Raw genomic sequence first — 144,179 nt, 5'->3', positions numbered from 1 at the left:
ACGCTGAGATCAGGGACAGAAAGGCAATTAAAGCACCAGGCAATAGCCATCTACAGCAATACATAACATAGACTGCACACTGATGCTCTAGTGTATGATTAAGTACCTAGTAGGTTATTCAGTGGAATGTGTAGCAGAGAGGTGATTAAAGCACTCAGTAATTGTATTTTCCTCTCATCAACTCAAAAATCCCCGTATTCAAGGATGGAGCCTTGTTTATCAAACAAGCTAACAACAAAGACATTGTGCAAGAACAAAATACTGCAGATGCTGGAAATCTGAAATAACAACAGAAAATGCTACAAATGCTTAGCAGGTCAGGCAGCATCTGTGGAGAGAGAAACAGAGTTAACGGGGGCGATTTTGCCAATGGGGGCGCATTGGAGGCGGGACTGCTGCTTGTCGGGTCATTGTCCCGCCTCCATCGACTTGTGGCCAGCCCACGCTATTTTCCCTTGATTGACCTTGTTAAGCCCACCCAGCTCTGTGAAGCTGTCAAACACTGACATTCTATGTTGTTTGATGAGTCCTTGTATTCAAGACTCATCAAACCTCTTTCTTTAGCAGAAATTAGATGGTTGTTGCATCGGAGAATGTAGCAGCCATCTGTCATCTCCGCATCCCCAACTGTTGAAGCCTGCAGGAAGAAACAAAGGTAAGTAAGCATTTTCTATCACTTTCCACTCACCTCACATACTTACATCTCCACACTTGCACCCATCATTTACCTCCACAGCGAACTTTTGGACCCCTCCGACCCCCTCCGACCCACTGCTCGCCTCGGTGACCCTGGCGGGGTTTCCCGACGTCGGGAAGCCCGTGCCTCTGTTGGAAAAATGGGGATAATCCTCTTAGCTGCCTGTTAACTACTTGTTAACAGGCAGCTAAGTGGCTGTAATCCCCTTCCCGCCTCCAGGAGACGGGACCCAGCTTGGGTCAGCTACCCGCCTCCTGGCAAGATGGCACGGAGGCGGGTTGGGGGCGGGATGTGTACCTGCCCCCAGATTCTGCCATTTTCCCAGCAGTCCCGCCTCCATACCCGCTTCCCCAGGGCTGGCAAGATCACACCCCAAGTTTCATGTCTGTGACCCTTCGTCAGAACTGGAAAAAGTTAGAGATGTAACAGATTTTAAGCAGGTGCAGAGGCAGGGAAAGGGGGAGGGGATGAAAGAACAAAAGGAACGGTCTGTGATAGGGTGGAAGGCAGGAGTGATTAAATGTTGCAAATGGGGATGGTAGAATCATCAACTGCTGCCGCCTGAAAAAATAGGGGCAAAGGTTACGGTCTGAAATTGTTGAACTCGATGTTGAGTCCAGAAGGCTGTAAAGTACCTAATCGAAAGATGAGGTGCTGTTCCTCGAGCTTACGTTGAGCTTCATTGGAACAGTGTAAGAGGCCGAGGATAGAGATATCAGAGTGGGAGTGGACAAAGACATTGCGAATGAGTTTAAAATTTAGTTTGACTAAACAGTTTTATTTGGCATTTAGCTGTAGAACATGTACCAATCAGTACAATCGGGGTGATTTTGCCAATGGGGAGCTTTTGGAGGCGGGACTCCCACTTGTCGGGTTTTAGTCCCGCCTCCATCAACTTCTGGCCAACCCACGCTATTTTCCCTTGATTTACCTTGTTAAGCCCGCCCAGCGGGTTTAGCAGGCCAATTAAGGGAAAGCCGGTTACAGAGAATGTCAGCGTATGACAGATGAATTGTCATCGTTTGACAGCTCTGTGAAGCTGTCAAACACTGATTCTCTGTAGTTTGATGAGTTCTTGAATTCAAGACCTCATCAAACCTCTTTCTTTTGCAGAAATGAGATGGTTGTTGCATTGGAGAATGCAACGGCCATCTGTCATCTCTACCACGGAGGTGCGAGACTCTCTGCATACCCACCGACTGAAGCCGGCAGAAAGAAACAAAGGTAAGTATACTTTTTCTAACACTTTCCACTTACCTCAGATACTCACCTCTCCACACCCTCCTGGGAAGATGACATGGAGGCGGGTTAGAGGCTGGTTGGGCTTCCGCCCCCAAATTCTGCCATTTTCCCGGCAGTCCCGCCTCCATATCTGCCTCCCCAAGGCTGGAAAGATCGCGCCCATGGTTTCCGCTGTCTAGCCAATTAGAATGTTAGATTTTCCTCACCAATAGGCCCTTAAAATTAAAAAAAAACTATTACAAACTCAATGGAGCAGATATCTGATATCAGTAATTTTATCACCCAATTATTTCCAGGTGGAACATTGGAGTCTAGGCATTAAGGATACTTTCAATAGTATTAACTGTCATTCCACACGTTCAGACACATGTTTAATACAACAACAAATGATTATTCCCAGTGAATTAGAAACACTAATTTATCCACAGTTAAGTTTTATTACTGTCAATAGTCAGTCATCAAAAACATGATTGGGCATAGATGCCACAGGACCTTGGATTGAATTTTCATGGGAGTTGTGCCAATTGTCTGCTATAACTTCGGAGGAGGATCCATAGAAATCCCGGTGAAATGTTTCTCCATGGTTACCGTGAACATTCCGCCGAAGTTATGCCAAATGAGCAGGAGAAACACCGTGGAAATAAATGGGGCTTATTATCATGTTCTCCACGCTGCCAGCTCACAGATTGTCACTCTTCCATTCTGCATTTTCCTATCAGTCCTACCATCTCAGCTTTTTTGGTCTTCTATGAGATCGGTTCCCAGTTTCAGCTCTTCATTATCTTCAAAGGTTACCAATCTTCAATAGTGCACACTTCTGCCCTTCCTATTACAATCTTCCCATTGTAATATACTGTGTTACTTCTCTCCTTCACGTTATTTGAGTCTTCATCACTCTGTCCTCCACTTGATACCCAACATTTCCTTCCATAGAGTGTTCCAATGCATCCAGTCTATGTTTCTATAACAACATCAAGCTCTCACCACCACACAGACAGATCAACTGGACACTAGCCTTGTGCACACTCTTTTTCGCATCCCATGATGCATCTCTCCTCCTTCAAAATAATTTCCATTGTCCAGCAATAACATTTTTAAAAGAGTACCTCAAGCCTGTAGTCTTAAAGCAATTCAACAGTAATTCCACATCCTCATTTGCCTTACTGCCTGTTCTACCGCCGCCAAAATCATTTCTCTCTCCATCTCTCTTACTACCTCAGTCAGGCCTCTATTTGCCCCATTACTTTTCTGAAGTGTGTTCAGGAGAACTTTCTTGATCAGTACGTTTCCAGCCCGATGAGGGAGGAGGCATTACAGGATCTGGTTCTGGGGAATGAGGTGGGTCAAGTGGAGCAACTGTCAGTAGGGGAACATTTAGGAAACAGTGTTCATAGTACCATAAGGTTTAGATTAGCTGTGGAAAAGGACAGGGAGCAATCTGGAGTAAAAATACTTAATTGGAAGAAGGCCAATTTCAGTGGGTTGAGAATGGATCTGGCCCAGGTAAATTGGAATCAAAGATTGGCAGGCAAAACTATAATTGAACAATGGGCTACCTTTAAAAAGGAGATGGTTCGTGTTAAATCTGGATATCTTTAGGTAGTGTGTCCTTCAAATAATCGACAGAGGCTGCAGATAACAATCAACAGGTGTTTACTGGATGAGGATTGCTCTAAAACTAAACAGTACAGATCCCTACTCAGGGTTATATACAGGTGTGGTCACTGCCGGTACTACAGTATACAGGAGCTATAAAAAGTAGTTCTCCCCTTAAAGGTACATACATTACAATTCCTCCCCTTTTAGATTAACAGTACCATAACATTCATTTAATAATTAACACTTTTAACATGCAACATTAACTGAAAATAGTCCATTTATAAATTTAGTCTTTGGGGCGGCTTCCTGATCCTTTCTGGATAGCGCCTTTCCTGAGTGTCTTGCTCTTGGTGCGGAGGCGATTCTGGCCCCCTGTCGTCGGTTGGTTCATCAGCTTCCGATACTACTGTTTCTGGGGTAGATGCTACCTGTATGTCGGGTTCATTACCAGGTACGCGAGACATGGGGTTGACTCGTTCCTGTGACGCTAGGATCTGGTCGACATGGCGTCTCACAATGTTCTCCCCAACATCCACTGTGTACATTAGTGGCCCCTGCCATGTGCATATCGTTCCTGGTTGCCATTTCGCGGGCCAAGACTGGTTGCCCTACATTGAAGCTCCTTGTCGGCTTCTCATTGATGTGCTGGAATTGCTTATTCTCAACATTTCTTCGTACATTTGGTCTGAGCAAATCCAGACGAGATCTCAACCTTCGGTTAAAGAACATCACGGCCGGGGTCTGGTTGGTAACTGCATGTGTCGCATTTCTGTATGCTAACAGGAAATTGTCCACCTTATGCTGCAGTGGAATGTCGTCATCGCACATGGCCCTTACTGCCTTTTTAAAGGTTTGTACGAACCTCTCAGCCAATCCATTTGTGGCTGGATGATACGGGGCGGATGTGTAATGCCTTACCCCATTCTTTTTCATAAATGTCCGAAACTCTTCAGACACAAACTGTGGTCCGTTATCAGAGCAAATCTGCTCTGGCAAGCTGTTCCTGGCAAATATGGTCCATAGGACTGCAATCATTTTCTCCGTGGTGGTGGAGGACATTTTGATCACCTCAGGCCATTTCGAGTGCGCATCCACGGCTATTAAAAACATTGAGTCCATGAATGGACCAGCAAAATCAATATGCACCCGTTGCCATGGAGAGAAGGGCCACTCCCATGGGTGTAGAGGGGCATGTGGTGGTGCATTTTGGACCTTCTGGCATCCTGAGCAGCTCTTTGTCAGGTCCTCGATTTGCTGATCGATCCCCGGCCACCACACATAAGCCCTAGCAAGGCTTTTCATTTTCACCCCTCCCAGATGGCCTTCGTGAAGCTCATTGAGCACTCTCTCCCTTAACTTGGGTGGAATTACCACTCGGGATCCACACATCAAGGTCCCCTGGCATACTGACAGCTGTTCTCTTCTGGATGAGAATGCTGGCAACAGTGAGTCACCATGTGTTGGCCATCCCTTCACCGTCAAATCATATACCCGAGACAGTGTCGGGTCATTTCGGGTCTCCTTCTCTATATCCGCGTTAGTTACTGGCAAGCGTTCAATTATAGATGAATAAAATATTTCGACAGGGTCCACTGCTGGTGCTTCCTCCACAGTAGGCAGTGGCAGGCGTGATAGCCCATCAGCGTTTCCATGCTGTTTCATGCCCTTATACTCTATTTCATATTGGTTCGCCCCTAGAAAAAGGGACCATCTTTGTAGCCGTTGCGCAGTCATCACCGGAACGCCCTTCTTTGGATTAAAGATGGAGACCAGTGGTTGGTGGTCAGTCAGCAAGGTGAACTTCTGCCCGTGCAGATAGTGGTTGAACTTTTTCACTCCCCACACTAGGCTGAGGGCCTCCCTGTCAATCTGGGCGTAGTTACGCTCAGCTGAGGTTAGTGACCGAGACGCAAAGGCTACTGGCCTCTCCAAGCCGTCCAGGAATTTGTGCGACAGCACCACTCCAATACCATAGGGTGATGCATCACACGCCAACCGAATTGGTAGTGCTGGGTTGAAATGAGCCAACACCTCTTTTGATGTGATCAATTCTTTGCACTTCTGGAAAGCTCGTTTACATTCGTCATTCCACTTCCATGGTACCCCCGTTTGCAGTAGGGTGTTCAGTGGGTGTAGTACTGTAGACAAATTCGGCAAGAACTTATGGTAGTAGTTCACCAGCCCGAGGAACGACCTCAGTTGTGACACATTTTCCGGTGCTGGAGCCTTGACTACTGCCTCAATCTTTTCAGGGGACTTATGTAACCCCTCTTCATCAATAACATGGCCACAATACGAGATCTGCTTCTGGAAAAACTCGCATTTGTGGCGATTAGCTCGGAGCCCATATTCCTTCAATCTAGTGAGCACCTGCTCCAGGTTGGCGAGGTGATCACTGTCATTTTCGCCCATGACCAGGATGTCGTCCAAATAACACTGGGTCCCTGGAATCCCTTGCAGGACTTGATCCATTGCCCTTTGCCAAATAGCCGGAGCTGATGCTACCCCGAACACCAGCCGGTTGTATTGGTAGAGACCTTTATGAGTGTTGATCGTGAGGTACTGTTTCGAGGCTTCTTCTACCTCCATTTGCAGGTACGCCTGGGCCAGATCAATCTTAGTGAAGCGTTTTCCTCCAGATAGCGAGGCGAAAATATCTTCAATCCGCGGAAGCGGATATTTTACCGTGTGAAGGACTGGGTTCACTGTCACCTTAAAGTCCCCACAGATGCGAATCTTCTTTGGTTCCCCAGGCGTATTACTCAACGACCTCTTCATTACAGGAATGGTGGATGTAGCCCACTCGCTCCAGTCCGCTTTGGACAGTACTCCAGAACGTTCCAAAACTTCCAACTCTGCTTCGACGGCTGGGCGGATCGCATAAGGCACCGGTCTGGCCTTAAAAAACTTTGGGCTTGCATTTTCCTCTATTTTGATCATCGCTGTTATGCCTTTTAGTGTTCCGAGTCCCTCCTGGAACACTTCTTGTGCGTCAGTTAGCATTTTTGACAGTCGTCCAGGTGTGACGTCGTCATCCTTTTTGGCATCTACCGTCAGTGCTTGTATGGCATGCCAATCTAACTGTATCTTCCGGATCCATTCACGTCCTAGTAGTGGTGGTCCTCCATCTGGCAATACATATAGGTCCATTTTTGGTGTTTCCTTGCCGTTGTATATCACGTTCACCCTTATTTTTCCTTTGGGTTAGACTTTTTGCCCCGTGTACGTCTTCAAGACAATCTCTGTATCTCTCAAGGGTATATGTGAGAATAGCCACTTGTAGTCCCTTCGGTTTATGACTGTTAGGGCTGATCCTGTGTCCAATTCCATTTTCACTCGGACTCCGTCTATCTTGAGCGTGACCCAGATAGTTTGGTGATCCTCCATTTTGATTACCTTATGTAGTTTCAGACAACCCAGCTCCTTGCTTCCGGAGTCTGTATCACTTTTCTGTTCGTCTGAACTACTCTCCGTCACCTTATGTACCTTTTTGTACTTTTCCTGTGGAGATTTCTTGCTGCTGGTTTTCTTTCCCGACCTGCAGACGCATGCTATGTGTCCTACTTCTCCACACTGTCTGCACACTTGGTCCTTAAACCAACAATCCTTATGGTCGTGTGTTGTTCTGCCGCAGCGATAACACTTCCCTGTTCCATATGACATTTCATTTGTGCCATATTCTTGCGGTCTCCATTGTATCTCTGCAGCGCCCCGTGTGGCTGCTTTGTGTGATACTGCCATGCTGAAAGCCTTGTCCAGCGTAAGATCCTTTTCTGATAGAAGCCGTTTCTGGGTTCCTTCACTTTGAAGCCCACACGCAAACTTGTCCCTTAAAGTATCTGCTAGTCCCGTTCCAAACTGGCAGTGTTTCGATAGCTTGCGCAGTTCCGTTAAATACTCAGCATTACTTCGTCTTTATGCTGGTTCCTTTTGTGGAACTTAAATCTTTCTGTTATCAGCAGCGGTGTGGGGTTTAAGTGGTCCTGTAGGATTGCCACTATGCTTTCAAAATCCTTTTCCACTGGCTTCTCTGGGGTTACTAGGTTTCGCAGTAAGCCGTACGTTTTTGCACCCATGGAATTCAACAATACCAGTGCTTTCCTGGCATCTGGCACTTCATTCGCCTTGCAGTACACTTCTATGCGTTCTATATATGTCGCCCAATCTTCAACTTCATTGTCGAATGCTGTGACACTGCCACTCTTCGGCATCCCTGGGTGTGGTTAGACTGGCTAAAAATGGCGTCTCCCGCACTTTCCTTTCTTCCCGCGCTCTCCCTTCTTCTCCACTGGCTCAAAATGGCGTCTCCCGCGCTCTCCCTTCTTCTCCACTGCGGCTCAAAAAATGGCGTCTTCCCGCACTCTCCCTTCTTTTCTTCCCCTGCGGACGCTGCTCAGCCCTTGAACACCGGCCGCGCTCTGCGTGTTTTCCCCTCTCTCGTTGACGCCGCTCGGTCTTCAACCCCGGCTGCGCCCTGTGCGCTTTACCCTCTCTGTTACCTGTCGACGCTGCTCGGCCTTTTTCTGTGCCGTCGGTCGGCTCCCGCCGCCGCTGTCCGGGAAGGGTCTGCGCCGTACCTGCTGCCAGCCCGCTGCGCTGGATCGTCGCGGCTGGAGAACCAAGCCCAGCTCTCTACAGCCTCCTCTGCGATGCTCAAGTTCTCCCTGGATGGTCGACGCCTGCACTGGTGGAATCGGCCTTCTTCTTCAGAGTTGCAGGTAGGTTCGAAACGACTCGTCGCCAATGTTAAATCTGGATATCTTTAGGTAGTGTGTCCTTCAAATAATCGACAGAGGCTGCAGATAACAATCAACAGGTGTTTACTGGATGAGGGTTGCTCTAAAACTAAACAGTACAGATCCCTACTCAGGGTTATATACAGGTGTGGTCACTGCCGGTACTACAGTATACAGGAGCTGTAAAAAGTAGTTCTCCCCTTAAAGGTACATACACTACAGTTCGGATACAGTCGAGGTGCATTCCCAGGAGGGGGAAAGGTAGGGCAACCAAAGTCAGAGCTCTCTGGATGATGAAAGAGATAGAGGGTAAGATGAAGCAGAATAAGGAGGCATATGACAGATATCAGGTTGAGAATACAAGTGAGGGAAGTGAAAAAGAAAATAAGAGGGGCAAAGAGAGAGTATGAGAATAGATTGACAGTTAACATAAAAGGGAATCCAAAAAGTCTTCTATAGGCATATAAATAGCAAACGGGTAGTAAGACGAGGGGTGGGGCTAATTAGGGACCAAAAAGGAGACTTACACATGGAGGTAGAGGGCATGGCTGAGGAACTAAATGAGTACTTTGCATCTGTCTTTACCAAGGAAGAAGATGTTGCCAAAGTCATAGTGAAAGAGGAGGTAGTTGAGATACTGGATGGGATAAAAATTAATAAAGAGGAAGTACTAGAAAGGCTGGCTGTACTTAAAGTAGATACATCACCAGGACCGATGGGATGCATCCTAGGATGCTGAGGGAAATAAAGGTGTAAATTGCAGAGGTACTGGCCATAATCTTCCAATCCTCCTTAGATACAGGGGTGGTGCTAGAGGACTGGAGAATTGCAAATGTTACACCCTTGTTCAAAAAGAGTATAAGGATAAACCCAGCAACTACAGGCCAGTCAATTTAACCTCGATAGTAGGGAAGCTTTTAGAAATGATAATCCGGGACAAAATTAACAGTCACTTAGACAAGTGTGGATTAATTAAGGAAGGCCAACATGGATTTGTTAAAGGCAAATTGTGTTTAACTAACTTGATTCAGTTTTTTGATGGGGTAACAGAGTGGGTTGATGAAAGCAATGCTGTAGATGTGGTGTACATGGACTTCCAAAAGGTGCTTGATAAAGTGCCACATAATAGGCTTGCCAGCAAAGTTGAAGCCCATGGAATAAAAGGGATAGTGGCAGCATGGATACGAAATTGGCTAAGTGACAGGAAACAGAGGGTAGTGGTGAACGGTTGTTTTCGGACTGGAGGAAGGTATACAGTGGTGTTCCCCAGGGGTCGGTACTAGGACCACTGCTTTTCTTGATATATAGTAATGACTTGGACTTGGGTGTACAGAGCACAATTTCAAAATTTGCAAATGACCCAAAACTTGGAAGTATAATGAACAGTGAGGAGGATAGTGATAGACTTCAAGAGGAAATAGAAAGGCTGGTGGAATGGGCAGACACATGGCAGATGAAATTTAACGCAGAAAAGTGCAAAGTGATACATTTTGGTAGGAAAAACAAGGAGGCAATATAAACTAAAGGGTACAATTCTAAAATGGGTGCATGGACAGAGAGACCTGGGGGTATGTGTACACAAATCATTGAAGGTGGCAGGGCAGGTTGAGAAAGCGGTTAAAAAAGCATACGGGATCCTGGGCTTCATGAATAGAGGCATAGGGCTGGATTTTCATTGGGCCGTGGAGGCGGGATTGGAGGCGTGTGGGGGGTTAAAATTGCAAAAACTGGCGGGCGGGCCCAACCCCACCTCCATCCCGCCTCCACGCAATTTTCATTCATTCGTGTCTAATGGTCCCGTCTCCAAGAGGCGGGATAGGCCGTTAAGGCCCTTAACAAGCACTAAATTGCCTCTATAATGCCATTTTGAAAGGCCTTTGCGATTTTAACCCTTTTCCCACATGAAACACGCTTGTTCTGAAACATGACGGTGAAACCTGGCGGGAGCACAATTGGATTGCTGACTATCAGCTGCAGGGCAACCATTAAAGAGGAAATTTGATCAGCCATCATTTGCAGGTGGCAGGACTTTGTAGTCTCAGGTCTGGGGGAACTTTTAGAAGGCATAACCACAGCTGTGGAAGTTTGGAGCCTGACACCCATCTCCAGTGTGACCTCCTGGGAAACCCCTCTCGCCACCTTCATTGAGTGCTTCCTCAACTGAGGCATATACCAGAAGCACGGGAACCATTTATTTCCTTCCCTTCTGGACATTAGATGAGGACGAAGACCAGCCGCGGCAGCAGCAGAACCATGAACAACAGCAGCACCAACAGCAGCAGCAACAACAGGAGCGCCAAGCTGCTGCTCACCCACCTGAAGCTGCACAGGCCAGAAGGCACCAGCGTGCGACCACATTGCTGCCCGGGATGCAAGGAACGCACTCATCTTGGCCAGATTTGCTTAACCTAGCCAATCAAGCACTTTTGCCTTGCAGCTTCTTATCTGAGCATCGACAATGGCCAAGGACCAGCAGATTCCTAGCAATTTGACCACCATACTGACAACTGCAAGTAATCCTAAGCCCTCAATGTGAAAGTCCCATTTGCGAAATGACACACGCCTCAACTACAGCAGTAACCATCAGATTTTTAATTAAATTATTCATCTGATGGCTTTTTCACAGAAAACATCAAATTTCATCCAAGTGAATACCCTTGTGACTATTTGTGCAGTATCTTTCTCTTGCGCATGCTCCTATGTGGTGCTTCCCCTGTGGCTTCAGCAGATGTGGAGGCCTCTTGCCCACTTTCCTGCTGCTCCTGTCTCGACACCTTTGGCGGGCGTCCTCTGGGGTTGCGAACCTGTGAGGGCTTGTCAACAGTCTGCTGCTCCTGCGGCTGTGCAGGGGTTGAGCCGCTGATCTCAGTTGGGTGTGGACTCTGGTGGGGCTCTGACCGAGGGCTCTGCAGTGGCATGGAAGCGTGAGCGCTTGGAGTGGAGCCCCCACTTCCTTGATGTCTGCCACCAATTTCTCTCTCATGGGTCAGGTCCCCCTCAGCGCTTGCAAGTGGTTTGAGAGCACCTTGCTGCACATCAGGGGGGCCATGGGGACCCGTATCTGCACTGGCAGTCCTACTCAGAAGGGCTTCCATGAAGGTCTGGATTCTCTGTTCAATAGATAACCATCGCTCCTCCAGAGATGTCATTCTATTCTGAACACTCACCATGTTTTCTGCACTCTGGCGACTTATCACCTCCATGGAGGTTGCCATCCTTTCCATGGTGATGCGTGCATGCGCCAATGACTCCACAAAGGTTCTGCTCATGTTCGCTATGGACTCCTCCATTCGCTCCACACTCGCAGTGACCCTGGAGACAAAACCTGCCAGAGACTCTTGCATCTGTTCCTGGAGTTCCAGCACCACTGATCTTATGGATGGACCCAGAGGCAGAGGGTTGACATGTGGGAGACAAGTGGCGGTTGAGTGAGAATGAAGGAGTGAGTGTAGAGATTCCATAGCATAGATACTTAGAAGGAGACAAAGATGGAGTGAGGTGGCAAGACCAAGGGCTCTCCCTGTGTGTTGTCAGTTGTTTTCATCGCACCACAGTGATAGGGAGTGTGAGGGCTGCATAGTCGAATAGTTAGGTGAATGTGACCATAGAGAGAAAGGGAATGGGTAAGGGTGCATGGATGTCAGTGTCAAGTGGGATGTGGAGGAAGAGATTGCTAAAGCTGAGTGCTAGTGAGGAAAGGCAATGGGGATCAGATTGAGGGTGATGGGAAATTCATACTCACTTTTCCAGTGCGCAGAAGGTCATGAAATCTCTTCCTGCACTGAATCCACATTCTGCGGGTAACTGATAAGGAGTTGACCTCCTCTGCCACTTGCAGCCACACAGTCTTGATCTGCTGGGGAGGCTTCTTCCTCCCTGATGAAGGGAAGAGCACCTCTTTATGAGCCCTTGCTCCCTCAACTAAAGCCTGAAGGGCAACGTCGTCAAACCTTGGAGCAGACCTAGGTCTTTCACTGGCCATTCTGCCTCCAGGTCCCTGTAGCATGAAAGGCCAAAAGGTTGGCAGTCTGCAGAAGAAGCAAGGTTTGTTTCAGACCTTAAATGCAGCAGCATTGATGACGTCATCGGAGGCGACTTTCAGACTGGAAAAACTCATTTGCCATGGGTTCCCACATGCTGGAACTCAATTGGCCAATTAAGCTAAAATCGCATCAATCTCCCACATCGAATTAGATTCGTGTGGATAACACGAATTGCGGATTACACGACCCCAACCCGCCCCTGAATTAAAATCCAGCCCATAGAGTACAAAAGCAAAGAAGTTATGATGAGCCTTTATAAAACACTAGTCTGACCTCAACTGGAGTATTGTGTCCAATTCTGGGCACTGCACTTTATGAAGGATGTGAAGGCCTTAGAGAGGGTGCAGAAAATATTTACGAGAATGATTCCAGGGATGAGGGACTTCAGTTACGTGGATAGATGGGAGAAGCTGGGGTTGTTCTCCTTAGAGCAGAGAAGGTTGAGAGGAGAATTAATAAGAGGTGTTCAAAATCATGAGGGATTTAGACAGAGTAGATAGAGAAACTGTTCCCATAGGCGGAAGGGTTGAGAACCAGAGGACACAGATTTAAGGTGATTGGCAGAAGAACCAAACATGAGGAAAAACCTTTTTATCAGTGAATGGTTATGATCTGGAATGCACTGCCTGAAAGGGTGGTGGAGGCAGATTCAATCATGGCTTTCAAAAGGGAGTTGGATAAATACCTGAAGGAAAATTTTTTTGCAGGGCTACAAGGAAAGGGCGGGGGAGTGGGACTAGCTGAAGTGCTCTTGCAGAGAGCCGGCATGGGCTCGACAGGCCGAATGGCCTTCTTCTGTGCTGTAACCATTCTATGATTCTATGATTCATCATAATATGAGTCATAGATTGAACAGAATCAGATGATATGTTCCTGCTCAAGAGTTCCCGAAGCTACTTCCAGCAAGGGTGCAAGATATCTTCCTCCCACGTTCTTCTTTTATATCTTTGCTCATTAACTGGTATCAACTCAATTCTTTCCAGCTCTCTTTTTATTGTAATTATATGCCTCTCACATACTTATGGATGTCAACAATCAGCTATCCTAACTATAGGGACAGGCCTCGTCCCTTGATCTTGACTTGTAGGAGTGAGCCAACATGGATCTCTGTACATTCTCTTTAAATATCAATGGTTTTGATAAACAAGAAATTCTGGAAATAGATTGGACACTTTTAGTTTCCTTAGCTTTGAACACAAGCCCCCCAAATTAGGTACAGAATAAAAACTGTTTAGCTTCAGCAGTGGGAAATTAGTCTTCTATCAGCACATTACTGCGACCCAGTATCTCTTTCAGTAATTACTTTTTTCTCAAGAATCAGCAAGTTCGATATACTTGCCCTTTTAGCTGAATTAGAAATTCATATGTATACACATATGACAGCTTTACCCAGTTATAACTGACTTCAATTGACAGGATTAATGAACATACCATACATTCCAATCTAAAAACTGAGAAAAGCTGATGAACAGCTTCAAAAAAAGGCTGACATGTTTTTTAAAAAAGCTCTGAGTAAAGGCCTCTGTTTCAAGGTAACCAACGACTTAAATTATTTTCTATTACGCTGGAGTTCAGGATTTTATTTGAGTTTTGGGATCACATTCTGCAATTAAGTTTGTTTTTCTGTGAAAAATGAAACCTAATAGCCTTGCTTTTGATGTACAAAAAGTAGTTAGACTCGGAGGTGCAGTGCGACTCGAACCTGCCATGTAAATATTGGGAAAAGCCATGCCCTGAATGTAAATAAACCCTAATCCACTGAAGTATCTTTTTTTTAATGTTAACCAACCAAACAAGCAGTTGCTGTCAGAAATTGCCTGTGTCTCACACCAGATTTCCAAAGCTACAGAAAAGACATTGTAGGGTTGACTTTAACCTTACCTGCCTGGCAAAAACTGAGTGAACTGGCCAGTTAAAACCGAGCAGGTTAGTTGCCCCTTTCCAGCCACCTGCAATCTAAACTTGCAGGTTCTACAAGCGTCACTAGGACCTCAATTGCATTTTAACCCTGGCCTGACTCAGTGAAGGCAAGTCAGCAGCTGTCGGGAGGATGAACAAGCCCTCCAAGTTAAGTCAAAAACTTTCCACAAAGAAAGTTGCGTCCTCCCCTGCCCCGGACTCCCCCCACACCCCGCTCCCCCCCCACCACCCACCACCATTCTTTCCTGTGATTCTCTCCTGAAACCGCCTCCCCATGACTTACCTGCTTGCCAGTGAACCATCTTTTGGTGCCGGCCACCTTTCCCGCCTATCAGCCAGATGCCACTTTCTGCCCATTCAGGCAGGCAGCTGTAGACGAGGCCCGGGAGTTAAAATTTCCCGGGCTGCAAACTTAGGCCAGCGAGTGCGTTTCGGTTCAAATTAACCCCTGTGGCTATTTCTTCTGCCCAGGAGCCACTTCCCATTATTGTCTGTTGGGAAACAGCTTGCCAACAATGTGGAATAGCCACATTGTTTTTAAAAAACAATTATTTCCAAATGCTTTTAGAAATTGTTACAATTGAGCTAACTGTTTTGCATAGCACATTGAGATACAGTGTGCCCATGATGTGTACAAATGGTTTGTGGGTGGGCCGGGGTGGGGGAGGGGGCTCCCTAGAATATCCCTACCTAGGTTGTTATCAAATCCCTTACCTATTAAAATTCTTGAACTCAAATCAATTAGCTACTTTCTTAATAAAGTCATGTGCATAGATTTGGTGTAAACTGGATTTTGTAAGTTATACCTATAGAGCTCTAAAACATTTAGTGGACATGTGAAACCAGACCCTGTGGAATTACTAAGGTCTGCACCTGCGGAGCCAGAACAGGTCCATAGTAAGACCTGTCCCCAGACTCGCACCATCTATAGTGAGACTTCTCTCTGCATGGTAAGTGACGGTCCACCGTGTGGCCTGTTTCTGCAGTACAAGTAGTAATCTATAGTGAGGCCAGTCTCTGTAAAACTCGTCCTTAATGAGGACAGTCTCTGCGGAAATAATACAAAGACCATAGTAAGGACTGTGTGTGAAGGATAAGCACCAATCTATGGTGAGATATCTTTCTCTTGGATACATGCTGCTATTGAGACCTGTTCTTATCATCAAATTGTTTGAATTTCACACTGGCACTGCACTTCTCTCTTTCTCTGCAATTTTATGATTGTAGATTCCCAATGCTAGCTCCTGTGCATGTGACTTTAATTACTGTTCTTTGTTATTGTCCTGCCAAAACAGAACCATTTGTTCTCCTGGGCCAAAGTCCATTTTGAGGTGTAACTGTGATCTCCTCCTTCACTGCTGCTTTCTACTGACGAAGGAGCAGCGCTCCGAAAGCTTGTGATTTCAAATAAAACTGTTGGACTATAACCTGGTGTTTGTTGTGTGACTTCTTACAGCTTTCTACTGAGATTATACTCTCTGCTAGACTGCCTCTGAGATTATACTCTCTGCTAGACTGCCTCTGAGATTATACTCTCTGCTAGACTGCCTCTGAGATTATACTCTCTGCTAGACTGCCTCTGAGATTATACTCTCTGCTGGACTGCCTCTGAGATTATACTCTCTGCTAGACTGCCTCTGAGATTATACTCTCTGCTAGACTGCCTCTGAGATTATACTCTCTGCTGGACTGCCTCTGAGATTATACTCTCTGCTAGACTGCCTCTGAGATTATACTCTCTGCTGGACTGCCTCTGAGATTATACTCTCTGCTAGACTGCCTCTGAGATTATACTCTCTGCTAGACTGCCTCTGAGATTATACTCTCTGCTGGACTGCCTCTGAGATTATACTCTCTGCTGGACTGCCTCTCTTCCAGTACCTAGTCTACTTCTACCAGCTCCGTTTTCTGCTCCTCTGCTGGAAACCTTTTAACCTACATTGAAATCAAACGTGGATCAGTTCCTTCTAGTTCCCATCTTGTTCTGGATTCAGCACCTATGCTGCTGAATGATCCCTGCTTTACTGCTTCCCATGGCCGCTGACTCTACTCATCCTCCGGAGCTCCGTCACCCATGGACTGGGTTGGACTGGATCCTCAAACTCCTACCACACCTCCTGATCTTGTGTGCTCCTCACCTCCGTATAGCTGTTCCTCGGACCAGCTTCCTCATCTGCACTGATTCTATGGATTTAGCTTTCATCCTTCCTGGCTCCTTGGGCTCCACTGCTCTTGGTTCTTGGGTTTTACTCCCATTGCTCCTCGCTCCTCCACTGATATACAGCTTCAAATATGAGATGGATTTGCACAAAATGGATGCATTCCTATATGCCAAACAGCGAGTGCATCAAAGCATAACACAATTTATCAATACCTCCTAACTCCCCAGAGCCTCTCTACCACCTACAAGGCACAAGTCAGCAGTCTGGATGGGTGCAGTTCCAACAACACTTAAGAAGCTCAACACCATCCAGGACAAAGCATTCCGCTTGATCGGCACCCCATCCACTGGTTTAAACATTCACTTCCTCCACCATCGGCATACTGTAGCTGCAGTATGTACTATCTAGGGGATTCACTGCAGAAACTCACCATGGCTTCTTCGGTAGTACCTCCCACACCAGCGGACTCCACCACCTAGAAGGACAAGGGCAGTAGATGCATGGGAACACCATTACCTCCAAGTTCCCCTCCAAGCCACACATCATCCTGACTTGGACATATATTGCCATTCCGTCATTGTCACTGAGTCAAAATTTTGCAACTCCCTACCTAACAGCATTGTGGGAGTACCTTCACCACACGGACTGCAGCGGTTCAAGTAGAAGACTCACCACCACCTTCTCAAGGGCAACTAGAATGGGCAATAGATGCCAGTCTTGCCAATGACGCCCACATCCCGAGAATTAAAAAAAAATTAGCTGCACTGATTGCTGTCAACGCATAGTACTTCCTCACTGTGGTTGAGATCATCTAATTAATAAAAAAGTTATTAAGCTTCAGTTGGTTCATCTCTGTTGCCTGTAAGATTGCCAAGGAAAATTATGTCACAGGTTCAAGTCATTGTGCTACGCATTGTTATAATTAACCTGCTCGTTGAGTAACTTTCTTTGGTACTCAGCCACCCCACTCCTCACCACAGATGAAATCAGTGCACTAAAAGTTTGGTATGTTACCATTGAAAATAATTTTGCATCAGCAACAGGCATAATGTTGTGCAGAGTGTACTGTGCAAGTACAGTTGGTATGTGTCAACTTTTCCCACAGCCCAGGAGGCCATTATGCTAAACAGTTTCACCAGGGTATGGCTCTATTTCCGCTGGTTGATATAATCAATATTTAGTAACTGAAATCCCATCTTCTGATTAAAACGAGAATCCTTTAAATCTAATGGCTGATATTTTGCTGTAGCAGGGCATCTAACACCATCTGCCGTTAGTTAGACTTGTTCATGCTAATACAGCAACTTCATGACATTCAACACATTTCAATGGTGAGGCAGGCAGCGAGATGCTGTTTTCGTGACGCTAACGGCGGAGCGGCATATCTCAGACAGCAACTTTTGGATATTGGCATTTAACTGCACATCTGCTCCTCGCCTGAAGTTGCTGTGGCATTTACGCATAAATAATGAGAGCACCATTAGCCTCATCGTTATTTTGACAGCAAAATCTGGCCCATTATATATTGGAAATAGTGAGCGGTCGCAACATCCCAATGGTATTGCACCTGTAGGTGATGCTGTAAGCATAACGTTATGCCACCTAATACCATGTGACTGCCAGGCAATCAATTGAACTCAAGCCCTTTATGTCAATTATAACTGCAGTACTTAACATTCACCACAGTGCACTGCAGTGCATTTCTCAGAGAATGTCAGACATCTTACCAAAAAAGCAAGTCCATTGTACTCACCTCAGGGCCCGTACAAATCAACGTTTTTGTATTCCCCCACTCCTGTTCTTGTCAAGTAGCCTGCTTTCCACTCCTGGAGCTGCTCCACTTGCCAATCCCTTCTGTTTAATGGCAGTGTTGGCACTGCTGCTGTGCCTCTCTTCTCCCAGCAGATATTAAATGACTGCTTCGGCCATTGGGTTATTCTGTGTGCCACTGCTCAGCTACCCTTGCTTGCTGGCCCACCTGCCCGTGTCACTGGTCTTGTGGTACTACAGCCCTACTGCACACTGCTGCTGCTCCCAATAACCCTGTGGTAATCAGAGGTAAATGCCAGTTGTCAATTCTGCTTCTCTCTGACCCCATTGATTAACCTCTTGATGGCCTTGTGTTTATTCCCCACAGAAACCCTGATCTTTATTTAATTAATTTTCCCCAGTGACGCTCCTATTTTTAATTAATTTTGTGGACTGGAGTCCTGGTCTTTATTTAGTAGATTTTGCTGATGTGTAAGGACCCTTTCAATTTATTAACTCCACATCTTTATTAAGTTAATATTGTCAACTTTTGCCACAATTTATTTAATTCATTTTATACCAACTATTACTAACTTTCTTTAATTTTATTTTTTGTGCCATTTCTCCCTATTCTGTGTAAAGCTGCTTTAAATTCATAAATCATCCCATTTTCATTTGATACATTTTTCTCAGTTCCATTTTTATTTTCAACTATCCTGTCCTCTTTACTCTTTCTCCCTGACCTCTCTGCCAGACCTCTTCCCCTTTATCGCCACTCCTTTGACCTCTTTCCCCCTCCCCTGCCTTCTTCCGCCTCCCCATCCTCTTCCCCTTCCCTGACTTCTCTCTCTCGCTCATCCTCTTCCCTTGCCCAATATCTTCCCCCTCCCCATCTTCTACCCTGTCCCCATCCTCGCCCCTTCACCTCCTCTTCCCCATCCCATTTTCTCCCCCTTTCCCCACCCTCTACGCCATCTCCTTCCCTGTTCCCATACTATCTCTCCTCCACAATCTCTCTCCCCATATTGTCTCCTCTCTCCTTCAGTTCTTCCCCCTTCTTGAAGTACTGGTTCCAAAAGTGCGGCCTCTTCCTTTAGCTTTCCTGCCTTGAAATCCTCCAGCAGCCTTCAATTCTGCCCACACTCTCACAGACCTCTAATATACCTCCTATGGACTCTGACTATACGCCACCCTGCCCCTCTCATGTCCTGTAACCATATTTTGTCTTCCTCTGTCCTCACAGCATCAGTCGCCACACTGTCCCACCCGGGTCTACTTTCCCCCTCCTTCCTGCTGCACTGTATCTTCCCACTTTGCCCTGTTCTCATCCCCTATCTCCACCTTTAAAGAGACCTTGCTGGATTGGACAGAATTCAGAAAGAGTGATAAGAGTAATACACGGGGAATGAAATTGGTATTCGACAGGCGACAGCCCATTTTACACCCTGCCTGGTTTTCTTTTCCATTGAATGGGAAGATTGAATGGAATAGAAAATTGGCTCGGTGTAAAACAGGTGCCGATTCAATATCACCCATTTAGCCAACGACCATTTTCACCCTCAGGCACTCAAAACATTACCCTATGAGGATAGACTGCCAGAATTGAACTTCTTACTGAAGAAAAGAAATTTGAAAGGGTACTTAGTCCAAGCCTTTAAAGATCTGAAAGGTATGGATAATGATGATGCAACCAGTTTAGTTAATTCAATCTAAATTGCAATCACTGCACCAGGGAAATCATAAGCTCTCAAGTGAGACCACAGTTTAGAAGAATTAGAAGCCCAGAGTAATAGATATGTATATGATATGGACAAAGGAGCTGAATTCCAGCGGTGAGGTGAGAGTGACTGCTTATGACATCAAGGCAGCATTTGACCAAGTGTGGGATCAAGGAGCCCGAGTATAACTGAAGTCTATGGGAATCGGGGGGGAAACTCTCCACTGGCTGGAGTCATACCTAGCACAAAGGAAGATGGTTGTGGTGGTTGGAGGTCAATCATCACAGCCCCAGGACATCACTGCAGGAGTTCCTCAAGCAGGGTCCTAGGCCCAACCATCTTCAGCTGCTTCATCAATGACCTTCCCTCCAACATAAGGTCAGAAGTGAGGATGTTCACTGATGACTGCACAGTGTTCAGTTCCATTCACAACTCCTCAGATAATGAAGCAGTCCATGCCCGCATGCAGCAAGACCTGAACGACATTCAGGCTTGGGCTGATAGGTGGCAAGTAACATTCGTGCCACACAAATGCCAGGCAATGACTATCTCCAACAAGCGAGTACCTAACCACCACCCCTTGACATTCAATGGTATTACCATCGCCAAATCCCCCACCATCAATATCCTGGGGGTCACCATTCACTAGAAACTTAACTAGACCTGCCACATAAATACTGTGGCAACAAGAGCAGGTCAGAGGCTGGGTATTCTGCGGCGAGTGTCTCACCTCCTGACGCCCCAAAGGCTTTCCACCATCTACAAGGCACAAGTCAGGAGTGTGATGGAATACTCTCCACTTGCCTGGATGAGTGCAGCTCCAACAACACTCAAGAAGCTCGACACCATCCAAGAAAAAGCAGCCCACTTGATTGACACCCCATCCACCGCCTTAAACATTCACTCCCTCCACTATCAGTGTACCATGGCTGCAGTGTGTACCATCTACAAGATGCACTGTAGCAACTCACCAAGGCTTCTTCGACAGCGCCTCCCAAACCCACGACCTCTACCAACTAGAAGGACAAGGGCAGCAGGCGCATGGGAACACCATCACCTGCAAGTTCCCCTCCAAGTCACACACCATCCTGACTTGGAAGTAGATCGCCGTTCCTTCATCATCGCTGGGTCAAAATCCTGGAACTCCCTCCCTAACAGCACTGTGGGAGTACCTTCACCACACGGACTGCAGCGGTTCAAGAAGGCGGCTCACCACCACCTTCTCAAGGGCAACTAGGGATGGGCAATAAATGCTGGCCTTGCCAGCGACGCCTACAGCCCATGAATAAAAAAAATACGTGTAATTGACTCCCAACTAAAACAATTAATGCTATGTTCATTCATTTCTTTAAAAAGGCTTGGGTAAAAATCTGGTGAAAAAGCATGATTGGTGACTTTGTAACCTACTTCTGGGAATGTACACTCTTATAAAATGTGTGTGATTGTACACCTAAGTAAACAATGAGCTCATAAAATATATATGTGAATGTATGCTTAATTGTGCAATGGTTTCATAAAATATATGTATGAATGTAAATATGCGCAATTGTTTCATAAAATGTAAAAATACTTTCTTGAGAACCCAATGCAAATTATTTTTAAAAACTAAAATGATTGGATATTTAAGGAATAAGTAGCGACATGCAAATATTTGTGGAGGCCTACAGTTTCAGTCCAGTTAAAACCATGAACATGCTGTCTGTGCATGGTGAGGATTTCATTGATGTGCGAGATTCTTGAAATGTTTGTGCATTATAGCCTGTGACTGAACCTCAGATTTATGTTATCCTCTCCCACCTTTCAATGTAATGTTACAGAAATTACAGAATGTTCTCTTCTTGGAGGTGTTACCTAAGGGTATTCTTAGAGGAGTGAATACATTGGCAGGGTCTATGATAAAGCTAATTGTAAATGGTCTGTTGGAAAAAAGCAGTCTGAAATATTCTAATGGACTTCAATTGTTCCATAATTATTAAACTTCTTAGGATTTCATAGCGGCTGGTAGCAAAACTTTTAAAGGAGAACAATTGCATGGAGGAGCCATTTTAATGCAAAGCACTCAGCCCCAAATAAAGCATCAGTTTCTTTATCACTCCATGGACACTACCAGACCAAAGCCATCAGATACGCTTTCTGTGGGGATCACACTGCAGTATCCAGTGAGTACTAGCCTTTCTCTGTTAAGGCAACAGCATTCAGGCCGAGTCAACCACCAATTTCCTGGTTACTTTATGGAGCTGCTTTCATGTGCTCCTGTAAACTTTGTGATCAAAACAATTCCCTGGTGCAGAAGAAGATACACAATGACAGGTATCTATTGGAGGGGGTGGGAGGTGAAATTCAGTAACAGAAATTATTGTATTTTCTACAAGGAAATTAAAATATCGATGTGAGAGCACTTTGCCCTCTAGCAGTTCCCCTATGTTTTCCGTTTCCTTTAAACTGTGATTCAAGCACCTGCACCTGTTCCTATATCCCTACAATGCCCAAGAGTAGGAAAGTTAATGCTTCGAAAATATTACCACTCAGTTTTAAATGTATTTACGACATTTCCAGATTTTTTCCTATTTCCATAATACACCCTGATGTAAGGCTACTTTGTTCCTCCTGAGTTATTCAGTCAAGCCATTGGTTGTGGATAGATCAGATTACAAAGTCCTAAGCAGTCACATTTCTGAATAAGGGGATTTCAATACATCTACTGGCCTCTGCTGGTGATTCATGTTACTATACCTGGCTTCATATGTAGAAAGTAACTGAGGCATCTTATTTGTAAATACTGAACAAGTACTGTATCTTCATATTCTTTCTCCAAGATTGTGTGCATGTTATGTCTTATCTCGGAGTAATGTAATCCCATCCCATCTTTCAGTATATTATATGAAGACTAATCCATTTGCCATCACTTCAGATGTACAATCATATGTTCCTAAGATCCATACCAACATTAGAGTGACAATCTTTTCAGTTTGCCCTGATTTCTTGGCCTGTCACTGTCATTTATCATAGAATCATAGAATCATAGAAATTTACAGCACAGAAGGAGGCCATTCGACCTATCGTGTCTGTGCTGGCTGAAAAAGAGCTATCCAGCCTAATCCCACTTTCCAGCTCTTGGTCCGTAGCCTTGTAGGTTATAGCACTGCAAGTGCATATCCAAATACATTTTAAATGTGATGAGTGTTTCTGCCTCTACCACCCTTTCAGGCAGTGAGTTCCAGACCTCCACCACCCTCTGGGTGAAAAAAGTTCTCCACAATTCCCCTCTAATCCTTCTACCATTACTTTAAATCTATGTCCTCTGGTTATTGACCTCTCTTCTAGGGGAAATAAGTCCTTCCTATCCACTCTAGGCCCCTCATAATTTTATGCACCTCAATCAAGACGTCCCTCAGCCTCCTCTGTTCCAAAGAAAACAACCCCAGCCTATTCAATCTTTCCTCATAGCTAAAATTTACCAGTTCTGGCAACATCCTCGTAAATCTCCTCTGTACCCTCTCTAGTGCAATCACATCTTTCCTGTAATGTGGTGACCAGAACTGTACAAAGTACTCTAGCTGCGGTCTAACTAGTGATTTATACAGTTCAAGCATAATCTCCCTGCTCTTAGATTCTATGCCTCGGCTAATAAAGGAAAGTATCCCGTATGCCTTCTTAACCACCTTATCTACCTGTCCTGCTACCTTCAGGGATCTGTGGACATGCACTCCAAGGTCCCTCTGTTCCTCTACACTTCTCAGTATCCTGCCATTTATTGTGTATTCCCTTGCCTTGTTAGCCTTCCCCAAATGCATTACCTCACACTTCTCTGGATTGAATTCCATTTGCCACTTTTCTGCCCACCTGACCAGTCCATCGATATCTTCCTGCAGTCTACAGCTTTCTTCCTCACTATCAACCACACAGCCAATTTTTGTATCATCTGCAAACTTCTTAATCATGTCCCCTACATTGAAGTCTAAATCATTGATCTATACCACAAAAAGCAAGGGACCTACTACTGAGCCCTGCAGAACCCCACTGTAAACAGCTTTCCAGTCACAAAAATATTCGTCGACCATTACCCTTTGCTTCCTGCCAATGAGCCAGTTTTGGATCCAACTTGCCACTTTCCCTTGGATCCCATGGGCTTTTACTTTTCTGGCCAGTCTGCCATGTGGGACCTTGTCAAAAGGCTAGTTAAAATCCATGTAGACTACATCAAACGCACTACCCTCATCAACCCTCCTTGTTACCTCCTCAAAAAATTCAATCAAGTTAGTCAGACATGAACTTCCTTAACAAATCTGTGCTGACTGTCCTGGATTATTCCGTGCCTTTCTAAATGACATAGAAACATAGAAACATAGAAGATAGGAGCAGGAGTAGGCCATTCGGCCCTTCGAGCCTGCTCCACCATTCAACGAGATCATGGCTGATCATCCAAACCCTAGCACCCGATCCCTACACCGACAGCCATCCCACCCAAGCCCTATCCCCGTAACCCCACATATTTAATCCCCCCTAACACTAAGGGCCAATTTTTATCATGGCCAATCAACCTAACCCGCACATCTTTGACGATTAATACTGTCCCTCAGAATTTTTTCCAACCATTTGCCCACCACCGAGGTTAGGCTGACTGGCCTGTAATTACTTGGTCTAATCCCTTTCTCCCTTTAAAAAAAATGGTACAACGTTAGCAGTCCGCCAGTCCTCTGGCACTGCATCTCTAGCCAGAGAGGATTGAAAAATGATGGTCAGAGCCTCCACTCTTTCCTCCTTTGCTTCCCTTAACAGCCTGGGATACATTTCATCTGGGCCTGACAATTAATCTACTTTCAGCGATGCTAAACCCCTTAATATTTCCTCTCTGACTATGTTTATCTCATCTAATATTTCACACTTCTCCTCCTTACCTACAAAGCCTGCATCGTCCCTCTTTTTTGAGAAGACAGACGCAATGTATTCATTAAGAACCATACCCACGTCTTCTGACTCCACATACAGGTTATCTTTTTGGTCTCTAATGGGCCCTACTCTTTCTTTAGTTATCCTCTTGCTCTTTATGTATTTATCAAACATCTTTGGGTTTTCCTTGATTTTACTTGCCAATATTTTTTCATGCCCTCTCTTTGCTTTCCTAATTTCCTTTTTAATTTCACCCCTGCATTTTCTATACTCCTCTAGGCTTTCTGCAGTACTTAGCTCTCGGTATCTGACATAAGCGTTCCTTTTTTGCCTTATCCTACCCTGTATGCCCCTTGACATCCAGGGGGCTCTAGATTTGGGAGTCACACCCTTTTTCTTTGTGGGAACATATTTGCTCTGAACCCTCACTATCTCCTCCTTGAATGCCTCCCACTGCTCTGACACTGGTTTACCTTCTGTGGTGTATGTGCCTTTAAGAGCAATTATGGTGTATGTGCCTTTAAGAGCCCCAGGTGTGCGTAATGCCGGTAATTGCCACTTGGGCTATATAAGCCTGTGTATTGTGTATATCCTTTAGAAACCCCCCCCCAGACTTGCTTAGTAAATACCTATGAACCAACTCCTGTCTTCAGTGTCTTTATCTACACACGGACACTACAGTGGCGACGAAGTGGAAACGGACTTACCTGCAATTCGGCAGCACCTCAAGGACATCGATTCCTCCAGCGTCCAGAAGACTCAAGGAAGTAAGAGAAACTGTGGTTTCACCAGCTGGCCAAGCTGGTGACAGGTACTGCGCTAATCCTTCCTGGGCGTCAGGCTGGAGCTCCAGCGGCGGGCTCTACAGCTGAGACAGGCAGCGAAATCGGAGGCAAGCAATAACGGACTGGGAGGGTGCACTCGAGAGACGGCCGGTGCGGCAAGCAGGTCAGCGTTTAGACCTCCGTCGGGAACGAGTCTCCAACAGTGAATAAACTGAAACCACAGTAAAACAGCGTTGTTATCAGTAGCAGCGGCGGGAAAGCGCGGGAAGCGCCATATCGTTGCTACAGAGAGAAAAAAAAAAGCGCGGGAAGCGCCATATCTTTTCTGAAATGCCTAAATCTGGTAATATTGAGGCTTTTGATGGCGAAATAGAAGATTGGACCACATACGTGGAAAGAGTAGAGGTTTATTGCACTGCAAATGGAATAACAGATGAAAAAAAAGCTTCAGTACTTCTGAACTTAATGGGCGCGAAGACATACGGGCTGTTACGAAATTTAATCACTCCAGCCAAACCAAAGGACAAGACTTTTAAAGAAATTGTTGATACCCTGCAGGAGCATTTAAACCCAACACCGCTGCTGATAGCGGAACGATTCAAGTTCTTCAAGAGAAATCAACACAAGAATGAAAGTAACGCTGATTACCTAACCGAATTAAGAAAGCTATCAAAGTACTGCCAATTCGGAGCAGGACTATCGGATTATCTTCGAGACAAATTTGTTTGCGGTCTCTTAAGTGAAGGAACACAAAAAAGACTGCTTTCTGAAAAAGATTTAACATTGGACAAAGCTTTCAGTATGGCTGTATCATACGAAGCAGCAGCAAAAGGAGCTGCAGAGATACAACAAGAGACACAGGACTTCGGCACCCATAAAATGACACAGGAGTTCGGAAGATGTTATCGCTGCGGCAGATCCACCCATAACCAGAGGGACTGCTGGTTCAAGGGCAAAGCATGCAGGCAATGTGGTAAGATTGGACACATTGCACGGGTATGCCAATCTGGACAAAATAAATCCACTGACAGAAAACAAAAAATCAATAAAGAAAAGTACAGGAAGGTACAAATGATGACGGACAATAGCTCCGAAGACCAGAATAGCGATAGCGACTCCGGAAACAAGAGACTAAGCTGTCTCAAATTACATAATGTACTTGCCAAAGAGGATTACCAAACCATTTGGGTTACCCTCACAATAGCAGGGTCCCCAGTTAAAATGGAGCTAGATACAGGATCAGCTCTAACCGTAATAAATTGACGAGATTACGAGAGGCTATTTTCGCATATACCTCTAAAAGACACATCCATTATCTTAAAAACATATACGGGGCAGAAAGTCTACCCCAAAGGAAAAATAAGGGTGCCTGTGGTATACAATGGCAAAGAAATACAAAAGTTGTATTTATACATTCTCCAAGATGGTGGTCCACCGTTGTTGGGACGTGAATAGATAAGGAAGATACGTTTAGACTGGCACTCCATTCAGGCACTGACGGTGACCAGTAAGGAAAAAAACAATGATGACATCATACCTGAACGATTAAAAGACATCTTGGCCAACGTCAAAGAAGTGTTTCAAGAGAAACTAGGAACCTTGAAAGGCATCACCGCCTCAATAAAAGTGGAAGATACAGCAATTCCAAAAATTTTTAAGGCAAGACCGGTGCCATACGCAATACGTCCAGCAGTCGAGGCAGAGCTGAAGAATTTGGAAAAGGCAGGCGTATTATCCAAAATAGATTGGAGCGAATGGGCAACACCCATCGTTCCAGTCATGAAAAAACATTGAAAAATAACTCTGAGGAACAGAAAAGAATTCGCATCTGTGGAGACTTTAAGGTGACTGTAAACCCGGTCCTTCACACGGTACAGTATCCTCTTCCGAGGATAGAAGATATTTTCGCCTCACTATCCGGAGGGAAACGTTTCACAAAAATTGACTTGGCACAGGCATATCTACAGATGGAGGTTGAGGAGACCTCTAAAAAGTATCTCACAATAAACACACACAAAGGCCTGTACCAGTACAATCGACTGGTTTTTGGAATAGCATCAGCTCCAGCTATCTGGCAAAGAGCTATGGAGCAAGTCCTGCAAGGGATTCCGGGGACTCAATGCTACCTAGACGACATCCTTATAACAGGAGAAAACGACAACGAGCACCTTGCCAATTTGGAGCAGGTGCTCACTAGGCTGAAAGAACGGGGCCTACGAGCAAATCGCCCCAAGTGCGAATTTTTCCAAAATCAGATATCATATTGTGGCCACATAATTAATAAGGAAGGGTTGCATAAGTCACCTGAAAAAATTGAAGCAGTTATAAAAGCCCCAGCACCTGAAAATGTTTCACAATTAAGGTCATTCCTGGGATTAATAAATTACTATCATAAATTTTTACCGAACTTATCAACTATTCTACACCCTCTTAATGATCTTCTACAGACAGGAGTGATTTGGAAATGGAACGAAGACTGTAAACGTGCCTTCCATAAATGTAAAGACTTAATCACATCCGAGAAAATTTTGGCTCATTACAACCCATCACTACCAATCAGACTGGCGTGCGATGCATCCCCTTACGGCATAGGAGCGGTATTGTCCCATAGATTCCCTGATGGCTCGGAATGGCCGATAGCTTTTGCGTCACACTCATTGAACTCAGCTGAGCGTAACTATGCCCAGATAGACAGGGAAGCACTCAGCCTGGTATGGGGAGTGAAGAAATTCAACCATTACCTACACGGACAAAAATTTACCTTGCTGACTGACCATCAACCCTTCATCTCCATATTCAACCCTAAAAAAGGTGTCCCCATTATGACGGCACAAAGACTACAGAGGTGGTCCCTTTTTCTAGGGGCACACCAATACAACATTGAATACAAAGGGTCAAAACAGCATGGGAATGCTGACGGTTTATCACGCCTACCGTTGCCAACGATAGAAGAGGCACCTACAGTAGACCCAGTAGAGATATTCCACTCTACCATAGTGGAATGTCTACCGGTGACAAATTCTGCCATTGAAAGGGAGACAAGAAATGACCCTACTCTCTCACAGGTCTACGATTTAACAGTGAAGGGATGGCCAGCACATGGCGAACCACTGTTGCCAGCATTCTCGCAAAGAAGAGAACAGCTGTCAGTGTGCCGAGGAACCTTGATGTGTGGATCCAGAGTGGTGATTCCACCCAAACTCCAGGATAACGTGCTAAAGGAGCTTCACGAGGGGCATCTGGGTGGAGTGAAAATGAAGAACCTAGCTAGGGCGTTTGTATGGTGGCCAGGTATCGATGGAGACATCGAAGACATGACCAAGAGCTGCCTAGGATGCCAGAAGGTCCAAAATGCTCCGCCACAGGCCCCTCTACATCCATGGGAGTGGCCCTCATCTCCCTGGCAAAGGGTGCACATCGACTTTGCTGGTCCATTTTTGGACTCAATGTTCTTAATCGCAGTTGATGCACCCTCCAAGTGGCCGGAGGTAATAAAGATGTCCTCCACCACCACGGAAAAAACCATCACAGTATTAAGGACCATATTTGCCAGGAATGGGCTGCCGGAGCAGATATGTTCTGATAATGGACCGCAATTTGTGTCCGAAGAATTCAGAAAGTTCTTAAAGAACAATGGGGTAAAGCACTACACGTCCGCCCCATACCATCCCGCCACCAATGGATTGGCTGAAAGGTTTGTCCAGACCTTCAAGAAGGCCATCAAGGCCATGGGTAATGAAGACATAAAACTTCAGCACAAGGTGGATAACTTCTTATTTGCATATAGGAATGCAACGCATATGGTTACTAACCAAACTCCCGCCATGATGTTCTACAATAGAAACCTAAGATGCCGGCTGGATTTGGTCAAGCCCAACATCCGAAGGGACGTGGAGAACCGGCAGTTTCAGGGCATGAATGAAAGGCCAACTAGGGCCTTCCAGATAGGCCAACCGGTTTTGGCCCGGGACTACCGTACCGAGAAATGGCAGCCTGGAACTATCTGCACACGATTAGGACCACTGATGTATACCGTGGACATCGGAGACAGCATAATAAGGCGCCATGCTGACCAAATCATCAAGTCATCCGAAAAGGGACAACCTACACCACCACTCTATACATCTAACGATGAAGTAGAGATACCCATATCTACCTCCGATCCGGTGATACTGGAGCCCGATGAACCCGACACTGGCCTTCAAGCCGAATCAGCCTTGCCAGAAGAACCTACTACACCACCAGAAACTACTGCACCCCCGAGGCGTTATCCGGACCGAGTCAGGAAGCCTCCTGAGAGACTAACTTATAATTAATTAATACAGCAATGTATATTATTTTGCATATAACATGTAATTAATAATTACTTAAAATATGATGTACTAGTTAGCTAGAAGGGGAGGAATTATGGTGTATGTGCCTTTAAGAGCCCCAGGTGTGCGTAATGCCGGTAATTGCCACTTGGGCTATATAAGCCTGTGTATTGTGTATATCCTTTAGAAACCCCCCCCCCCCCCCCCCCCCCCAGACTTGCTTAGTAAATACCTATGAACCAACTCCTGTCTTCAGTGTCTTTGTCTACACACGGACACTACACCTTCAAATAGCTGTTTCCAGTCCACTTTTGTTAAATCAGATCTCAGCTTAGTAAAATTGGCCTGTCTCCAATCGAGAACTTTTACTCCTGATCTAACTTTGTCCTTTTCCGAAACTATGCTAAATCTAACTGAATTATGATCACTACCACCAAAATGCTCTCCCACTGATAGCCCTTCCACCTGCCCAGCTTCATTCCCTAAAAATAAGTCCAGAACCGCCCCCTCTCTTGTTGGGCTTGCTACGTACTGGCTAAAATGTTTTCCTGAATGCATTATAAGATTTCTGAGCCCTCTATACCTTTTACACTGATTCAAACCCAGTTAGTTAGGGTAGATGAAATCCCCTACTATTACTACCCTATTGTTTTTGCACTTCACAGAAATTTGCTGACATATTTGCTCTTCTATCTCCCTCTGACTATTTGGGGGTCTATAATATACTCCAGCAGTGTAATTAACCCATTTTGTTCTTCAGTTCAACCCATATGGCCTCATTTGATAATCCTTCCAACATATCATCCCTCCTCACAGCTGTAATATATTTATGAGTGTGTTTCTCAATTAAAATACTGTAAACAAATAGAGCTATGTTTTTATTTTAAAATAGTACGGCCTAGAAATTTGATAGCCTGTGAAAACGCGAACTTTGTGCTGCCTGCTCATTTGCATGATTGTGGCATACCGTCCAGTGTTGAACACGCTGCTGAGTGGCTGAACGCTCAGCAGGGGGCCCAAGTCATGCAAGGCAAGCTCCAATTTAAAGCTAGCCTTCACTACTTAAAGGCAGTCTGCACCTCTTTAAAGGGAGGTCCCTTCTACCTGCAACAAGTGATTGAAGTGGCTGGGAAGACAGTGGACAAGAAAGTTATAATGATGGCACAACAGGGGAGAGAAAGTGTAGCAAGGTTCTTCGATGCAGCACTTGAGGCTTTGGTCCAGGAGGTCAACTCCAGGAGAGAGGTCCTCTTTGCACAGGGAGCCAGGAGGCTCTCCAGGCAACAGACCAGAGTATTGTGGGAGCAGATAGCCACTGTGTAGCCCTGAGGATGTGGACACAGTGTAGGAAGAAGTTTAATAATCTCATATGAGTGGTGAAGGTCAGTGAATTCATCTTCAAATGCCATATTTCACCATCTGCACCACTAGCCTCACCACTGCTCAATGCACCATACCCCCATCAGTCACCTACCAACAATCTCTACCAAACATGACTCACACATCCCATTCATAGCTTCACCTCATCCACACACACTTACCACTGCTGCAAGTCTCATCTCACGGCTTGAACACACTGTCAGCTATTAAACCATGACCGCCACATCACCCAAACACATTACACCACACTCACTGACACACTTCTGTTTCTCTTGCATGAAAAGGTGGTGCATAACCGGCGCCAGCGGAACGTAACTGGTGGGGGACAGGCTGCCTGCATGACCTCACCCCATGGGGGAGACGGTGCTGGCCATTCTTGGCAGGGGCATGGCTGAGCCCTTGGCCAGCAATGGGGCTGTAAGAATAGAAGTTGCTGGTATCCTCATAACGTTATCCTCCTTCTCACATCCCACTTGCCCCTCATCCCACAAACTCATCTGATCTACAAGCTGCACATGGTGTAAGCATGCACCTCTTGGTCTCCCCTCCTCCCTCCCTTCACCATAACCCTACCCTTGTGCCTTTATCATTTCAGATACCCAAGAAAGCCAGCCTGCCCAGCAAGTGCTTCAACAAGAAGAGGGAGAGGAGAGTGAAGAAGAAGAACGTAGGTGTAGTGTATGTGCTTTAAGTCAGAACTACTTTTTACAGCTCCTGTATACTGTAGTACCGGCAGTAACCACACCGGTATATAAGCTGTGCGCATGCCTCTGTACCCCAGTCTAGAGATGACCCTCCTCCAGTAAGACCTGTTGTTTGTTTATGTACAGCATCCGTGTAATTATTTATCCACTGAACCACGGATCTAACAGTGGTGACGAGTGTTGATGCGAATCTACCTGCAACATAAAAATAAATAGTCGAGTCCAGGAACACGGGCGTCGACCGCGAGCAACCGCCCAGCAGTCAGGCAGAGATCCAACTTCGCTGGGGAGGCTGTGGAGAGCCGGGCTTGGTTCCCCAGCCACAACGAGCAGTAAGAGACCGACGACAGGTCCAGAGCAGACCCTTCCCGAGCAGCGGCGGCTGGAGCCGACCGACGGCAGAGAGAGAGAGCCGGGCAGCGTCGACAGGGTAAGAAAGAGGGTGAAGAGAGCAGGGCGCAGCCGGGGATTGATCACGGAGCGGTGTCGAGGAAAAATACTGCAAACCGGAGAGAGAGAGGGTAAGAAACAGCCGGGTTCTAGACTGAGCGGCGTCGACAAATATCAAGAGAAGAACGCGCAGAGCACAGCCAGGGATCACGGGCTGATCAGGGTCCACGGGGCGAAGCAAGGGGAGACGCCATTGAGCCACGGAGAAGCAGGGAGAGCGCGGGAGGCGCCATTGAGCCGCGGAGAAGGAAGAGCGCGGGAGACATCATTTTGCGAAGCCGCAGTGGAGAAGACGGGCGAGCGCGGGAAGGAAGGAAAGCGCGGGAGACGCCATTTTGTGCCAGCGGAGAAGAAGGGGAAGCGCGGGAGGCGCCATTGGGGATAGTTAACGCACAACCAAGGATGCCGAAGAGTGGCAGTATCTCTACGTTCGACAGTGAAGTCGAAGATTGGGCGACATATGTGGAACGTATTGAGGTGTACTGCAGGGCGAATGAAGTGCCAGATGCTAATAAAGCACTGGTGCTGTTAAATTCCATGTGTGCAAAAACTTATGGGTTACTGCGAAATCTAATAACCCCAGAGAAGCCGGTAAACAAGGATTTTGGAAGCATAGTAGAAATCCTACAGGACCACTTAAGCCCCACACCGCTGCTGATAGCAGAACGATTTAAGTTCCATAAAAGGAACGAACACAAAGACGAAAGCAATGCTGAGTACCTAACGGAACTGCGCAAGCTATCGAAATACTGCCAGTTTGGAGCGGGACTAGCAGACACGTTAAGGGACAAGTTTGTGTGTGGGCTACAAAGTGAAGGAACCCAGAAACGGCTTCTATCAGAAAAGGACCTTACGCTGGACAACGCTTTCAATATGGCAGTATCACACGAAGCAGCCGCAAGGGGCGCTGCAGAGATACAACGGAGACCGCAAGAATACGGCACCAACGAAATGACCTATGGAACAGGGAAGGGCTATCGCTGCGGCAGAACAACACATGACCAGAAAGATTGTTGGTTCAAGGACCAAGTGTGCAGACAGTGTGGGAAAGCAGAACACATAGCAAGAGTCTGCAGGTCTGGGAAGAAAACCAACAGTAAGAAATCTCCACAGGAGAAGTACAAAAAGGTACACCAGGTGATGGACAGTGGTTCAGACGAACAGAAAAGTGACACAGACTCCGGAAGCAAGGAGCTGGGTTGTCTGAAACTACATAATGTAACTGAAATAGAGGATCACCAGACTATCTGGGTTACACTCAAGATAGACGGAGTCCAAGTGGAAATGGAATTGGACACAGGGTCAGCTCTAACAGTCATAAATCAAAGAGACTACAAGCGGCTATTTTCACATATACCCTTGAAAGCTACAGAGATTGTCTTGAAGACGTATACGGGGCAAAAAGTCTACCCCAAAGGAAAAATAAGGGTGAAAGTGACATATACAGGTCAGGAAATACCTAAAATGGATGTATATGTATTGCCAAATGGAGGACCACCACTGCTAGGACGTGAGTGGATCCGGAAGATACATTTAGATTGGCATTCCATACAGGCACTGAAGGTGGAGGCCAAAAAGGATGACGACGTCACACCTGGACGACTGTCAAAAATGCTAACTGACGCAAAAGAAGTGTTCCAGGAGGGACTAGGAACACTAAAAGGAATAACAGCAACAATTAAAATAGAGGATAATGCAAGCCCAAAGTTTCTGAAGGCCAGACCAGTGCCTTATGCGATCAGACCAGCGGTTGAAGCAGAGCTGGAAGGGTTGGAACGTTCAGGAGTACTGTCCAAAGTGGACTGGAGCGAGTGGGCTACACCCATCGTCCCTGTAATGAAAAGGTCGTTGAGTAATACGTCTGGGGAACCAAAGAAGGTCCGCATCTGTGGGGATTTTAAGGTGACAGCGAACCCAGTCCTTCACACGGTGCAATATCCGCTTCCACGAATTGAGGATATTTTCGCCTCGCTATCTGGTGGTAAACGCTTCACCAAAATTGATCTAGCCCAGGCGTACTTGCAAATGGAGGTAGAAGAAGCTTCGAAACATTACCTTACGATCAACACCCATAAAGGTCTCTATCAATACAACCGGCTGGTGTTTGGAGTAGCCTCGGCTCCGGCTATCTGGCAAAGGGCGATAGATCAGGTCCTGCAAGGGATTCCAGGGACCCAGTGTTATTTGGACGACATCTTGGTCACGGGCGAAAATGATGGTGATCACCTCGCTAACTTGGAGAAGGTGCTCGCCAGATTAAAGGAATATGGGCTACGAGCTAATCGCCACAAGTGCGAGTTTTTCCAGAAACAGATCTCGTATTGCGGCCACGTCATCGATGAAGAGGGGTTACATAAGTCCCCTGACAAGATTGAGGCAGTAGTCAAGGCTCCAGCACCGGAAAATGTGTCACAACTGAGGTCGTTCCTCGGGCTGGTAAACTATTACCACAAGTTCTTACCAAATTTGTCTACGGTACTACACCCGCTGAACACCCTACTGCACACAGGGGTACCATGGAAGTGGGATGACGAACGTAGACGAGCTTTCCAGAAGTGTAAAGAATTGATCACATCAAAAGAGGTGTTGGCCCATTTCAACCCAGCACTACCAATTCGTTTGGCATGTGATGCATCACCCTACGGCATTGGAGCGGTGCTGTCGCACAAATTCCCAGACGGGTTGGAGAGGCCAGTGGCCTTTGCGTCTCGGTCACTAACCTCAGCCGAGCGCAACTACGCCCAGATTGACAGGGAGGCCCTCAGCCTAGTATGGGGAGTAAAAAAATTCAACCATTATCTGCATGGGCAGAAGTTCACCTTGCTGACTGACCACCAACCACTTGTCTCCATCTTTAATCCTAAGAAGGGCGTGCCAGTAATGACTGCACAGCGGTTACAAAGATGGTCCCTGTTTCTAGGGGTGAATCAATATGAAATAGAATATAAAGGCACGAAACAGCATGGGAACGCTGATGGGCTATCGCGCCTGCCACTGCCTACGGTGGAGGAAGCACCAGCAGTGGACCCTATCGAGATATTTTATTCGTCGATAATTGAACGATTGCCAGTAACAAACGCGGATATAGAGAAGGAGACCCGCAATGATCCAACGCTGTCACGGGTATGTGAATTGACGGCGAGGGGATGGCCAACACATGGCGACTCACTGTTGCCAGCATTCTCATCCAGAAGAGAACAGCTGTCAGTATGCCAGGGGACAGTGATGTGTGGATCCAGAGTGGTGATTCCACCCAAGTTAAGGGAGAGAGTGCTAAAGGAGCTACATGAAGGTCATCTGGGGGGAGTGAAAATGAAAAGCCTTGCTAGGGCTTATGTGTGGTGGCCGGGAATCGATCAACAAATCGAAGACCTAACTAAGAGCTGCTTAGGATGCCAGAAGGTCCAAAATGCACCAGCACATGCCCCTCTACACCCATGGGAGTGGCCCTCCTCTCCATGGCAACGGGTGCATATTGATTTCGCTGGTCCATTCATGGACTCAATGTTCTTAATAGCAGTGGATGCTCATTCAAAGTGGCCTGAGGTGATAAAGATGTCTTCAACCACTACAGAGAAAACGATTGCAGTCCTACGGACCATATTTGCCAGAAACGGTTTGCCAGAGCAGATCTGCTCTGATAATGGACCACAGTTTGTGTCCGACGAGTTCCAAAAATTCATGAAAAGGAATGGGGTAAGGCATTACACATCCGCCCCGTATCATCCAGCCACCAATGGATTGGTTGAGAGGTTCGTACAAACCTTTAAGAAGGCGATAAAGGCCATGTGCGACGAGGAAATTCCACTACAGCATAAGATGGACAATTTCTTATTAGCCTACCGAAACGCGACACATGCAGTTACCAACCAGACCCCGGCCATGATGTTCTTTAACCAAAGGTTGAGATCTCGTCTGGACTTGCTCAGACCAAATGTGCGAAGAAATGTTGAGGACAAACAATTCCAGCACATCAACGAGAAGCCGACAAGGAGCTTCAATGTAGGGCAACCAGTCTTGGCCCGTGACTATCGAACAGAGAAGTGGCAACCCGGAACGATATGTACAAGGCAGGGGCCATTAATGTACACAGTGGATGTCGGGGAGAACATTGTGAGACGCCACATCGATCAGATCTTAGCATCACAGGAAGGCGTCAACCCCATGTCTCGAGTACCTGGGGATGAACCCGACATACCGGTAGCATCTACTTCAGACCCAGTAGCAGTGGAACCCGATGAACTACCCGATGAAAAGGGTGTGATGAAATATTCCATTCACCACTGCCTGTGACTGAGATCGGTTTCAGTGTCATTTCCCTTCCCCCAGACCTCATTGTATTGTGTACTGGAATGTGCTGTATTGTATACTGGAATGTGCTGTGTGTAGGGCTCCGCCCATACCTGGCCCCGCTTGTAAGCTAGTTCAGTCTGGCCTCAGTCTCCAGAAGGAAGACATCTCTCTCTCTTACGTGTTACGTTCTAAGTTAATAAAAGCCTTGTTTTTGTTCTGCTAACTTCGAGTCTCGGAATTATTGAGGCACATCAAAGGGGTCAGAATCGCCTCTGCACCAAGAACAAGAACCTCCAGAAAGGCGCTATCCCGAAAGGGTCAGGAAGCCGCCCCAAAGACTGAATCTATAAATGGACTTTTGTTATTAAATGTACATGTAAAATGTAATTGTTATTTGAATATTAAGGGGGTATTATTAATCTAAAAAGGGAGGAATTGTAGTGTATGTGCTTTAAGTCAGAACTACTTTTTACAGCTCCTGTATACTGTAGTACCGGCAGTAACCACACCGGTATATAAGCTGTGCGCATGCCTCTGTACCCCAGTCTAGAGATGACCCTCCTCCAGTAAAGATCAGTTGTTTGTTTATGTACAGCATCCGTGTAATTATTTATCCACTGAACCACAGATCTAACAGTAGGGAACAGTAGCATAGTGGTTATCTTGCTGGACTAGTAATCCAGAGACCTGAACTAATAATCCGGAGATGTGAGTTCAAATCCCGCCATGTCAGCTGTGGAATTTAAATTTAGTTAATTAAATAAATCTGGAATAAAAAGCTAGTATCAGTAATGGTGACCATGAAATTATCGGATTGTCGTAAAAACCCATCTGGTTCACTAATATCCCTGAGGGAACAAAATCTGCCGTCCTTACCTGGTCTGGCCTATATGCGACAGCAATGTGGTTACCTCTAGCAAGCCATTCAATGGTATACAGTCGGGAGGGAGTGACCTGGGAGTCAACAACATTGACTCTGAACCCCATGAAGTCTCATGAAATTAGGTCAAACATGGGCAAGGAAACCTCCTGCTAATGACCGCCTACCGCCCTCCCTCAGCTGATGATTCAGTACTCCTCCATGTTGAACACCACCTGGAAGATGCACTGAGGGTAGCAAGGGCACAGAATGTATTCTGTGTGCGGGACTTCAGCTGGCCGAGTCCTGAAGGACATAGCTGCCAGACTGGGCCTGCAGCAGGTGGTGAGAGAACCGACACGTGGGTAAAACCTACTTGACCTCATCCTCACCTATTGCAGATGCATCTGTCCATGACATTATTGGTAGCAATGACCACCGCACAATCATTGTGGAGACGAAGTCTCACCTTCACACTGAGGACACCCGCCATCGTGTTGTGTGGCACTACACCATGCTAAACGGGATAGATTAAGAACAGATCTAGCAGCTCACAACTGGGCATCGATGAGGTGCTGTGGGCCATCAGCAGCAGCAGAATTGTATTCCACCACAATCTGTAACCTCATGGCCTGGCATATCCCTCACTCTACCATTAACACCAAGTCAGGCAACCAACCCTGGCTCAATGAAGAGTGCAGGAGCAGCACCAGGTGTACCTAAAAATGGTGAAGCTGCAACACAGGACTACATGCATGCTAAGCAACGGAAGTAGCATGCTATAGACAGAGCTAAGCGATCCCACAATCAACAGATCAGATCAAAGCTCTGCAGTCCTACCACATCCAGTCGTGAATGGTGGTGGACCATTAAACAACTGATGGGAGGAGAAGGCTCTGCGAACATCCCCAACCTCAATGATGATGGCGTTCAGCACGCGATTGCAAAAGATAAAGCTGAAGCGTTTGCAGCCAGAAGTGCCAAGTGAATGATCCATCTCGGCCTCCTCCTAAGGTCCCCACTGTCACAGAAGCCAGTCTTCAGCCAATTCGATTCACTCCATGTGATATCAAGAAATGGCTGAGCGCATTGGATACAGCAAAGGCTGTGGGCACCGACACCATCCTGGCTGTCATGCTGAAGACCTGTGCTGCAGAACCAGCTGCGCCTCTAGCCAAACTGTTCCAGTACAGCTACAACACTGGCATCTACCCGACAATTTGGAAAACTGCCCAGGTATGTTCTATCCACAAAAAGCAGGACAAATCCAATCCGGCCAATTTCCACCCCATCAGTCTACTCTCAATCATCAGCAAAGAGCTGGAAGGTGTTGTTGAAAGTGCTGTCAAGCGGCACCTGCTCACCGATGCTCAGTTTTGGCTCTAGACCGCTTTACAGCCTTGGTCCAAACATGGACAAAAGAGCTGAATTCCAGAGGTGAGGTGAGAGTGACTTCCCTTGACATCAAGGAAGCATAGACCAAGTGTGGCATCAAGGAGCCCTAGTAAAATTGAAGTTAATGGGAATCAGGGGAAAAACTCTCCACTGGCTGGAGTCATACCTAGCACAAAGGAAGATGGTTGTGGTTGTTGGAGACCAATTATCTCAGTCCCAGGACATTGCTGCACGAATTCCTCAGGGCAGTGTCCTAGGCCCAACCATCTTCAGCTGCTTCATCAATGACCTTTCCTCCATCAAAAGGTCAGAAGTGGGGGTGTTTGCTGATAATTGCACAGTGTTCAGTTCCATTCGCAACTCCTCAGATAATGAAGCAGTCCAAGCCCGCTTGCAACAAGAACTGGACGTCATTCAGGCTTGGGCTGATAAGTGGCAACTAACATTCGCGCCACACAAGTGCCAGGCAATTACATATAAATATAGAAAAATAGGAGCAGGAGTAGGCCATTCTGCCCTTCGAGCCTGCTCTGCCATTCAATATGATCATTACTGATCCTTTATCTCAATACCATATTCCCGCTCTCTCCCCATACCCCTTGATGCCTTTTGTGTCTAGAAATCTATCTATCGCCTTCTTAAATATATTCAGTGACTTGGCCTCCACAGCCTTCTGTGGTAGAGAATTCCACAGGTTCACCACCCTCTGAGTGAAGAAATTTCTCCTCATCTCATTCCTAAATGTCCTACCCCCTATCCTGAGACTGTGACCCCTCATTCTAGACCCCCCAGCCAGGGGAAACATCCTCCCTGCATCCAGTCTGTCTAGCCCTGTCAGAATTTTATATGTTTCAATGAGATCCCCTCTCATTCTTCTAAACTCTAGTGAATACAGGCCTAGTCGACCCAATCTCTCCTCATACGACAGTCCTGCCATCCCAGGAATCAGTCTGGTGAACCTTTGCTGCACTCCCTCTATGACAAGTATATCCTTTCTTAGGTAAGGAGACCAAAACTGCAACAGTACTCCAGGTGTGGTCTCACCAAGGCCCTGTACAACTGTAGTAAGACATCCTTGCTCCTGTACTCAAATCCTCTTGCAATGAAGGCCAACATACCATATCCCTTCCTAACTGCTTGCTGCACCTGCATGTTTGCTTTCAGTGACTGGTGTACAAGGACACCCAGGTCCCTTTGTACATCAGCATTTCCCAATCTATCACCATTTAAGTAATACTCTACCTTTCTGTTTTTCCTACCGAAGTGGATAACTTCACATTTATCCACGTTATACTGCATCTGCCATGTATTTGTCCAATCACTCAACTTGTCTAAATCGCCTTGAAGCCTCTTTGCATCCTCCTCACAACTCATAATCCCACCTAGTTTTGTGTTGTCAGTAAACTTGGAAATATTACATTTGGTTCCCTCATCCAAATCATTGATATATATTGTGAATAGCTGGGGCCCAAGCACTGATCCCTGCGGTACCCCACTAGTCACCATCTGCCATCCCGAAAAAGACCCATTTATTCCTACTCTCTGTTTCCTGTCTGTTAACCAATTTTCAATCCATGCCAGTATATTACCCCTAATCCCATGTGCTTTAATTTTGCACACTAACCTCTTTTGTGGGACTTTATCAAAGGCCTTCTGAAAATCTAAATACACCACATGCACTGGTTCTCCCTTATCTAGTCTACCAGTTACATCCTCAAAAAACTCCAGTAGGTTTGTCAAACACGATTTCCCTTTCATAAATCCATGTTGACTTTGTCTAATCCCGTTGAAATTTTCTAAGTGTCCTGTTATCACATCCTTTATAATAGACTCTAGCATTTTCCCTACTACTATATTACTATCTCCAACAAGCGAGAGTCTAACCACTGCCCCTTGACATTCAATGGCATTACCATCGCCAAATCCTCCAACATCAACATCCTGGGGGTCACCATTGACCAGAAACTTAACTGGACCAGCCACATAAATACAGTGGGTACAAAAGCAGGTCAGAAGCTGGGTAATCTGTAGCAAGTGTCTCACCTCCTTACTCCCCAAAGCCTTTCTACCATCTACAAGGCACAAGTCAGGAGTGTGATGGAATACTCTCCACTTGCCTGGATGAGTGCAGCTCCAACAACACTCAAGAAGCTCAACACCATCCAGGACAAAGCAGCCCGCTTGATTGGCACCCCATCCACTACCTTAAACATTCACTCCCTCCACCACCAGCCCACCGTGGCTGCAGTGTGTACCATCTACAAGATGCACAGCACCAACTTGCCAAGGCTTCTTTGACAGCACCTCCCAAACCCACAACCTCGACCATCTAGAAGGACAAGGGCAGGAGGTGGATGGGAACACCACCACCTCCAAGTTCCCCTCCCAAGTCACACACCATCCTGACTTGGGAATATATCGCCATTCCTTCATAGTTGCTGGGTCAAAATCCTGGAACTCACTCCCTAACAGCACTATGGGAGTACCTTCACCACACAGACTGCAGCGGTTCAAGAAGGCGGCTCACCACCACCTTCTCAAGGGCAATTAGGAATGGGCAATAAATGCTGGCCTTGCCAGCGACGCTCACATCCCAGTAACGTATATAAAAAAAAGACACCATCACTCGATTTCACACTCTCAGCCATCAGCTCAGATACGGGCACTCCGCGTACTTTAGAGGATAGGTTAGACGCGGGATCTGCACGTGGTGAGACACCAGGCAAGAGTGGGCTGCAGCTAGGCCAGTGGGAAAGGGTAGCATAGGTGCCAGCTTCCTGGAGGGCGAGGTCGTACATAAGTTCTGCTGCACAGGACACAGGTGAGGACTTCAATGGAGCAGCCTACAGAAGAACATTGATGGGTGTGCACAATGAAATGCTTGGTGCATTGGCAGGCCTGCCAGAAAGCCTGAGTGCAATATCAAAGAGCATGGAGGAGTCCAGCTCCAAACTTGCACTGGGATTTGGGCAGAGCTTGGAGCCCATCCTTTCCACCGTGGAAGGGGTGGGCACATCCATTAACGCAACCATCATGCCACATCTGATGGCCGAAGTCTCACCTTCCATTGCAGCACAAGCAGAAGCCACCCAACATCTGAGTGTGTAGGATTCGCAAAAATCCAGGAAAATACAGTCTACATTGTAAAACCCCTGAAATGGCCACATTTTATGAACACAAGATGGAGTTGGCAGATCACATGACTCATTTCAGAATGACATACCACTGCAGTATCTTAAAGAAACCTGAGTCACCACCAATTAGAAGATTCCAGAACTGGCTGCAATTGATATGGTAAAATGGTTACAGTAGTAACGAAGTCAAAACAAAAGTATTTACACCTCAAGGTGTGTTAATTGCTAGCAAAACGCAAACCCACCTCTGAAATCGCAGAGCACAGACAAAACCTACTATCTGTACCAAACTCAGAGGGACACAGGACAGATCCCATTAGTTTCATTTACAAGACATTAAAAAAAAGTACCCGCTTTTGTCAAAGCAGCCTGCCCATTACTTTAACAAAAGAAAACCCCTGATTTGGCGCCAAGATAAGGGCAAGAAAACAGTATAACTGTTGGGGGGAAAAGAGACATTAAAAAAAACACAGTTTCACACAGACACGAGGTCAAAGGCAGAGCGAGTGGAGAGGTTCGATTACAGTTCGAGGAGCACGGAGGGCCTACAAGTTCGAGCAGGAGAGCAGGTTCAGGAGCCGGTCCCATAAGGAAGATTGGAGATCCCGGATGATACAGGAGCACCAAGGTCAAGGACAGTTTTAAAAACCCTGGTGAGCATAGAGGCCCAACTCCACCTAGCTGATCTAGTTGAGGTATACTGTAGAGACGGGAGGGTTTTTAATATTAAGGGCTTTGTAATTCGGGAGTGTTAGTCATCCTTCGTTGTGCCGTGCGCTTTCTCCACCCCCGTTTTATTATATCGCTGATCTAGAATTGATGTATTATGATAGTCAAAGTAACTCTTGTGTGTTAAATTTTAGTTCCCATTGAGAGGCGTGTTCATGATTTTTGTCTGCATTGTTTCTTCATTCTCTATGTTTTATTCTCCTTAAAAATAAAGATACCTTTGATTTAAAACTTACCTTGTCTCACCTGGTCCATTTGTCTTCCAAGTCACAAGTTGGGCCAACACATCAAGGTGGTCTGGCAATAAGCCCAGTGTCTAGAACCGGTGAGGGGGGAGCGCTTCGGAACCACTCACGAGCAGTGTGAAATCAAAAACCGATCTCGCACACCACAAGCTCGTTAAAACGACCCCTTACAAGTGCTGCAATGGAAGCTCAGACTGAAGTCATGCAATCTCAGTTTATTACCACGCAAGCACAGACTGCTTTTAGCAGTTTTGAATGGGGCTTGCAGGGTGTCCCAGCAGTCCAGCAGTCTGTACTCCAGCAGATTACTAGGATTGCTGAGGCACCGGGGGAGTGGCAGTGGATCTGTGCAGGCCCAACCTGCTGTCCTCTCTCAGGATGGCAGCATTCATACTCCCACCACTGTTATTCCACCAGTGCCCTTTCTGTTTCCTGTCAGCCAGCCAGCCCAGACTGCTACCACCCATGCCGAGGTGCTGCAGTCCTAAGCCGGGTGTACTAGGCCTACAGCTGCTCGAGGTCATCCTGCAAGTCCATCTGTAGTCTCCCCCACTAAAAATCAGAAGCCTTCCACCAGCCATGCTGCAGGCACTGGGGTAGCACTGCGTAGGAGCACTAGGATAGGCACAGGCAGGTACAACAGAGGCACTATGGGAATGTACAATGGTGATTAGTTAATTTTTTGATGTAATATTGGATGGATAGATTAAAGTTTGCTTTGTGGTGGCCAAAAGGCCGCTGTGATGGTCAATAACAGAGGGAAGGTAAGTTATGGGACTAATGTTGAATGGGGAAATGGGGTTGCGTTCACTGCTACCGCAGGCGGATGATTCGATCCTGGACATCCCGGCCAGAAAGGGGCTGTCTCAGTTGCCACCTTCCTTCCACTTCCTCCTCCTCCTCTTCCTTTTCCTCCTCCTCCTCCTCTTCCTCCTCCTCCTCCTGCTGCTACTGAGTTGGTGGCTGTATCCCTGATGGCAAGGGCTGCGTCCTCATAATGGCCAGGTTGTGGAGGATACAGCAGACCACCATGAATCGGGTCACACTGTAGAGCTCCTCCAGAGTGGTCCAGGCAGCGGAACCATTGTTTCAGTATCCCAATGGTCTGCTCTATGATGTTTCATGTGGCAGTATGGCTCTCGTTCTACGCATCCCGGCCACGTGAGATTGTGTTGTGGAACGGAGTAACAATCCAGGTGGTCAAGGGATAGCCCTTGTCACCCAGCAACCAGCTTCTGGTTTGGCATGGTGGATCAAAGGCTGAGGGAACAGTGGACTGGCGAGAATAAAAGCTTCATGACTGCTGCCAGGATACTGGGCATTCACCATCATGATGTGCTGAGCATGGTCGCACACCAACTGCACATTCAGCGAGTGGTAACCTTTGCAGTTGCTTTTAGAAGAGGCGCCCGCAAAGCCACATACATGCAGTCGATGGCGCTCTGCACTATGGGGAACGCTGCTATCCTGTCAAAGCCACATGCACACTCTGTCTGCTTCTCTCTGGTCAGAGAGGAGACAATGAAGTCCCCTCTCCTGGCAAAAAGAGCATCTGTACCTCTCTTATGCAGCAGTGGACGGCGAACAGGGAGATGTTACAGATGTCGCCTGCTCCAGCCTGGAAGGATCCCGACGTGAAGAAATTCAGGGCCATGGTCACCTTCATAGCCACTGGTAGCCCTGTCCTTGCCCTAGTGTGAGAAAGCAGGTCTGGTTGTAAGAGGTGGCAGTGTTCTGTGATCACCTCCTTCGTAAAGTACACTGTTCCTGGCTCAGGCTGAGGTAAGAGAATTGCTCTTGGAAGACCCCAGGTGGGTAAGGCCACCTGCTGAGAGCCCTTCTCCCCCTCCCTCCAGAAGCAGCTTGTCCTCTTCTTTGCTGCCTCTGCTCCATCTCCCTGTCATGCTGCAGGCCAAGGGGGATGACAACTAGAGCACCCGTGACTGGGAGCAAGTGGTCTGACCAGAAGCTTGAATTCAGAACCAAGGCCTTCTCCACTTGTATCACCACTCCCTGTCATCTCACCAACTTCAAACAACTGTGGAAAGCACCAAAGACTTCTACAAACTTACACAGAGCCAGTAGAAATCAAAAAGCAAGTTACCTGAAAATTGGTGATGATCCCTTTGAGTAACGCTGGTGGGGGGTCCTTCGTGCTGCTGAACACATGTTCAGCTGTGTGAGGTTAAGATAGCTCCAGTGATGATGACGAAAATGGCAGTGTGGGCGCCAAATCAGCGATGCACGTTGATTGACGTCACAATCTGTCTCCTTACCATACTTACAGTGCACACTCCTAACGGCCGCCCTACAGCAGTCACCGTGATGGTATGCTGTGCGGCCGCACCAGAAGTGCGCGCGCTGCTCAGACGCCATTTTGAACCCAATTCGGCACCCATAACACCCAAATAACGGGCGCTACGCAACTGAAATTTTAGCCCTAAACGTTTTAATTGGAATAATTTTGAAATACATAATTTATAAATAAATTGCGATTCAGTTAAATAGAATTGTTTGATATCAAGATATTGGTTAAAAACATTTTTCAAAGCATCTTTTAGAACTTACACCTGCAGAGCTGGAGTGGACTACAAATTTCTCAATAGTTAAACTTCTTGACCCAATATTCCTTCCCTCACTCCTCCGTTATCTGAATGTTGGACAGACTGATTGCACCCAAAGTTCGCTCCATCTGTACAGGCCTAGGATGCCTGAATTTAGTGGGCCGGTTTCACCTCTGGTGCAGGCCCAGTTTCTGCATCGGGAAATGGTAGGAGAAACAGAAGCTAAGAGCCCTTCAGCTGCAGGACAAGTCGCTGGCCTCAAGACCTCTGTCTACAGCTGGAGTACAGCAAACAGAAGGTCTCCAGGCTTAAAGATCTAATGGAAGGCGGCAAAAGAAGGGTGCCACTTACCTTTTCGGTCTCCCTTGCTTTGTCCCCTTCAACCCTCTGATTTGAGGGAGTCCCAGGTGCAAGGCCCATTGCCAACTTCTTTGGCACCACTGGAAATGAGTGCCCCTCAGACAAAACGCACAGAAAATTGAGGCAGGCGGGCTGGGAATGCCCACTCCCACCTCGTTGCTGCTCTGGCCCCATGTCAGTTCTAGGTGGAAGCTCAGGAAATCTGGGTGTGAAATAAAGGGGGCAGGGACCTGCCATTACGGGTCTCTGCTCCTTTTTCCTCTCCACAGAACCTGGAAATGAGAATCCCACAGGTGCTAGAGAGAGCAATATTGGGCCCTTATTTTTTTCATATAGGAAACTTCGGCCTAGAAATTCAGTGGGCTGCGCCACCCGTTAGCGCCCTAAGAGGGCACTTAGTGGGTTGTACACCACTGGCCACGCCGCCCACTAAATTTAGCAGGACGCTAATGACGGCACTAGCCGTTAGCGCTGTGCCGCTACTGATGACGTCATCGGTGTGCGCAGCGCCCCTCTACCACCCCGATCGTGAAATTTAGTAGCGCCCCCTGCTTTAACGCCGGTCGCAATTTGCGACCGGTTCAGGGGGGCCTACCCATGGCGGTAGAGGCGCTGAGGTGCGGGGCGGCCATTTTTTTTGCTGACCGCCTGCCAGCACCTCTCCGCACCACCGTCCCCGGCCTCCTGAGCACCGCCCCCCCCCACGGAGTGCCGGCTGTGTCCCAAGAGCCTGGCACTTCTCCTCGGTGCCGGGCTTTTTGCTGACACTCGCGCTCTTCGAGCGTGCTGCAGCAGGCCCCTCCCCTTTAAGAAGGGGAGGAAGGCCTGCAGTACCACAGTGCGCCGTGCTGCAGCGTGTGGCGCTGTGGCACGTTGCGCTGCGATCTTCAGTTGCAGCACCCCAAGAGGGATGCAGGGCGCCTCGAGTAGCGCCGCACTTCCCTCTGGGGCGCTGAAAGTGAATTTGCGGCGGGCGGCCGCGACTACTTCCGGGGCGGTACTTCCGGCACCTTGGCAAGGCTGGCACCCCAAACGGGGCACCACTGAATTTCTACGCCTTCCTATTTTCAGTTCCATTTCAGTCCCCTGACTATTGGGCATGAGACAACTCCTTGGAGTTTTATTTCACCACAAAAATGTTGCATGCTTAATGTTCTGATGTCAGTCTTCCTTTACTTACTTTCGCAATACATTGTGCTGCATGATTCAGTGGCGATCAAGTTTCTTTGGGCATCATGTGGAGGCTGAGTCATTGAATATATTCAAGGCTGAGATAGACAGATTTTTAACTACAGGGGAGTCAAGAGTTACGGGGAACATAAGAACATAATAAATAGGAGCAGGAGTAGGCCATATGGGCCTTCAAGCCAATAAGATCATGGCAGATCTTCTAACTCATCTCCACTTTCCTGCATTATCCCCATGTCCCTTGATTCACTTAATATTCAAAAATCTATCGATCTCTGTCTTGAATATACTCAATGACTGAGCCTCCACAGCCCTCTGGGGTAGAGAATTCTAAAGATTCACCACCCTCTGAGTGAAGAAATTTCTCCTCATCTCAGTCCTAAATGGCCGACCCCTTATTCTGAGACTGTGAGCCCTGGTTCTAGACTCCCCAGCCAGGGGAAACATCCTCCCTGCATCTACCCTGTCAAGCCCTGTAAGAATTTTGTATGTTTCAATGAGATCACCTCTCATTCTTCTAAACTCTGGAGAATATAGGCCAAGTCTACTCAATCTCTCCTCATAGGACAATGCCCCCATCCCAGGAACCAGTCTGGTGAACCTTTGTTGCACTCCCTCTATGGCAAGTATATCCTTCCTTAGGTAAGAAGACCAAGGCCTAGAAATTCGGTATCGCCACGTTTGGGGCGCTATCGTCGACCGTACGCTAAATTTAACGCCCGGCACAAATTATCGCCACCTTCAGCGAAATTGACTTGCTTCGCCCCAAGAGGTTCTTGGTGCGCTAAATCAGGCACTGCACCACTATCCTAAGGTGCTAAGCCGGAGAGGCGAGGCGCTACCACCGAGGGCGGGCGCAGCGCAGGTGCAGCCACTTAGCGATTGCAGGCAGACACGCTGGCGCCGGTAACCTCTTAAAGGGGGAGGGTCGATTTGGCTTGCAGCCATGCCTTGCACATTCCAGCCCTGGTTCTCCACCTGTACAGACCTGCTGCGACATTTTGTTGAGAACGACCATGGAGAGAGCCAGGGAGCGGGCGCAGCGGTTTTCTGAGGGGGCGCTGAACGTGCTGGTTGGCACAGTGGAGCGCAGGCACCATATCCGCTTCCCGGACAGTGTCAGGAGGCCGCTGCCCACCGAGTACAGAGAAGCTTGGAGGGAGGTGGCACACAGAGTGACCTCCAGCAGCATGGTGCCTAGGACCCCGACGCAATGCAGGAAGAAGTTCAACGACCTCACTCGGGTTGTCAGGGTGAGTTCCCTTTCCAGTATCCTCTTCATCCCTGCATGTGCACCTCACTTTATGGCCAAAAGGCTCCTGAAAGCCCCAATGGCCAGCCCTCATCCAACACCTGTAGGCCTCTCATGAAACTCACATGCAGATTCGCGACTTCACACACTGTAAGGGCTATTCGACCATGGGAGGCAGTGCAGCCAAGATCAGGGCTTCACACTTTAAGGGCCATTCGACCATGGGAGGCAGTGCAGCCAAGATCAGGGCTTCACACTGTACTCAGAGTCTGTCCTTTCTCTTGCAGGGCAAGCTGGCCCATAACAGGAGGCAGCAGCAACGGCAGGGGAGGCCGTGCTGAACTGAAAGAGCTGAGCCATCTGGAGCTGCGCGTCGAGCGGATTATGGCAGGCCGGCTGAGTGGCCCCGTCACCTCTGGAGATGCCGGCCCTGTTCTGGACAGCGATGGTAAGGTCATCACCTTTTTGTCCTCTCTCTTTCCACTTGCACCTCACACCAGCATCGTTTACCACTATTGAACCAATGCAGTGCATTGCAGCACTCATGCCTCCCTCGCTGCCGCCCTGTCCTCACGCTAAAGCAACTCTTGTACCTCCCTGCTTTCAGATGCTGAATCGCCAGGTGAGGAGGCGGGCCCTCAAGCTGCCATTGGGACTGAGTCAGAAGGCGAGGAGGAGGAAGAGGAAGCTGGAACTTCAGTGCCACCCTCAACCGAGGCAGGCCATAGCCATCATGGGGACATGTCTTCCCTGGAGGGGAGCAGGGGGGTAGGGTCTGAGGAGGGTGAAGCTCCGGGGCCCAGCGGGCTGCAGCAACGCAGGGGGGGTAGGGAAGCTCGGCGGCCTTCTCCCCGGAGGGAGAGTGTGGCCTCCAGTCCTGCCACAGTGAGCGCAGAGGAGGTGCGGCTCCTTGATGAAATGGGCGCCCAGACAGAGCAGAGGCACACTGAGCTCATGGCTGCAGTGGCAAGGATGCCTGACTCCATAGAGTCACTGGCAAGGAGTGTACAGGAATTCGGGGCAGCACAGGCAAGGAGTCTGCAGGACTTCAGTGCAGCACAGGCGGCTTCCAGCCAAGTGCTTAGTCGTGCCATGCAGTCACTGGCTGGTCTGATGCAGACACAGATCAGGGCCACGCGATCACTAACTGCTGCCACCCTCGCTGGATCGGGCAGGATTCGCCGGGCCCTCGCCGTGCCGCAGCATGCCAGCAGTCTGTGCTGCAGCCGATTGCTGCGCAGGCTTCAGTGCAGCCCCATGCGAGTGCCAATGTCTCGTCCGACCAGGGAGTGCCTGTGCTCTGTCAGGTTGGCAGCATTCCTGCTGCCAGCACTGTCACTCCTCCACTGCAGCTGCCACCACCCATAGGACAGACTGCTGCCGCCCATGCAGAGTTGGAGCAGTCAGCAGCCGGGCCCTCCAGGCCCAGAGCTGGTCCAGGCCGCCCCCCAAGGGCATCTGCTGCCTCACAATCAGACACACAGCAGCCTTCCCCCAGCCTTGCTGCAGCCACTGGGGTCCCATTGCGGAGGAGCAGCAGGGTGGGAAGGGGCCAAACACACAAGCGAGGCAGATCACCCCCGCAGGAGAGAAAGTAGGAGGTGCTGCAAAATGTTGGTTTTTTTTGTGTAGGCCGAGGATGATGGTCCTTTTGGATTACCTCGTTTGCTGATTGTCTCCAGGTGGTGAGAGCCAGTGATGTGTTTGACTGTTTGTTTGGGGGTTTGTATTTTTCTGTTTGTCATGCGGGAAGGGCACAGAGCTTGTTGAATAAAAATTTTTATTTAATCAGATTGTGGATGTTTGCTCTTTGAAATATTTGTTGCCTTGACCGGCTCAGGGGTTGCTGGCACAAACCATTCCCTCAGAGGGGGTCTAGAACCGTCTTGCAATAAGCCGCTGACGGACGGCCCTTGCACTTTGTGCCTCCCTCCCGTCTTGGTGCTCCTCCTCCTCCTCCTCCTCCTCCTCTGGTGGTGCTCCAATGTCCGCTGGCAGTGGCTGAGTCCTGAGGATAGCCAGGTTGTGCAGCATGCAGCACACTACCACGAAATGGGAGACTCGCTCAGGCGAGTACTGAAGGGCTCCCCCAGAATGGTCCAGACAGCGGAGCCGTTGCTTGAGCACGCCGATTGTGTGCTCAATGATGTTCCTGGTCGCCTGATGGCTTTCATTGTATCGTTCTTCAGCAGGGATGCTGGGCGCACGGAGCGGGATCATCAGCCAGGTGCACAAAGGATAGCCCTTGTCCCCAAGAAGCCAGCCTCCTGGGTGAGCCGGGGCTTCGAAAAGGTCTGCCACAGAAGTCTGGCGAAGGATGAAGGCGTCGTGGCTGCTGCCTGGAAAGCGGGCATTGACAGCTAGTATCAGCTGTCTGTGGTCACACACCAACTGCACGTTCAACGAATGGAACCCCTTCCGGTTGCGGAAATCCTCGGCATTCTCTAGAGGCGCCCGCAAAGCCACATGCGTGCAGTCAATGGCGCCCTGGACCATGGGTAAGCCCGCGATTGATGCAAATCCCATTGCGCGCTCTTGCTGCTTGTTCACGGTCATGGGGAAGGAAATGTACTGACGTCTCTTTCTGCAGAGGGCATTCGTGACTTGGAGGATGCAGCAATGCACCGCGAACTGGGAGACATTGCCAATGTCCCCAGTAGCGGATTGGAAGGAGCTGGTGGCGTAGAAGTTGAGAGCCACTGTCACCTTCACTGCCACCGACAGAGACGTCCTGCTCCTCAGCTGAGGCTGCAGACCTCTCTGAAGCAGGTGGCAGAGCTCAGTGACCACCTCCCTTCTGAATCGAAGCCTCCGAATACACTGCTCCTCAGACATGTTGAGGTATGAGACCCGCTGGCGGAATACCCTGGGAGGGTAAGGCCTCCTGTGCCGACGCCTGTTGGCCCTCCTCCATCTGGCCATGATTGGCACTCTCTCGTGGCGTCTCCGAGCCCTCTCAATGCAATGGAGAAGCGCAACGTTTGCACCCATTGCAGCCCCCATATTATTTGGCCACTCAAGGCTGTGGCAGTGAAAAATCAATCCAAGGGCAAAGTTCTGGGCTGAAGCCAGATGTACCTGTGCGAGCGCGGAGTCAATGCAGGAAGCTCTCTCCCTCTGTCTCTCTGCAAATCTCTCTCTCTCTCACACAGAAGGAGTGGTCCAAAAATGGCTACCATCAAGAAGCCAGGAGGAGCCCCCTTTAAATAGCGCCCCCACAGCCCCACAGCGACTGTGTACCGTTCCAGTGAACCAGTCGCTGGGAGCGCCAGGCGCAAAGAAGGGGCACTCAAGTGAATTTCCAGATCGGGGCGCAACAAGGGCGTTGCACTATGAAATGACGTCAGGATCTGTGCGCGCAGCTGTGTGGGCGTTGCGGTTTTGTGCCGCCGCTAAATGTCCGCTCAATTTCACAAGAGGCGCAGGTTGCGCCACACCTGGGCGCTAGCCGCTTTGCGCCCCACTTATCGCTTCCTTAAGGCGCTAGCAGCTGGCGCTACCAACTGAATTTCTAGGCCCAAAACTATACACAATACTCCAGGCGTGGTCTCACCAGGGCCCTATATAATTGCAGTAAGATGTCTTTACTCTTATATTCAAATCCTCTTGTAATAAAGGCCAACATACCATTTGCATTCCTAATTGCTTGCTGTACCTGCATATTAACTTTCAATGATTCATGTACAAGGACACCCAGGTCCCTCTGAACACCAACATTTCCCAATCTCGTACCATTTAAAAAATACTCTGCTTTTCTTTTTTTCCTACCAATGTGGATAACTTCACATTTCTCCACATTATATTCCATTTGCCATGTTCTTGCCCACTCACATAGCCTGTCTATATCCCCTTGAAGCCTCCTTGCATCCTCCTCACAACTTACATCCCCACCTAGCTTTGTATCATCAGCAAACTTGGATATATTACATTTGGTCCCCTCATCCAAATCATTGATGCAGATTGTCAATAGCTGAGGCCCGAGCACTGATCCTTACGGTAGCCCACTAGCTATATCCTGCCAACCCGAAAATGACCCGTTTATTCCTACTCTCTGTTTTCTGTCCGTTAACCAATCCTCAATCCATGCTAGTATATTACCCCCAATCCCATGAGCCCTAATTTTGTTTAATAACCTATTGTGTGGCACCTTATCAAATGCCTTATAAAAATCCAAATACACCACATCCACTGGTTCCCCCTTATCTATTCTGCTAGTTACAACCTCAAACATGATTTCCCTTTCATAAATCTGTGTTGACTCTGCCCAATCCTATTATTATTTTCTAAGTCCCCTGTTACCGTGTCCTTAATAATAGATTCTAGCATTTTCCCTACTACTGATGCCAGGCTAACTGGTCTGTAGTTCCCCGTTTTCTCTCTCCCTCTTTTCTTAAATAGTGGGGTTACATTTGCTATCTTCCAATCTGCTGGAACCATTCTGGAATCTATGGAATTTTGGAAAATGACAACCAATGCATCCACTATCTCTATAGCCACCTCTTTCAAAACCCTAGGATGTAGGCTATCAGGTCCAGGTGATTTATCAGCTTTCAGTACCATTAATTTCTCCAGTACTATTTTTTACCTAATACTAATTTCTTTCAGTTCTTCATTCTCGCTGGAGCCTTGGATCTCCACTATTTCTGGGAAGTTTTTTGAGTTTTCTTCGATGAAGATGGATACAAGGGGCTCGAATTTCCAAGCCCCATGGAGGCGGGAGTGGTGGGAAAATTGCAGTATCGGGGGGCAGGAACCCATCCCGCCCACAACCCACCTCCATGCCAATGTCCCAGGAGGCGGGTATCCAACCTGTGCTGGGAGCCGCCTCCCCGAGGCGGGAAGGGGATTAGTGCCAATTAACTGCCTGTTAACAGGTAGTTAACAGGCAGTTTTTTGCCTAATCCCTATTTTTAGCCCTGAAGTGTGGGCTTCCCGATGGCTCCGAACCACACCAAGTTAGCGAGGTGGGCCGTCGGTCTGAAGGGGTTGGAGGGGTCGAGATGTCCGTTGTGTAGGTGAGTGATGGGTGCATGTGTGCAGAGGTAAGTGTGTGAGGTAAGTGTAAAGTGTTTTAATAAGTTTTACTTACCTTTACTTTCTCCTGCAGGCTTCCTTCCTTCAGTCCTCGGGAGTCCCTCAGCTCACCGGCACAGAAAGCAGAATGGCCGCTGAACTGTCAAAAGCTGCAGCCTCTGCTTTCTGGTCTGGAGAGCTCTCTAACTGAGTCTGAGTAGAAGGACTCAAGTTAGAAGACAGATTGTCAGTGTTTGACAGATTCACAGAGCTGTCAAACGCTGATTTTTCATCTGTCAAAAGCTCTTGACAGATGAAATGTCAATCGCTGACGTCACCAGTAACCAGGTGTCCCTTAATTGGCCTGCTGAGCCCGCTGGGCAGGCTTAACAAGGTCAATCAATGGAAAATAGCATGGGTTGGCCACAAGTCGATGGAGGCGGGACTACAACCCAAAAAGTGGGAGTCCCGCCTCCATCACGTCCCCATTGATAAATTCGAGCCCGAAGTATTTGTTTAATTTCTCTGCCATTTCCTTATTCCCCATTATAATTTCTCCTGTCTCAGCCTGTAAGGGACCCACATTTACTTTTGCTAATCTTTTCCTTTTTGCATACCTATAGAAGCTTTTACAGTCTGTTTTTATGTCTCTCGCTGGTTTACTCTCATATTCTATTTTCCCTTTCTTTATCAATTTCTTGGTCCTCCTTTGCTGAATTCTAAAATCCTCCCAATCCTCAGGCTTACAACTCTTTTTGGCAACATTATAAGCCTTTTCCTTTGATCTAATACTATCTTTAACTTCTCTTGTTCGCCACAGTTGGACCACTTTTCCTGTGGGGTTTTTGTGCCTTAAAGGAATGTAGATTTGTTGTAAATTATGTATTAATTCTTTATATGCTAGCCATTGCTTGTCTACTGTCAAACCTTTTAATGTAGTTTCCCAATCTACCGTAGCCAACTCAACCCTCATACCTACGTAGTTAAGTATCCTGGAATATTTAGTTCCCAACCTTGGCCACTTTGGAACCACTTCTCCATAATGGCTATTAGATCAAACCTGTTCATTTCTATCTGCGCTATTAATTAATCTATTTTGTTGCGAATGCTTCACGCATTCAGATATAATGCCTTTAGCTTTGACTTATTTCTATTTTTCCCTGATGTCACCTTAGTCATTGATTCCTTATTACCTTTGTTACTCTCTCTGTCCCTTCCTGACCCACTCTGCTTATTTTTACCCAAAACTCTATTCTGCTCTAGAGCCTTGACATTTCTCTCGCTGCCTTTAAATTTACTCTTTCCTGAATCCTCCCACCGCCCCTCCTTCATTAGTTTAAAGCCCTGTCTACTGCCCTAGTTATTCGGTTTGCCAGGACACTGGTCCCAGCCCGGTTTAAGATAAAGTTTCATAATATTTGGAACCCATTTGAAACTTAGTACACGTGGATGAATATGTATTTATAAATCTGATAAGGATGATTGCCTAACATGACTGTTTGAGGGGTTTGTGTTATTCCTAACTATTCTGGGAAGCCTAGTAAATCCACAGGAGCCTGATCCGTATTTTTATGTCACATAAGAAAGTAATAATGGTTAGCTACTCCTTTGAATCCATTCCTGGTGAGAAAGGGGAGAGCGGGGAGGAAGGAAGATAAAGGTCAGAAAAGAAATATTCATTGAAGACTTTAAATGTGGATATGGTTGCAGGAATATACACAAATTAGAAATAAGAACAGAAAATGCTAGAAATACACAGAGATCAGTCAGCATCTGGAAAACGAAAAGACTGGTTATAATGTTTTGGGTGTGCACCCTTCATCTTCAAAACAATTTGAATTTGTTTTCTTTTTTTATATATAAAGAGTTATTTTGTAATTTAAAACAATTTCAATTTTGCCAGCAGAGATGTCTGCAACTCAGCACCCTTTGCCAACATTCCTTCGAGGCTAGTTGTATGAGCCAGATGCTGTGCATTTGCGTCATTTGAATCTTTTACTGAATCACAAATTAGGAGGCAAGTGGAACAAAAGCACTGAAACTATCACCAATCACAAAAGCCATAATTTTCTGCCCTATGTTGAAGATATGATGTAGATGAAGAAAATGACACTTTCAACACATTTGGCAGGCTGCCAATGCTTGCAGTTTTGTTAAAATTATGTTTTCTCAACAGCTTGAACCAATTTTATAGTGAAAAGAGATCAGTAGCTAAAATGAACAGCTTATAAATTAGACAAGGACGTTTGGTCAAAAGTTGTGAACCCAGCATTGAGTAGCTGCATAAACATGTGGAATTTGTGGTGTAGTTTAGTCATATAGATCAATCTGACTTTATGCTTAGTCGCTTCTTTCCACATCCCTTGACTTGAGTTAATCCTCAAAGATTAACTCAAGAATACCCAAACTTTGACCAATTTGGATTATATTGTGTTATATTGTTTTCTGCTACCAGTTCCCAATCTCCCTGTAGCTCTTTCTCCTCCAACTTCATGCTTTTCTATTTATTTTTGTCAGTCTTCTTCCTTTCTATCTCATTTCAGTTTAAAAAATAATAAATGGCCCGGAATTCGCGGTCAGAGGCGAAGCAAAGGTCACTGGCCCCGAAATAAGCTTCGCACAAAGATCTCGCGATCTCTGTGTTGAGAGGTTTGGGTTTTCTGATGTGTAATCCAAATTAACAGAGTATAGTGGGGATCCCCTAGTGCGAGCTGCTGTGACATCAACAAGCTGTCTAAATAGCCAATCAAAACACAGAATTCTCACAGCCAGCGAACAAGGAAGTGGGTAAGCTCTTAAAATTCTAACTTTTTTAAAATGTTAGAGAGCAAAACAAAGATTGGGGCTCTCACATGGGGAAAAGGCAAACCTGAAATAAAGATGAACAAACTTAAAAAAAAAAGTGAAATTGTTTCTTTAATTTTTTTTATTTTTATTAAATGGATAAATTAGACACTGCACAAAATTAAAATGAGTTTTTCGGGGCCATAACCTTTGTTTAGCAGTCAATACACTGTTGAAATCCCAGTTACACCTGACTTTTAGTGGGGAATTTAATAGCGTTATTACCGCGGAAGAGCCGAAGTTTATGTCCATTTCCCTCATTTTGAATGGTTACACTGATTGCCGGCTCTGCAGGGTTGGGTGGGGGCAGGGGTGGTGGGGTGGGTGGCAGGCAGAGTGCAGCCTGTGTCGGAGCAGTGAATGACAGACCGCAACTTCAGGATTTCCACATGCTCCTGCGCCAAATCCTGAAGTTGCGGTCAATTTCAAAGGCGGAATGATGGAGAATGCTGCCAGTTCGCCGTCATCCGGACCACAAATTCTGGGCCAATGTTTCATAGAATGATACAGAACACAGGACAAGGCCATTTTGCCCATCGTGCCTGTGCCAACTCTTTGAAAGAGCCATCCAATTAGTCCCACTCCCCTGCCCTTTTCCCATAGCCCTGCAAATTCTTCCAATTCAAGTATTTATCCAATTCCTTTTTGAAAGTTATTATTGAATCTGCTTCCACCACCTTTTCAGGCAGTGCATTCCAGATCAACATGCTGTGTAAAAAAAAACCTCATCTCGCCTCTGGTTCTTTTGCCAATTACCTTAAATTTGTGTCCTCTAGTTACTGACCCTTCAGCCAGTCCTAAGACCTCACTTGCATTGAATATGTTAAAAAAAATCAACATGCCCATCAATGTCCCATCAGAGTCGCCAATTTGTTAGGTTTTGATAAACCCCTGATATCCAATAATTCAACGTTGACCCATGTTGGTGGCAGTGATTAAACTTTATTCAGCACAAGTGAGACTTGATACACTACAGTATCTGAGCAGTAGTTTTCAAGGTATAATTGAGAGTTATATTAACCTGTTTATGCCTTGGGTAGAAGCTGCGATGACAAATGGCTGCACCCTCTGGCCTGAACCCCTGGCTCATCCTCTGAGTGTTTCTTGAATTCCCTGAATTCTCTCAAAGGTCGTCTACATCTCCTGTCTGTTTGGGGCCCTCTCTTATACCCTTTTCTATAATTGAAAACTATTGAATCTCGCTAATTGAATCATAGGCTTACATCTTATTATCTAATTAAAGAAATGCCACACACACATGTCCCTGTTTGCTCAGGTTTCGATCTCTGACATCACTTATTTTGACTGTTGGACTGTTATCAGTGCAGCTGCTGTAACACAAAGAAACGTGTTTCCACACTGAAGAAATTAGGCATCCTTGATCACCTCCAAATTGATTAGGTTACCCGCCTATTCTTGGTTCCCATGGGAACATAGCTGCATCTGTTCACTATCTTATTCTCTCTTACTTCTGCTGATAGCCAACTTTTTCACTTAATTTTAGTCAGATTGCTCATAATTGTTTTTTAATTGTCTCACCTCTCCTATTCTTGTCAGCTTGCACCACTCCCTAACTGTCATTTGCTGGAGTCAGTGGGCCTCTGAGATCACACAAGCAGTAAATTATAGCAGCGTCTATTTGCAACACCAGATTTCTGATTGGCCCCCTTGGAGGACAAGACCAGATTTCTGATTGGTCCCCTTGGAGGACAAGACACACCCAACTGTTTGTCTGGAATGTGTAATTTTATCCTGTCTGCTGGAGAGTAATCACGTTCTCTGCAATATGTAATTTGATCCAGACATTGTTACAGGCATGCTCCAGACCTCACAGTGCCAACACTACTGCTTTCAGAGAACAGGCACAGCTCACCCTCCCGGGCTAGGAGCACTCACAGTGCTCACACTGCTGAGTTTGGATAGGAAGGGGTGAGGCCATGGAGGGATTGCAACATGAGAATTTTAAAATCAAGGCATTGGTGGACCATGATCCAATGTGGGGCAAAGAGCACAGGGGTGACGGGTGAATGGGACTTGCTGTGTGTTAGGACAAAGCAGCCACTTGATTGGCACCCCATCCACCACTTTAAACATTCACTCCCTCCACCACCAACATACCGTGGCTGCAGTGTGTACCATCTACAAGATGCACTGCAGCAACTCGCCAAGGCTTCTTCGACAACACCTCCCAAACCCGGGACCTGTTCCACCTAGAAGGACAATGTATTGATTTCTTTGTGGGTTCAATGACGAGACAGTTATGAAAGAGAATGGCCTAGAAATTGAGTTTTGGCTTAGCCAGGGCTTTAGCGCCGGAAGTTAGTGCCGGCGCTAAGTCCCCCTGCGCGCGCCAAAAATTCAGCAGGGCCGCGCCCAAACGGCTGCCGGCGCTACTGAAGGGTCTTTGCGGCGGTAAATCGGCGCTAACTGCCGTTTCGCGCCGCAATTCCGGCGCTGCGGCACCCGATGCGGTGCGGCAGGCTCGGGAAGTGCAGGCCTCCTCCTTCCCTTAAGGAGGAGCTGCCTGCACCCGATCGCGGCCCGCGAAAATCTTTTAAAAAATGAGCCCGGCACCTCGGACAAGTGCCGGGCTTGCTTCTGTTCCGGGGGGGGGGGGGGAAGTCCGGGGAGGGAGCTGCGGCCAGGCGGCCGGCGGGAAAGCGGCCGGCCGCCGCGGGGCCTTTAATGCGCCGGCGCAAAGACTCGTAAGACTCTGTTGCCAGAGTCTTAGTTGCGGCTGTCACGGGCGAGGCGGCCGCAACTGAATTTCAGCGCTGGGGCCCGTCGGCATGGCAACCGGGACGCTGCCCACACCGATGACGTCATCGGTGCCGGCGCAGCGCTACCGGTCTACCGCGGCGTAAGGGCCCCAGGCAATTTCGGCGCCGGCGCCAAATGCAGCGCTAGGCCCTCTAGCGCCGCAAAATCGGCGCTAAGGGCACTCAATTTCTAGGCCAATGTCTTTTAATCTAAAGTCTGTTCAACTCTTTTTAACAGCATTACAGGAGACACCATGCTAGCGATCCATCTAAAAGCGAAACTAAAACTAAACTGCCTGTCTTTCACATGCCCTCTGCTGGTCAGGCATAAGTAATCAATCAGGCAAACATGCTGGTAAGGCATCATAATCAAACAGGCAAATACCATCGCTATTTGCTGATATCATTACATCTCCCTTTCTTAAAACAAAAGTATTTTACTTTTAACTAACAACATGTTTTCTTTGTATTAACCTGCATTTTATCTGTAACACTTAATGAACTTACATTAACATTATCATTATCAAGGTTTTTTAACCTTGCTTTGTGTGTTCACATGAAATATGTAAATACACTAGAACTTGAAGAAAGAATAAGATAACATTACTTCCTTCTATAACAATAGTCCTTAAATTTGCTCAATGAGTCTCTCAGGAGGCTTCACGTGTCTTGAGGATTTTCTGATTGATTGTCCTTGAATCTGAGTTGTTGCCTCAGATGATGGTTTCTCAGCTGTGTGATCAGGTTGTTCAACAGTATCAGTCTTTTGACCTGCTGTGTGATCAGGTTGTTCAACAGTACAGGTAGACTATCCTTTATCCGAAAACCTCGGGACCAGCCGAGTTTCGGATAAAGGAGAATTTCGGATTTCGGAAGGTGGGTCGGCGGGGGTCCGCGGGGGGGTCGGCGGGGGTCCGCGGGGGGGTCGGCGGGGGGTCGTGCGCACAACTTACGCTGACGCTCAGCGTAAGTCAGTCGGGGTCGGCGGGGTTCGGGGCCGGCGGGGTCCACGGGGGGGTCGGCGGTTGTCGGGGCTGACGGGGTCGGCGGTTGTCGGGGCCGGCGGGGTCCGCGGGGGGGTCGGCGGTTGTCGGGGCGGGGGGGATCGACGGTTGTCGGGGCCGGCGGGGTCCGCGGGGGGGTCGGCGGGGGGGGATCGGCGGTTGTCGGGGCTGGCGGGGTCCGCGGGGGGGTCGGCGGTTGTCGGGGCTGGCGGGGTTGGCGGTTGTCGGGGCCGGGGGGGGTCGGCGGTTGTCGGGGCTGGCGGGGTCGGCGGTTGTCGGGGCCGGGGGGGTCGGCGGTTGTCGGGGTTGGCGGGGCCGGCGGTTGTCGGGGCCGGCGGGGTCCGCGGGGGGGTCAGCGGGGGGTCGTGCGCACGACTTACCCTTTATCCGAACTTCCGAAACGGAACCCTCTAAAAACCGAAGGTTTTTTCGTTCGTACGCACGACTTACGCTGAACGAAAAAACCTTCGGTTTTTAGAGGGTTTCGGTTTTCGGAAGTCCGGATAAAGGGTAGTCTACCTGTATCAGTCTTTTGACTTGCTGTGGCTGGTCCCATGAGAAGATCTCGACGATTTCTTCGCAGAACAGCACCCTCATCTGTCTGAATGGTGTATGATCTTGGTTGAACTTCACTCAGGACAGTTCCCTTCTGAGTCCATATGTTTGTTTTGTCTTTGAACCTTACTTGGTCACCCGTGTGGAGTTCAGGTAGGTTTTGTGTTCCTCTGTCATAGTAGTACTTTTGCTTTTCTTTCTGTTGTTCTTTGAACTTCCTCACTTTCTCCCCCTCTTTTGTTTTCAGGAGGTTCTCCGGGATGGGTAGGTTTGACCTTAGCCGACGTCCCATAAGGAGTTGGGCTGGTGACATACCACACTCGAGCGGCGTTGTGCGGTATACAAGCATGCTCTGGTAAAAGTCAGTTACACTGTCTTTTGCCTTGTACATCAGTCTTTTCACTGTCTGGACCGATTTTTCCACTAGTCCATTGGACTATGGAAAGTGAGGACTTGACGTTGTGTGGACAAAGTCCCACTCTTTGGCAAAGTGTCGGAAACTTGCATTGTAAAACTGGGGTCCGTTGTCTGTGAAGACCTCGCTTGCCATGCCATGTCTGGAGAATATGGCTTTCATACATCTTATCACAGCATCTGCAGTGGTGGTGTACAGTCTACTAACCTCTGGATACAGGGAATAATAGTCTGTGACTACAAAATAGTCCTTCCCTTGACATACGAATGGGTCAGCGCCTACCTTCTGGTAAGGTCTGTCTGGCGCTGGGTGTGGCTTTAGTGGTTCTACCAGATTGCTTGCTCGATATTTCAGGCATATTGTGCAGTTTGACACCTCATTTGTCACATCTTGGTTGATTCGTGGCCAGTACATCACCTCTCGTGCTCTTTTCTTACACTTTTCGATTCCCAGATGTCCTCCATGGATCCTTTTTAGCATCTCTTTTCTCAGACTCTTTGGGATAACTATTTTACTTCCTTTGTAGATGATGTCTTCGACCACTGATAGTTCCACCCTGCAGTTCCAGTACTCTGCCATGTCAGGTGAGCAGTCTTGCTTCATGTTGGGCCATCCATCCAAGATGTTTTTCCTCAGTCGTCTCATTATTTCATCTTTGTTTGTCTCAGTCTTTATGAGCTCCATTTTTGCATCTGCTATGGGCAGTGCACTTGTGATCATGTCCACGTAGGCGTTCACTTTTTCATCCATTGTGGTGTTTGCGGGCTCACTTGGGTCAACAGCTCTGGACAACGTGTCTGCTGTATACATCAGCTTACCCGGTGTGTACGCAACATTCAGTGTATAGCGTTGCAGCCTGATCATCATTCTTTGTATTCTAAGCGGACAGCTATTTAGTGGCTTTTGGAACAATGCAATCAAGGGCTTATGGTCAGTCTCTACACTGATTGCTTGTCCTGCCACAAACTGGTGAAATCTTTCACAGGCGTATGTGATGCTGAGCAGCTCCTTTTCTATTTGAGCATATCGCGTCTCCGCGTCTGTCATTGAGCGCGATGCATATGCAATAGGTTGCCAGTAGTCATATTTTTGCAGAAGAACAGCACCGAGCCCACTCTGTGATGCATCTGATGATATCTTGATGGGTCTCGCTGGGTCATAAAACCTCAGAACTGGTTCCTCTGTGAGCAGTTTCTTTAGATCGCTCCATGACTTCTCATGCTCATGATTCCATTCCCATTCTATGTTCTTTTCAGTTAGTCTTCTCAGTGGCGCCATCTTTTCTGAGAGGTTGGATATGAATTTACCCATGTAGTTGATCATTCCGTTAAACCTCTGCACGTCCTTTTTGCATTGTGGCTTTGGCATATTCTCAATGGCGGGCATCTTTCTGGGATCTGGTCTGATGCCCTCACTGCTAAGGATATCTCCCACGAATGTCAGTTCTGTCACCCCGAGCTGGCATTTCTCTCTATTCAGCTTCAGGTTTGTTTTCCTTGTTGCTTCCAGCACTTTTTTCAGTCTCTCGTCATGCTCAGTTCTCATGGTTCCCCATACTATGATGTCATCCATTGATGTATCAACTCCCTCCAGGTGCTCATAGATCATATGGATAGTTTTGTGATACACTTCAGGAGCTGAGGCAATGCCAAATGGTAACCTTAGGAATCTGTATCTGCCAAATGGACTGTTGAACGTGCACTGTCTTGAACTTGCCTCGTCCAATTTCATCTGCCAAAATCCTGATGATGCATCTAACTTGCTGAAATACTTTGCATTTGCAAACTGTGCCATGATTTCCTCACGTGTAGGAAGCTTGAAGTGCTCTCTCTTTATTGCTCTGTTTAGATCTCTTGGATCCAGGCAAATTCTGAGCTTTCCATTCTTTTTGTCCACAATGACGAGGGAACTCACCCACTCAGTTGGCTCATCTATCTTTTGAATCACGTTCAGGCTTTCCATCCTGTCCAACTCTGCCTTCAGTTGCTTTTGAAGAGCAAACGGAACTTTTCTGCATGGATGTATGACCGTTGGCATACTTTTATCTACTCTGATCGTGTGTTCTCCTGGAAGGCAGCCTAGACCCTGAAATAGGTCTTTGTACTCTTTCATGAGTTCATCATAGACTGTCTCTCCTTCGCTTTCCACAACGAGGACTCTCTTTACCAGGTTCAGTCTCTCACAGGCTTTTAAACCTAGTATGGCCTGCACATCCTTTGGCACCACGATTAATGCTAGCGTGTGCTCTCTGTCCTTGTGTGTCACTTTGACAATGCATCTTCCTTTCACTGGTATATCAGTACCTGAGTATCCTGTCACTTTCACTTTTATTCCATGTATCTTTGGTCTGGGTCTAATTTTCTTAAAATCAGTCTCTGATATCACATTAACTTGTGCTCCAGTATCTAATTTAAATGGAATGTGTATGTCATTCACTTTTAGTGTCAACATCCACTCTCTTTTTTCTTCTTTGTTTTCAGACACAACATCTACATTGAATTCCTCTATCTCGCTTTCATCTACTGCATGGATCTTGCTTTGTTGCGCTTGGTTCTTACAGCAACGGGCATAATGGTTGTTTTTGTTGCAACTATTGCATGTTTTACCATATGCTGGACACTTTCTTGGTGGATGCTGTGTACCGCATCGACTACATGACTTTCGATTGTCCCTTTCATTTTCGTTCGCTGGCCACGCCTCTTTTTTCACATTGGCGCTCTTTTTGTTAAACGGTTTGTGTCCGTTCTTACTCACTGCATCCACGTTGCAGCTACTGTCACTGAACAGCTCTTTTGCCTGCGACTTCACAGTCTCTGTAGCCCTACACAGTGCTATGGCTTTTCCCAGGTCTAGATCTTGCTCTCTTAGCAGTCTTTCCCTTAGACCATTATCTGGAATACCACACACCAGTCTGTCTTTTATCAGCGAGTCTGTCAGTCCCCCAAATTCACATGTTTTGCTTCAGTTTCTCAGTTCAGTCACATACTAATCAATAGTCTCTCCCGTCTTCTGTACACATGTGAAAAATCTGTGCCTCTCAAATGTCACGTTACGTTTAGGTATGCAGTAGGCCTGAAACTGTTCCATTATTTTATCTAGCTTCATTTTGTCTCCATCAGCAGCGAATGTGAAGTTATTATACACCTCCAGCGCTTCATCACCCACGACATGTAAGAACACTGACGCTTTCATTTTATCACTTTTCTCGTCAGCTCCGATTGCCGCTAAATACAACTCTATACGTTGTTTGAACCTCCTCCAACTTTCAGCCACATTACCTGTCAACTGAAGCTTCGCCGGTGGGTGTAAACCTTCCATTTTTCCACTTCGTTAGCTATTCTCCAATGGTAAGTAACGATGTTCTCTTTTGGCTTGCTAATATGTGGAGAGCTGATTTAACTTCAGATTTTTCCTCTTCATCTCTTTCAATCACTTCTGACACCATGTATTGATTTCTTTGTGGGTTCAATGACGAGACATTTATGAAAGAGAATGTCTTTTAATCTAAAGTCTGTTCAACTCTTTTTAACAGCATTACAGGAGACACCATGCTAGTGATCCATCTAAAAGCAAAACTAAAACTAAACTGCCTGTCTTTCACATGCCCTCTGCTGGTCAGGCATAAGTAATCAATCAGGCAAACATGCTGGTAAGGCATCATAATCAAACAGGCAAATACCATCACTATTTGCTGATATCATTACAGACAAGGGCAGCAGGTGCATGGGAACACCACCACCTCCAAGTTCCCCTCCAAGTCACACACCATCCTGACTTAGAAGTATATCGCCGTTCCTTCATCGTCGCTGGGTCAAAATCCTGGAACTTCCTTCCTAACAGCACTGTGGGAGCACCTTCACCACACGGACTGCAGCGTTTCAAGAAGGCAGCTCACCACCTTCTCAAGGGCAATTAGGGGTGGGCAATAAATGCTGGCCTTGCCAGCGACGCCCACATCCCATAAACAAATTTTTAAAAAGGATATGTGCAGCAGAGTTTTGGATGAGCTCAAGTTCATTGAGGGTGGAAGATGAGTGGCTGGCCAGGAGAACATTGGAATAGTCGAGTCTGGCAAATAACACATAAATGTAATGTTATGCATGTATTAGGACCAACACTGAATATGCTCTCATTTTGTTTAATTCATTTATTTATTGCCCATACCTAGTTGCCCTTGAGAGGGTGGTAGTGAGCTGCCTTCTTGAACTGCTGTGGTCTGGGGTGGGGGTGGAGGTGGGGGGGGGGGTGGGAAGGAGAGGGAAAACATGGCCCAGGTGTAAAAAGGGGCTGGGGATGGAAGAACATGATCCAGGCCGAACAGAGTGGGGAGAACATGATCCATCTTCCTATCTGGATCATGTTCTTGCTGTCATTCCCCCCCCTGTAGACCTAGATCACGTTCTCCCCCACCCACTGTTCTCACCGTGCTCCCCCAAAAAGTTCCTGACCTTCACGCCCTCCGAGTTACTAACCTTCTCCCCTGTTGCGTTCTTGACCTTCCCCCCCATGCTCCTGACCTTCTACCCCCCAAAGTTCCTGACCTTCTCTCGCCTCTCCGAACTCCTCTCTCCCTCTCCGAGCTCCTCTCTCCCTCTCCGAGCTCCTCTCTCCCTCTCCAAGCTCCTCTCCCTCTCCGAGCTCCTCTCTCCTTCTCTGAGCTCCTCTCTCCCTCTCCAAGCTCCTCTCTCCCTCATCCAGCTCCTCTCTCCCTCTCCCAGCTCCTCTCTCCCTCTCCCAGCTCCGAGCTCCTCTCTCCCTCTCCCAGCTCCTCTCTCCCTCTCCAAGCTCCTCTCTCCCTCTCCCAGCTCCTCTCCCCTCTCTCCCTCTCTGAGCTCCTCTCTCCCTCTCCGAGCTCCTCTCCCCTCTCTCCCTCTCCGAGCTCCTCTCTCCCTCTCCGAGCTCCTCTCTCCCTCTCCCAGCTCCTCTCTCCCTCTCCGAGCTCCTCTCTCTCTCTCCCAGCTCCTCTCCCCTCTCTCCCTCTCTGAGCTCCTCTCTCCCTCTCCGAGCTCCTCTCCCCTCTCTCCCTCCCCGGGCTCCTCTCTCCCTCTCCGAGCTCCTCTCTCCCTCTCCCAGCTCCTCTCCCCTCTCTCCCTCTCCGAGCTCCTCTCTCCCTCTCCGAGCTCCTCTCCCCTCTCTCCCTCCCCGAGCTCCTCTCTCCCTCTCCGAGCTCCTCTCTCCAAGCTCCTCTCTCCCTCTCCTATCTCCTCTCTCCCTCTCCGAGCTCCTCTCTCCGAGCTCCTCTCTCCCTCTCCCAGCTCCTCTCTCCCTCTCCGAGCTCCTCTCTCCCTCTCCGAGCTCCTCTTGCCTCTCTCCCTCTCCGAGCTCCTCTCTCCCTCTCCGAGCTCCTCTCTCTCTCTCCCAGCTCCTCTCTCCTCTCTCCGAGCTCCTCTCTCTCTCCCAGCTCCTCTCTCTCTCTCTCCGAGCTCCTCTCTCTCTCTCCCCGAGCTCCTCTCTCTCTCTCCCAGCTCCTCTCTCTCTCTCCGAGCTCCTCTCTCCCTCTCCTCTCTCCTCTCTCCGAGCTCCTCTCTCCCTCTCCTCTCTCCCTCTCTGAGCTCCTCTCTCTCTCCCAGCTCCTCTCTCCTCTCTCCGAGCTCCTCTCTCTCTCCCAGCTCCTCTCTCTCTCACTCCGAGCTCCTCTCTCTCTCCCAGCTCCTCTCTCTCTCTCTCCGAGCTCCTCTCTCCCTCTCCTCTCTCCTCTCTCCTCTCTCCGAGCTCCTCTCTCCTCTCTCCCTCTCCTCTCTCCTCTCTCTCCGAACTCCTCTCCTCTCTCCCTCTCCGAGCGCCTCTCTCTCCCAGCTCCTCTCTCTCTCTCCCAGCTCCTCTCTCTCTCTCTCCGAGCTCCTCTCTCTCTCTCCCAGCTCCTCTCTCCTCTCTCCCTCTCCGAGCTCCTCTCTCTCTCCGAGCTCCTCTCTCCTCTCTCCCTCTCCTCTCTCCTCTCTCTCTCCAAGCTCCTCTCTCCTCTCTCCCTCTCCTAGCTCCTCTCTCTCTCCCAGCTCCTCTCACTCTCCGAGCTCCTCTCCCTCTCCCAGCTCCTCTCACTCTCCAAGCTCCTCTCTACTCTCTCCCTCTCTGGGCTCCTCTCTCTGAGTTCCTCTCTCCCTCTCTGGGCTCCTCTCTCACTCTCCTCTCTCCCCTCTCCGAGCTCCCCCCCTTCGATCCCCTTTCCTCCCCTGACCTTCTCCACAGGGAGCCGAGAAAAGCGTACTAGTTGAGGTCGCAGGCCACAGCCGTCGTAATGTCGGGTGCGCATGCGCGGTACCAAAACGGACTTAAGGCTCACCAGACAACTCAGAACACCATGAAAATAATCACTCTGGTGAAATATAGCAATGGTGTAAGGCACCAGCACTCTAGCATCTACATATATCCGTTAAACATTGATGCCTGAACTGTATAAAACGCTAGTTCGGCCTCAGCTAGAGAACTGCGTGCAGTTCTGGTCACCACACTACAGGAAGGATGTGATTGCGCTAGAGAGGATACAGAGGAGATTTACGAGGATGTTGCCTGGGCTGGTGAATTTTAGCCATGGGGAAAGATTGGATGGGCTGGGGTTGTTTTCTTTGGAAGAGGAGGCTGAGGGAGACCTAATTGAGGTGTATAAAATTATGAGGGGCCTTGATAGAGTGGTTAGGAAGGTCCTATTTCCATTAGTGGAGGGGTCAATAACCAGGGGGCATAGATTTAAAGTAATTGGTCAGAAGTTTAGAGGGATTTGAGGAGAAATGTTTTCACCCAGAGGGTGGTGGGGGCCTGGAACTCTGCCTGAAAGGGTGGTAGAGGCAGAAACCCTCATCACATTTAAAAAGTACTTGGATATGCACTTGAAGTGCCATAACCTGCAAGGCTATGGACTGAGAGCTGGAAAGTGGGATTAGGCTGTGTGCTCTTTGTCGGCCGGCACAGACAAGATGGGCTGAATGGCCTCCTTCTGTGCTGTAAATTTCTATGATTCTTATTAAACAATTAATGGACACTGGAGGATTCTCAGGTAATCCCATCAGTTGGGAATGTCAGTGTCTACAGTAATTGACCAGTGTTACTAGATTGGTCAGAAGTGAACAGACAGTCAGCAGAGTGGGAGAGGATCAAATCTACAAATTGAGCAGCATCACTGGAAGTAATCAGTAGGATAGAAGTAGTGGTTTCCCGTGCGCCTCTATGCTGTGTGCTCTGGTCTCGTCCGTTCTGAGGTACCTGCCTCAGACTTTAGCTACTCCTGGGCTTATAGGTATTCTTTTGAGCTTAATGTGCCAATAGCACTAATGCCACTGGCTCTATTCTCTGGTGCCCTTGGGCCCACTGGCTGCTCTTTACTGGTGGGACACCAGCACTTTACTTTTTAAAGTGCTAGAATTTATCTGTTAAATCATTTTTACCCAGCAGGTATATCATAAGCCATATGAGCACTTTAAAAGTAAACGCCAGCATCCTATGGCAGAAGGCCATGAAAGTGGAAATGTGAGAGGAAAGGGGAGGAAAAAAGGGAAGGAGCAAAGAAGAGGTAAACAGTGAGGGGTGGGGGAATGGAAAAGAGAAACGGTGAGGGCATTGAGGGACAACAGTGATGGGGAGGAAGATAGGAACGGTGAGGTAAGTGAAAGGTGACGCTGAGGGGAGAAGAGAGAAATGGTGAAGAACCACTTCTCTCTTCAAAAATGTCTAAATCCTGTACTGCAAAAAAATGCATTTTTGTTTCAGTTTTTCCTATAACAAAACTGATGGAATATTCGGCGTAGCTGCAGCTAATGTCCCATAGTAACTATTTCTTTCAAATGTCATGTGCGCGGCCAATGGGTTTGTGGTTTCACAGAAAAACAAACTGAAAAACAAAACAAATACTAATAAAACTCCTGAAATCCAATGTAATTAAAAAGGAATTTTACTCATTCGATCACCTTGAAATAGTAGCCTTGGTCGTGGACCTTAATTCTTGGCTGTTCTTCTGTTGTGCCTTGTTTTTTTAGTCATCAGCTTAATTTTTTGGGGGGTGGGGTGGGTACCAGCTTCTTTGGAACTATTTGTCACCTTTTCCAAGTTTTGTTGGTTGGCATGTTGGAAAAGTTCAGTGTACATGGAGCAACATAGCAACTCAGACCCATAGAACCATGGAAGTTTAGAGCACAGAGGAAGCTTTTCTACATGACTATGCAGGCTCTTTACTAAAACAATCCAAAATACATCCCACTGCCCTGCTTTTTCACTGTAACTTTGTATTGCCCTCTGCTTCAAATACGTAGCAATTTTCCTTTAAAAGATGCAATGGTCTCTGCCTCAACTATTCCGTGGTAAAGCATTCCATGCTCCAACAGCTCTCTGTGTAAAGAAATTCCTCGTAACCCCTCCTAAATCTCTTAGTTGCAATCTTAAATTGATAACCACACCCCAACGAGAGGAAATATTCTCTCCCTTTTTACTCTATCAAAACCCTTGGTGATTTTAAAAAAAACTCCATTAAATCTCTTAACATTCTCTGCTCCAGTGAAATAGTCTCAGTATTTCCTCATAACTATATAAGACAGAGAGAAATTCAGACTCAGAAAGAAATAGACAGTTCCGATAAACTGAGAGGGAGTGAGATTGGTGCAGACACATGTGTTGTAATTTCTATAATTCTATGAAAACTCTCCTTTATTGAGTCCGAGCCCAGGGAGTGGTTTTAGAAATGTTGGTGCTGAGCTGAGTTTTCCTCTGCTGTCTGTGGAATCTTTCCTTTCCTTCTCACTTGACACCCAGAAAACATTTTAAAAGGTGTGTTTTTTTTCACTTGGCAACACAAGGACCTTGTACGATAGCAAAATACTGCGGATGCTGGAAATCCGAAATAACAACAGAAAATGCTGGAAAAACTCAGCAGGCCAGGCAACATCCGTGGAGAGAGAAATAGAGTCAACGTTTCAGGTCGAAACCCTTCGTCAGGACTGAAGAAACACAGGAAATGAAACAGATAAAAAGGCCAGTTTGGGGGCTGGGAAATGGGGATGAAAGAACAAAAGAGAAGTGAAGAGACATTAAGAGGTATTCAAAACGAGACGAGATGGTGATAGGACCAGTAAAGAGACAAAAGACGGCTCTAGATTAGGTGTGATATGTGCTGGCAGAATGAGAGACAGCTGCCATGTGGGAGAGAAAAAAAGGGGGAAATCAAAATCAAAAATCAACTTTTATTGTCATTGTTAGTGCACAAGTGCAGTACAACGAAATGTAGGCTTGCAGCTCCCGAGAGTGTACATTTAGATTAAGACATTTAAACATTCAACATACATTTGGCTTGTAATACATTAACATAAACATAACCATAATAAAGTGCATTGGCAGATGTGCAGGCTTTAGAGTTTATTTGTGGAGTTCAGTGGGAGGACAGCCCTGGGAAAGAAGCTGTTCCTAAATCTGGTCGTACGGGTGCGAATGCATCTGTAGCGTCTCCCAGATGGCAGGAGGGCAAACAGACTGTGGCTGGGGTGGGTAGGGTCTTTGATGATGGACCGTGACCTCCGTAAACAGCGTTTCTGGTATATGTGCTCTATGGTCGGTAGCCGGGTGCCGGTAATGCGTTGGGCAGTTTTGACTACCCGCTGCAGGGCTTTCCGGTCATAGTAGCTACAGCTGCCATACCATACTGTGATACAGTTCATCAGGATGCTCTCTATTGTGCAGTGGTAAAAGTTAGAGAGGGTCAGGGGTGACAGGTTACATCCCTTCAACCTCCTTAGGAAATATAGGCGCTGCTGGGCCTTCTTCACCAGAGAGGAGGTATTGAGGGACCAGGAGAGGTCTTCCGTGATGTGGACTCCGAGGAACTTAAAGCTGTCCACCCTTTCCACCACAGCCCCATGGATGTGGATGGGGGTGTGACTTCCGCCTTTAGACTTCCTGAAGTCCACAATGATTTCTTTGGTTTTCTTGATGTTAAGGGCCAGGTTGTTATCAGCGCACCACTTCACGAGATGCTGGACCTCCTCCCTGTAGGCTGACTCATTGTTGTTGGTGATCTGGCCTACTACCGTGGTATCATCCGCAAACTTGATGATGGTGTTGGAACCATGAACAGCCACACAGTCGTGGGTGAAGAGGGAGTAGAGGAGGGGGCTCAGCACACATCCTTATGGGGCCCCCGTGTTCAGGGTCAGGGGAGGGGAGGTGTGGTTACCTAATTTGACAGACTGGGGTCTGTTTGTTAGGAAGTCCAGGGTCCAGTTGCAGAGGGAAGTGTTCAGGCCAAGAGTTTGGAGTTTGGTGGCCAGCTTGTTGGGGACGATAGTGTTGAATGCTGAGCTGTAGTCTATGAACAGCATTCTGATGTAGGTCTCCTTACCATCTAAGTGATTCAGTGTATTTGTTTGTAATTGGAGGATACGCCCATCCCCTGGCCATGCCTGCTCATTGAGCTCTGGAACTTCTCTCAAATTTGGCTTCCAAATTCCAAATTCCTGGACTTCTCTGGACATCAAGACTACGCTTCTGCACTGGACTACGCCGTAAGACTCATCTGCTGTGTCTCCAATCTGCCGTTCTGTTGCTTAAATTTTAAACATGGTGTGGAGATGCCGGAGTTGGACTGGGGTGGACAAATGTAAGAAGTCACACAACACCAGATTATAGTCCAACAGCTTTATTTGAAATCACAAGCTTTCGGAGCGCTGCTCCTTCGTCAGGTGAAGTGTCAGTCAGCTGCACCTGACGAAGGAGCAGCACTCCGAAAGCTTGTGATTTCAAATAAAGCTGTTGGACTATAACCTGGTGTTGTGTGACTTCTTACATTAAATTTTAAAGTAACTTTGATCAGCTTACAGCCCTTCCCCCACCACTGCTGTTCCCCGCTGAGCCTGTGACTAGCCTACTGGGTTTACTGGTTTTACTGGTTTTTCAGCTTCAGCTACAGTCTGTTTCCTGGCCAGAAACTCACTCTCCTGGGCTGCGGTACATTTCTCCGTTGCTCTGGGTCTTATGATGACCTCCAACTTTGCCATCATCATTCTGCCCCGCAACCGATTCTGCACACCTTCTGGATCCTCATTCCCACGGAAATTCCTGCATCCGTACGTCTTCCGATACGCTACCCTGCAAATAGCTTCTGTACTTCACTCGCCCGCCACACCGGTCTCCGAACTTGGACAACAGTTCATCTATGCTCCATGTCGACTCCACCCTACCTATGTCAACTTTATCCCACCACAGGACCTCTGACTTTAACTCTGGACTCCCTCCTATTATCTCCAATCTATTCCGTTACTACAAGGATATATGCATCCTAGTAATTGCTACGTAAGCAGGCCTATGTAACTTGAATTTTCCATGTCCATTTGCATGTGCATTTTGGCTGCCACCCAGACCTGAGCCCATCACATCTATTTCCACTTTTTCTCCCCTTTCTTTTACTTCTTTTCTCTTTACCCCTCCTAGACACCTCTCTCCTGTCATCATGCTTCCTTTCAATTCTCCCTCTCAGGTACTCTGCCCTTCCACATTCCAACCCCAACCCTTCAGTACTCCTTGACCATCCTACTCTCCTGCCACCATACCAGGCTTGACTCCCTCTTAGATAAGCCTACAGCTTCCCTCTGTGCCTCTCTTGGCATCCTCTGAAGGACTCATCGAGGCACTCGTCGCTGCCTCCTTAAGAGCAGCAATGCCAACTGCCCCGTCCTACTCTCTCATCGATCTTACTGCCCAGAGCGTCCGCTGAGGACTAATCTTGCCAATCTCCTCCCCATCCAACTCACCCCTCCTAGTGCTGACCCTGTGAATTCTGCCAACGGATCAACTATCACCGTCCCTTTCTGCATCTCGCTCCAGAGTGTGTGTTCACTTGTGAATAAGGCCCTTGCCATCCATGAGCTTATTGAGGATGATTGCATTGACATCAGGGCCTCGACGGAAACCTGGCTGAGGGGTGATGACACCTTACCCCTAAATAATGCCTCAACGTCTGGTTATACCTTCCACCACTTGCCCTGGCCAGACCGCCACAGTGACGGTGTGGCTCTCATCACCAAATTACACCTTGGTCTTTCCCCCTACTCCTCCGGCACTTTCTCCTCCTTTGTGCATCTCATCTTGTTCCACCCCTCTCACCTCTCACTTAAATTTCTCATTCTCTTACCGCCCACCAAAGTACCATTAAAATGTTCTCATCGAGATATTTTCACTGCTTTCCTCCTTCAGCATCTGCACTGAGTGACTTCTCATCCATGGTGATTTCAACCTCCATCACAACTCATCATGCTCTCTCTCCTCTGAGTTCACTGCCCTCCTATCCTCCATTAATCTCTCCCTCCATGTAAACTCCCCAACTCATATTCACTGCCACCCCCTTGACCTTGCCATCTCACATGGCCTTACTACTCCCATCGTGTCAATTACAGATAAGGCCATCTCTGGTCACTTCTTTTTATTGCTCTCCAACCAAATCCTTTCCCCCTCCCGACCCTACTTCCTTCTGTGACCGCCCCTGAAAAAACTCCCCCAATTCACTTACAACTGCAATTTCAAAATCCCAACTGTCTAGCCTTTGGCCCTCCATTCACCATGACATTTCTGCAGCCACTAATCTGCTCAACCACACCCTCACCTCCACCTTTGATGCCCTAGTCCCCATTGAAACCATTACTCTCTCTCACCCTAGCTGTTCCTCCTGGTACGGCCCTCTCTCCACTCCCTTAAGTCCAAGGGATACAGACTTGGACGGATATGGAGGATAACTGATATCGCAGGGGGTTGTGGGGCTGGAGGAGATTACAGAGCTCTGACTGGACCATATAAAGCAATATTGGGTCCCGCTCTCATCTGCCAGAACTGCTCACCATTCCAGGATCACCCTGGAATGCAAAGATAACCCCTGGCTTCTTTTCTCTATCGCAAACCATCTTCTTAAACCCCTCAACCCTGTCTCCACCATCCTCACTTCCAACAAAAAGTGCGAGGAGTTCATGGACTTCTTTATCACTAAGAGTGAGACCATCCAATCAGCTGCCTCTGCCACTTCCCTCCCTTCCCCTAGCCCACCGGAAAAGACTTCCTCTAAGGTTCCTCCCTGCCCTAGCCCTGAACTTGTATCTTTCTCCAGTTTCTCTCCAATCTCCCCTCATGCCTTCTCAGAGCTCATCTGGACCATGAGAACCACCTTCTGCTCCCTTGACCCTATTCCCACTAAATAGCTGACCACCCAACTCCCTTGCTAGCTCCCATGTTAGCTGATATTATTAATGGTTCTCTGTCCTCAGGTACTGTCTCCCTCTCCTTCAAATTTGCCGTCATCACCCCTCTCCTCAAAAAACCAACCCTTGACCCCTCCGTCCTTGTAAACTACTGCCCCATCTCCAACCTCCTTTTCCTCTCCAAAGTCCTTGAACGTGTTGTAGCCTCCAAAATCCGTGCCCATCTTTCCCAGATCTCCATGTTTGAATCCTTCAATCAGGTTTCTGTCCCTGCCACATTACCGAAACAGCTCTCAAAGTCACAAATGATATCCTATGTGACTGTGACAAAGGTAAACTATTCCTCCTCATCCTTCTCAACCTGTCTGCAGTCTTTGACGTGGTTGACCACACTATCCTCCTCCAACGTCTTGCCACCGTCGTCCAGCTGGGTGGGATTGCACTCACCTGATTCCATTCTTATCTATCTAATCATAGCCAGAGTCTCACCTGGAATGGCTTCTCTTCCCGCTCCCACACCATTATCTCTGGTGTCCCCCAAGGATCTATCCTTGGTCCCCTCCTATTTCTCATCTACATGCTGCCCCTCGGCGATATCATCCAAAAACATAGCATCAGTTTCCACGTGTATACTGACGACACCTAGCTGTACCTCACCACCACCTCTCGACCCCTCCACTGTCTCTAAATTGTCCCAGTACTGGATGAGTAGAAATTTCCTCCAATTAAATATTGGGAAGACCGAAGCCATTGTCTTCGGTCCCCGCCACAAACTCCATTCCCTAGCCACCGACACCATCCCTTTCCCTGGCAACTGTCTGAGGCTGGACCAGACTGTTCACAACCTTGTTGTCATATTTAAGCCTGAGATGATCTTCCGACTACATATCCGTATATCACTAAGACTGCCTAATTGCATCTCTGGAACATCGCTCGACTCCACCCCGCCTCAGCTCATCTGCTGCTGAAAGCCTCATCCAGGCCTTTGTTACCTTTAAACTTGACTATTCCAACGCACTCCTGGCTGGCCTCCCAAGTTCTACCCTCCGTAAACTTGAGGTCACCCAAAACTCGCACCAAGTCCCGTTCACCCATCACCCCTATGCTCGCTGACCAACATTGGCTCCCAGTTAAGCAACGCCTCGATTTCAAAATTCTCATCCTTGTTTTCAAATCCCTCTATGGCCTCGCTCCTCCCTATCTCTGTAATCTCTGACAGCCCCACAACCACCACCCCCCCCCACCCCCACCCCACACACACCAAGATGTCTGTGCTCACTAATTCTGGCCTCTTGAGCATCCCTGATATTAATCCCTCAACCATTGGTGGCTATGCCTTCAGCTGCCAAGGCCCTAAGCTCTGGAATTCCCATCCTAAACCTCTCCACCTCTAAAGCTGGGGTGCTACACCCGAGACCCTGGGTGCCCTTTCCCTGGCCTGTTGAGCCATTTGTGCTAGCACTTTTAGCATTTTTTATCAGCAGAAGGCAGCTCACCTTTAAGAGGTGCAGACTGCCTAGTGCTGAAGCAATTTTAAATTTGTTTAGCTTCAGAAAGCAGCTCAGTTTTAAGAGGTGCAGACTGCCTAGTGCTGAAGCAATTTTAAATTTGTTTAGCTTCAGAAGGCAGCTCAGTTTTAAGAGGTGCAGACTGCCTAGTGCTGAAGGAATTTTAATTTTTTTATTTGCAGAAGGCAGCTCAGCTTTAAGAGCTGTGGACTGCCTTGAAGAGGAGCTAGCTTCTAGCTTTCCTCCAGCCATGTGAACTTTGCTCCCCTGTCAGCAGCAGTATTCCCCGTAATTTTTGGGTGCGCGGCGCCTTCAAATTATCGCGCTTGCGTGGTTTTTGCCATTTTAACGCCTTGGGGGCCGGCTGTGTGAGACCTGCAAATCCAGCTAAACAGGAATGTTGGTCAGCCACGCGTTCCGCACTAGGCTCTGCGCTACAATCATGGTAATTAGCAGGCAATACCAAGCTGAGCCTTTTGAACGGGCATATCTCCCATTGCGGAGCCCACCTCCGTTTTCCAGCGGTATCCAATATCTAGGACCGATTTTGACCCGAAACGTTGACTCTGTTTCTCTCTCCGCGATGCTGCCGGACCTGCTGAGTGTTTCCAGCACTTTCTGATGTTATTTCAGATTTCCAGCATCCGCAGTATTTTGCTATTGTTCCAGGCTAAGTTGTTGCTGGTTGCGGATTTGGTAACCATGAGTGAGTAATGACAGCGTGACAACAGCGCTTTTGCTGCACATTACGTGTTTTTTTTAAATTTTAAACCGTCGGTCTCCTTCAAATTATGCGATGCATTTCAGAACACTCGAAACTAAAAATAATTTCAGCAACATCTGTGCTCATTCACGGAAAAAGGAGGTTGTCTGGTTTCCGGCACAGTGACTCACACTGCGTCCGAGGGCGGACACCGTGCTGAACAAAAATAGGTAACAACTATAGTACTCGAGGGGGAGACAGGGAATGAATATTCAGATATAATTGAATCACTGATTATTTTGAAGACACGTTTAAGTTTTAGACACACAATAAGTATGTACAGTGTGTTTGCTTTGTTTTTTAAACTTTCCAGACGCAGTGCTTGGTCAGACAGTAACCATATGACTGTCTCCCCCTCTGTGGGATTGGAATTTGCGAATGAGGCAGACGTGCGTGAGTGGGAGGTATTTAAAGAAGGTGACGGCCGGTGTTGATGCAATCATCAGCTACGTTGTATCCCATTTGAGAGTGAGAGACTAGGAACGGAATAGCAACCAGAAGCAGATCATGAGCCAACAAAAGATGTGTTGCGGAGGCACAAGCAGCGAGAAATCGCCTACCCCGGAGATCCAGCAGATTGCTGATTCCGTGAGTATGATTTCCCAGAAACAACGGCATTAATGTTAAAAAAAAACCCGCCTCAAAGCGCTTAACTCGGGAGTGAGGAAAAATTGAAGCCAAGCCCTAGAAGGAAAGATTAGTGACCAAAAGCTTGTTCAAAGACTTGGGATTTAGGGAAGAGGAGAAAGTGAGGAAACAGATTAATTTAGGGAACGATTTCCAAATAATAGGATCCAGCTGACTAAAGCACAACTGCCAATGGGTGGGAGTGAGGACGTGGAAGAGGCTGGAGTTAGGAATAGAGAGTGGGGTAGTGTAGGGGGTCTAATATAGGAACAGGAGTAGGCCATTCAGCTCCTTGAGCCTGTTCTGACATTCAATGAGATCATGGCTGATCTGTGACCTAACTCCATATTCCTTAATACCTTTGGTTAATAAAAAATTATCAATCTCAGATTTAAAATTAACAGTTGATCTAGCATCAATTGCTGTTTGTGGAAGAGAGTTCCAAACTTCTACCACCCTTTGTGTGTAGAAGTGTTTCCTAATTTCACTCCTGAAAAGTTTGGCTCTTATTTTTAGACTATGCCTCCCCCCCCCCCCCCCCTTTGTCCTAGATGGCCCAGCAGAAATAGTTTCTATCTACCCCATCTGTTCCCCTTTTATCTTTGAAAACTGCCCCTTAATATCATAGGAATGGACTAGTCATTTGTAGGGATGCTTTATGGTATGGATGTGGGGTGTAGCCAACCTGGCGACGCATGTACCAGCCACATGGCTTGTGCTGTGTAAAGTTAAGTAAATCTGGCCATGACGAGGCCATCCCTGGCCTCACTGGCAGCAATGTGCTTGTGTACTGGTAGCATCTGGACTGTTGGTAAATCTAGGTCATCCTCATCTTCCACCTGATGCTCCTCCTCTGAAGAGGCTGTGTGCTCTGCGCCTTGTTCCTCATGCAGTGCTAATTCCCGCTGCTGTGCTATGTTGTGCAGGGCACAGCAGACCATGACAATTCTGGAGACCCTGACTGGTGCATACTGAAGGGATCCCCCAGATCTGTCAAGGCATCTGAATTGCATTTTGAGCAAGCCTATTGTCTGCTCTGACACCTGATGGAGATGTGGCTTTCATTACTTGGCCTCCTCCAAAGGTGTCATGAGCCACGTCTTCAGTGGCTAGCCCTTGTCTCCAAGCAGCCAGCTGGTAAGTCTGTTTGGAGGTGCGAGGAGCTGAAGGACGGTGGACTGGCGCAGGATGAAAGTCCTGACAGATGCCAGGGAACTTGGTACACATGCATGATGATTTTCCTATGGTTGCAGACAAGCTGCACATTGAGGGAGTGGCAGCCCTTGCGGTTGACGAAAGCTTCTGGTTTATGCTGGAATGCCCTGATGGCCGCATGTGTGCAGTCAATGACTCCCTCCATCCATGGGAAGCCGGCCAGAGTGGAAAAACCAAGCGTCTGCTCCGTAACACTGGCTTCATCAGTGGCAAAGTTGATCTAATTGGCTGACTTGTCAAAGAGGGCATCGGTGACCTGTGCGATGCATCCGTGGGTGGCCGACTGCAAGATGCCGCAAACGTCTGTTGAAGATCCTTGGAAGGAGCCTGAGGCGAAGAAGTTGAGGGTGCTGGTGACTGACAGCCACTGGTTAGGAGTGTCCACCCGCTCCTCTGGGCTGCAGGTCTTGCTCCAGCAATGTGCAAATGTCTGTGATGACCTGGTGCGATAGCCTGAGCCTCCTTTGGCACTGCTGCTCAGTCATGTTGTGGAAGCTTATCCTCTGCCTGTATACCTGGTGTTGGGGGTCTCTCCTCCGGCACAGTGCAGCCTTGCGCTGATGCCCTCTACCCTGTGCAGCATCAGGGCGTTGAGAAGGATGGTGTTGGTGCTACTGGTTCTGCTGGTGTTGGTCATGGTCAGATTGAGGACCAAGATGAAACAGTATAAACGGTACCTATGCTGATGGAATAGATGGCCGGTGAAGTTGAGATGACAGAAGCAAGCTGTCAATGGTGAAAGAGGTTGTTCCAATGAGGTGATGCTGGATGGAGAGTTTGCTCCAAACACTTGCAGCCTGCATAACGCTCAATCTGTGTTCCAAATGGAGTAAGTAACAGCTTCTGCACTTGGAAAGTGAACAGATGAGGTGGGAGCTTTTATAGCACACTTCAAGCTGTCCCCTCATCAGCTGGTTCCATGGCCATTCAACTCCCGCCTCGGGTTAACCGATCCCCGAGCTGCGTGGACCCCATTGGCGAGCAGTTAAAGTGAAAAGGTAAGCTTAAAAGCATTATTAAGGGTCTGTCAACAAGGCAATAATTGGGTCGCATGTCTGGTCAGGTCGGATCAGAGATCACACACGCACCATTGGGAAAAGTGCGTTGCGGTGGGGTCCAGACCTGCTGTGGGGGGGGGGGGGGGGAAATCAAATCAAATTTCCCACCTGACCCGCCACCAATCCTGCCCACTTGCTCCTCCTCCTTTTTCCTTTCTCTTTTCTTCCCACCCCCCCCCCCCCCCCCCCCCATAGATTCTGGAATGCTCCCAGTGGATTAGAAGGTAGCAAATGTAACCCCACTATTCAAGAAAGGAGGGAGAGAAAATGGGGCCAGTTAGTCTGACGTCTGTCATCTGGAAAATGCTGGAAGCTATTAAGGAAGCCGTATCACAGCACTTAGAAAATCATATTGGGCGGAGTCAACATGGTTTTATGAAAGGAAAACCGTGTTTGAGAGATTTTTGAGGATGTAACTAGCAGGGTAGGTGAAGGGGATTCAGTATATTTGGATTTTTCAAAAGACATTCAATAAGGTGCCACCTCAAAGGTGGTTGCACAAGATGAGGGCTCATGGGGTGGGGGGTAATATATTAGAATGGATAGAGGATTGGTTAAAGGACAGAAAACAGTAGGAATAAACAGGTCATTTTTAGGTTGGTAGGCTGTTACTAGTGGGGTGCTGCAAGGGTCAGTGCTGGGTCCTCCGCTGTTTACAATCTATTTGATGACTTGGATGAAGGGACTAAATGTGATGTATCCAAGTTTGCTGCTGATACAAAGCTAGGTGGGAAAGTAAACTGTGGAGGACACCGAGTCTGCAAAGGGATATAGACCGGTTAAGTGAGTGGGCAAGAAGTTGGCAAATGGAGCATAATGTAGAGAAATGTGAGGTTATTCACTTCGATAGGAAGAATAGAAAAACAGAATTTATTTTTTAAATGGTGAGAAACTATTAAATGTTGGTGTTCAGAGGGATTAGGTGTCCTTGTACACGAAACAAAAGTACAGCAAGCAATTCGGAAGGCAAATTGAATGTTTGCCTTTATTGCAAAGGGGTTGGAGTACAAGAGTAAGGAAGTCTTGCTACAATTGTACAGGGCTTTGGTGAGACCACACCTGGAGTACTGTGCACAGTTTTGGTCTCCTTACCTAATCAAGGATATCCTTGGCTCAGAAGGGGTGCCACAAAGGTTCACTAGATTTATTCCTGAGATGAGCAGGTTGTCCTATGAGGAGAGATTGAGTAGAATGGGCCTATACTCAAGTTCAGAAGAATAAGAACCCATAAACATAAGATTGAGATGGCTTGACCGTATACATGCTGAGGCTGTTTCCCCCTGGCTGGTGAGTCTAGAACTAGGGGGCATAGTCTCCGGATAAGGGATCAGCCATTTAGGACTGAGATGAGGAGAAATGTCTTCACTCAGAGGGTTGTGAATCTTTGGAATTCTCTACCCCAGAAGTCTGTGGATGCTCAGTCATTGAGTATATTCAAGGCTGAGATAGATAAATTTGATTTTTAGACTCTTAAGGGATATGTGGATCGGACGGGAAAGTGGAGTTGAGGTCGAAGATCAGCTGTGATCCTATTTAATGGCGGAGCAGGCTCTAGGGGCGTATGGCCTATTCCTGCTCCTAATTCTTATGAAAGACACTACCTGGATGCAAGTTAGCTCTTAATATCTCCTCCTTTGGCTCTGTATCCATTGCTTGATTTAATCCTCTGAAGCACTATGGGACATTATTCTACATTAAAGGCAGCGTGTGTATAAATGCAAGTTGTTCTGAAGTCCTCAAGACTCCCTTTTATTTGTTTTGCAGATGAAGTCTAAAATTGAAGAACAAGCTAAAAAAACATTTGATGTGTTTGTTGTCAAATCCTTCAAGAGTCAAATTGTATCTGGAACCAACTATTTCATTAAAGTAAGTTTATCCTTCTAGGGGTGCAAATGTTTTGGAGATGGGGTCTATTATAACACTCAGAACTGGCACATTATTAATCTCATGTGGAAGGTGGCTGGATACTTCTGTAGCCACTCGGAAACTTGGATAGTAATAATCATTTCTACCACAGACTCCTGCTTTCACATTTTTTTACCATATATTTGAAGACTATAAATCTAATCATTTAGCCTTATCCTTGAGGAGGGGTGCAGTCCCTTCCCCATCCAAGTTAACTTTGCAATTGGCGGGGGGGCATCTTTTATAGTGTTTGAGGCTGAGGAATTTTTTTTCTCCCATTTAATCACTTTGTTTTCATATCACAATTGCTGGTGTCATATTTTACCCTGAAATAAGCTTCCGACCACACATCCATGGTATAACTAAGACCGCCTATTCCCACCTCCATCACATTGCCTATCTTCACCCCTACCTCAGCTCATCTGCTGCTGAAACATTCAACCATGCCTTTGTTACCTATAGACTTGACTATTCCAACGCACTCCTGACTGGCCTCCCACATTCTACCCTATGTAAACTTGAGGTCCTCCAAAACTCTGCTGCCCGTGTCCTAACTTGCACCAAGTCCCATTCACCCATCATCCCTGTGCTCGCTGACCTACATTGGCTTCCGGTTAAGCAATGCCTTGATTTCAAAATTCTCATCCTTGTGTTTTCAAATCCCTGTATGGCCTCACCCCTCCCTATCTCTGTAATCTCCCCCAGCCCCATAACCTCCTGAGATATCTGCGCTCCTCAAATGCGGCAGCGAATGCTGAATGAATGAAAAATTATATTGCATAGTCGTTCCATTATGAAGACTTCTGTTTTATGTTTGGGGGAAATCACGTGCAAAGCTTGGTTTACAGATTTGGTGGCATTGTGAAGAAGTGACTTGATTGAAACATATAAGATCCTGAGGGGTCTTGACAGGGTGGATGTGGAGAGGATGTTTCCTCTTGTGGGAGAATCTAGAACTAGGGGTCACTGTTTAAAAATAACAGATGAGAAATTTTTCCTCAGAGGGTCGTAAGTCTTTGGAACTCTCTTCCTCAGGGCGGTGGAAGCAGATTCTTGGAATATGTTTAAGGCAGAGGTAGATAGATTCTTGATAAGCATGGGGGTGAAAGGTTATTGGGGGTAGGTGGGAATGTGGAGTAATCAAGGGGGTGAAAGGTTATTGGGGGTAGGCGGGAATGTGGAGTAATCAAGGGGGTGAAAGGTTATTGGGGGTAGGCGGGAATGTGGAGTAATCAAGGGGGTGAAAGGTTATTGGGGGTAGGCGGGAATGTGGAGTAATCAAGGGGGTGAAAGGTTATTGGGGGTAGGCGGGAATGTGGAGTAATCAATCAGCCATGATCTTACTTGGAGTTTGCACATTCTCCCCGTGTTTGCGTGGGTTTTCTCCGGGTGCTCCGGTTTCCTCCCACAGTCCAAAGATGTGCGGGTTAGGTTGATTGGCTATGATAAATTGACCCTTAGTGTTAGGGGGATTAAATACGTGGGGTTACAGGGATAGGGTGGGATATGTGTTGGTGTAGGGGTTACGGGGATCGGGTGGGATATGTGTCGGTGCAGGCTCGATGGGCCGAAATGGCCTCTATCTGCACTGGGGTTTCTGTGATTCTGTGAATGGCGAAGCAGGCTCGAGTGGCCTACTCCTGCACCAAATTCATATGTGTGTGAAACCTGGGAGTGTGGAGGGGGAGAGGAACTGTGTTCAGGGCATAAGTGACTGGGATGTTTATTGTATGATTGAAAGCAGCTGGCACGGTTGTTCATTTCTCGGAGGAATGATCCTAGAACAGATTGCATTTGTCTGGCATCCACTTTACTTAGACATAAGTGAAGTTTTTTTTTAAAGTCCGGTTTATTTAAAAAAGAATCTTTAGGTAGTGATTGGAAGAAGGTTAGTGCTCAGTCATATGGAATGGGAGGATGCACATTTAGTCTTCAACTTGTTTTCAGGATTTGCTGTGGTTTGAATACCTGGACTGTCAGTTGAGAATGCACACTTGGCCTGCACTAGCCTAACTTTTTTTTTTTTTTGTTTGTTAGATCCACGTTGGTGGTGACGACTACCTACATGCAAAAGTATTTGAAGACCTTCCTTGTAGGGGAGGTACACAGGAGGTGACTGGCGTAAAGACCAACAAATTGCACCACGATGAATTAACCTATTTTTAAAACCAGCTTTGCATTTAGTGCGCAAGGCCAGAGCAAAAGCAGTTTCTCAGCTCGTGACTTTTTTTTCCATGGGTCTTTATGTGCCTTTGTACCTGGGAGGATGCAACATTGACCTTTTTTTGTTTTCATGGTTTTTTTTAAATGCTTATTAAATTCTGTTAAGTTTTTTTTTTCTTCCTTTTTCCCTGCACCACCCCCATTGCCAGCTGAGCTACTCGCCAAATAAATTGTGACGACTTCTTTCTGTTCCTTTTACATAGTTTTCAATGGATAGAAACTTTTTTTAGTTATGATGAAATGATGTTCAAAGGTTACAAGGATGTTTAGGAAATCAAATTAACTGATCCAGGAAAATGCATGGGTCCAATGAGTCCGACATTCTGATTGGCTGTTTTTGCTCCATCCTAGACCTAATGGGAGAGATTGCGTTTGTTAGGGGAAAGAATACTGTAAGTGCTTTTTAATCACTCAATCCTAATGGAAATTTTATCAATTATTTTCTGGATAGTTTATGCATATAATGCAAACCCAGTCAGGCATCTGTTTTGTACTAAATCTTGTTCTTATCTGTTTACTGGACATTATACACAATAGAAAACAAATTCAAATATTTGCTTGCATTGGTTAACTCTGCATTGTAAGGAATAGTAATATGAATAAATATTGCTCTGCTCTGGAAAGCATGTTTTGTTGGTAATAATACTGCCTCCCCTTAAAGAATCCATATGCTTTCAGCTTGCTAAATAAAGATTAAAAAAAAATAAAAATAAAAGCAACACTTAAAGGGAGTGAAATTTTGGCTGGGGGCAGGAAGGGACTTCAATAATGACCAATCTTTCCAATGGATTGGAACAGTTATTCCCTTGTAACAGCTGATGTTCTATATCTTTAGAAATTAAGGTGATTAAAAATAATTCCTAAATGTCAGTTTAGTGGTTTGAATGCTGCCATGGGCACTGATTGAAAATGTAATTGAATAAAGCTGGAGTTCATATTAATATCCAAGTGTAGGTGAGCGGAGGAAAGTGCTGGCTGTTACAATTTGCACTGTATTTTACATAACCTGGGACTTCACAGTAAGTATGCATGAAACTGCTCGTTGTACTGGCTCAAGGGCCATAAGAATGGCTACTGCAGACGCTTGAGCACATAATCTAGGATGACACTTCAGTGCAGTACTGAGGGAGTTCTGCATTGTTGGAGGTGCCATCTTTCAGAGGAGATGTAAAATCAAGGCCTCATCTGCACTTGTGGGTGGACGTAACCGATAACATGACCCTTTTGCCTTGCACCTTGCACCATCATCTCTTTGTCTTTTAATCTCTCCTGCCTTCCATCCTATCACAGACCTTCCCTTTTGTTCTTCCCCTTCCCTGCCCCTACACTTGCTTAAAAACCTGTTACATCTCCAACTTTTTCCAGTTCTGACGAAGGGTCGTCGACCTGAAACATTAACTCTGTTTCTCTCTCCACAGATGCTGCCTGACCTGAGTATTTCCAGCATTTTCTGTTTTTATTTCAGATTTCCAGCATCTGCAGTATTTTGCTTTTGCACTATTGGAAGGAGCAGGGGAGTTCTCCCCAGTGCCCTGGCTGATCCTTATCCCTCAACCAACATGACTAAACTGATTATGTGGTAATTATCTCATTGCCATTTGTGGGAGCTTTCTATGTGCAAACTGACTTCTGTGTTTCCCTGCATTAAAACAGTGACTACACTTCAAAAGTACTTCATTGGTTATAAAATGTTTGGGACGTCATGAGGTTAGGAAAAGTGCCATATAAATGCAAGTTTGTTCTTTTCGTGTGAAAACTTTACAAGTACAATAGTACTGTTCTATTTAGGTTAAAGTATATTGGGCAGTGTAGAAGTACAGTTGCCATTTAACCCAGACAGGGGCCAATGGCACTGACTATGGTACAGGATGCCATTCAAGTTTTGGGCGGAGGGGAGAAGAAATGAAAAGGAATGTTGTAATGGTAGGGAACAGTATAGTCAGGGATAGATACTGTTCTTTGCAGCCACGATCAGGAGTTCCAAAGGCGGTGTTGCCTGCCCAGTGCCAGGGTTAAGGATATCTCCTTGTGGCAGGGGGAGAATCGAGTTGTCGTGGTCCACTTGAGAGCCAACAACATATGTAGAAAGAAGAATGAGGTTCTGTGGAGAGTGTGAGGAGCTAGGATCCAAATTAAAAAGCAAAACTTCAAAGGTAATCTCTGGATTGTTACCTGAGCCATACATAAATTGGCATTGGGACAATCAGATCGGAGTTAAATGTGTGGCTCAAAGTGGTGGGGGAGGAAGAGGTTTTGATTCATGGGGCATTGGCACCAGTACTGGGGAATGAGGGAGCTGTTCCGTTGGGACGGTCTCCACTTAAGCTGGGCTGAGACTAGTGTCGAATAACTAGGGCTTTAAACTAAAAGGGGAGGGAGGGGTCAGGTGAGGGGAAATTTAGAAAGCTAAAGAGAAAAGTCAAGGCAATGGAGCTGTGTAGCAATTTGGGTAAAGATCAGCAGTGTGTGACAGGAAGGGACAGAGTTTAAAGGTAATCGTGCATCAGCGCATAAGATGAAAGCAGGGAATAATGGTAAAGTTAAAACTAAAAGCTCTACCTTGTTACGAATGCTACGAATATGTAATTAGTGGCACAAGTAGTGATAAATGAGTATGATCCAATAGTCATTACAGAGACATGGTTGCAAGGTGACTAGGGTTGGGAACTAAATATTCCAGAGTACTTGACTTATCAAAAAGACAAGCAGACTGGACCAGGAAGGAGGTAGCCCTGATAATTAAGGCTAACATAAGGACAGTAGTGAGAAAGGATCTTCGCTCAGAAGATGAAGAAGTAGAATCGGTATGGAGTGGAGATGAGAAATAACAAGGGGCAGAAAATAGTGGTGGGAGTAGTTTATAGGCCCCCTAACAGCAGCTCCATTGGACAGAGTATTAATCAAGAAATAATAGGAGCTTGTAACAAAGGTAATACAATAAACGTGGAGGACTTTAATCTGCATATAGATTGGGCAAATCAAATTGGCAAGGGTAGTATGGAGGACGAGTTCATGGAATGTATTCGAGACAGTTTCCTAGAACAATACCAGGGAACAGGTTTTTTTAAAGATTTTTTTTTGTGTGTAACGAGACAGGATTAATTAGTAATCTTATAGTAAAGGATCCTCTAGGAAAGCGTGATCATATGATAGAATTTCACATTGAGTTTGAAAGTGACATTTAAGTCCGCCACTAGAGTCTTAAACTTAAACAAAGCCAATTACATAGGTATGAGGGGCGAGTTGGCTAAGGTAGATTGGGAAATTAGATTAAAAGTAGATGAGCAATGGCAATCATTTAAAGAAATATTCCAAAATTTTCAACAAATATATTCCATTGAAAAATAAAAACTTCACGGGAAAAGTTGAGCCATCTGTGGCTAACTAAGAAGGTAAGGAGAGTATTAGATTAAGAGGCTTGTAGTGTTGCAAAGAATAGTGGTAAGCCTGAGGATTAGGAGAGCTTTAGAAACTAGCAAAAATGACCAAAAAATTGATGAGGGAGAAAACCGTGAATAAATTAGCAAGAAATATAAAAACAGATTGTAAGAGCTTCTGACAAGTATGTAAAAAGGAAGCGAGTAGCATAAGTAAGCAATTGTACCTTAGAGGCTGTGACAGGAGAAATTATATTGGGGAACCAGTAAATGGCAGAGGCTTTAAACAAATATTTTGTATCTGTCTTCACAGTAGAAGACACAAAGTATACCAAAAATAGTGGGGAACCAAGGGGCTAATTAGAGCAAGGAACTTAAAGAAAGTAATTAATATCAGTAGAGGAAAAAGTACTTGGGGAAACTAATGGGACTAAAAGCTGACAAATCCCCATGACCTGATGGCCTACATCCTAGGGTTCTAAAAGAGGTGGCTGCAGAGATAGTGGATGCATTGGTTGTGATCTTCCAAAATTCCCTAGATTCAGGAAAGGTCCCAGCGGATTGGAAGGTCGCAAATGTAACCCCGCTATTCAAGAAAGGGAGAAAACCGGGAACTACAGTTAACCTGACATCAGTCGTTGGGGGGGGAAATGCTAGAATCCATTATTAAAGAAGTGGTAACAGAGTACAGGTAGACTATCCTTTATCCGAAAACCTCGGGACCAGCCGTGTTTCGGTTTTAGGAAAATTTCGGAAGGTGCGCGAAAACACTTCGGTTTTCAGAGTAATTCGGTTTTCGGGAGTGCGGATAAAGGATACACCATCCCTTATCCGAAAGGGTGGGGTTCGGCCGGGGGGGGTCGGGGGTGGGGGTCGGCGGGGGTCGTGGTCGTGCGCATTTCGGTTTTCAGAAGTCATGCTTTGCTCCACTTTCGGCTTTCAGAGGTTTTCTGGTTTCGGATGTGCGGATAAAGGCTGGTACACTTACACTGAGCGATTTCGGTTTTCAGAAGTGCGGAAAAATGCTACACTATCCCTTATCCGGCTAGACCTGTAAGTCGTGCGCCACTCTGGTCATGTCGTGCGCACGACTTAACGCTGACCGAAAAAACCTTCGGTTTTTAGAGGGTTTCGGTTTTCGGAAGTCCGGATAAAGGTTAGTCTACCTGTACTTAGAAAATCATATTAGGCAGAGTCAACATGGTTTTATGAAAGGGACATTGTGTTTGACAAATTTTAGTTTTTTGAGAAAGTAACTAGCAGGGTAGATAAAGGGGAACCAGTAGATGTAGTATATTTGGATTTCCAAAAGGCATTCACTAAGGTGCCACATAAAAGGTGGTTGAGCAAGATATGGGTTGGGGGTAAGTTATTAGCATGGATAAAGGATTGGTTAACTGACAGAAAACCAGAGTAGGGATAAACAGGTCATTTTCAGATTGGCAGGCTACAAGGATCAGTGCTTGGGCCTCCGCTATTTACAATCTATATTATTAACTTGGATGAAGGGACTGAGTGCATTGTACCTGATGCGCCATCAATTACTCAAAAGACTGAGGTTAAGCGAGTAACAACCAGGCTTTTATTAACTAAAGAATGAAGGTCTTGTCTCGAGTGGTCGACCCGTCCAGAATACTAAGGGACTGGGAGGTAGTCACTTATATACCTGGAATAGTGGGAGGAGTCAGCCGAGGCATGTCCAGACCTGTACCTAGTGGCATACACATACAGACAGGTATACAGTGGTTTACCACAGTACCCAAGTTTGCTGATGATAAAAAGCTAGGTGGAAAAGTAAGATGTGAAGAGGACGCAAAGAGCCTGCAAAGAAATAGACAGGTTAAGTGAGTGGGCAATAAGGAGGCAGATGGAATATAATGTGGGGCAATGTGAAGTTATTCATTTTGGTAGGAAGAATAGAAAACAGAACATTTTTAAATGGTGAGAAACTATTAAATGTTGGTGTTCAGAGATTTGGGTGTCCTAGTACAAGAAACAGCATGCAGGTACAACAAGCAATTAAGGCAAATGGCATGTTGGCCTTTATTGCTAGAGGGTTAGAGTACAAGAGTAAGGAAGTCTTGCTACAATTGTGCAGGGCTCTGGCGAGACCACACCTGGAGAACTGTGCACAGTTTTGGTCTCGTTGGAGGTAACAAAGGTTCACTAGATTGATCCCATAGGTTGTCCTATGAGGAGAGTGAGTAGATTGGGCCTATTCTCTCTGGAGTTTAGAAGAATGAGAGGTGATCTCATTGAAACATATAAGATTCTGAGGGGGATTGACAGGGTAGATACTGAGAGGTTGTTTCCCCTGGCTCAAGTGTCTAGAACTAGGGGCCATCGTCTCCGGATAAGGGGTCAGCCTTTTAAAACTGAGATGAGGAGGAATTTCTTCACTCGGTTGTGAATCTTTGGAATTCTCTGCTCCAAAGGGCTGTGGATGCTGAGTCTTTGAGTATATTCTAGATAGATGGATGGATGATCTGGGTATTATGTAATGAGAGGATTAATTAGCAATCTTGTGCGAGGCCCCATCATAATATGATAGAATTCTTCATTTAAGATGGAGAGTGAAGTAGTTGACTCAGACTAGGGTCCTGAATTTAAATAAAGGAAACTACGATGGTATGAGGCGAGAGTTGGCTAGGATGGGTTGGGGAACATTACTTAAAGGCAAACATTTAAAGATCGCATGGATGAACTACAGAATTTGTTCATCCCTGTTTAGCATAAAAATAAAACAAAAAAGGTGACTCCATCATGGCTAACGAGGGAAATTAGGGATAGCATAAGATCCAAGGAGAGGACATATAAATTGGCCAGAAAAAGCAGCAAACCTGAGGATTGGGGGCAGTTTAAGATTCAGCAAAGGAGGATAAAGGGATTAATTAAGAGGGGGAAAATAGAGTATGAGAGTAAGCTTGCAGGGAACATAAAAACTGACTGTAAAAGCTTCTATAGATATGTGAAAAGAAAAAGATTGGTGAAGTCAAGCGTAGGTCCCTTGCAGTCAGAATCAGGGGAATTTATAATGGGGGAACAAAGAAATGGCAGACATACTTTGGTTCTGTCTTCACAAAGGAGGACACAAATAACCTCCCAGAGATGTTGGGGAACTTAGGGTCTAATGAGAGAGAGGAATTGAATGAAATCAGTATTTGTAGGGAAATGGTGTTGGGGAAATTGACGGGATTGAAGGCTGATAAATCCCCAGGGCCTGATAATCTACATCCTAGAGTACTTAAGGAAGTGGCCCTAGAAATAGTAGATGCATTGCTGGTCATCTTTCAAAATTCTATAGACTGTGGAACAGTTCCCATGGATTGGAGGGTAGCTAATGTAACCCCACTATTTAAAAAAGGTGGTAGAGAGAAAATGGGGAATTACAGACCTGTAAGCCTGACCTCGGTAGTGGGGGAAAATGCTAGAGTTCATTATAAAAGATGTAATAGCAGAGCACTTGGAAAACAGTGAAAAAGTCAACATTGGTTTACAAAAGGTAAATCATGCTTGACTAATCTTCTGGAATTTTTTGAGGATGTAACTGGTAGGATAAATAAGGGCGAACCAGTGGATGTGGTGTATTTGGACTTTCAGAAGGCTTTCGATAAGGTCCCGCATAAGAGATTAACGTGCAAAGTTAAAGCACATGGGATTGGGTGCAAGGTACTGACGTGGATAGAGAACTGGTTGGCAGACAGGAAGCAAAGAGTTGGAATAAAGGGGTCTTTTTTCGAGCGGCAGGCAGTGACTAGTGGGGTACCGCAGGGATCGGTGCTAGGACCCCAGTTATTCACAATATCTATTAATGATCTAGATGAGGGAACTAGATGTAATATCTCCAAGTTTGCAGATGACACAAAGCTGGGTGGGCGTGTGTGCTGTGAGGAGGATGTAGAGAAACTCCAGTATGATTTGGACAGGTTGGGTGATTGGGCAGATGCAGTATAATGTGGCTAAATGCGAGGTTATCCACTTTGGTGGCAAAAACAGGAAGACAGATTATTATCTGAACGGCAATATATTGGGAAAAGGGGAAGTACGAGACCCGAGTGTCCTTGTGCACCAGTCGCTGAAGGTAAGCATGCAGGTGGTTAAGAAGGCAAATGGTATGTTGGCCTTCATAGTGAGAGGATTCGAGTACAGGAGCAAGGATGTCTTGCTGCAGTTGTACAGGGCCTTGGTGAGACCACACCTTGAGTATTGTGTGCAGTTTTGGTCGCCTTATCTGAGGAAGGATGTTCTTGCCATGGAGGGAGTGCAGCGAAGATTCACCAAACTGATACCTGGGATGTCCGGAATGACGCATGAGGAGAGATTGGGTCGATTAGGCTTATATTCACTAGAGTTTAGAAGAATGAGAGGGGATCTCATAGAATTTTATAAGTTTCAAACAGGATTAGACAGACTAGATGCAGGATGTTCCCGATGGCGGGGGAGTCCAGAACCAGGGGTCACAGGATAAGGGATAAGCCATTTAGGACAGAGATGAGGAATTTCTTCACCCAGAGAGTGATGAACCTGTGGAATTCTCTACCACAGAAGGCAGTTGAGGCCAATTCATTAAATATAATCAAGAAGGAGTTAGATATATTTCTTAAGGCTAAAGGGATATGGGGAGAAAGCAGGGACAGGGTACTGAATTTGGATGATCAGCCCTGATCTCATTAAATGGCGGAACTGGCTCGAGGGGCCGAATGGCCTACTCCTATCTTCTATGTTTGTATGATCTTGATCTTATTGCATAGTGGAGCAGGCTTGAGTGGTCGTATGGCCTACTCTTAATTCTTATGTAAGGTCTGAAAAAAGCAAAATCAAATTTATCCAGTGAAATAACAACCAGATGCATGATGTACACAGCCTCAAATAGCCACTTATTTTTAGCAGCTACAAGAAGGGAACCCTGATGTTGGTTCATTGAGACGTAGGAAGCCAGTCCCAGCTGTCAGTTCTGTTCCCACCAGCATTATATCTACCAAAACATGAACTAAAACTGAGCACATATTGGAGTCAACACCAGAAGTTGCAGTCTTTCCATACTGGTATTTAGAGAGCAGTCACTAATAACCACTATAATATATGGATTGTTAATTTCCTGCTTACACTGCGTATGTCTGGTAAATCACATTTGCACAAACTTGTCTGCTATAAGTGTTGGGGACTGTAGCTTAATTCTACACAGTCTGTGCCCAATGGTGCTCAAAGTTGAAGAGCATTAAATTGCTCAGCATTGACTGCTTTCAGAAGGCCAAAATAAACACTTTTTGGGATGGACATAACCAAATCTCACCACACTGGATAAGACAAGTAAAGTATGTTTTGAATGTCTTGGGCAATGTTTAAATCGTTATCCCTGAGGCACATCTGGTGCTGTTCCTGAAGGCAAAAAGCTTGAGCTGCAGAGTCTAGCAATGAGATCTTATTCTGAATGCCAAGAAATTATGAATCAAAACTAAATGAAATAATTGAGACTACCACAATTCTGGGTTGAGGAAACCACGGCGGGGATGAGAAATGGTTACCACTGAAAAGCATTTCAGGGTTGTCTGAATACACCAGCCATAACTGACATTATTCTTTAAAGTCATTGATATATCCACGTTCATAAAAGAAACCTGTGGAAGTTTGTGCTGCTAGATATTGCATTTGCTGTAGTTCAAACTTTCCCAGCAGCCAATATGATAACTTTAAAATGGAATTTTCAGAGCAACCTTTTCCAAAAATTCAAAGTGACAGCAATATTGTTCTTTGGGTATGACCTTTTTATATGAGGGGAGGGACAGCTCTTTGGAAAAGATGTACTTTGCACATCATGTCTACGTATGCACAAGATTAAAAGCACCAGTGGATTTTTATTAATGTGGCATACTCTCCAGAAAGAAAACAAACATTGTTTCACAGTGGTTTCTTCAGAAGTAAAAACTCCAGATTGCACATAACTGAACATGTCCAATATTTAAACACATGAATAAACAGGAACAGAACTACATTTTCTCTAGATTTAAAAAAAAGTCTTGATTGAGTTTTATAAAAATATGAAATCGTTGACACTTGGGTTCCAGTAGAATCCCTTTTTCAGAAGGATGCTGTGATACAGGCAGTATCAATGTTCCTTTATCCAATGTAGCTACAATTCATTTTTTTTTTAAGTATCATTGCCCTGCTTGATATTGTCACATTGGGCAGATTTTGTTGGAAAGAGCGTCTGGATGGCTTTGGCATAACAAGTGAGAGCAGAAAAAATGGAAGGAATTCCTTCACCCCCTAGGTTTTGTTTTCTTTTAATGGAGGAAAAACTTCAAAATAACACAACTATACCACACAAAACAAAGCAGATCATAATCATCCCTGTGACACTGGAAGTCAAGGTAGATGGCAGAAATTATTGAAAAAGCCTTATAGATTTGAAACTGATCACAATCCTTTTGTTGCAAGGAAGAATAAATACTTTAATCAGTGCTCAGTCAGGAGCATAGGGGGAACACTTGATGCTGCCTGGGTGCTCCACATCAAGCAAGAAAAAAATCCTGACATCCCATCCACATGAAAACACACCTCCAAATCAAGCTTTCAAGGAAGTGAAATTGATGGTAGGTATGGGGAGGCATGTGGTCAAGACTAACCTGCCCCCCCTCATTCCTCCCCTACTGCATGGAATAGATAAGTAACTTTTGTGAGGATTGAAATATTTTTTTTTAATTTAGACAAAACTTTGTTTAAAAAAAAGTGGATTATGGAGACAGATACAGAATGTAGAAGACACATTAACCTGCACATACATAATTCTAAATGTTTTGAAATGCAGACTAGGCAGCCTGAGTGAAAGATTTGCAAAAGATTCTAATTTGACATTACTTTGTTAAAATGCTATTTACAATGAAGTTACTGCAAGTGTTTAATTCCTAGCCTGAATGTCTCAGGTTTAAATTTCAGTGACAATGGTCCATCAAACTCTAATGTCTGAATTAGGAGTTTCTTAAATTCTTAGGCTGCTACAAATTGGGTAGCTTAATCATCGTGATTTTATGCTGTGCTCCTACCCAATTATCAGATTTCAATAAACACTTATAGCACTCATTTGAACAGCGGTGTGATTGGCAGATGAGTCAGTATTTCCTTTCACTTCAACTTGTCAAGACAGTTCTGAGCGATGGTGCAACAATTCCATTGGGATTATTAGTGGGAGTCAGGCTCAGAATGGTAGCAGTTACTTTAAAAACTGCAATCTACAATTGAATAAAAAATTGAAACAAATAACAAGATTTTTTTTTACAAATTAAAGCTCGGATTGGGCAATTTAAGCGAGATAAACTTTTTTAAAAGAATTGCCGTGACATCACCAAAATTGTTGAGTAATTCTACACATGACAAAGGGGAAAACAATCCAGTAAATGAGGTAATGAAAACAGAGTCCCTTTCAGGTGCATTCCTTAGCAATAACTGACATGATCTGTTCTATTATGCAGTTTAAAAAAAAATTTAAACCGTGTATGAAAACTGCCTTATCTAAGATATTCAAAATGGATAGTTATGTTTTTGAAAAGCTCACAGCAAACTTGCAGCATACTAACTTGGTTAGAACCATTTTTACGGGCTGTTTTAAGTGATTACTGGAACTGCTAGTTTCCCCCAGATAAAAAGGCATGTCAAATCCAAAACCCTTTGCTTATTATACCTATAAACGGTCCCTGTAATGGTCCACTGCACTTTATCTGAACAACTTTCATCCGATTCATCCTTCTCAAGCCACAGGTAGGCAGGGGCTGGCCTGTCGTCACAGTGCTTCAGTGTTACAGGCCATTTGAAGGCTTGTAATGAATTCTACAGCGATCCTTGAAGACCTTTAAAAAGTAAAGTTTAAAAAAATGCAAGTTAAAAAAATTATTTCAAATCTCTACCCACTCTAATGTACTTCTTTCACCAATCCAGCTTTTCCTTCACAACAACTTATATTTATATAGCGCCTTTAATGTAGTAAAACATCCCAAGGCGCTGCACAGGAGTATTTTAAGACAAAAAATTTGACACCGATCCACATAAGGATAAATTAGGGCAGATGACCAAAAGCTTGGTCAAAGAGGTAGGTTTTAAGGAGCGTCTTAAAGGAGGAAAGAGAGGTAGCGAGGCAGAGAGGTTTAGGCAGGGAATTCCAGAGCTTAGGGCCTTGGCAACAGAAGGCACAGCCGCCAAAGGTTGAGCAAATATAATCAGGGATGCTCAAGAGGGCAGATATCTTGGGGGGGGAGGGGGGGGGGTTGTGGGGCTGGAGGAGATTACAGAGCTAGGAAGAGGCGAGGCCATGGAGGGATTTGAAAACAAGGATGAGAATTTTGAAATCGAGGTGCTGCTTAACTGGGAGCTAATGTAGGTCAGCAAGGATGTGGAGATGCCGGTGTTGGACTGGGGTGGACAAATGTGAGAAGTCACCATGGAGGGGTCGAGAGAAGAGGTAGTGAGGTAGAGCTGGGTGTCATCAGCGTACATGTGGAAACTGATGCTGTGTTTTCGGATAATGTCACCAAGGGGCAACATGTAGATGAGAAATAGGAGGGGGCCAAGGATAGATCCTTAGGGGGGACACCAAAGATAACGATGCGGGTGTGGGAAGAGAAGCCGTTGCAGGTGATTGGTTACGATTAGATAGATAAGAATGGAACCAGGCGAGTGCAGTCCCACCCAGCTGGACGACGGTGGAGAGGCGTTGAAGGAGGATGGCGTGGTCAACCGTGTCAAAGGCTGCAGACAAGTCAAGAAGGACAAGGAGGGATCGTTTACATTTGTCACAGTCACAAAGGATGTTGTTTGTGACTTTGATGAGAGCCGTTTCGGTACTGTGGCAAGGGCGGAAACCTGATTGGAGGGATTCAAACATGGAATTGCGGGAAAGATGGGCTCGGATTTGGGAAGCGGCAACACGTTCAAGGACTTTGGAGAGGAAAGGGAGGTTGGACATGGGGCGGTAGTTTGCAAGGATGGAGGGATCAAGGTTTGGTTTTTTGAGAGGGGTGATGACGGCAGATTTGAGGGAGAGGGGGACAGTACCTAAGGAGAGAGAACTGTTAACAATATCAGCTAACATGAGAGCCAGATAAGGAAGTTGGGTGGTCAGCAGTTTGGTGGGAATAGGGTTGAGGGAGCAAGAGGTGGGTCTCATAGACAAGATGAGCGCAGAGAGGTCATGAAGGGAGATCGGAGAGAAACTGGAGAAAGATGCGAGTTCAGGGCTAGGGCAGGGGGGACCTGAGAGGAAGTTTGGCCAGTGGGCTAGGGGAAGGAAGGGAAGTGGCAGAGGCAGCTGAATGGATGGTCTCAATCTTAGAGACAAAGACGTCCATGAGCTCCTCACACTTGTTATCGGAGGTGAGGGTGGAGAAGACAGGGGAGAGAGGTTTAAGAAGACGGTTAGCAGTAGACTTACTCCACTTATGAGATTGGAGAACAAGTCGTGGATTTTGGCTCCTGTGTCTCAGTTAGGAAGTGCATTGCTCAATGCGGAACTGAGTCATACAGATCAGGAACGTTTGAGGTTCAATTCTTAGCCTGTTCTGAGATAGCTAATAAACTAGCTAAGGTGGTGATTGTGGTGCTACAAAATGGCGTCAGTGGCCTTGAGTTTGGAAGAAAAGGGAAGTATGAATGTTGAGCAGGAACAGGATTGGACTTGGCTACAACATGCTCCATGGTCAAATAGCATGTCTACACTCACTGTCCAGGCCAGGCTCATGTATGAAGAATGGAAAATTGGGCGAGGTAGAGTAGGTCCAGAATTCCAGCATGGGTTGGCACCTTCAGGAGGAGAGAGATGAGAGTTAGAGGGGAAAAATATAGTCACAAGAGCTGAATGCCAGAGGTGAGGTGAAAGAAGCCACTCTCAATTTCAAGGCAGCATTCGACTGAGTATGGCACCCCAAGATCAACTGGAAAACTCTCCAGTCGTACTTGAGACACAGGAACACGGTCATGCTTGTCAGAGGCCAACCATCGCAGCTGTAGGATACTGCTACAGGAGTTCCTCAGGGCAGTGTCCTTGGCCAACCATCTTCAGCTGCTTCATCGATGCCTGTCCCTCTATCAAAAAGGTCAGGAGTGGAGCTGTTCACTGATGATTCTACAGTATTTGGCTACAATCGCAACTCCTTCAACAATGAAGCAGCCCATGGCAGCCTACAGCAGGACGGACAACATCCAGGCCTGGGCTGACAAGCGGCAGGGAACATTTGTGCCATATAAATGCCAGGCAAAAACCATCTCCACCAAGAAAAGGCCCAACAACTTCCCCGACCTTCAATTGCACCACCATCGTCGAGTTCCTCAAATCATTTTGGGGGCGGGGGAGACGGGTGGCATCCGCCACTGACCAGAAGCTGAAGTCGACCAGTCATATCACCACTGTGCCTACAACAAGCAGGGCAGAGGCTGGTTATTGTGCAATGAGTGGCTCACCTCCTGATCGCATAAAGCCTCTTCACTACGCTCAAGTCAGGAGGTTGATGGAATACTCACCACTCACCAGGACAGATGCAGCTGCAACAATATTCAAGAAGCTCAACATCATCTAGGGCAAAGATATCTGTTTGATTGGCGCCTTGCCCCTAAACGCAATATCGAGCACTGTAGATGTGGTATATATTATCTACAGGATGTACTGGAGCAACTCACCGTTTATTTTCACAGCACCTCCTGGCTTGGACATATACCACCATTCCTTTATCGTTGCTGGCTCAAAATCCTTGAATTCCCCACCTAACACCATTGTGGAATACCATCACCTGAAGGACTGCAGCCATTCATGGAGCAGGTCCACCACCATCTTCTGAAGACAACTAGGGATGGGCAATAAATATGGCCTTGGCAGCACTGCCCATATCCAGAGAACAAATTTTTCAAAAATCAATAGATAACCAACTAAAGGAGAGGCCCAGTATATTTAGCCACCTCATGAGAAGTCTCGCTGAGGTGACGAGATGAGGACATACTGAGCACCCAACTGTGCCAAAACATCTGTTACCAGATAAAATGCAGAGATCTTGTTCAGAACTGCAGTGTTATTTGTTCAAGATAACCATATATTTGCTACATTATTCATTTTGGGACTCCTTTACTAGCATTGTTTCCCTGATAAATGTATCTTGATTTTCTATTCACTCATTGTTTGGAATCAGTGAAGCTATTAGTCAGAATTTGTGCTGGCGGTACTATGGACTGCAAGACACAGTAAACTATGTAATCTAGGCAACAAAAAAAACTAATTTAGTCAGCCTGCATAATCATGAGTTAGTTTCCATAATATTACACTCATAAGGATATTATAACGAGAAATACAAAAACAGTCTCTACCTTCCAACTTCTGTCATTGACAACCTCTTCAACATTTAATTCAGACTGCATCAATTTCAACTGAAACATAAATAGACAATAGACAGAACATTTATATTAGAAAAGTGTAGAATATTTTACAACACACACAGTAACTGCGTAATAAAGGATGCTGCAGATATTGTCAAGTGTTTACACATACATGACTTATTGGAGTCTTCAAAAAACATGTGCAAATCTACATACAAGTAGCAGAAGTAAGAAACCCTTGTTAAAGGTTGTGCCAAAAACAGAGCCTCATATACTAGGATTCCCTTTTGTTACCATGTCCCTTTAGAAACCATTGTATAATTTTTAAATGACAAGGGCTGAAGATGAGAAATATGAATGCACTCAATTCCCCAACTGTAATCCACAAACGTACAATTTAATAAACATCAGCCCATTTAGCTTCAAAATACAAGTTTATTAAAGAAATGTCCAGATGATTTGGGGTGAAACCATTTACAGTGACATAGACATCACCATTTCTATAGAAACTCAAGCATGTTGTTTCCAGGTGTTCTGTTTTATGTTTCATATCACCACACAGAAACCCATTATCCTTTTCCCTCTGCATTACAAAAGTACTTAATTGCCTGTAAAGCACTTTAGCACATCATGAAGTCATGAAAGGCGCTATGTAAATACAAGTCTTTCTTTACTCAGTGTCCACTCTTACTCAACCACCCTGTAAAATGCTTTCTGTACGCAATGCGCACTACAGAAATCTAAGTTTTTGCATAGCCCCTTTCCCCCCTCCCTTTCCAGTTCAGTGTTGACAGTTGAGTCCTGTTTACAATGTGGAACTTGGATCTGAAACATAGAAACATAGAAGATAGGAGCAGGAGTAGGCCATTCGGCCCCTCGAGCCTGCTCTGCCATTCAATGCGATCATGGCTGATCATCCAAATTCAGTACCCTGTCCCTGCTTTTTCCCCATATCCCTTGATCCCCTTAGCCTTAAGAAATATATCTATCTCCTTCTTGAATATATTTAATGAATTGGCCTCAACTGTCTTCTGTGGTAGAGAATTCCACAGGTTCACCACTCTCTGGGTGAAGAAATTCCTCCTCATCTCAGTCCTAAATGGCTTACCCCTTATCCTTAGACTGTGACCCCTGGTTCTGGACTCCCCCGCAATCGGGAACATCCTTCCTGCATCTAGTCTGTCTAGTCCTGTTAGAATTTTGTAAGTTTCAACGAGATCCCCTCTCATTCTTCTAAATTCTAGTGAATATAAGCCTAATCGACCCAATCTCTCTTCATACGTCATTCCTGCCATCCCAGATATCAGTCTGGTGAATCTTTGCTGTACTCCCTCCATGGCAAGAACATCCTTCCTCAGATAAGGCGACCAAAACTGCACACAATACTCAAGGTGTGGTCTCACCAAGGCCCTGTACAACTGCAGCAAGACATCCTTGCTCCTGTACTCGAATCCTCTTGCTATGAAGGCCAACATACCATTTGCCTTCTTAACCACCTGCTGCACCTGCATGCTTACCTTCAGCGACTGGTGCACAAGGACACCCAGGTCTCGTTGCACTTCCCCTTTTTCCAATCTATTGCCGTTCAGATAATAATCTGTCTTCCTGTTTTTGCCACCAAATGTGACTGATCACAGGAAACAGAAAGTGCTCAGTTTCCACTAAGAAGTCAGGAGAAATAGAGGTAAGAACATAAGAAATAGGAGCAGGAGTAGGCCATTTGGCCCTTCGAGCCTGCTCCGCCATTCAATAAGGTCATGGCTGATCTTCTACCTCAACTCCACCTTCCCGCACTATCCCCATATCCCTTGATTCCCTTAATATCCAAAAATCTATCGATCTCTGTCTTGAAAATACACAACTCAGCATTCACAGCCCTCTGGGGTAAAGAATTCCAAAGATTCACAACCCTCTGCGTGAAGAAATTTCTCCTCATCTCAGTCCTAAATAGCCGACCCCTTATTCTGAGACTGTGACCCCTGGTTCTAGACTCCCCAAACAGGGGAAGCATCCTCTCAGCATCTACCCTGCCAAGCCCTGTAAGAATTTTATATGTTTCAATGATTCCTATAATTCTAGGGAATATAGGCCTAGTCTCCTCAATCTCTCCTCATAGGTCAATCCCCCCATCCCAGGAATCAGTCTGGTGAACCTTCTAATGCAAGTATATCCTTCCTTAGGTAAGGAGGCCAAAACTGTATTCAGTACCAATGTTCCCTGCAAGCTGTGCTTTGTTCTGCATGGCCTGTTTCTTTCAATGCGCAATTCCTTTAAATTTCTGTGCATGTGTGGTATTTACAATGTAAAAGCTGGTGAGCGGCCTGCGTGGGACCTTGCAGATTACTGCGCAGCCGCGCGTGCGCACCTTAGAGAGAACATTGCCCAGTACTCCAGGTGTGGTCTCACCAAGGCCCTATATAATGTCAATCATAGGTCAACGATAGTCTTCTCGTATTTGCAATTCCAATGGAGACAAAGTCGTTCCTATTAAAGTTTTTTTTCCCTTTATCTTCTGTGTACCCCAAAAAGAATATCTGAAAAAGAGGAAGGACTTTTTTTTGGAGTTCAATTATCGCAACCAGGGTGTAGCCTCAGCACCTAGATTTCGGGGGTGGGGGAAATCAGCCAGGGTTTCTAATCTAATCAGTATCCAGTGACCTTTGCTGGAAAGTGCATGTGTGTGACCATCGGGTGAGAATAGGATTACGGTCAGATGTGATATCCACCACAGTCAAATAGCCTGTGAAAACTCACTGTTAAGAATGAAATATGATCAATAGGCACTTGGACAAGGTACCAGAGGTCACTCAGAATTGGTGGAACATTATGCCAGCATAAGTCAGTGCCTTCAGAATGGGAGAAAGCTGGAGGTAGAAAAAAAATGAATTTTCTTTTTTTAGGGATTTAATTTTAATTGTGATTCTATCACTTAAAACTGAGCCTGGTGTTTGCAGAGGTTCAGTGGTCTAACCAGTGCACCTCTGGAGCCAAAATCTCCGAGGCCTGTGATGCCCATTAAAGTCCAGGTTCATTCATAGTACTTCAGCGGTAACAGTCTTATAAAGGTCGGGTACTTTGAACATTAACTTGTACGCAATCATAAATTGACAGCGTTCTAATTTTTGCAAAGACTTAAAATACTTAAATAATTTGGGTAAGGAAATTGGGGGGAAATAGCATCAACTATTTCGATCAATTTTTGTAAAACATTAAGCTGATCATGTAATATTAAATTGATGACAAAATAAGTGACACTAATATCCAGTTCGGGAATGTTACTTAAAAGTGGAATTAAAGCATCATATATATTTATTATTTTACTTTATTTTTGTAGTTGTGAAAAGTGAGGAGAATTTATTTTCAACATTCTCATTTTGCTGTGCGATTCATATGTGTGACTGTACAGGAGACTGAGATTAACAAAATGACATGCGATGTGTCACTATTCACTAGCATTAAAATAATGCTGATCAACTTTGATAAAACTAAAAAGAACACTTGGGGCAATTTTCAGCAGCATGTTCAGGCGCTAAAGAGCCTCCGAGGTGGCCAGGGTGGGGTCTTGAGCTGAAACCTGCGTTTAACACAAGACACCAGCTTGGTAAAGGAGTTGAAGCCTGCGCTAGGAATAGCTGCCCGGAGGCTTGTTAAGCAGTGGATTGGCACTTAAAACGCCTGCTATCGCGCATTAAGGAGGGTGCACGGGATGTTGGTGGCTACCGCTTGTCCTAATGCCCTCTCCTAACAGCGACCAGCAGTTTGGGAGTAAACATGGCATGATGTGGATTTCATGCACTACTTAAAGAGATGCTCACCATTTCATGTTCAATGCTGCCGGAGCTGTGAAGAGGATCTCTGAAACACATCGGAAGACTTTCTGGGACACTTTGCCAAGACTTCACCAACACTCTATCAACAATTATTCCGCAAATTCTCTGAGGACTTCACCGAGTAAGTGCTGTGCTACACCACTTTATAGGAGTCACCAGGAGAAAGGAAGTGCTTGATCATTGGCACCTTGCTAGAGGTCCCCCTTGGTTTGGATGAAGAATGGGAGGAGGACAAGAGGCCAGGCAGAGCAGCACCAGCTGCTGAAGGAGAGAGGGACAGGAGGGGGAGGTGACGGCCTTCCCCCCTCTGGGTTCAGGACATCCCTCCTTCTCTGGAACTCTTCCACCAGGACCTCCAGTGCCGCGTCCACGAACCTGTGCGCCCTCCCCCTCAGTCCCTGAGCCATCCTGTGTGCCAGCCAGAGCACTCCACACCCTCAGTAGAACTGGGTGCAAGGAGCCCACATATACTGCTCCATGGAAATTGCATCTAATCAGCACTTGAGTGCTAAACCTGCAGGTTTCCGGTTTAGCACCTCCTGGTAAATTTAAATTATGGTAATCAGCAATCAGGACCAAAATAGTGTGCTAAATCCAGACAGGCATTTCTTATTAACTCAGCAGCAATTTAGCATCTGTTTTCACCCTTTGGCCAAATTAATCCTCTTAATTTGTTAAAGAAGTTGTAATTAACAAGTACTCTGGATTTATTATTGGAAATTACTATAGCAAAATGGAATTCAAAGTTGGCATTAGAATTCAGCCACAGCTTTAGAGGAGTGACAAGGCAAAGATTTGCACTTGTAACCCTCCCCCTTGAGTTACTGATTTCAGCCTTAAAAAGAGATGTGAGAAGTAGCCAGCAACATCTCCAAAAAGATGAAGGGAAAAATTAGGATGAGCAGTCACTTAGCCCCCTTCCATGTACCTGCTAGAGCCTGCTTTCAATGGCTGAGCAAGGGGAGCTTTAAAAAAAAAAATTGTTCCACTCATTTCATAGAATCATAGAATGGTTACAGCACAGAAGGAGGCCATTCGGCCCGTCGAGCCCATGCCGGCTCTCTGCAAGAGCACTTCAGCTAGTCCCGCCCTTTCCCCGTAGCCCTGCAAATTTTTTTCCTTCAGGTACTTATCCAATTCCCTTTTGAAGGCCATGATTGAGTCTGCCTCCACCACCCTTTCAGGCAGTGCATTCCAGATCCTAACCACTCACTGTGTAAAAAGTTTTTCCTCGTGTTGCCTTTGGTTCTTTTGCCAATCACCTTAAATCTGTGACTTCTGGTTCTGGACCCTTTTGCCAATGGGAACAGTTTCTCTCTATCTAGAGAGGCACGGTGGCATAGTGGTTAGCACTGTTGCCTCACAGCGCCAGGGACCCGGGTTCAAATCTGGCCTCGGGCGACTGTCTGTGTGGAGTTTGCACATTCTCCCTGTGTCTGCGTGGGTTTCCTCCGGGTGCTCCGGTTTCCTCCCACAGTCCAAAGATGTGCGGGTTAGGTTGATTTGGCTATGATAAATTGACCCTTAGTGTTAGGGGATTAAATACATGGGGTTACGGGGATAGGGTGGGATATGTGTCGGTGCAGGCTCGATGGGCCAAAATGGCCTCTATCTGCACTGTGGGGATTCTGTGATCTGTGATCCCTCATGATTTTGAACATCTCTATCAAATCTCCTCTCAACCTTCTCTGCTCTAAGGAGAACAACCCCAGCTTTTCTAGTCTATCCACGTAACTGAGGTCCCTCATCCCTGGAATCATTCTCGTAAATCTTCTCTGCACCCTCTCAAGGGCCTTCACATCTTTCCTAAAGTGTGGTGCCCAGAATTGGACACAATACTCCAGTTGAGGCCGAACCAGTGTTTTATAAAGGTTCATCATAACTTCCTTGCTTTTGTACTCTATGCTACTATTTATGAAGCCCAGGATCCCATATGCTTTTCTAACCGCTTTCTCAACCTGCCCTGCCACCTTCAACGATTTGTGTACATATACCCCCAAGTCTCTCTGTTCATGCAGCCCCTTTAGGATTGTACCCTTTATTTTATATTGCCTCTCCCTGTTCTTCCTACCAAAATGTATCACTTCGCACTTTTCTGCATTAAATTTCATCTGCCATGTGTCCACCCAGTTCACCAGCCTGTCTATGCCCTCTTGAAGTCTGTCACTATCCTCCTCACTGGTCACTATCCTCCTCACTGGTCACTATACTTCCAAGTTTTGTGTCCTCTGCAAATTTTGAAATTGTGCCCTGTACACCCAAGTCCGAGTCATTACTATATATCAAGAAAAGCAGTGGTCCTAGAACTGACCCCTGGGGAACACCACTGTGTACCTTCCTCCAGTCCAAAAAACAACCATTCACCACTACTCTCTGTTTCCTGTCACTTAGCCAATTTCGTATCCATGCTGTCACTGTCCCTTTTATTTCATGGGCTTCAACTTTGCTGGCAAGCCTATTATGTGGCACTTTATCAAACGCTTTTTGGAAGTCCATGTACACCACATCAACCACATTGCCCTCATCAACCCTCTGTAACCTCATCAAGAAACACAATCAAGTTAGTTAAACACGATTTGCCTTTAACAAATCAGTGCTGGCTTTCCTTAATTAATCCACACATGTCTAAGTGACTGTTAACTTTGTCCCTGATTATCATTTCTAAAAGCTTCCCCATGACCAAGGTTAAATTGTCTAGCCTGTAGTTGCTGCGTTTATCCTTACACCCTTTTTTGAACAAGGGTGTAACATTTGCAATTCTCCAGTCCTCTGGCACCACCCCCGTATCTAAGGAAGATTGGAAGATTATGGCCAGTACCTCTGCGATTTCCTCCTTAACTTCCCTCAGCATCCTAGGGTGCATCCCATCCGGTCCTGGTGAGTTATCAACTTTAAGTACTAACAGGCTTTCCAGCTTCTCTATATCAATTTTTATCTGGTCCAGTATTTCCACTACCTCTTCTTTCACTATGACTTTGGCAGCACCTTCTTCCTTGGTGAAGACAAATGCAAAGTACTCATTTAGTACCTCAGCCATGCCCTCTGCCTCCATGCGTAGGTCTCCATTTTGGTCCCTAATTGGCCCCACCCCTCCTCTTACTACCCTAGGGATCTACAAGAAACGTAACCAGCCTAAATATAAACAAAACAGGAAAAGAGAGCATAGGAAAGAATAAAGTAAGGGAGGACATTCATGGCAAGGGAATAAATAGTTATAGAACAGAAGTCTAAAAAGATGGTTAAATATAAAGTGAGAGGAAATCCTATTAAAAATGAGTTCAACTGTCTGCACAGCAATGTACCCAGTGTCCGTAATAAAACAGGGGAGCTGGAGGCAATCATACGTTGCGAGGAACCAGACATAGTAGGGATTACTGAGACATGGCTACAGAAAAATCAGGACTGGGAATTAAACATTGCAGGGTATAACATATTTAGAAAAGATAGGGAGGGGAAAAGGGGAGGTGTATTAGCTGTACTTATTAGGGATAACATAATGGCAGTAGAAAAAAGTGATGCAGATATCAGCAAGACAAAAATAGAATCCATATGGATAGAGATAAAAGATAATAAAGAATCAATCACACTAATAGGCATAGTATACAGACCACCTAATAGTGGAAGGGAGGTGGAGGAAGAAATATGCAGACAAATTAGGGAAATGAGTAAAAAACATAGAATAATAATCATGGTGGATTTCAACTATGCCGATATTAATTGAACAGAAGAGGTAGGTAAAGGGGATAAGGGAATGGAGTTCCTACAATGTGTACAGGATTCCTTTCTAACTCAATATGTAAAAAGCCCAACAAGGGAGGATTCGCTATTGGATTTAGTAATGGGGAATGAACCAGAGCAGATAAGAGAAGTAAAGGTAGGGGAACATATAGGCAATAGTGATCATAATATAATACGCTTTTAAGATGATAATTGAGAAGGACATAAGTATGATGAAAACCAGGTTAATAGATTGGAGAAAAGCTGATTTTGAGGGGCTGAGAATAGAAGTTGGGGGGAAAAAATGGGCAACAATATTGGAAAACAACGATGTAGAACAGCAATGGGAAACATTTAAAACGATGTTTCAGAGTGCAGGAAAAATATATTCCGTTAAAAGGAAAGAACAAACTAAACAATAATGAGACTCCATGGATGAAGAAAGCCATAAGGGAACAATTGAGGGTAAGGAAAGAGGCATACATTAAGTACATAGACAGCAGGGGAGTGCATGATAAGAGAGAATACGAAAAGATTAGGAGAGAAGTCAAAAAAACAATTAGGGAGGCAAAGAGGAACTATGAAATTAAATAATCAAGGAACATAAAAAATAGTAAAATATTTTATAGGCACATCAATAAAAAAGGAAGGTTGGGATGGGAATAGGGCCATTAAGGGATAGTCAGGATAATACCACAGGTAATGATAGAGAGATGGCAGAAATATTAAATAATTATTTTGCTTCAGTATTTACCAGGGAGATCGAACAAGTGGACATGACATTGGATGATGGGATTAGTAATGAGATAAGTACACTTAAAATAAAAAGGGGGATATATTAAATAAATTAATCAACCTCAAAGAAGATAAAACCCCTGATCTGGAAAAAAAATCTAGGGAAGAGATAGCAGAGGTGTTACTACGCATATTTAATAATTCATTAGATAAAGGTATAGTGCCAGAGAACTGGCGGATAGCTAACGTAATACCGATATTTAAGAAGGGGGATAGAACATGTCCAGGGAATTACAGACCAGTCAGCTTAACATCGGTGGTAGGAAAAATAATGGAATCCCTACTAAAGGAGAAAATAGAAGAACATCTAGAAACCAAAAATACAATAATGAATAGTCAACATGGATTTCAAAAGAGAAAGTCTTGCTTGACCAAACTTACTGAATTTTTGAAGGGGTAACAGAGAGAGTAGACAATGGTAATGCAGTAGATGTAATTTATCTGGATTTTCAAACGGCCTTCGATAAGGGACCCTGTAATAAACTGATGAACAAGGTCAGAGAATGTGGAGTCAGGGGACAAGTAGCAGAATGGATTGCTGGCTGGCTTCAAGACAGAAAGCAGAGAGTGGGAGTAAAGGGTAGCTATTCACAGTGGCAGAAGGTGGGTAGTGGTGTTCCACAAGGATCAGTGCTGGGACCACTGCTGTTCACAATTTACATTAACGATTTAGACTTTGGAATCAAAATCACAATTTCTAAATTTGCAGATTACACCAAATTTTGGGGGGGGGGGGAGACAGTCAATACTGAGGAGGACTGCAACAAGTTACAGGAGGACATTAATAAACTTGCAGAATGGGCATATAATTGGCAAATTAAATTCAACACAGATAAATGTGAGGTATTACATTTTGGTAGGAAGAATAGGGAGGTCACTTATTACTTGGAGGGTGCGAGTCTAGGTGGGGTAGAGGAACAAGGGATCTCGGAGTATAAATACACAAATCACAAAGTTGCGACACAGGTTAGCAAAGCCATTAAAAAAGCAAACCAAGCACTAGGGTTTATTTCTAGAGGGATAGAATTGAAAAGTAGGGAAGTTATGCTAAACCTGTATCGAACCTTGGTTAGACCACACTTGGGAGTACTGCGTACAGTTCTGGTCGCCATATTATATAAACGATAGAGGCACTGGAGAGGGTGCAGAGAAGATTTACAAGGATGATACCAGAAATGCGAGGGTATACACATCAGGAAAGGATGAAGGCTGGGTCTCTTTTCTCTTGGAAAAAAAGCTGAGGCGTGACCTAATAGAGGTCTTTAAAATTATGAAAAATTTTGATAGAGTGGATAGAGAGAGAATGTTTCCACTTGTGGGGAAGTGCATAACTAGAGGCCGTCAATATAAGATAGTCACCAAGAAATCCAGTGGGGAATTCAGAAGAAACTTCTTTATCCAAAGAGTGGTGAGAATGTGGAACTCGCTACCACAGGGAGTGGTTGAAGCGAAAAGTATAGAAGCATTTAAGGGAAGGTTGGACAAACATATGAGGGAGAAGGAAATAGAGGGTTATGGTGATAGATTTAGATGAGGAAAGACGGGAGGAGGCTCGTGTGGAGCATAAACGCCGGCATGGACTGGTTGGGCCGAATGGCCTGTTTCTGTGCCGTATATCCTATGTAATACCTGTTTATTATTTATATGCCTATAGAAGAAATTTGAATTCCTTTTTATGTTAGCTGCCAATCTATTCTCATACTCTCTCTTTGCCCCTCTCATTTTCTTTTTCATTTCCCCTCTGAACTTTCTATATTCAGCCTGATTCTCACTTGTATTCTCAACCTGACATCTGTCATATGTGCTCTTTTTCTGCTTCATCTTACTCTCTATCTCTTTCGTCATCCAGGGAGCTCTGGCTTTAGTTGCCCTCCCTTTCCCCCTCGTGGGAATGTACCTCAACTGTACCCAAATCATCTCTTTAAAGGCAGCCCATTGTTCGATTACAGTTTTGCCTGCCAATCTTTGAATCCAAATTACCCGGGCCAGATCTGTTCTCAAACCACTGAAATTTGCCCTCCTCCAATTAAGTATTTGTACTCCAGATTGCTCCCTGTCCTTTTCCATAGCTAATCTAAACCTTATGGTACTATGATCACTGTTCCATAAATGTTCCCCTACTGACACTTGCTCCACTTGACCTACCTCATTCCCCAGAACCAGATCCAGCAATGCCTCCTTCCTCGTTGGGCTGGAAACATACTAATCAAGAAAGTTAGAACACAATTCAGAAATTCTTCCCCCTCTCTGTCCTTTACACTATTACTATCCCAGTCTATATTAGGATAATTGAAGTCCCCCATTATCACTACTCTATAGTTCTGCACCTCTCTGTAATTTCCCTGCAAATTTGTTCCTCTACATCTTTTCCACTAGTTGGTGGCCTAAAGAATACACCTAGTAGTGTAATGGCACCTCCTATTATTTCTTAATTCTAACCAAATAGATTCTGTCCTTGACCCCTCCAGGACATCCTCCCTCTCCAGCAATGTAACATTCTCCTTAATCAATACTGCCACCGCACTGCCTTTCTTTCCTACCCTATCTTTCCTGAACACCTTGTATCCAGGAATATTTAAAACCCAATCCTGCCCTTTTTTGAGCCAGGTCTCTGTTATCGCCACGATATCATATTCCCATGTGGTTATTTGCGCCTGAGGCTCATCGACCTTATTTACCACGCTTCGTGCGTTTACACATATGCACTGTAAACCTATCTTAGACCTTCTTGTATTCTCTCATAGTCTGACCCCACCTAATACCTTACTATTTCTTACTCTAGTGCTATCTGTCTCCCCCAATCCTTTGTGCACTTTGTTTCTCCTTTCTAATGCTACATCCTGGTGCCCATCACCCTGCAAAATTCGTTTAAACCCTTCCCAACAGCATTAGCAAACCCCCCCTGCGAGGACATTGGTTCCGGCCCTGTTGAGGTGCAACCCGGCCGGCCTGTACAGCTCCCATCTCCCCCAATGTCCCAGGAATCTGAAGCCCTCCCTCCTGCACTATCTCTCCAGTCACGCATTCATCTGTTCTATCCTCCTATTTCTATACTCACTAGCTTGTGGCGCCGGGAGTAATCCAAAGATTACTGCCTTTTGAGGTCCTGCTTTTTAATCCCTTTCCTAGCTCCCTAAAATCTGCCTGCAGGACCTCATCCCTCTATCTATGTCGTTGGTACTGATATGGACCACGACCTCTGGCTGTTCACCCTCCCCCCTCAGAATGTTCTGCTGCCGCTCAGAGACATCCTTGACCCTGGCACCAGGGAGGTAACATACCATCTTGGAATCACGTCTGCGGCCACAGAAACGCCGGTCTTTTTGTCTTCATTTAGAAGGGAAATATCTACGGCTTTCTCTACAAAAAAAGCTGAAGCCTGGCTCAAATTGTCCTTAAAACCTCAAATTACTTCCAGATTGAGATTTAGTCATTAAAAACTTTTTTGTAAACACTACAAATGTAACAATATTATTAAATATACAAGCAGGTCATTTAAGTATCTAGTCTTTTTGAAGACTTAAACTGCAGATAATGAGTGTGTTCTGCTGCTTATCACCTGGCAACTGGGTAGCACTACTGGTATAAAAGAACGTCAGCAGCACCTCTGCACCAAAAGAAAACTTAGAGTGCAATTCTATTTTAAGCTTCTTCCATTAATAATTTTTTTTTTAAAGTTTGGCACATCCACATAGAAAATATCTCTGTAAACATGGTTTCAAAGGAAGGAAACTCTGGGAGTAAGTGCTATGATTCTATGCATGCCTTACGTTTGTTTGTTCTTTTCGAAGCTGTTTTAATAGTGTTAAATTGTCCATGTCCTTATACCTCTCTTCTCGTAGCTTGTTCACCATACTGGAGGACTGGTTTATGCAGGTCTTTATGGCTTTTTCCCTACTAGTGTGAGCTTGCATTAGCTAGAAGGAAATAGAGAGGAAGATAGGTACACAAAGTTTACCAGCCTTATAGTATATTAATATCCTTTCATTTGGTTCTGACCAATTCAAAAATTGCATTGATATGGTAGACATAGTTTTCAGAAAATGGACCGAGTTATGACTAAATTTTACCATGCAAGTAAACTTTAGAGAAACGAACATGTGGCAAGAATTAAGAACAAAAAATACAAGAAGCATTTTATAGATTTTTGAAACTGAAAACATGTTTGGAAATGGGACTTACACTTTAGACCATTCTTTACATCCCTTGATGTAACTTTTTTTTAAAAATCTGTTCGGATTAGTTTTTAGGTGAACCTTACAATAATCGAGCTGATGACAGTACAGGGAATAGAACATTGTCACACCAGATGCAACAAGCACTCCCAAGTCCTATATAGTGACGCTGTTGGCAGACGGACCCTCCTCGTTCTTGCCAGAGTCTCCACTCAAGTTTGCCAAAAGCGGAGCTGGCCCTGCCAATCCAGTGAGTGCTGTCATCGTCGATTGTGGTATCCTGCGAGAACACTACCGAGATACAAGCATTTGTCCGTGACCTGGAGTGGTACGTTATTGATCGTAACCACAGGGGGTGCAAATGGATGGCCAGGTATGGCCTGGACCATGACGTCAGTTGGTTGAAAGGCCAAAACGGTGTGCTGCCCAAGCATCGTACAGGCAGAGTGAACTTTATCCTACAGAGTCCCAACAAAATGCAGCAACACCACAGGAGTACATCCTCTTGCACAGATATCACATTTCCATTTTCCATAGCAGTCATCTTTATACCTTTGAGCAACTGTGCCAGATTTTGAGCTGTGTATTTATAGTGGCAGGAAATGATTTTAGACTACCCAAACTCATTTCACCTAGGACCCTTACGGCCAAACAGACTTTCATTTCATCAGGATTTAAACACAGGTTCCATGGATGGAATGACTTTTCTCTTATGGCTTAATTAGATGCTAATGAAATGAAGCTGGATGGAACTGTAACAAGGTCAAATGTCTCGCAGATTTCACCTCGACTATTCAAACACAGTCCATGTTTTACAGTGCCAATATTTATGGAATTCCTCAGCTGACAATGCAAAACCCATATACTTTAAGAACAATATGCAGACTAATATTTACTGCAGTTCTACTTTGTTTAGGCCCAGTTCATTCTAACCACAGAAATACTAACCAAAACCAGCTAAAGAAATCAACAGGCATCAACTAACGTGATCAACTGTATCACCAGCTAATGAAAGAAAAACATGCACGTCACATGTTTGCATCCATCCCCGACACAACTCAGTGAGGCATCCTGGCGTGCCAGTGGAGAATGGATAGTTTAAAAGCTGCAGTCATAATTATTAACCCCGGTTTCAGATAGTGTTCCAAAACACAGCTTGCTTCCCAGCTCCTGCAACTGCCATTGGCTGGCTATTGCTTGTACCAACTGATTAAATAATGAAATCGTAGGTTATGTAGTCTATTGGTTATTTAAGCAATAAAATCAGAATTTAGATTTCCCATCTGGAGAGAAGAAAAAATTGGGAGAGTGAATGGAACTCCCTGAGCTGTAAGTTTTCAAACGGGGGGTTTCCCAGACTTTAGGGGTTCACAAGATTTGCAGATTCCTGTATTTGTTGACTTACTGACATGTTGTTTCTATTGTTGCATACTAATGATACTAATAAAAAGCATTTCTGAAATGAAAGTACTGTTTTTCTTTAAATGGCTGACACTGCTTTTTAGAAGTTAGAATGAGGTCCCCTGGAGTGTGTCAATATTTGCAGGCAGTCCTCACTCAGAATAGTGCCAAAACACTGCCTGACGCTACTCTTGTGCACTTATCAACTGGTTAAAAAGTGACAGAAATCTATAACTAGAGAATTGCACAGGTGGCTGAGAGCATAGTCTGCTTGGTGATGTTTCATGAGTTATTAGGCATGCCTTGGGGGAGGGGTGAGAATATGCACCCACTATTCTGGCTTCATGAGGTTCCATGCTGAAAAAAATCAGTCAAATTGTTGTCAGTGAAGTCAGTCAAAATGTAACTGGCCCAGCATGAAGTGAGTTGGACTTTACAATCAGAGTTCAAAATTGCTCTTAGCTTCTTATCTAACACAGGTCACAGAAAACAGACTCCACAACAAACAGGCATTTTTTGGGGGGAAAAGCAGGACTTGAACTTTACTTACAGAATCATAAAGCTGTTTGCATGTTTGACTTGCATCAATCTTCCCAACAAAGGATGCTGTAGGGAGAGTGGTATTTAATTCATGGACTATCCTATCATCAATCTGTCGCATCACCCGCAGTGCGTCCTGTCGATAGGCAAAAAAGAAGTGGGTCTGGCATTAATAATACTGGTTAACTTGAGTTTGATGCATTTAAGTGATGGCATGTTATGATCCATGGCTGAATAAAGTTATTTATCATTGTTTAATTAATTGTTTTAATGTAAAGATTATGCTAAACCTTTATAAAACACTGGTTAGCCCTCAGCTGGAGTATTGTCTCAAATGCTGGGCACCACACTTTAGGAAGAATGTCAAGACCTTGGAGCGGGTGCAGAGATTTACAAGAATGATGCCAGGGATGTGGGACTTCAGTTATGTGGGGAGACTAGAAAAGTGGGGATTGTTCTCCTTCGATCAAAGAAGGTTAAGGGGAGATATAATAGAGGTGTTCAAAATAATGGTTTGGTAGAGTAAATAAGGATAAACTGTTTCCACTGGCAGAAGTGCCAGTAAGCAGAAGTCACAAATTTAACATAATTGGCAAAAGAAGGGGGAGAATAGGAAAATTTTTGTTTTTACGCAGCAAGTGGTTATGATTTGGAATGCACTGCCTGGAAAACATGATGGGAGCAGGTTCAATAGTTACTTTCAAAAGGAATTGGAATTATGGTTATGTTTATGTTAATATATTACAAGCCAAATGTATGTTGAATGTTTAAATGTCTTAATCTAAAATGTACAATCTCGGGAGCCGCAAGCCTACATTTCGTTGTACTGCACTTGTGCACTAACAATGACAATAAAGTTGATTGATTGATACATACTTGAAAAGGAAAAATTTGCAGGGCTATGGGGAAAGAGTAGGATAGTGGGACTAATTGGATAGCTCTTTCAAAGAGCTGGCACAGGCACAATGGGCCAAATGGAGACCTTCTGTGAAGAACGTTACTTTTAAAAATATATATATTTATTAATTCATTCTCGGGATGCAGGCATCACTGGCAAGGCCAAAATTTATTGCCCATGAGAAGGTGGTGGTGAGCCGCCTTCTTGAACTGCTGCAGTCATGTGTTTAAGCTACTCTCACAGTGCTGTTAGGTAGGGAGTTCCAGGATGTTGACCCAGCGACGATGAAGGAACATCGATGTGCATCCAAGTCAGGATGGTGTGTGACTTGGAGGGGAACTTGGAGGCAGTGGTGGTGTTCCCATACACCTGCTGCCCTTATCCTTCTAGGTGGTAGAGGACGTGGGTTTGGCAGGTGCTGTTAAAGAAGCCTTGGTGATTTGCTGCAGTGCATCTTGTAGATGGTACACACTGCAGCCACGGTACGCCAGTGGTGGAGGGAGTGAATGTTTAAGGTGGTGGGTGGGGTGCCGATCAAGCAGGCTGCTTTGTCCTGGATGGTGTCGAGCTTGAGTGTTGTTGTAGCAGCACCCATCCAGTAAAGTGGAGAGTATTCCATCACACTCCTGACTTGTGCCTTGTAGATGGGGGAAAAGGTTTGGGAGTCAGGAAGTTGGTCACTCGCCACAGAGTACCCAGCCGCTAACCTGCTCTTGTAGCCACAGTATTTATGTGGCTGGTCTAGTTAAGTTTCTGGTCAATGGTGACACCCCCCAGGATGTTGATGGTAGGGGATTTGATGATGGTAATGCCATTGAATTTCAAGGCAGGTGGTTAGACTCTATCTTGTTGGGGATGGTCATTGCCTGGCACTTGTGTGGCGCAAATGTTACTTGCTACTTATCATCCATGTTGTCCAGGTCTTGCTGTATGTGGGCACAGACTGCTTCATTAGCTGAGGAATTGCGAATGGAACACCGCAATCATCAGCGAACATCCCCTCTTCTGACCTTACGATGGAGGGTAGGTAATTGATGAAGCAGCTGAAGATGGTTGGGCCTAGGACACTGCGCTGAGGAACTCCTGCAGCGATGTCCCGGAGCTGAGATGATTGGCCTCCAACAACCACAACCACCTTCCTTCGTGCTAGGTATGACTCCAGCCAGTGGAGAGTTTTCACCCTTATCCCCATTGACTTCAATTTTACTAGGGCTCCTTGATGCCACACTCGGTCAAATGCTGGCTTGATGTCAAGGGCAGTCACTCTCACCCACCTCTGGAATTAATCTCTTTTGTCCATGTTTGGACCAAGGCTGTAATGAGGTCTAGAGCCAAGCGGTCCTGGTGGAATCCAAACTGAGCATCAGTGAGCAGGTTATTGGTGAGTTAAGTGCCGCTTGACGGCCCTGTCACCGATACCTTCCATCACTTTGTTGCTGATTGAGAGTAGGCTGATGGGGCAGTAATTGGCCGGATTGGATTTGTCCTCCTTTTTGTGAACAGGGCATACCTGGGAAATTTTCCACTTTGCCGGGTAGATGGCAGTGTTGTTGCTGTACTGGAACAGCTTGGCGAGAGGTGCAGCTAATTCTTGAGCACAAGTCTTCAGCACTACAGCCAGGAAGTTGCCAGGGCCCATGGCCATTGCTGTATCCAGTCTGCACTCAAGTGAATCGAATTGGCTGAAGACTGGCATCTGTGGTGGTAGTGACCTCAGGAGGAGGCCGAGATGGATCATCCACTTGGCACTTCTGGCTGAAGATGGTTGCGACGGTTTAGCCGTGCGTTTTGCACTCGTGCTGGGCTCTGCCATCATTGAGGATGGGATGTTCATGGAGCCTCCTCCCGTTAGATGTTGAATTGTCCACCACCATGCACGACTGAATGTGTCACAACTGCAGAGCTTTGATCTGATCTGCTGGTTGTGGGATCACTTAGCTCTGTCTATAGCATGCTGCATCCACTGTTTAGCATGCATGTAGTCCTGTGTTGCAGCTTCACCAGGTTGGCACCTCATTTTTAGGTACACCTGGTGCTGCTCCTGGCATGCTCTTCTACACTCCTCATTGAACCAGGGTTGGTTGCCTGGCTCGATGGCAATGGTAGAGTGAGGGATATGCCGGCCATGAGGTTACAGATTGTGGTGGAATACAATTCTGCTGCTGATGGCCCACAGCGCCACATAAGAACATAAGAAATAGGAGCTGGAATAGGCCATTTGGCCCCTCAAGCCTGCCCCGCCATTCAATAAGATCATGGCTGATCCAATCTTGGCCTCAACTCCACTTTCCTGCCCGCTCCCCATAACCCTTGACTCCCCAGTTTTGAGCTGCTAGTTTGGTTCTGAATCTATCCCATTTAACACGGTGGTAGTACCACACAACACAATGCAGGGTGTCCTCAGTGTCGCCACAAGGCCTGTGCTGTGGTTACTCCTATCACTAGTGTCATGGACCGCTGCATTTGCATCAGGTAGATTGGTGAGGACAAGGTCAAGTAGGTTTTTCCCTCATGTTGGTTGTTTCACCACTGCCACAGGCCAGCCTAGCAGCTATGTCCTTCGTGACTCGGCCAGCTCGATCAGCATGGTGCTGCCGACCCACTCATGGTGATGGACACTGAATTCCCCCAGAGTACATTCTGTGCCCTTGCTACCCTCAGTGCTTCTTTCAAGTGGTTTTCAACATGGAGGAGAACTGATTCATCAGCTGAGGGAGGGTGGTAGGTGGTAATCAGTAGGTTTCCTTGCCCATGTTTGACCTGATGCCATAAGACTTCATGGGGTCCGGAGTCAATGTTGAGGACTCCCAGGGCCACTCCCTCCTGACTGTATACCACTGTGCTGCCATCTCAGGTGGGTCTGTCCTGCCGGTGGGACAGGACATACCCAGGGATGGTATACCACAGATCAACGCAAAGTTATTTCTGACATACACTGATACTTAAGTGGCAGTATAATTGCAAAGTTAGGAGATAAACCAACTCCCAAGCATACTGAAGGTGGGAAGTACGAGACCAACTTTAGCAGGTTGCTTCACCTGCTTGGGTTTTGCATCAGGTATAGTGCAATTCTTATGGTCTGCTGGACACCTGGGCACTTTTTAAACTTAGTATTTAAACTTTTTAATGCTAGGAAAAAGTGGGTGCTTCTGCCTTCTCCCTTGTATCATTAAAAAAGTCTCTGCGTGCAACGTGAAGCACAACAGAGTAGCACCAGCAGCATAATTTGAGCATGCTGGCTATGAATTACATTCAGACCAGTATCCATAGCACTAACTCAAACACACAAAGCCTGTGTCTTTTATTTCATGAAACTCTCAACTGGAAAGTATGTTTTTGCCCAAGGATTCAATCTTTTTGCAGCCAGGGTCACCACCTCTTGGTGCTTTACTGTATGTTTTCCCCACACCACACCATTGATCAGGATACAAAAGCAAAATCCTGTGGATGCTGGCAATCTGGAATAAAAACAGAAAATGCTGGAAATACTCAGCAGATCAGGCAGCATCTGTAGTCGGCCACGGCAGAGTTAGGGAGCAGCAGGTGGTTTTGCTTCAAACTTTGAAACAGCTAACCTTCCAATACAAAGTGGTCCAGTGAGACAGCCTAAATGTGAAGGTAAAGAAAGGGAGATGCTAATGGAACAAGCAAGGCTTCTCGTTCTCCGGCGGCTCCAGTGGGTGATCGCACTGCCCAGTGTGCGCCGAGCCACTCGGGGCCAATTTCCCCGGATAACTGACCTTGTGTGGGCCCAGAGGGATAAATGTAATAAATTCACGAGCTGCGAAGTCCAGATGGTTCAGAGAAGTGGTGACCCAGTGGAATATTTGTAAAATTTATATAAAACACGTAAAATGTGGGAATTATGGAGCCTCGCGCATTGTAATAATCCACCGGTCCCATCCAGGAGGCAAACCTGTGCTGGGGCTTCAACGATTCACAGTATTTATTAACGACTTAGATGATGGCATAGCAAGTCATTTATCCAAATTTGCCGATGACACAAAGATAGGTGGAATTGGAGGCAGTGTAGATGGAAGCATAAAATTACAATGTGATGTCGACAGATTAAGTGAATGGGCAAAACTGTGGCAAATGGATTTCAATGTAGGCAAATGTGAGGTCATCCACTTTGGACCTAAAAAGGATAGAACCGGGTACTTTCTAAATGGTGAAAAGCTAAAAACAGAAGGTCCAAAGAGACTTGGGGGGGGGTCCAGGTACATAGATCATTAAAATGTCATGAACAGGTACAGAAAATAATCAAAAAGGCTAATGGAATGCTGGCCTTTATATCTAGAGGACTGGAATACAAGGGATAGAAGTTATGCTACAGCTATACAAAACAATTCTGGAGGGGGAGGGTGAACAGCCAGTTATCGTGGTGCATATCTCGAGGCAGTTCAGAGAAGGTTCACTCGGTTGATTCCGGAGATGAGGGGATTGACTTATGAGGAAAGGTTGAGTAGGTTGGGCCTCTACTCATTGGAATTCAGAAGAATGAGAGGCGATCTTATTGAAACATATTAAGTTTGTGAGGGGGCTTGATCGGGTGGATGCGGTGAGGATGTTTCCACTGATGGGTGAGACTAAACTAGGGGGCATAATCTTAGAATAAGGGGCTGCCCTTTCAAAACTGAGATGAGGAGAAACTTCTTCACTCAGAGGGTAGTAAATCTATGGAATTTGCTACCTCAGAGAGCTGTGGAAGCTGCGACATTAAATAAATTTAAAACGGAGATAGACAGTTTCCTAGCTGATAAGGGAATTGGGGGTTACGGGGAGAGGGCAGGGAAGTGGACGTGAATCTAGGTTCGGATCAGCCATGATCCTATTGAATGGCGGAGCAGGCCCGAGGGGCCGTATGGCCTACTCCTGCTCCTACTTCTTATATAGGTACCAACGATATAGGTAAAAAACCAGGATGAGGTCCTAAAAGCTGAATATAGGGAGTTAGGAGGTAAATTAAAAAATAGGACCTCAAAAAGGTAGTAATCTCAGGATTGCTACCAGTGCCACGCGCTAGTCAGAGTAGAAATAGAAGGATATTTCAGATGAATACGTGGCTAGAGGAATGGTGCAAGGGGGAGGGATTCAAATTCCTGGGACATTGGAACTGGTTCTGGGGGAGGTGGGACCAGTACAAACTGAATGGTTTGCACCTGGGCAGGACCGGGACCGATGTCCTAGGAGGAGTGTTTGCTAGTGCTGTTGGGGAGGGTTTAAACTAAAATGGCAGGGGGTTGGGAACCTATGCAGGGAGACAGAGGAAAGGGAAGCAAGGATAGAAGCAAAAGGCAGGAAGGAGAAAAGCAAGTGGCAGTCAGAGAAATCAAGTGTGTAAATCAAACATGGCCACAGTAAATAATAATTCTAAAAGGGAGTGTTAAAAAAACAAGCCTGAAGGCTTTGTGTCTTAATGCGAGGAGCATTCATAGTAAGGTGGATGAATTAGCTGCGCAAATAGATGTAAACGGATATGATATAATTGGGATTACGGAGACATGGAACAGGGTGACCAAGGCTGGGAATTCAACATCAAGGGGTATTCAATATTCAGGAAAGACAGGCAAAAAGGAAAAGGAGGTAGGGTAGCATTGCTGGATAAAGAGGAGATTAACACAATAGTAAGGAAGGATATTAGCTCTGATGATGTGGAATCTGTATGGGTAGAGCTGAGAAATACCAAGGGGCAGAAAACGCTAGTGGGAGTTATATACAGACCCCCAAACAGTAATGCTGAGGTTGGGGGTGGCATTAAACGGGAAATTAGAGACGTGTACAATAAGGGCACAGCAGTTATCATTGGTGACTTTAATCTACATATAGATTGGGCTAACCAAATTAGTAACAATACTGTGGAGGAGGAATTCCTAGAGTGTATACAGGATGGTTTCCTGGACCAATATGTTGAGGAACCAACTATTGGGCTAACCAAGTTAGTAACAATACTGTGGAGGAGGAATTCCTAGAGTGTATACGGGATGATCCCCAGGGCCTGATAATCTACATCCTAGGGTACTTAAGGAAGTGGCCCTAGAAATAGTTGATGCTTTGTTGATCATCTTCCAGCATTCGATGGAATCTGGAACAGTACCCATGGATTGGAGGGTAGCTAATGTTACCCCACTATTCAAAAAAGGTGGTGGAGAGAAAACGGGGAATTACAGACCGGTAAGTCTGACATCGGTAGTGGGGAAAATGCTAGAGTCCATTATAAAAGATGTAATAGCAGAGCACTTGGAAAACAGTGACAGGATCGGACAGTCAACATGGATTTACAAAAGGTAAATCGTGCTTGACTAATCTACTGGAATTTTTTGAGGCTATAACTGGTAAAATAGATAAGGGAGAACCAGTGGATGTGGTGTATTTGGACTTTCAGAAGGCTTTTGATAAGGTCCCACATAAGAGATTAGCGTGTAAAGTTAAGGCACATGGGATTGGGGGCAAGGTATTGACTTGGATAGAGAACTGGCTGGCAGACAGAAAGCAAAGAGTTGGAATAAACGGGTCTTTTTCCGAGTGGCAAGCAGTGACTAGTGGGGTACCGCAGGGATCGGTCCTTGGGCCCCAGCTATTCACAATATATATTAATGATCTAGACAAGGGAACTAGATGTAATATCTCCAAATTTGCAGACGACACAAAGCTGGGTGGGCGTGTGTGCTGTGAGGAGGATGCCGAGAAACTCCAGGATGATTTGGACAGGTTGGGTAATTGGGCAAAAGCATAGCAGATGCAATATAATGTGGACAAATGCGAGGTTATCCACTTTGGTGTCAAAAACAGGAAGGCAGATTATCTGAATGGCAATAGATTGGGAGAAGGGGAAGTGCAACGAGACCTGGGTGTCCTTGTGCACCAGTCGCTGAAGGTAAGCATGCAGGTGCAAGCAGGCGGTTAAGAAGGCAAGAGGGCCTTCGTAGCGAGAGGGTTTGAGTACAGGAACAAGGATGTCTTGCTACAGTTGTACAGGGCCTTGGTGAGACCACACCTTGAGTATTGTGTGCAGTTTTGGTCGCCTTATCTGAGGAAGGATGTTCTTGCCATGGAAGGAGTTCAACGAAGATTCACCAGGCTGATACCTGGGATAGCAGGAATGACGTATGAGGAGAGATTGGGTCGATTGGACTTGTACTTGCTGGAGTTTAGAAGAATGAGAGGTGATCTCATTGAAACTTATAAAATTCTGACAGGACTGGACAGACTAGATGCAGGAAGGATGTTCCCGATGGTGGGGGGAGTCCAGAACCAGGGGTCACAGTCTAAGGATAAGGGGTAAGCCATTTAGGACAGATGAGGAGGAATTTCTTCACCCAGAGAGTGGTGAACCTGTGGAATTCTCTACCACAGAAGGCAGTAGAGACCAATACATTAAATATATTCAAGGAGTTGGATATATTTCTTAAGGCTAAAGGGATCAAGGGGTATGGGGAGAAAGCAGGGACCGGGTACTGAATTTGGATGATCAGCCATGATTGCATTGAATGGTGGAGCAGGCTCGAGGGGCCGAATGGCCTACTCCTGCTCCTATCTTCTATGGTTTCCTGGACCAATATGTTGAGGAACCAACTGGAGATCAGGCCATCTTAGACTGGGTATTATGTAATGAGAAAGGATTAATTAGCAATCTTGTTGTGCGAGGCCCCTTGGGGAGGAGCGATCATAATATGATAGAATTCTTCATTAAGATGGAGAGTGAAGTAGTTGAATCAGAGACTAGGGTCCTGAATTTAAATAAAGGAAACTACGAATTGGCTAGGATGGATTGGGGAATGTTACTTAAAGGGTTGACGGTGGATAGGCAATGGCAAACATTTAAAGATCGCATGGATGAACTACAGAATTTATTCATCCCTGTTTGGCATAAAAATAAAACAAAAAAGGTGACTCAACATTGGCTAACAAGGGAAATTAGGGATAGCATATGATCCAAGGAGAGGACATAAAAATTGGCCAGAAAAAGCAGCAAACCTCATGATTGGGAGCAGTTTAGGATTCAGCAAAGGAGGACAAAGGGATTAATTAAGAGGGGGGAAATAGAGTATGAGAGTAAGCTTGCAGGGAACATAAAAACTGACTAAAAGCTTCTATAGATATGTGAAGAGAAAAAGATTGGTGAAGTCAAGCGTAGGTCCCTTGCAGTCAGAATCAGGGGAATTTATAATGGGGAACAAAGAAATGGAAGACCAATTAAATACATACTTTGGTATTGTCTTCACAAAGGAGGACACAAATAACCTCCCAGAGAGGTCGGGGAACATAGGGTCTAATGAGAGGGAGGAACTGAATGAAATGGTATTAGGGAAATTGACGGGATTGAAGGCCGATAAATCGACAGGTCCTGATAATCTACATCCTAGGGTACTTAAGGAAGTGGCCCTAGAAATAGTAGATGCATTGCTAGTCATCTTCCAAAATTTTATAGACTCTGGAACAGGTCCCATGGATTGGAGGGTAGCTAAAGTAACCCCACTATTTAAAAAAGGTGGTAGAGAGAAAACGGGGAATTATAGACCAGTAAGCCTGACATCAGTAGTGGGGAAAATGCTAGAGTCCATTTATAAAAGATGTAATAGCAGAGCACTTGGAATACAGTGACAGGATCGGACAAAGGGGTAAGCCATTTAGGACTGTGATGAGGAGGAATTTCTTCACCCAGAGAGTGGTGAACCTGTGGAATTCTCTACCACAGAAGGCAGTTAAAGCCAATTCATTAAATATATTCAAAGAGGAGTTAGATATATTTCTTAAGGCTAAAGGGATATGGGGAGAAGGCAGGGACAGGGTACTGAATTTAGATGATCAGCCATGATCTCATTAAATGGCAGAACAGGCTCGAGGGGCCAAATGGCCTACTCCTGCTCCTATGTAACCCTGGTTAGACCACTCCTGGAGTACGGTGAGCAGTTCTGGGCACTACACCTTAAGGAGGATATAATGACCTTGGAGGGAGTGCAGCGTAGGTTTACCAGAATGATACCCGGACTTCAAGGGTTAAGTTACGAAGAGAGATTACACAAATTAGGGTTATATTCCCTAGAATTTAGATGGTTAATGGATAATCTGATCTAAGTTTTCAAAGATATTAAGGGAGAGAGAAACTATTTCTGCTGGTTGGGGATTCTTGGACTAGGGGGCATAGTCTAAAAATTAGAGCCAGATCTTTCAGGGGTGAAATTAGGAAACACTTCTACACACAAAGGGTGGTAGAAGTTTGGAACTCTCTTCTGCAAACAGCAATTGATGCTAGATCAATTATTAATTTTAAATCCGCGATTGAGAGCTTTCTGTTAACCAGTGGTATTAGGGGACGTGGGGCAAAGGCGGGTATATGGAGTTAAGTCACAGATCAGCCATGATCCCATTGAATGGCAGAACAGGCTGGAGGGGCTGAATGGCCTACTCCTGTTCCCATGTTCCTAAACCCCGGGGCAGCCGCTTTGACAGGCCGCCACTGGCCGGCCCTGTAATTCGGCCGGTATCGAGTGCTCGGCCCCGACTCCCCGCGGACACTCCGGCCCGAGGGTCAAACACGGGACGGACGGACTGTCCGCTTACCTTCCCCCCCACAACCCAACACCGCGCCGCGGTCTCTTGAAGGGCGATTCCCGACCCCACACGGAACCGCCGCGGTCAAAGCGGAAACCGAGCCGGCTGTTTATGAGCAGCGTTGAACGGGGGAGCGGTTTCGGCTCCTGGGCCCCTCACCTGAAACTCGGAGAAATCCTGGCAGCTCAGCTCCGCGCTGGGCGCCGCCATCTTCCCGCCGCCTCTCAGGACCCGCTCGGCGGTGACCCGACAGCCTCACAACTCAATCAGAGCGACAGCATCAAACCGGCGGCGCGGCCAAGATCCACGGTCTACATATTATTAGACGTCGCCCGCGCCAATTGTTTTTAAATAAAAGCTGCCTCGCAGGAAAGATGCTATTCAGTCATATTTTATTGTCAAAGAACAGTGCAGACAAGTGCCACTCGCTGGTTTAAAACCCGTTGGGTTTCCTTTTCATTAATAAACACAGTTCTACCAGTCTCCCCCGTTATAAATTCGCCTCTTAACCTTCCTCTCGTAGCGACAGGCGCGCCTTCGACTCCTAAGTAATCAGTGCACCGATTTGAATCATATCGATTAGTTACAATTGTGTATTTTTAAAAATAAAAACTAAAATTCTGGAAATACTCAGCACGTGTGGCGAGAGAAACAGAGTTAACGTTTCAGGTCGATGACCTTTCGACGGAATAGTGTATTTTAAATGCCTGTCTCTTTGACCCTCGACCCTGAGCGGCTGGTCGTTCCGAGCCTGACCCCCCCCGCGGTGGTTTCTTCAGTTGATGGTGGTCGGCCTGGGGATGTGGAGCTGTCGGTGTGCGGCGGCGGCTGGCGGTCTCCCGCTGGCGGTGTGGTGCCGAGCTGGGGCAGGTGCGGCGCTCGGGCGGTTCTCGGGTCGCTCGGAGCGGCTGGTTTGGTGGAGCAGCCGATGGCTTTCCAGTAAACCTCAGGATGGTAAATCCCCAGCGCTAACTGGCCCAGTAACACCGCCGAAAAGTGAAGGTAAAGGAAGGGACTTCGGGTTGGGAGAGCTGTGGGGTTCATTCCTCACCGTCCTCTCTGACCCCACTCTCACCCCGCCCCGCCGCTCACTCTCACCCCCACCCCTCCCCCTCCCCCTCCTCCATCACCCCCACCCCTCCCCCTCCTCCATCACCCCCACCCCTCCCCCTCCTCCATCACCCCCACCCCTCCCCCTCCTCCATCACCCCCACCCCTCCCCCTCCTCCATCACCCCCACCCCTCCCCCTCCTCCATCACCCCCACCCCTCCCCCTCCTCCATCACCCCCACCCCTCCCCCTCCTCCATCACCCCCACCCCCCATTCACCCCCTCCAGTTTTCAGTTGTGCTTTGAGTGCTCTAGTGTGAAAAAGTGTAGTAATTGCTGTATTTTTAGCCTTAATGTTAATTTGTACAACTAAAAATGTATATTACATGCATTTATTAGATGATCAGACTATTGTATTCCAAGTGTGAGAGAACACAATGCTGCTGTGTATATAGTACTCTGAACCAATGTCTGACACTGAAAATGAAGAAAAGGCTTCATGTATAGTACAGTAGTGTACCTGCGCATTAAGTTGGTTTGGGTTGTGAAATTGATGAAAAGCTTGAAAGGCTTAGAGTGGGGTAGAGAAAGGTCTATTTAACGAGTCAAGCCCATTCCTTCAGTGGACCAAGTACAATTTTGCTTAACTCTATTTAGTTCTTGAGGAAAGTGAAGAACCACAGGTAAAACTTCCAAGGAGATGATGCTCAATTTTCTGTTTTTATTTTCTCGTCCTTTTGTCGCATTTTTGGATTTTTGACCATTTCACCATGGAAAGTTTCGGGTACGATTTACATAGGCGTGTTGCATTTATATTAGTGAGTTCCGAAAGATTTAAATTCCAGTTTGCAGCTAGGTGGGTGGGTGGGAGTAGCACAAGCAAGGCGGTCAAGTCAGGCGAGTCAACCATTGTAGATTATCCTAGATGTCCTGGGACAATGGCTGGTAAGAAGTAATTATCTTGTTTCAGATACTTCCAGTGCATATTCACACACAAGATGTTGGGAGGAACTGAATTCTTGCATGCACAATATTAGCCAGCAAGGCAGTAGTTAGTTTAATTGACAGGCTGAATGGCCAGCCCCTGGCCAGGGAAGAAGTGGGCGGTATAACCCTCGACTTCCTCTGCTCAGATATAATAAAAGAGTGAAACACACTGTTCAAGGTCAGTTGATAAAGTTTGCTAAGTGAGGCAGGAATGCCGAGGACAGTCTGTCTTAAGAACGGAGTAGATCGGGCCCAGAGCGAGCCGTACTCTGATTTTGTGATGAGGATGACCAAAAGAACATGTTACTTAATCAATAGCATATTTTTATTTTTTTATTCCCAAGGGTCTGAAGTTAAGTTAAAATGGGGTGAAATTGGCTATAACTTTTATTCTGTACGTTCACAGACCGTAAAATAAAACGGTTTACTAAATCGTGTCTGACCTCGTCTCACCAAAGTATGAATCAGCTTCTCTTTAGGATGATTGGAGATGCACAAGTGAGGTCACGTGTAAGGATCACAATATCCAGCTCATAATGAGGGTCTGATTCTTGCGCCCCCAGGTTACAACACTGTACGCCTAAATATTGGGTAATGAAAGTAAACTTCTGATCATGAGTGACATGGGTCAGCTTATGGGAGAGACCAGTGATGCTAACTGAAGAGGTTATCTAAGGCAGGCCTGAAATTTGTAACACCCATATTGAAAGAAAGGAGGAAAGATTTGCATTTATATTGTGCCTTTCAAGACCACGGGACATCCCAAAGTGCTTTACAACCAATGAAGTACTTTTGATGTATAGTCACTGTTGTAATGTAGGAATCGTGGTAGCCAATTTGCACACAGCAAGGTCCCACAAATAGCAATGACGTAGTGACCAGATAATCTATTTTAGTGATGTTGTTGATGATGCTCTGGACCCAAGTCGTTCACTTCTATTTCCACATTTTTCTCTCCCCCTTCCTTTTCTCTCTATCTCTCCCTGACCGCTCTCTCCTGTCGTCATGCCTTCTTTCATCTCTCCTCTCTCGGATACTCTGCCCTCCCAAATCCCTAATTATTCTTCGACCTTGCCTACTCTCCTGCCGCTGTCCCAGGCTTGACTCCCTCTTAGATAAGCCTACAGCTTCCCTCTCTGCCTCTCTTGGCATCCTACGAAAGGCCCACCGTGGCACTTGTCGCTCCCTCCTCCCCAGCAGCAACCCCAACTGTCCCATCCTACTCTGTCGCCGACCTCTCTATGCAGCGTGCCCACTAAGGGTTAATCTCGCCAATCTCCTCCCCGTCCAACTCACCCCTCCAAACGCTGACCCTGTGGACGCTGGCAGTGGGTCATCCATCACCGACCCTCTCCGCATCTCCCTCCAGAATGTTCATTCACTTGCGAACAAGACCTTTGCTATCCATGAGCTTGTCGTGGATGATTGCATCGACATCATGGCCCTGATGGAACCTTGGCTGAGGGGTGATGACACCTTACCCTTAGATGAAGCCTCTCCACCTGGTTATACCTTCCACCACTTGCCCTGCCCAAACCGCTGTGGTGGGGGTGGGTGGCTCTCATCACCAAATCACACCTTGGTCTTTCCCCCTACTCCTCTGGCACTTTCTTCTCCTCCTTTGATCACCTCATCTAGTTCCACCCTCTCGCCTCTCATTTAAAATTCTCATTCTCTACCGCCCACCAAATTACCATAAAAAAATTTTTATCACCGAGATATCTTCACTGCTTTCCTCTCTCAGCCTCTGCACCGAGCGACTTCTCATCCTCGGTGATTTCAACCTCCATCTCAATTCATCATGCTCTCTCTCCTGAGTTCACTATCCTCCCTTAATCTCTCCCTCCATGTAAACTCTCCAACCCATATTCACTGCCACCCCCTTGACCGTGACCTCGCTACTCTCATCGTGTCAATCGCCGATAAGGCCTATTAAAACAATTACTCTCTCACCCTGGCTGTTCCCCCTGGTACAGCCCTCATCTTCACTCCCTTAAGTCCAAGGGACGCAGACTTGAACGGATATGGCGGACAACTGGTTTAGCCATTCACTGCCAGATCTGACTGGACCACATAAAGCATTATCGGGTCCTGCTCTCGTCTGCCAAAACTGCTCATTCCAAAATCATTCTGGAATGCAAAGATAACCCCGGCTTCTATTCTCTACTGCTAGCTGTCTCCTTAAACCATTCTCCCCCGTCTCCTCCACCCTCACCTCCAACAACATGGACATTTTTGTCTCTAAGATTGAAACCATCCGATCAGCTATCGCTGCCCCTTGGCGACATCATCCCACTGGGCCAAACTTCCGCTAAGGATCTCCCCCTGCCTTAGCCCTGAACTCACATTTTTCTCCAGTTTCTCTCCAATCCTCCCTCATGACTTCTCCGTGCTCATCTTGTCCATGAGACCCACTTCCTGCTCCCTCAAGCCTATTCCCACCAAACCGCTGACCACCCAACTTCCTTTTCTGGCTCCCATGTTAGCTGACATTGTTAACGGTTCTCTCTCCTCAGGTACGGTCCCCCTCACCTTCAATCTGCCGTCATCATCCCTCTCAACAAAAAAAACCTTTGACCTCTCTATCCTTGCAAACCACCACCCTATCTCCAACCTCCCTTTCCTCTCCAAAGTATTTGAATGTGTTGCCTCCCAAATTCGTGCCCAGCTTTCCTGGAACTCCATCAGGTTTCTGCCCCTGCCACAGTACCGAAACGGTTCTCATCAAAGTCACAAATGACATCCTTTGTGAATGCGACAAGGGTAAATTATCCCTCCTCGTCCTTCTTGACTTGTCTGCAGCCTTTGACAAGTTGACCAGACCATCCTCCTCCAATGCCTCTCCACCATCGTCCAGCTGGGTGGGACTGCATTCGCTTGGTTCTATCCTTATCTATCTAATCGTAGCCAGAGAATCACCTGCAATGACTTCGCTTCCTGCTCCCACGTCGTTGCATCTGGTGTCTCCCAAGGATCTGTCCTCTACTCAATCCTATTTCTCATCTACATGCTCCTTGGCGACATCATCTGAAAACACAGCGTCAGTTCCCACATGTATGCTGACGACACCCAGCTCTACCTCACTACCACTTCTCTCAATCCCTCCATGGTCTCTAAATTGTCAGACTGCTTGTCCGACATCCGGTACCGCATGGGAAGAAATTTTCTCCATTAAATATTGGGAAGACCAAAGCCATTGTTTTCAGTCCCCGTCACAAACTCTGTTCCCTAGCCACTGACTTCCTCCCTCTCCCTAGCATCTTTCTGAGGCTGCACCACACTGTTTGCAACCTTGGTGTCATATTTGACCTTGAAATGAGCTTCCGACCACACATACGCGGCATAACTAAGACCACCTATTTCCACCTCCGTAACATCGCCCGTCTCCACCCTGCCTCAGCTCATCCGCTGCTGAAACCCTCATCCATGCCTTTGTTACCTCTATACTTGACTATTCCAACGCCCTCCTGGCTGGCCTCCCACATTCTACCCTACGTAAACTTGAGGTCATCCAAAACTCTGCTGCCCATGTCCTAACTCGCACCAAGTCCCGTTCACCCATCACCCCTGTGCTCGCTGACCGACATTGGCTCCCGGTTAAGCAACGCCTCGATTTCAAAATTCTCATCCTTGTTTTCAAATCCCTGCATAGCCTCGCCCCTCCCTATCTCTCATCTCCTCCAGCCCCACAAACCCCCAAGATATCTGCGCTCCTCTAATTCCGCCCTCTTGAGCATCTCTGATTATAATCGCTCAACCATTGGTGGCTGTACCTTCAGTTGCCTAAGCCTTAAGCTCTGTAATTCCATCCCTAAACCTCTCTTTCCTCCTTTAAGACGCTCCTTAAAACCTACCTTTTTGATCAAGCTTTTGGTCATCTGCCCTAATTTCTCCTTATGTGGCTCGGTGTCAATTTTTTGTCTTATAACACTCCTGTGAAGCGCATTGGGGTGTTTTACTATATTAAAGACAAGTTGTTGTTGTTTGGTTGAGGGATAAGTATTGGCCAGGACACCCCTGCTCCTCTTTGAATAGTGTCATGGGATCGTTTATGTCCATCTGAGAGGACAGACAGGGCCTCGGTTTAACAGCTCATCCGAAAGACTGGCCCTCTGACAGCATAGCGCTCCCTCAGTACTGAAGTGTCAGCCTAGATTATGTGCTCAAGTCCCACTCCAGCGGTGAGAGTGCTACCCACTGAGCCAAGGCTAGCACCTTATTGGAACTTTTAGTATTTCATATTCTGCGATGTTAGTGTAACATGAACTAGTTTATCAGGGAACGGTGTTCTATGAAAATAAGTTGTGTCTTTATATTTCTTTCAGAACGCCCAGCTTTCAAATTACCAGGATACAAGCCTTCTGCTTTTGATAAAAAGATGTTGGTGTGGACTGGTCGTTTCAAACGAGAAGAGGATATACCAGCTGCGGTTTCGTAAGTGGTGAAACGGGTATGGGATTTTTACTGGCTGGTGGCTTTTTAAATTCCTTTGTAAATGTTTCTTTTTATTCATTCAGTAACCTCACTGCCTGCATCATTGACCAGTAGAAACAATTGAAAATAGTGACAACAGTTGAGATTTGTGTAGAATGGAGCACTGACTTGGTTTGAGCAGTCATTGTGTACTGAAATGTAATTACTGATCATTTGCTACCTAAAAGCAACCAGATTGTCTGTCACCTGGTGCATTGTACTTTATAGGCTTCTGTCTGCTCGTGTCTACCACTACAGAAGTTGTAGTGAGAAAGTACCCACAAAGTAGTTGCATGCACTTGGGGAGCAGGTAGATTTTTTTCCCCCACCCCCATCACACCCACTGGCACCATATACTGGTTCCTGTTCCCTGGCTGTCACATAACTGCTGCCTTCCTCACCGGGAAGATAGAAAGTAAGTACAGATAACTCGGCATGCATTTTTTGTTGCTTTCCAGGTGCTCTGTTACTACTTTTATTTCTATATTATATGTGGCATTTCTAGCTTTAATTACTACTGAAACTTCATAATTACACTCGGAACTCTGAGTTTCCCAGCCTGTCTCTGGCTTGATGGCAAGATTCTACTGCCATTTCTATTGTCCTGCACTTGACCCTCTCTGACCATTCCACAGCAATGTAGATCACAGGCCATTCCTTAATTATGGCAACTCGCTTTGACTGAAACCTCCACTTCCTCTCGACACATCACAGGTCTTTCATCAATTCCTGCCTCCTCCCTTCTTAATTAATATAAATGTTAACTGCAACTTGTGGCTGGCCAGAGCACATATGCTCAAAGCTCTGCTTCCTTTACAGCACCAATAATCAGAAAAAATCTTGTTTGTGTATGGGAGTGTTTTTGTGTGTGAGGATCTCATTTTGGGAGCTTTTTGTATGTATAAGGGTGTTTTTTATGTATCGGAACTCACATTTCTGTATAATCGTATGTGGCCCAGTTGCTGGTTATGACACTTGTAGCTGTAGCCCAGCTCCAAAAGGTTAGACATTCCTGCTCTGCACCATTTTACTGGACAAAAGAATTACAGACCCATGTGGTCCCGAGATGCTCTTCTGCCCCATGTTCCATACACAAATTTATTCACTTATGTAACTGATACATGAGGGAACAGATTTTATTTGCCTGTAGTAGGTATTTGTTCACTGGATCCAATCAATAAACCTATCTTCCCCCCCCCTCCCCTCCCCCTCCCTCCCCTCCCCCTCCCTCCCCCAAACCTGTTCCGAAATTCCTTCAGTGGAAATGTGCAAACTGCCCCACGCCCCCTGCAACAGAACTACCTTTGAACTTGGTGAGAGTAATGCTCCTGGAGATCTGTTTCAAAAGTTCTTTGTATTTTAAGCTTTTATTGAAAAAACAGGAGATTGAGGTAATCTAATGAAGTTTCCAAAATTCTGAAGGAAATTGATCCAGGCAAATTATCCACTAATGGTTTAAATACAAGGGAATGCTTTAAAATATGATCTTGGTTGGGTGTAAGGGAAGTTGAGTGGAACTTTTATCCCCAAAGGAAGAGTTGTAGATTTAAGTTATTGGGAAAGGTCATTGAAGCAGAAAGAATAGTTGTTTTCAAAAGACATTTGGATGCTTTTATGGGTAAAAAAAGGAATGGAGGGATATCGTGAGAAGATATCAAGGTGGACCTGATATGTGGGGAATACCTGGTTGAGCTTAATGGCCTTTTTCTGTTAATTTTTATATTGCAACTGTTCAGGAATTGCATCTGTTCAGGAATTGCATCCTGACTAAAACTAATTGATCTGCCTCCAATAATTGACATTATATTTTAATGCACTGATTTTAAAACTTTACAGCCTTGTTAATGTATGCCATAAAATGTGAGGCCATTCAGCCTATTGTGTCTGCGAACCTGCTGCCCTACACTTTCCCCATAGCCCTCTATGTTCCTCTGCTTCAAATATTTTATCTACTTTCTCTCTTCAGATGCAACTATCTCTGCTTCAATTATTCCTTGTGCCAAAGCAGCTCTCCGTGTAAAGAAATTGCTGCTAACTTCATGTTTATGTTGATAATAACTTAGATGTGTATTTCATTTCTGTTTCAGATTTGAGATGATTGATGCTGCAAGGAACAAAATGAGAGTGAGAGCGTGTTATATTATGGTAGTCATGACAACTGTAGCCTGCATTGTAACTGTCATTTCAGGAAAGAAGGTAAGGGGAAATCCTATTAGCTGGTTCAGGAATGGCATGAATGTTATAACTCGAGCTCAGTTTTCTTAATTAATTTCAACTTTCTTTACCTTGCCTGAAGATCCAGACCTTCTGTAAGTCACATGATCAATAATTGTACTTGTTTGGGTCACAAAATGATGACTTAGATTGTCACAAGTATTTAAATACCATGGTGACACTTGGTTTGAACAAGTAGTTGCTGAGGTTTATTCAGTTTGACAAGATGGGATGGGATTGTGTGTGTGTGTCCGCTGAAGAGCAAATGATCGATTGCACTAGAGGGTACAGAGAAGATTTACGAGGATGTTGCCAGGACTGGAGAATTTTAGCTATGAGGAAAGATTGGATAGGCTGGGGTTGTTTTCTTTGGAACAGAGGCGGCTGAGGGGAGATTTAATTGAGGTGTATAAAATTATAAGGGGCCTGGATAGAAAGGACCCATTTCTCTTAGCAGAAAGGTCAATAATCAGGGGGCTTAGATTTAAAGTAATTGGTAGAAGGGATTAGAGGGGAGTTGAGAAGTTTTTCACCCACAACGTGGTGAGGGTCTGGAACTCACTGCCTGAAAGGGTGGTAGAGGCAGAAACCCTCATCGCATTTAAAAAGTACTTGGATATGCACTTGAAGTGCCGTAACCTACAAGGCTACGGACCAAGAGCTGGAAAGTGGGATTAGGCTAGATAGCTCCTTTCAACCAGCACACACGATGTGCTGAATGGCCTCCTTCAATGAAATGGACACAAGTAAGTTCAAAATAACAACAGAAAATGCTGGAAAAACTCAGGTGGTCAGGCAACATCCGTGGAGAGAAATTTGAGTTGACGTTTCGGGTCGAACCCTTCTTCAAAACTGGAAATAAAATAAAATAAATCGAAGGCAGGGCTGCGATCGGACAAAAGAAGTAAAAGAAACAAAAGAAGTAAAAGAAACAAAAGGAGTAAAAGAGACAATAAAAGGTATATGAAGCTAGACGAGATTGTAATAGGCTGAGATTAGGTGTGAAGTGTACTGGCAGGGCAAGAGATAGCTGCCAGGTGTGAGAGAGAAACAAAAGGAAAGGAGGGCGGGGGGGGGGAAAAGGAGTGGAAAAATTACAAGTGAAAATGTAATCGGGGCCGAGGTTATGATCTGAAATTGTTGAACTCTAAGAGAGTCCGGAAGGCTGCAAAGTGCCTAATCGGAAGATGAGGTGCTGTTCCTAGAGTTTACGTTGAGCTTCCGTGGAACAATACAAGAGGCCAAGGACGGTGAGGTCCGAGTGGGAATGGAGCGGTGAATTAAAATGACAGGCGACCAGAAGCTCGGGGTCACCCTTACGGACTGAACGGAGGTGTTCCGCAAAGCGGTCACCCAATGTAGAGGAGACCGCATTGTGAGCAGCGAATACAGTATACTAGATTGCGAGAAGTACAAGTAAATTGCTGTTTCACCTGGAAGGGGTGTTTGGGGCCCTGGACAGTGGGAAGGGGGGAGGTATAGGGGCAGGTGTGACATCTCCTCCGCTTGCACGGGAAGGTGCCAGGCGAAGGGGAAGGGCTGTTTGGGGTGATAGAGGAGTGGACTAGGGTGTCTCGGAGGGAGCGGTCCCTACGGAATGCTGAAAGGGATGGGGAGGGGAAAGATAAGTTTGGTGGTGGGATCACTTTGGAGGTAGCGGAAATGCCAGAGGATGATCCGTTGAATGGAGGCTGGTGGAGTGAAAGGTGAGGACAAGGGGAACCCTATCGTGGTTCCGGGAGAGAGGGGCAGGGGTGAGGGCAGAAGTGCGGGAGATAGAACTGACATGGTCGAGGGCAGTGTCAACCACGGTAGAGGGGAATCCTCGGTTGCGGAAAAAAGGAAGACATGTCTGAAGCACTGGTGTGGAAGGTGGCATCGTCTGAGCAGATACGGCGGAGACGGAGAAACTGGGAGAATGGAATAGAGTCCTTACAGGGAGGTGGGGTGGGAGGAAGTGTAGTCCAGGTAGCTGTGGGAGTCAGTGGGCTTGTAGTAAATATTGGTCAATAACCAATCCCCAGAGACGGAGAAGTCGAGGAAGGGAAAAGTCAGAGATGGACCATGTGAAGGTGAGGGAAGGGTGGAAATTGGAGGCAAAGTGAATGAAATTGTCAAGTTCGGGGAGAGAGCAGGAAACGGCACCGATGGTCATCAATGTATCGGAAAAAGAGGTGAGGGAGGGGACCCGAGTAGGACTAGAACAAAGATTGTTCCACATAGCCCACGAAAAGGCAGGCATAGCTAGGACCCATGCGGGTACCCATGGCAACACCTTTGATTTGGAGGAAATGAGTGGAGTTAAAGGAGAAGTTGTTCAATGTGAGAATAAGTTCAGCCAGGCGGAGGAGGGTGGTGGTGGATGGGGACTGGTCGGGTCTCTGTTCAAGGAAGAAGCGGAGCGCCCTCAGGCCATCCCGGTGGGGGATGGAAGTGTAGAGGGATTGTACGTCCATGGTGAAAAGCGGTTGGGGCCAGGAAACTGTTAAAGTGGCGGAGGGCGTCCGAAGAGTCGCGGATGTAGGTGGGAAGAGACTGGACAAGGGGAGAAAAGATAGAGTCAAGATAGGAAGAGATAAGTTCTGTGGGGCAAGAACAGGCTGAAACGATGGGTCTACCAGGGCAGTCCTGTTTGTGGATCTTGGGAAGGAGGTAGAAGCGGGCTGTGCAGGGTTGGGGAACTGAGGTTGGTGGCAGCAGGGGGAAGATTTCCAGAGGAGATGAGGTCAGTGACAGTCTTGGAAACGGTGGTTTGATGTTCGGTCATGGTCCAGGTGGAGGTAGGAGGTGGTGTCGGAGAGTTGGTGTTCAGCTTCCGCTAGGTAGAGGTCAGTTCGCCAAACAACAACAGCACCACCCTTGTCAGCGGGTTTAATGACAATGTCAGGGTTGAATCTAAGAGAATGGAGTGCTGCAGGTTGGAGTGAGTTCAAGGTACTTAGACCAGTGATCAGTCCTAAGCTTCAGAGATGGTCATAGAGTGCAGCTGAAGCTAGCAAAACCAAACCTGTATTAGCATACTCTGGCCTAAGGCAGAAATTGTAATTTTATACTCAGTGAAGGATGCTTCCTGTGCCATAACCCAAATACTGGCTTTGTATTTCACCCCTCCTGCCATGTTGGAAGAGCAACATGCCTGTACCTGCATAGTATGGTCCCTATCCATAACATTTACACTGGAGGCTCCTTGCAAGACATTGACCGATTCCCTCGTCACAAGTTACTGCACTCACCATTTGAAGCTCTTGAACTTGAAGATAGGTTTCTTGCATGGAAAACTGCACTGTCAATGTCAATGTATGGTTTGTAGAGTTGGTGAACTGCTAACCCTTGCAGATCAGCTGTTTTTGATGTCATTCTGACAAGTCAGTCAGTCATTGGGACTCAAATGGAACTTTTACCAAAAGTCATTTCCCAGTTTAATTTGGACCAAGAAATTGTCCATTTTCAGTCACCATACTGGTCAAAAATGGAAACTTGCTTCCATATTGTGGATGATTTAGAGAGCAATTTAAATGGTCTCAAGTTATTAATTTCCTTGCAAAAGGACCCAAGGCAAACTGGCAACTAAATAGCAGAAAGCTTAAAAAGTTAATGTGAAGCAGTCCTCACAGATGTACTGATTACCATCGAATGTAACTGCAGAACATAACCATGCCTGTCACAGATGTCTGTCCATGATATTGGTAGGTGTAACCACTGCACACACAGTCATTGAAGACAAAGTTTCATCTTCACAGTGAGGATACTCTCCATTGTGTAGTGTGGTATTACCACTGGGCATTTGTGAGGTGTTGTGGGCCATCAGTAGCAGCAGAGTTGTAATCTGTAACCTCATGGCCCAGCACATCCCTCAATTCTTGATCACCATCTAGCTGAGACCAAAGCTGATTCAATGGGGATTGTAGAAGGGCATCCCAGGCATACTTTAAAATGCCACACCAACCTCAGGAAGCTACAAAACCAGGCTATCTGCATGCTAAACAAAAAAGCAGCATGTTATAGACAAGGCTCACCGGTCCCACAACAAACACATCAGAGCAAAGCTATGTAGCGCTACCACGTCTGGTTGAGTCGTAGTGGAGAATTAGGCGGCTAATGGGAAGAGGCTCCATCAACCATGGAGCCCAGCACCTGAATGCAAGAAGTGGGGCTAAAGTGTTTACATGCGTCTTTAGCCAAAAGTACATAGTGGATTATCTCACACGGTCTCCTCCTGAGATCCCCACCATCAGAGATGCCAGTTTCCAGGCAATTTTGTTCACTTCAAGTGACTTAAAGCAGTGACCGAGTGCACTGGACACAACGAAGGCTATGGATCCCAGCTATTTTGCTGAAAACTTTAGCTACTGCCTATGCTAAGCTAATTCAGTGCAACAATGACACTGGCATAAGAATTAAGAGCAGTAGTAGGCCATACGGCCCCTCGAGCCTGTTCCACCATTCAATAAGATAATGACTGATCTTTGACCTCAACTCCACTTTCCTGCCCTATCCCCATATCCCTCAATTTCCCCACGAGTCCAAAAATCTATCTATCTCAGCCTTGAATATACTGAGTCAGCATCCACAGCCCTTTGGGGTAGAGAATTCCAAAGATTCACAACCCTCTGAGTGAAGAAATTCCTCCTCATCTGAGTCTTAAACGGCCGACCCCTTGGCCTGAGACTATGCCCCCTAGTCCTAGACTCTCCAGCCAGGGGAGACAATCTCAGTATCTACTGTCAATCTCCCTCAGAAACTTGTATATTTCAATGAGATCACCTCATTCTTCTAAACTCCAGAGAGTATAGCCTCAATCTCTCTTCAGGACAACCATCTCATCCCAGGAACCAATTTAGTGAAGCTTTGTTGCACCGCCTCTAAGGCAAGTATGTCCTTCCTCAGATAAGATGACCAAAATTCTGCACAGATGTGCTCCCACCAACACCCTGTGCAATTGTAGCAAGACTTCCTTACTCTTGTACTCCAGCCCCCCTTGCAATAAAGCTAACATGCCATTTGCCTTCCTAATTGCTTGCTGTTTCTTGTACGAGGACACTGAAATCTCTCTGAACACCAACATTTAATAGAATATTTTTTAAATGGTGAGAAACTGTTTTCTATTCTTCCTACCAAAGTGAATAACCTCACATTTCACCACATTATACGCCATCTGCCACCTTATTGCCCACTCACTTAACCAGTCTACATCCCTTTGCAGGCTCTTTGTGTCATTTACCTGATAATGTAGAACATTGCCCAGATATGTGCTATCCACAAAAAGCCAGACATATCTAATACGGTCAGTTACTGCCCATTCAGCCACTTAGCATTAATCAGGAGAGTGATGGACGGAGTCCGTAATAGTTCTATCAAAAAACACCAGCTCACTAATAACCTGCTTGCTTGACATAAAAGTAGCATTTGAAACCAAGGAGCCCTAGCAAACCAACTCTAGTTGAGGGGAAAACGCTCTAGTGACGGAAGTTATACGTTTGTGGTTGTTGGAGGCCAATCATTAGAGACCAGGACGTCACTACAGGAGTTCTTCTGGTAGCATCCTCTTCAGCTGCTACATCAATGAGCTTCCCTTTGTCGTAAGATCAGGAGTAGGCTGTTTGCTAATGTTCAGTAACATTCATAACTCCTAATAATGAAGCAGCTTATGCCAGTCTACAGCAGCACCTGGCAAACTCCCAGGCTTACAATTACAGCCGTCCTTCATTCTGCCAGGGCCATTCACACTTCATCTAGATCCATCCTTCGTTCCTTGAATATATCTCAATGTCTCTTAATCCCCCCTGCTTTCTATCCTATCCTATCTCGGACCTTCCCTTTTCTTTCATCCCCTCCCCCTTTCCTCAGCCCCCACTTGCTTTAAAATCTATCCCTTTTTCCTGCTTTCCCCCCCCCCCCCCCCCCCCAGTTCTGACGAAGGGTCTTCGACCTGAAACATTAACTCTGTTTCTCTCTCTCCACGGATGCTGCCCTGGCCTGCTGAGTTTTTCCAGCGTTTTCTGTTATTTTGGATTTCCAGCATCCGCAGTATTTTGCTATCATACAATTAGAAGGTATCGGTTGTGTGACATTAGTGTCAGGCAATGACTATCTACAAGATAGGACCACCTTCCATGGTATTACCATCACCATTGCCTGGGGATCACCACTGACCAGAAGGTTAACTGGATCAGCCATATCAATAACATGGTAGAGGCTGGGTACTCTGCATTGAGTGGTTTACCTCTTGACCCCTCAAAGCTTTTCCACCACATACAAGTCTTAATCAGGTGTGTGATGGAATACTCGCCACTTGCCTGGACAAGTGGAGGCCCAACAAACATTAGAGAAGTTTATCATGCAAGACAGATCAGTCCGCTTCATTGGCACTCCATCTACAGGACTTGGTATTCAAATGTGAAATATAAGGGGATTGATTGGGTAGTAAATCATTGGGAATTAGAAAATTGGTCTCGGAATCAACAATAATTGGTTACTGAACACCCAGCTGTCTCACCTGGCTAGGTGAAATGTATTAAGTAGCAACTGCGAGGGGGGAAATGAGGCTATTGAGAGTAAACTGTTTAAAATGCACATTTTTTCCAACAAAAGCCACCCACTTTGCACTGGATTTTAAAATATTAGATGTCTTGGAACAGTCTTTATGCAAAATCCACACATGAAGAATTTGGTGAGATTGCAGCAGAAAATAGCCGTCTAGGGGCTCTACTTGTAAGGTATTCCTTATGGTACACATCTTGTAATAACATGCAAGATTCCTGGTGCTTAACGACTATTTAAAGACTTGGCCATCCTACTACAAATACAGTACACCTGTTGGCCAATTAGTGATATTGGTGGTGATAATGAAGATATCGCAAGCAACCTCCGTCTTGATCCTAAAACATCAAACTAGACACTCAAACAGGTATATGTGCGGCTGAGCAAGTCATTAAGACTGTTTAATGTTTAGATGGATTAGGGTGATGACTTAGATCAGTTAATTTGATGCATCTTGTCTGAGGAGGGGAATATATAAAAGAGCACATTATGATCAGAAAGATAAATAAAATATTGAACCATTGTATGAAAAGTCAAATGTTCCTTTTTTGAAGTCCCTCATTAAATCACTAATGCATGCTTCCAATTTAATCTTCTGCCTGAGGAGCCAACACAAGTTTCAGGACATGGATCAAATATGACTGAGATCATAGCAGTGAAGTTAATACTGTATGAAACTATTAGCTGCTATTTGAAACCTATTAAACATTTGGGACTTGGAATGTTTCAAAGCCTGAATAGATTTGGTACCTAAAAATGATGTCTCTACCATTTTCCCCCCATATGTCTGCAGGCTGCAAGACACGAATCACTGACTAGCATTAATATGGCGAAGAAAGCCAGGTGGAAAGAGGAGAGTCGGCAAGAAGCAGAGGTTACCAAAAGCCAATGATTGAAGGGTCCCAGTCTTGAAAATATATATCCACATTCTTGGATGTGGACACAATTTACATTAGTACTTCGCCTCTTTTTAAGATGCTCCAGGACCCCTCAAAATGTAACCAATTTATAAAAAATAAATATGCTACATACTAATTTAGAGGCTGTTTTAATTCAAATTAACAGGATTGGTCATGAATTCTGACAATATAACTGATGTAGCCACAAACTTTACATATATATGGAACTGTTGTTGCCTACTTCCTTCCCTGCATCTGAATTATTGATGTTGAAAAGACAGCTGGAATACAAAGTGATCCAGCACCACAAATGAATAATAGTTAAGTTGTAGACAAGTTCTGTACTTGATAGCACTTATAAAAGGAAGTAGTCTCAAATAGCAAGTACTTTGCAAAATATTTCCCCTAGAGATGTTTTGTGTTTGAAGCTTTCCATTTCATCCAACCTGGTTAAACTACTTTGGTTACTTCATAGAACCCAGGAAATGCCCATTTCCTGCACAAAGTCAAGACCTACTGTAATAGCCAGAGTTACTCCTAGCAAGCATGCCTATTTATTTATTTGATGTCTTTCTAGATCAGAAAATAAAACCCATCCATTTCCATAGTATTAAGTCATATTTACTGTTCGATACAAGCTTGGAGCTGTTGCATCTGTGCCAGGAACTAAAGTTCTAGATGCAGAATCTTCACTTAGTGACAACAAGGGTGCGGGAGACCTTGCATTAGTTACTGAGCTCAGTTGTAGAGTGATTAGCCCTTGGGGTCTTCTCTAACTCGCTCTCATTGATTAATCTTACAGGAAAAAGGCCGTTACATCATGCCTCCTCCATGACCTTCTCTTGGTTAACACTAACTTACATTAGCTCAGCATTCTAGAGAGTGGGTCTCATTTTTTAAAAAGCGGTCCTTACAGGTACAGAAAAGGAAAACATAATTGTCAAAACAGGTTGCTGTATATCTATTAGGTTAGAACTACACAAGTCTCTTAGATGAAGACAGTTTGCTAATGTAACATACTACAGATATTGCCCGTTTCAACAGATTCTACAAAAACTGTCTTAACTTCACATGGAGTCCCGAACATAAAATGGATTCTTTAAGAAAACCCTTCCTGCTAGTGTTCCTAACAATTACTGTGCAGAGATCCTGCCTTTTGGGCACTTGAGGAATCTTTTCCGGTTCAGTATTCTAATTGTTAAATGCTTTTTAGCAGCAGTGTTGCCTCTCCCTTCTTAGCTTTTATTGTTGACTTAATTTTTCTTGTCCCTACTGTGATTACACATGTAAAATTCATGGTAAATTGAAAGATGGAGTTTAATAATCTTAAATTAAGAAATTTCACAGTTAATTGGTAATACAGGCTTCATTCTACATTGACAGACCAGTTTGTAAATATAGATGAGCTAAAGCTAAATATTTATTCAACTCTTGACCTGAATATGTAGGCAGTTATTTAAAAAACGGATGCTAGTCATGTGTTGGCTTGTTTTGTAACCTGAGATTTGACTAACTGGAAAAAAAATGCTCTGGTCTATATATCACTTAACTCACTGGTGTAATCAGAAGGCACTCAAAAAAAGGAGTGAAATATGCAACTGTTTCCATAACTAAGCAATTCTACCCAGGTGCCATTGGATGGAGGAGTCACTTTTTTTTAATGGGGAAATGCCTACCACTGTAGCAAAGGATGCTGCTGTAACGTAAATGAAGTTGTGCTATAAAGTGCATTTGTAACTGAACAATTGATTTACTCACAATTTTAAGCATTTACTGGGTTTTGTGCATTCATACCATAAGTCTGAATAATTTTGGAAAATTTTGCTTAGAACTGTAGAACAGCACATTTAAAAAAAATTACACACTGTACCATCACAATAGTGGGCCTATAGCAGTTTAAAATATTTAATTAAATAACTGGGTATTTGTGCAACTAATTGGTTTGGACTGATTATCTAATGGATTTGCACATTCATACTACCAGATAAAAATTTTGTGGGGTACATACACAATTGATGAGCAAGAAAAGATCAGCAGGTCCATCAAGCCTGCCCCACACCCTGATGACTGGAGCATCATGACTAAACACTGCCTCCCTCTCCTCCTGCAGCCATGTAATAATCTGGAAGAGGCAAAAAAAACAGAAAAAGTACTCTCAAATTCCTCTCCGATCCCCTCAGGCAATCAAAACCAGTCCAGATCACATGGATTAAGTGTTATCTATAATGATACTTCTAGATGTTGCGATCTTTACCAGTCAAGAACCTGTCCAGCGCACTCTTGAAGGCATAGTCATCACCTACACCCTCCAGAAGTGTGTTAGAGGATCACTATGGGAAAAGAAAACCTCCTAAGATCCTGTCTATTCCGACATTTACATATTTTAAACTCGTGTCCCCTGGTCCTACCCAATCTGTTAAACTGGAATAATCTTATCAATAGGCACACTATCCAGCATTTTAATTATTTTTAAAGGCCTCTATCAGGTCGCCTCTAAAGTAAATAGACCAAGGTCACTGAGCCGGAGTAGCTGAGGTTCTTTAAGCTAGAAATAGCTCTCCTCTGGACCTTTCCATGGCTACTAAATCACCGTCGGTGGACCAAAACTGGGCACAGTACTCCAGATGCAGTCTGACCAGCAACCTGTATATTGACAAAATGATGTCCTTTGGTTCTATTAATACCCCGTTAGCTTTAGCTATAGTCTCTCTACATTGGCCATGAGCCTTCAGTGATCTGTACACAATAACATCTAGATTTTTTTTTTTTTTTTTAAAAACCTTTTTCAATATTGTACCCTGCAAATGATACGTGTATTCTGTGTTGGCCCTACCAACATGTACAACACTGCATTTATCTAAATTAAATGCCATTTGTCTAGCATATCTAAATCTTTTTGCATTTGATTGCTCTCCTCCACTGTCTTAACCCTTGCACAGAACACATGAATTTCCAATATGTACTCCCAGCAGACAAGGTGCCACGCTGGGGGCATAAAGTCAAAAAAATTACCAATATCTCAATGAGGTATTCTAAAGAATTTTAAACACAACCTAACCAAAGTTCATAGTATGAAAACACCTTAACATGTGATTGATGCATTTGTGTAGACCCCAACATTCACATCTGCAACAATTGAGGTATGGGCAGTACACTTAGAAAGAACAATGGCAACTGAGAAATCTTAGGGTTATTTTAGATATGGAGTAGTCTCATTCCCATAGACCTCAAATGGATCAAATAAGTTCCCAAGATAAATGACCTGCTTTCACAATGGAACAGAACAGAGCTTTGAAAATAACTTGTGGAAATCCCATTATATCAAACACTGCACAATAGTTATTTGATACAGCTGTATCATCTTATGAACACCAGTTGTCCCAGGCATTAAATTTTCAAAAGGTGTGTGTACGTGCTCATCAAGGTGAGGGACAACATGCCTTGCCTTGTAGAGGACTGGCCAGAAGCTTAGCAAATTCTCTCTATATTACCCTCTACCAAGCATAGAAGATTGGAGCAGGAGTAGGCCATTCGGCCCCTTGAGCCTGCTCCGCCATTTAATGAGGTCATGGCTGATCATCCAAATTCAGTACCCCGTCCCTGCTTTCTCCCCATATCCCTTGATCCCTTTAGACTTAAGAAATATATCTAACTCCTTGAATATATTTAATGAATTGGCCTCAACTGTCTTTTGTGGTAGAGAATTCCACAGGTTCACCGGGTGAAGAAATTCCTCCTCATCTCTGTCCTAAATGGCTAACTCCTTATCTTTAGTCTGTGACCCCTGGTTCTGGAATCCCCCGCCATCGAGAACATCCTTCCTGCATCTAGTCTGTCTAGTCCTGTTAGAATTTTATAAGTTTCAATGAGATCCCCTCTCATTCTTCTAAACTCCAGCGAGTATAAGCCCAATCGACCCAATCTCTTCTCATAAGTCATTCCTGCCATCCCAGGTATCAGTCTGGTGAATCTTCGCTGCACTCCCTCCATGGCAAGAACATCCTTCCTCAGATAAGGCGACCAAAACTGCACACAATACTCAAGGTGTGGTCTCACCAAGGCCCTCTACAACTGCAGCAAGACATCCTTGCTCCTGTACTCGAATCCTCTCACTATAAAGGCCAACATACTAGTTGCCTTCTTAACCGCCTGCTGCACCTGCATGCTTACCTTCAGCGACTGGTGCACAAGGACACCCAGGTCTCGTTGCACGTCCCCTTCTCCCAATCTATTGCCGTTCAGATAATAATCTGCCTTCCTGTTTTTGCCACCAAAGTGGATAACCTCGCATTTATCCACATTATACTGCATCTGCCCAATCATCCAGCCTGTCCAAATCATACTGGAGTTTCTTGGCATCCTCCTCACAGCACACACCCCCACCCAGCTTTGTGTCATCTGCAAACTTGGAGATATTACATCTAGTTCCCTCGTCTAGATCATTAATATATATTGTGAATAGCTGGGGTCCTAGCACCGACCCCTGCGGTACCCCACTAGTCACTGCCTGCCACTCGGAAAAAGTTTGTTTATTCCAACTCTGCTTCCTGTCTGCCAACCAGTTCTCTGTTCAAGTCAGTACCTTACCCCCAATCCCATGCGCTTTAACTTTGCACGCTAATCTCTTATGCGGGACCTTATCGAAATTCTTCTGAAAGTCCAAATACACCACATCCACCGGTTCTCCCTTATCTATTCTACCAGTTACATCCTCAAAAAATTCCAGTAGATTAGTCAAGCACGATTTACCTTTTGTAAATCTATCTTTATGACCACTTTTACCAAGATTGGCAAATTTTAAGGCAGTTTTGAGATATAGATTGGAACTGAACACCCAAACTTATTTGTTTCAAGCTCTTTAGATCAACCCTCCCCCTTTTTAGGGGGGGAAATTGTGTGGATCAAAACCCAAATCCCAGGAGTTGA

At 45.8% G+C, this 144,179-nt stretch overlaps 3 protein-coding genes across 9 annotated transcripts; 2 read left to right on the top strand and 1 right to left on the bottom strand.

Moving 5' to 3' along the window:
• The first annotated feature begins 76,001 nt into the window (after positions 1-76,001).
• On the top strand, positions 76,002-84,318 carry LOC147107631 (cystatin-B-like). 2 transcript variants are annotated; one of them, XM_086006825.1, is made up of 4 exons: positions 76,002-76,107; positions 76,739-77,013; positions 81,090-81,191; positions 83,268-84,318. In XM_086006825.1, exons 2-4 carry the CDS (start codon positions 76,933-76,935, stop codon positions 83,394-83,396), a joined length of 312 nt encoding a protein of 103 aa, XP_085862951.1. In that variant the 5' UTR covers positions 76,002-76,107; positions 76,739-76,932; the 3' UTR covers positions 83,397-84,318. The 2 variants fall into 2 exon arrangements, with proteins under 2 accessions (XP_085862951.1, XP_085862952.1); XM_086006826.1 differs by lacking the exon at positions 76,002-76,107 and adding an exon at positions 76,188-76,368.
• An 8,347-nt stretch (positions 84,319-92,665) lies between these two features.
• mix23 (mitochondrial matrix import factor 23) lies at positions 92,666-123,719 on the bottom strand. Of its 5 annotated transcripts, XM_086006819.1 has the most exons (7): positions 123,250-123,719; positions 112,648-112,773; positions 110,292-110,438; positions 108,667-108,723; positions 98,171-98,230; positions 96,540-96,619; positions 92,666-94,674 (listed from the first exon to the last, which is right to left on the bottom strand). In XM_086006819.1, the coding sequence occupies exons 1-6, from the start codon at positions 123,298-123,300 to the stop codon at positions 96,554-96,556; spliced, it is 507 nt and encodes a 168-aa protein (XP_085862945.1). In that variant the 5' UTR covers positions 123,301-123,719; the 3' UTR covers positions 92,666-94,674; positions 96,540-96,553. The 5 variants fall into 5 exon arrangements, with proteins under 5 accessions (XP_085862945.1, XP_085862946.1, XP_085862947.1 ...); XM_086006820.1 differs by lacking the exon at positions 96,540-96,619; XM_086006821.1 differs by lacking the exon at positions 108,667-108,723.
• Positions 123,720-123,872: 153 nt separating this feature from the next.
• LOC147107629 (protein FAM162B-like) lies at positions 123,873-139,389 on the top strand. 2 transcript variants are annotated; one of them, XM_086006817.1, is made up of 4 exons: positions 123,873-124,044; positions 129,453-129,561; positions 131,688-131,796; positions 139,148-139,389. In XM_086006817.1, exons 1-4 carry the CDS (start codon positions 123,873-123,875, stop codon positions 139,244-139,246), a joined length of 489 nt encoding a protein of 162 aa, XP_085862943.1. In that variant the 3' UTR covers positions 139,247-139,389. The 2 variants fall into 2 exon arrangements, with proteins under 2 accessions (XP_085862943.1, XP_085862942.1); XM_086006816.1 differs by having other exon boundaries at positions 123,873-124,092.
• Positions 139,390-144,179: the final 4,790 nt, after the last annotated feature.

Source organism: Somniosus microcephalus, chromosome 14 (assembly GCF_052327205.1).
Source record: "Somniosus microcephalus isolate GS21.2 chromosome 14, FLI_Smic_1.0, whole genome shotgun sequence".
Taxonomy (NCBI): Eukaryota; Metazoa; Chordata; class Chondrichthyes; order Squaliformes; family Somniosidae; genus Somniosus; species Somniosus microcephalus.
The sequence above is the reverse complement of the archived record's forward strand: the minus strand, read 5'-3'. Positions and strand labels throughout refer to the sequence as shown.

Excerpts from the sequence above, each read along its gene's own strand:
- LOC147107631 (XM_086006825.1), top strand. The coding sequence starts at position 76,933 with ATGAGCCAACAAAAGATGTGTTGCGGAGGCACAAGCAGCGAGAAATCG. Across the intron at positions 77,014-81,089 it reads TCCAGCAGATTGCTGATTCC|ATGAAGTCTAAAATTGAAGA; the intron begins GTGAGTATGATT and ends TTTGTTTTGCAG. Across the intron at positions 81,192-83,267 it reads GAACCAACTATTTCATTAAA|ATCCACGTTGGTGGTGACGA; the intron begins GTAAGTTTATCC and ends TTTGTTTGTTAG.
- mix23 (XM_086006819.1), bottom strand. The coding sequence starts at position 123,300 with ATGGCGGCGCCCAGCGCGGAGCTGAGCTGCCAGGATTTCTCCGAGTTT. Across the intron at positions 112,774-123,249 it reads AGGATTTCTCCGAGTTTCAG|GACGCACTGCGGGTGATGCG; the intron begins GTGAGGGGCCCA and ends GCCTATCGACAG. Across the intron at positions 110,439-112,647 it reads GCAAACAGCTTTATGATTCT|CTAATGCAAGCTCACACTAG; the intron begins GTAAGTAAAGTT and ends ATTTCCTTCTAG.
- LOC147107629 (XM_086006816.1), top strand. The coding sequence starts at position 123,873 with ATGGTGGTCGGCCTGGGGATGTGGAGCTGTCGGTGTGCGGCGGCGGCT. Across the intron at positions 129,562-131,687 it reads GATATACCAGCTGCGGTTTC|ATTTGAGATGATTGATGCTG; the intron begins GTAAGTGGTGAA and ends TTTCTGTTTCAG. Across the intron at positions 131,797-139,147 it reads CTGTCATTTCAGGAAAGAAG|GCTGCAAGACACGAATCACT; the intron begins GTAAGGGGAAAT and ends ATATGTCTGCAG.